Source organism: Muntiacus reevesi, chromosome 7, assembly GCF_963930625.1.
Source record: "Muntiacus reevesi chromosome 7, mMunRee1.1, whole genome shotgun sequence".
NCBI classification, from domain to species: Eukaryota; Metazoa; Chordata; class Mammalia; order Artiodactyla; family Cervidae; genus Muntiacus; species Muntiacus reevesi.
In genome coordinates this window covers 96,248,894-96,393,072 of record NC_089255.1, presented here as the reverse complement: position 1 = coordinate 96,393,072, position 144,179 = coordinate 96,248,894, and the positions used below count along the sequence as shown (strand labels likewise).

At 43.6% G+C, this 144,179-nt stretch overlaps 2 protein-coding genes across 10 annotated transcripts in view; one reads left to right on the top strand and one right to left on the bottom strand.

The window, feature by feature from the left end:
- Positions 1-43,420: 43,420 nt before the first annotated feature.
- TTC8 (tetratricopeptide repeat domain 8) lies at positions 43,421-98,712 on the bottom strand. The gene is made up of 14 exons (XM_065941040.1): positions 98,531-98,712; positions 81,806-81,926; positions 80,463-80,526; positions 80,195-80,354; positions 79,887-79,976; positions 77,402-77,446; positions 72,194-72,279; positions 64,165-64,252; positions 61,412-61,522; positions 51,162-51,301; positions 49,663-49,837; positions 49,232-49,354; positions 46,506-46,589; positions 43,421-44,033 (listed from the first exon to the last, which is right to left on the bottom strand). The coding sequence occupies exons 1-14, from the start codon at positions 98,630-98,632 to the stop codon at positions 43,917-43,919; spliced, it is 1,506 nt and encodes a 501-aa protein (XP_065797112.1). The 5' UTR covers positions 98,633-98,712; the 3' UTR covers positions 43,421-43,916.
- A 32,880-nt stretch (positions 98,713-131,592) lies between these two features.
- EML5 (EMAP like 5) overlaps positions 131,593-144,179 on the top strand; it is a 154,527-nt gene continuing 141,940 nt past the window's right edge. For all 9 annotated transcript variants that reach the window (XR_010664010.1, XR_010664011.1, XM_065941690.1 and 6 more), the window contains exon 1: positions 131,593-131,983. Coding sequence is in view for 7 of the 9 variants with exons in the window: in XM_065941690.1 (XP_065797762.1) it covers positions 131,787-131,983 (197 nt within the window). In the remaining 2 variants the exon portion in view is untranslated. The remainder of the gene's footprint in view (positions 131,984-144,179) is intronic.

Genomic DNA, 144,179 nt, shown 5'->3' with positions numbered 1-144,179 from the left:
GGCCCTAGAACTGTCATACCTGGTGAAGTAAGTCAGACAAACATATGATATCCTTTATTTGTGGAGTCTAAAGCAATGCAACATTTACAAAATAGAAATAGACTTGTAAACATAGAAAACAATCTTGTGGTTGCCAAAGGGGAATGGGGGGGACAAATTAGTTCAGGATTAACAGATACACAGTTCTATATATAAAGTAAATAAACAAAAATTACCTCCTGTATAGCGCAGAGCACTATATTCAGTATCACGTGATAACCTATAATGGAAAAGAATGCATTTATATGTGTATACAAAACTGAGTCACTTCACTGTACACCTGAAACTAACACAACATTGTGAATGAACTACACTTCAATTTTTAAATAAAAAGAAAGAAAAGAAAAGGGGTCTTGGTTAACAAAAACGTAGGATCTCTTCACCTAGGGCAGTGCTTCTCAAACTGTGGTCCCTAGACTGGGAGCAAGACCATCACCTGGGAGCTTATCAGAAATGCAGATTCTTGGCCCACCTCAAACCCTTGGAAGCAGAAACTCTGGGGGCAGGATCCAGCAGCTTGCATTTCAGCAAGTCCTGCAGGCAATTCTGAGTGCACTACAGCTTGAGAAGCACTGACCTAGAGGAAAGACTTTGGCTGTGACTAGGTGGGGATTCCACACCCAACGTCCAGAGAGACGAGGCAGTAATAGAAAAGGTATTGGGGGAAGGGAACGTGGTGGAGACACGAGAGAACCGTGGGTGGTTTTTACCACGTTAAAAAGAAGATCCTGGAGGGTCAGTTTGTCGAAGTTTGTAAGAGAAGACAGAACATTTAATTTTTATGTGCATCCTCCAGACGTGAAACGTTAGCAATCAATTCGCTTTGTCCTTCCAGGTTGAGTGCCAAGGCTTGCAAGTGCTGCCAACGTCACCTCCTTGTTTAAATTAAGAATCCTGGGTTTCCAAGCTAAGCTCCTGGGTCTGCTCTTCTCAGTTCAATTTTTACGGCACAATTAGAAATGGGGAAGGAAAATGAAATGAAGATTCTCCTTTAACATGGATTTTGTGCCAAACATTAAAAATGGGTTTTGACGTTAATATAGGGCTTTGGAGTAAAGAGCCTATTAAATCGCAGTGCAATGGCAGTTGAACTAATGTAAGACACTGTTTCTGGGCAGCCTTTTTATTTCTGTCCGTATTTTTCTCAGAAAGCCACCAGGGAATCCGTTTTGTTCCCCACATCAAGTCTAAAGCCAGGCCTATAGAATATATGCAATGCTCTGCCATCGCCGTGGCAACCATTATCTTCTCCTAATTCCTTTTCTTTCCTAAAAATAAAGTGCCCTTTCTCAAAGTATCTATTTCCGATTTTTTATTTAAATCTCACTTTCCGCAGAGGTTCTGTCTCCCTTTGACCTGGGTGTTATTCTTTGTTTTGCTCAAGAAGAGATGGTGATAAACACGCATTCTGGATGTGACAAATCAACCATCTCCAAGTCTTACATCTGAAGACTAATGAGAGTTACAGACACTGGGGTGGGGGGGGGGGGGACCTGTAAAACAACCCCAGTGATTTCATGGAGGGGCGGTCATGATCACGTTCCTATGGCACAGATGCCACTTGGAGCAGCATTTCTCCAGCCCGTTATTACATCTGCGGCTTCCAGAGAACTGTATTTCCACTACATAAAAGAACAGTCAGACAAAGAGATGGGCTGAGGACCCAAAGCCCGATCCTCTGATGACGGATGGAGCCTTGGACCTTCACTCCTTTGATCCGTAACCAGACAATTCTCCCTCCTGGGTTCCTGTCCTCCTCACAGGCTCTGCTTTGCAGAGGGGGGGTCTTGATGATTCACTTTTGAGGCGTTAGGAGAGCTGTAGGGGAAGGAAGTGTCGAACGTCAGCCTCAATTCTGCAGCCCTTGTACATCAAAGACCAGCCCTTGATCAAAACGCCCACCAAAACTGACCGCGTGGGACTTCTGAACCAAAAGAGACACCCCCTAGAAGCCGTCCTTTCTGGGGCTATTTGCCAGGCTGAGATGCTACAGAGATGCCACAAAGCTTGGGTCTTTTCATGAGATAAGATGAAAAAGTCTGCTCAAGATGAAAAGGACAAATGGCTGTGATTCCTGCCTTCGATGAGCACACAACCAAATGAGACCACATTCATGTGTCCAGGCGAATGAGTAGAGGGTTTATAAAGTCCCAGCATCCCTGGCCCTTGGGAGGATGGGCACTTGGGGTTTTCTGCACATGCTGGTGAGCCGTCCACACTCAGCCCTCTCCCTCCCCACCGCGCCAGCCTGCTCCTTGACTCCATGCCTCTCTATTAAGTCTGTGATGGGGAAAAAGGCGAATTTCTCTCTGCCAGGCTAAGTGGCCAAGAGAGAAACGGGAAATGTGATGCTGGCTCGTTTACACCATGAGACAGTTTGTGTTTGAGATCAGATGGGCCTAACGGGAGTCTTAGAGCATGGCCATTACAGATAACAGGCTTAGGTGAAAGCATTCTTTTCTTTCTCTTCCTCTTGCCATTTAAGGGCTAGGACGTTCCAACGTTCTGTCCTACCACAGTGTTCGCTTGGATGGTGACCCTTGGGTACCACTAATCTGGACCCTGAGTTCTGCGGGACTGCCACCTCAGTAGACGTCACACCCAACAGTGGACCATGGCTGGGGCCAGGCTGGACGCGATGGATCAGCCACTTGGGACTCAAAACATATGATCGAGGATTGGTCTCTGGACTAGACCGCAGCCAAGATGCCCGGGGCGGCATCTGGGATCCTGAGCAGATCTTCAGATGGACAAGTTGCTCACAGCCGAGGCTCTGAACTGTGAGAGAGGCACTGGCCAGTCCCGGAGGAGAACGTCCCCCTGCTAGCCCTGTTGGGGGAGAGCGGGTCACCAGCACAGAGGAAGGAGCCTTGCCCTGACCACACTCCCGTGGGTCTCGTAGGCTGATCCCCAAATGCTCGCTCACACTCTTTTCACCAGACCTCGGCTTTCACAACACTTTCTCTAAGGTCTCATGGCAGGCTTAATAATCTTCATGTCCCTACTTGATTTTATAAACACTTGTTGATCAAAAGAACTGAGAGCAGGAACTCAGGTATTTCTACACCCATGTTCACAGCAACGCCACTTGAAATTGTCAGCAGGTAAAGCAACCCAAGTGCTCACCAACAAACAGAGGAGAAGCAAGATGTGACCCATGCATGCGACAGAGCACCATTCAGCCTTAGAACGGAGAGACATCCTGCCCCACGCTACAGCACGGATGAACCCTGAGGACGGACGCTGCGCTGAGTGAAAGAAAGCGGCGATGGAGACACAAACTCTGTATCAATCCATTTACACGAAGTCCTAGAGGCGCCAAATCCAGAGACGGAAAGTGGCCTGGGGCTTTCAGGGGATGGGGTGGAAGGGAACGGGGCGTGGCTGCTTAGTGGGGACAGAACTTCCGTTTTTCATGCTACGAAGAACTTGGAGTTGGGTTGCAGTGTCAAGGTGCCTAACACCACTGAACTGGACACTCAGAAGTGACTAAGGCACTCCCCTGGCGGTGCAGTGGCTGAGACTCCGGCTTCCCCGGCAGGAGACAGGGGGTAAGGGCGGGGGTGGTACAGGTTCAGTCCCTGGTGAGAAAGTTCCACGTGCTATGAGGTGTGGCCAAAAATAAATAAATAAAATAAAATATAAAACAGAATAAACAATGTGTGTTTTTTAAGAAATTATTAAGATGGTAAATTTTATACGTGTGTGTGTTAGTCGCTCAGCTGTGTCCAACTCTGTGACCCTGTGGACTGCAGCCCCCCAGGCTCCTCTGTCCATGCGATTCACAGGCCAGAATCCTGGAGTGGGTGGCCATTCCCTCCTCCAGGGGATCTTCCCAGCCCAGCGGTTGAACCCGGGTCTTTTGCATTGCTGGTGGATTCTTTACCACCTGAGACACCAGCTGTTAGGTATGTTATACATACTTTATCACAATAAAAACAAATAAATAAACAAAAAAAGCACTTGTTGAGTAAGCCCCCCTTTTATTCCTCAGCTACTCCACTGGGGTGAATTGAAGGTCTGGTCCTGATTCCTGCTAAACATAAACCCAATGACTCTGGGAAGCTCATGGAAATGTCCTGAACCCAACTTTCCTCAATGGTACTTGGGGATAATAATAGTGGACCCTAGATGATCAGATGAGAAGAGTTTTGTGAATTAAAACATGAATAACACCTACAGGGATACTGAGAATTATAAAGCCGTCATACCCCGCACGCCCCTTGGAACGAGGTTCGTGTCTATTAAGGATCAAGCGTGGGAAATGAATGGATGGGTAAAGAGACGTGCCCTGGACAGCCGCAGACCTGCTGTGCTGAGGCGGAGCAGGAGGCCAGTGAGTCTGGCGCTCAGACCCCGCCTGGTTTGGGAATCTCCTCACCCCGCTCTCCCTCCGTGTTCTCAAGTCGCCCCTTCTCAGAAAACTGGGGGCCGCTGCACTCAGACCCTGGCTCACAGACACCTTGCAGGGGTATCTGCAGTTTTGTAAGGAGCACGCGGGAAACAGAAAGTGAACGCTGCTCTGTCGTGTCCGACTCTCTGAGACCCTGTGGTCTGTAGCCCGCCAGGCTCCTCTGTCCTTGAAATCCTAGGTAAGGATACTGGAGTGGGTTGCCATTCCCTTCTCCGGGGGATCTTCCCGACCCAGGGGTTGAACCCGGGTCTCCTGCACTGCGGGCAGATTTCTTACCATCTGAGGCACCAGGGAAGCCCAGCGTACAGAGCACGTACCCAGAAGGATAAACGCCAACGGGGGACGTCAGGCATGGACCGCACAGCACGTGAAAGGCGCGCTGGAGTGGGGGATGAGGAGAGGGTGTGCCTTCTGAGCAATCTTGGAAGCTCAGCTCGCAGGCAGCAGGTCCACCAGCAGGCCTGCCAACGGGGACACCGGCGGGGAAAAGCGAAGTCGTCAGCCTCCAGCCGCGCCGCCACTGTTGGAACAAGCAGCTTGGCTGCCTGATGAGGGCCCAGACAGGGGACCCCGGCTGACCTGGTCTGGACTCCGGCTCTGCCGCCGGGCAGCTGCGTGCTCTTCCCGTTACCATTTAACCTCCCTGCTCCTCGGCGTCCTCAGCTTAAAAACCAGGATGGTGCCGAGAGCACCCACCTCACACGCTTGTTGTGAGGTTGAAACGAGGCTTTGTTCACAGAGTGCGCACTGAGTGCTTGGCGCAAAGAAAGGGCTCTATAAATATTTGCCGAATAGAGCCCAGAAAAACGGGCAACCTCCAGATCTATTCCCTGGCTTCTCCATTTGCTCTCCCCCCATTCCTCCAGTCTTCCTGAGTCCCTGTGTAGAAAACGTTCTCTCCACCCCTGCCCTGACCACAAACAGATAAATCCTTCAGACCAGGTCCCTGGCTGCTAATAAAGCAGGCTTTCAGACCTCATTTTCTAGCTAGTTGCCTAATTTAGAGACCTTGTCAATTTGCATTACATAGAAATAATGCAACAGGACTTCAAAGCTCGTTGGAACCATGCCCTGCAGCCCAGAGCTGTGAATCTTCCAAAGTGGGTGGGAACAATCATGAATTATTTGAGAGCCTGAAACTTCTTTGCTGATTCTCTTATGATCACTGGGCTAGGATGCTTTGTGTGTGTGTGTGGCGGGGGGGTAACTGTATAGAAATACATGCGAAAAGCGCACTATTTCTACCTATAGATGGAAGTTGTGTGAAATTAAATGTTTTCATCATAATGATTTGGGTTAGCCTATTGCCATTGCTGCTCTTGGTCATTTTTTTCCTCCTACTTCTTTTCTTATTTTTTAAATCTAATAAGCCCGTGTTTGAGTTTTAGATGAAATAATTAGAATGCACAAACACAACGTGCACCCCAAATTTAAAGTAAATAGATGAGAAGCCCCGTTGTGACCCTGCTAGTCACTACCCCCCCCCACACCTTACTTCTGGGGGCACAGAAGAGCTTGGACTGCTTTGATAATTTGCATGATTGGAATCTTACGGAATGTGTGGCCCTGTGTCTTTTTTCCCTCAACATCGGGTTTGCAGGTTCGGCCGCCTGATTGCTGTGTGCAGTTTGGTTTGCTCATTCTCACTGCTGTGTCGTATTCCACAGCATGATTAGACCACAGTTTACTCATGCCTCCTGCTGCAAGGACATTTTTAGTTTCCGGTTTGGCGCTGTTTGAACAGGACTGCTAGGAACTTTCTGGCACATGTCTTTCGGTGAGCGTGTTTAATCGCTCCTGTTGTGTATGGCTGTTTAATCTCCTCTTTTTTTTCTTTTAAACAAGCCTCCTGCCCCTTGTTACAACAAGGTAGGGTAACCCAGAGTGGGAGGCAGGTGGGGGGAAGAAGGAAAGGGGTCCCCACTGCCTGACTTCCAGCCCCGCCTCTCTCCTTCCCCAGCCAGCTCCTTCCTCCCGGTCTCCTGCACCTGGGGCCCTCTCCCCGCCGAGCCGGGGCTGCCTCCCTGAGTTTCCCTGGGGATTCGGGTCCCAGGCTGAGGTGCCGCACATCCTCTCCCGCTCACCTGCAGCTCAGAGCTCCCGGGCCCTCGGGGGAGCCCTCTGGAGGCAGCCGCCCAGCCCGGCGGACGCTCTGGCCCGACCCCGTCTCCTGGATTCCCCTGCTCGGCCGGACTTCCTCCTGTCTCCTGGGCTTCTCTTTCCCCCACAAACTTGTCTGAACTGCTTTTCGTAGATGTGATTGTGGGGTTTGAGGGCAGGATGTCTAGATTTGAACTTTGGTTCAGGTTCTAGGTGTGTGACCTGATTCGCACTGAACTCGAGGACTTCCCCGGTGATCCGGGGGTTAAGACTTTGCCCCCCAAAGCAGGCGGTGCGGGTCTGATGCCTGGTCAGGGAGCTGAGATCCCACAGGCCTCGGGACCAAGCCCCCAAAACAGAAAACAGGAACAATCGTGTAACAAATTCAATGACTTAAAAAATGGTCCACATTAAAAAAAAATCCTTAACAATATATACTGAGCCATAACATGACTGTTGAGTTAACTAATATAATACATTTATTATCTTGGTAGTCACTATTTATATATGCCGTATACTACGCGTGCTGTTTTTAGCCTTCTAAAGAGAAGATGTTTTGTTCTAATTCTTCAAAGTCAGCCAGTTCTTATCATAAAAATTACTTTGAGAATGCTATTGAGAAGTAATCACAATCAGTCTGATTCTTTTGACCTTTTTTGAATACAGTGTAAAGACAGAAGTGTTGGGAAGTAGTCACGATATACTATTAGATTTTTTAAAGAGGCAGGATAATAATTTACATATATATACATGCAGTTTTCATAGAAACATCACAGAAATATATAGAAAAAGAAACTACACAGAAAGATATCAAAAGATAGCAATACTTCCCTCTGGATGCCAGTATTCTGGGTGATTTTTGTGGTATCCTTTTTTTCTGTAGTGCCTGATATGTATAGATGCACATACACATATGCATGTAAACACATATATTTTTATACACTTATAATGGGATCATAATCAGAATTTTTAAATAAGCCTAGTTTGATCAACAGAAAGGAAATCAAATTAGTGGACTAGTCGTCTGAGGGTGGAACCAGGAAATGGTTTAGAATTAGCCTCCCGGGTTTCACTTCCTTTTTCAGTGCAAAACCAGCTTGGGTCACTGTCATGCCACGGGGCCCAGGAGGAATGGGTTTGGGGCCAAGGTGACTCACTGGAGCAGCCCTAGCCACCTCTACCACTTGGACAGTAAACGCGTGAATGCAACAAGCCCAACCTACACAGGGCCGGGCGACCAGGGACACAGACCCTCGGGGATGCAAGTCTGAGTCAAAGCGCTAGACAAACCCTCAGAGCAGCAGAGGTGCTAGCTGAGGGCGAGAGGGAGCTGGCGTGGATGGCAGACAGATGATGAATGCCAGTCGTGGCTCTAAGACCAGATGCAAGAGCAGGGGCTCTAGCTTGCCTTCCTCACCTTCCTCTCTAAGCTTCTGTCTGAAAAGAGGCCCCCTGAGCTGCGGACCTCGCTGCATGGGGCAGTCGCTGCGATGCATCACCTGGCGGCTCTTGGTGAGGGTTTGCAGTCCACCTGCTCCCCGTGCTATGGTGACTACCGTCAGCTGTCCACCCTTCAAGGTGAAGACGTGGCAGCACCATGTCTGTGGTTTAGAAACATTTCTCTGACAGTTGTTAAAGCGAATAACCTCGATCAGCACACGCCCACATGGAGAACTATCCAAACAGATCTTGAGTGTAAAAAACAAAATATAGAAAAATATATCTAGAATGCAACCATCTGTGTAAACTTGGAACACATACAAAACAGAGCTCTCTATGGCTTGTGGACACATATGTATGTATAGCAAGAGAGGTAAGCTTTCACAGGCATAAGTATTTTGAATTAGTCATATTTTTTGCTGCATAACGAATAACCCCAGTATCTCAGTGGGTTACAATAATGAGTGTTTGCCTGCTCTCACATTACATGAGGGCAGCAGGTTGGCCACGGCCCTACTCAGCTCCGCCAGGCTCTGCTGGCCTGTGATAGGTTGTGTCCTACCTCCAAAAAGAACACAAGATGAGGTGGCAACAAATTATTATGGAAAAAATAATACAATCTACTATATACACCAAGCTTACTAGGGTGACTGCCTCTGGACGAGCAGAAAGGAAGAATGCAAAAAGGAGTCAGTGAATAAAGGGAATGTTATCTGGAACCGAGACATAATTTTAGAAAAGACTTGACGCACATTTGACAGTTCTGGATGGTGTAAATAGAGATTATTGTTGAATTATCCTTGGGAATTCGCTTTCTCTTTCTGCAGAAATAGTAGATTGATAAGTGAAACCGCTAGTCGCTCAGTGGTGTCTGACTCCTTGCAACCCCGGAGCCCACCAGGCTCCTCTGGCCATGGAATTCTCCAGGCAAGAATACCGGAATGGGTAGCCTTTCTAAAGGCAGAGTTGGGAGGGGTTGGTTAGGAGGCAGAATTCCAGGTAACATAAGATGTGAACCGTGACTCAGAATAGAAATGATATCATGGAGTTACTTAAAAGCTAGAGTTCATGAGAATGATGATCAGTTGCATGTGAAGGGTGAAAGAGAGAGATGAGTCAAGAATGCCTTCAGAGAGGAATCCACAGTGATGACAGGGCTCCTGGCTCAGGAGTCTGTGTGAGGAAGTAACCATTCTCCAACCCAGGAAACAGAGACGAATCAGGTCATGGGGAGGGTGGGCCAGGAGGGCATGGTGCTTGTCATTGCAAGGAGTGGTTGCCAGACCTCAATCATTATTATTTCACTTTTGTTCATTTGTTTACTTATTTGTTCCTTTTCCTATTCTCTCTCACTACTGGCTTGCCAGCCAGGAGTACATACATCTAATTTTAGCCACTCTTTGTAACATGGCCCTTCCCTTGAGGCTGTGAGGTCTATAGAGATAAGGTCAATGAAATAGTGTAGGATGTGGACTGAATTGATCTGAAGAGGAAAGTGACCACACTGACAATTCGGTGACTGGCCGGCACAGACAGGCTGCAGATCAGACTTCTTAACTTCACTGCAGACACTCAGGTACGATCTCTAATTATATGTGTGCATTTATTTAATATGAACCTGAAGCTTCTTACAGACAGATGCTTCCATGAGCTCCTGCTAGACAACAAAATAAGTCATAATTTAGAATATTGGTCCTTGTGAACTTCTTTTGATTCGGGGTTCGTATTTGAAACCACTGTTAATTTCTCTCCATCTTTTTATCTCACCTTCAGCCATCCTGGAGGGAGTCCCCTTGCCCTTACTCTTAAAGATTTCCTTTGGGAAATTTAAACAAACCAATCAATAGTTAATCTGCAGATTGTTTAAAAAAAAATCTTTCCAACCTATTTCAACATGATGAAATAACAAACAAAAGAAAAACAGACAGTTGCAGCTGACTTTGTGTATAGAAATGAATCCTGAACAATAGGACTGCTTTCTCTGGTTAAAAGCCAGCCTGGCATTGCTCCTCACCATGTCTTAGCTCCTCCTCGCTCAGCCGGCTTGAGGAGGAGAGCAGAAGCTGACAGCTAATTCCCTCCCCTGCCCTCCGAGTCCGTGTCATCCCGCAGCCCCTCTCCACTATCACCTACGCTTGAGCTCATGTCTCCCGCAGTAAAGCGCTGCAATCTCACGCCACTTAAGAACAGTACTGGAAGAAACAGTGGTCCTGAGATTGCCTGGAACTCACTGGCTGCTTCCATCCCAGCAGTACAGAGAACAAAAGGGGAGAAATGCTGGGCTTGGAACTCAGTCGCTCCCTCCCATTTTGTGGTTTTGAGCAAACCACATAAGCTTTCAGAGGCTTGAATATGTCATCTATAAAACAGGGCGAGTGGTAACCACAATCCAGACTTTCTGTGAGAATGAAATGAAGTCAAGTCTTGTGAAAATGCTCGTATTGAGAGCAGAGCTTCCTGGAGAAAGGAAAGGCTACTCACTTCCGTATTCTGGCCTAGAGAATTCCATGGACTGTATGGTCCATGGGATCTCACAGAGTCAGACATGACTGAGTGGCTTTCACTTTCTCAGACACGGATGCATGTACACAGACAGGGCTTCTCGGGTGGAGCTAGTGGTAAAGAACCTGCCTGCCAGTGCAGGAGACCTAGGAGACGCAAGTTCGGTCCCTGGGTTGGGAAGATCCCCTGGAGGAGGGCATGGCTACCCACTCCAGTATTCTTGCCTGGAGAATCCCATGGACAGAGGAGCCTGGAGGGCTACAGGCCAGAGGGTCACACAGAGTCGGACACGATTGAAACGACTTAGCACGCACACACACATCCATGGGAATGGAAAACAAATTCTGATTCTGTAGTTCAGGGGCGGAGCCTGAGATCCTGAATTTCCCACAAGCTCCCTGGTCACGCCAAAGCTGCTGGTCCACAGACGGTAACTTGAGTCACAGGCTGTTTGCTGTGCGGCCTGTGGCCCATTATGATAGCCACTGGCCATGTGGGGCCATTTAGACTTAAATTTAAATTAATTTCAAGTCCAGTTAATTGCAGTAGCAATATTTCAAGTGTTCAGTAGCCATCCGTGGCTGGTGGCTGCCATATTGAACAGAACAGAGGACATTTCCGTCACTGCCGAGAGTCCTAACTCATTTTGCTGTGTTAGAGCATCACAGAGATGCTAGTGAGCTATTCACGACACTCCGCATACAGTGAGCACGCTCCACGGGCCAGACAGTGATGCCCAGGGGAGCAAAACTGACCAAAGCCTTGCTCTTATGGAACTTACCATCTAGTGATTACTGATTTGAAAAAATGTAAGAGATCCTTATTAGATGGACGTAGACACAGCTACTGTCCCATAAATAGGCAATCTGTTCTATGGCGGCATCACAGAGGAGCCAGCACTCCATTCTGTCTTCACAAAGCACGACCACTCGGATAACCATAAGTGAAGAATTAATCTGGAGATTTTACTGAAGGTTTCTTAAAGGACGGTAAAGGGATGCTTACGTTACACAGCAAAGAGCACTTTTAATATAAATTTTCTTTTTCACTTTTCAATTATTCAAGTCATGAATGGCAAATAGGATTTTATCTGTCTCCCACCCCTAACACTGCCCAAATATCCCATATACTTCTTAAGTCTTTTCTCTTCCTAGCCACCTACTACAGAGACCTTTCCCAATACTTCTTTTCTTGTTTTTTTTTCATGCAGAGAAACTGATCTCTGCCCAGCTCCTCAAGGTGTGTGTCCCTAAACCACCTGTACCACTATACCCAGAGACTCCGTGGGTCTCACCACGGCTTTGATTAGAGTTGAGAGCTGAAGTCCGCCAGCCCTCCCGTCATTGACAATGGAACACTGATGGTGTGCTGAGGTCACAGTGACTCACAGGAGCCAGTAACAACCATCCCTTCTCAACTTTGCACTCAGTGACCTTACATTGGAAAGCTTGCAGCTGCCTGCGGTGGACTATCTCCACCACAGCAGTTGGCCCGGGCAATAAATCGGGGCTCCCTGCCCCCAGAGAGCCAGTTGTTAAACATGTCCTGGCTCACGGCTGGGTGTGGAGATTGTGGGGAGATCACCTGCTTCCCAATATAATTTAGAACTTTTTGGAAGACTTATTTTGAAGCCCCAGATGCTTCTCTCTCTTTGTTTCTTACCATGGAATCTGACCTGGGAAGCTGGCCTCACGTCTCTGAGGGAGCCCCTCCCCTGACAACATATAGGAGAAGCAGCCAAAGACGGCTTGGTTCAGATGGCACCAACGGGTTCAGAGACACCGTTTCCTGGTGTAAGACAGAGAGATCCCAGGCTGGAAGGACACCAGGGAGACAGTGAGGCGTGACCCAGCGCCCCCACACACCCCACGCCTACGGAGAGGGGGTACTGGATCTGCCTGCACGTGTCCTTTGCGTTTGATGATCAAGCCAGGTGAATTAATTTCTTCTTTGAACCTTAAACTGAAAACCAAAAGTGGGCAGAGGTGACAAAGGAAAGCTGGGCTTCCTTTTTGGGTCTTACAGCTGTCCTCGGTGGGCCGTAACCATCACGGAACACGCTGGAAGTGGGGAGCACCAAGAACTAGGTGACAGTCACCTCTGCTCGGAACTGGGGGTGGGGTGGGGAATTGAGGGCAGTGTGACGGAAGCTCTGGGTGCCGCAGCACCTGGCCAGCTTCGCTGTGGCTGTATTTCCTTTCTTTTAGAGAAGTACATCGGGGACTGAGCTTAGAGCCAGCTCCGCAGGATTGCAGAGGGCAGCGCCTCGTAAGAGACTGCCACCTCCGCTCCTGTTGTTCTACACTTCGCTGTTTCCTCTGAAGGCTGACCTTGACATTCAGGGCAGCCTCCTCTGCTTTGGCTCAAAGTCCTGGACGCGGAGATGGAGAGTGGGGAAACGCCCACAGTTTCAGCAGGGCCCCAGGCTCACCCACTCACACCAGCGCCGGATGTGAGTTCTCCCCTAACCCCCGACTCCAGGGCTTCAGTGAAGGGACCACAAGACTGGAGGCAGCTCCTGAGGACTGGGGGCCACCCCCGGCTGAGATGTTAGGAGATAAGGGAATAAACCACCTCTGAAAATCCTGTGCACCGCAGCGAAGAGTAGCCCCAGCTCGCCGCAACTAGAGAAAACCCGTTCACAGGAACAGAAATCCAGTACAGCCAAAAATAAAAAAGCAAATTAAAAGGGTACAAGAGAACTAAAAAATAAGAAGCCCCTCTGAAAAGGGTACGATCCATGGATGACACTTCCCGGGCCCCTTGGCCCTCAACTCCTCTTGCTTCTTTATTCCGTTTGGATCAATTGTGGGCTCTTTCTCTCGTGATTACAGCCTAGAAGGGCCAATTTTTCAATGAGTTGGCACCTGAATGGAGGCTGCACTTTTTCACAGTGCAGTTTGGCTTCTAATAGCCTAATTAACTAAGACAGCCAACTCAGGTGAATCAGCGTGCTTGTAAGGAGGTATTAGTGCTACGGAGGGGAAAACGTCTTTATAAGGTGGCCCACTTAAAGTTGATCCAGACATAGCATGTCAACTAGGAACTCTGTCTCTGTCTCCATTTTCCTATCATGAAAGAGAAACTTTCCACAGAGAACTAAGATAAGGATGAAATTAGATCATGTATACAAAGCAGAGAACAGTGTCTGGCACATAGGAGATGATCAGAGTATGCTAATTATTGGAGCTGTGGTTGTGGTGGTTTGGCATGCCTAATATTCTGTTTGACCAACGGGGTGCTATGTCTGCAGCATCCCAAGGACTGGCTGCCGGAGGGTCACTGAGATGATTCCATGCGGACAGAAACAGCATTGATGGCAACAGTCAGTCGATAGCTGTCTCAGGCAGCTCAGGCAACTGTGATAAAACTACCACGGACTGGGTGGCCTAAATAGCTAACATTCATTTCTCACAATTCCAGAGTCTGTGAAGTCCAAGATCAAGATTCAGTGTCTGATGTAATCCCTTCCTGGTTTGTAGATGACTGCCATTTTTGCTGGGTTGAGGATGTATTAAAAAGCAGAGTCATTACTTTGCAAACAAAGGTCCATCTAGTCAAAGCTATGGTTTTTCCAGTAGTCACGTGCAGATGTGAGAGTTGGACCATAAAGAAAGCTGAGCACCACAGAATTGCTGCTTTTGAACTGTGATGTTGGAGAAGATTCCTGAGAGTCCCTTGGACTGCAAGGAGATCTTAGCAGTCCATCCCAAAGGAAATCAACACTGAATATTCATTGGAAGGACTGATGCTGAAGCTGAAGCTCCAATATTTTGGCCAACTGATTTGAAGAGCTGACTCATTGGAAAAGACCCTGATGCTGGGAAAGATTGAGGGCAGGAGGAGAAGGGGATGACAGAGGATGAGATGGTTGGATGGCATCACTGACTCAATGGACATGAGTTTGGGTAAACTCCAGGAGACAGTGAAGGAAAACTGGCATGCTGCAGTCCATGGGGTCACAAAGAGTTGGACATGACTGAGCGATTGGACGACAAAATATGCCTGAAAGAGAGAGATTATTTATCTGGTATCACCTTTATAAGTGCACTAATCCCACTCACGAGGGCTCCATCCTCATGATCTAACCACTTCCCAAAAGTCCCACCTCCAAATACCATCTCACTGGGGCGTAGGGCTTCAATATATGAATTGGGTGGGGGTGGGGGACACAGATATTCAGTCAGTCCATAGCAAAGGCAGAGCTCAAAAGTCAACTTACGTGGAGGTCTTCCCTAACCACTGCTGAAATATCACACACACACACTCACACATGTAGAGATCATTGTCTTCCCTATTCTGATATGACATTCATCACCCTTGATAACATCATTAAGTTATTGCTTGAGGTCTGCCTTTATTGTCAGCCTCCAACCTGACTATGAGTTCCACAAGGGCTAAAATTCTGTTTGTCTTGTTTGCAGCTTCATCTCTAGAGCCTAGAATGGGGCTGGCAATGTCAGGCCTCAATAAATATTTGCTGCCCAAAGGAATGAGCGAGTGAATGGGCATCGTGTTCTGTGCCGTGGTCCAGTCCTTAGGGAAAGGTGAATCGTGAACTTCAAAAACAAAGAATACCGGGACTTCTCTGGCAGTTCAGCTTCCACTGGAGGGGGAACTAAGATCCCACATGCCCTGCTGCTTGACCAGGAAATAAAATGAATAAATAAATAGACCTGTATTCCTTACTACTTTGATAAAAAGAGAGACTATATGTAATTTGAAAAACCCAGAATACTAAAGGAGTGCTTTTTTCTATAAAAAAATTTTGTGTCATATGGGAACAGGGCCATATGTGGCAATAAGTTCAGGGCAACAAACACAGCTTCCTGCAGAATAAAGAAGCCGAGTGTGGTGTGGGTAGGAGGTTGCTTCCGGGACATCCACAGCGTGTGTGGACGATGGAACCGGTGACTGGCAGTGTTGGGTGGTGATGTGGCACCATCTTCAGCAGACGGTGGCGGTGGCATCTTGCTAGGGTGGAGCTTCCACAGCTCATGCTGTCCCCAGCAGCTGGCGATCCTGGTGGAACCGGGAGCTCCTGCGGTTGATGGCGCCAGCAGCCTGAGCGGCAGGCAGAGCCTTGCACGGTGGCCCGTGAGCTTTCAGGGGTGCCAGACCCTTTAGCAGCAGAGCCAACAGGAAGGCCATGGGAGAACCAGCCTCAGAGCTCCCCAAGGCAGATACTGCGAAGCGGAGCCCCAGAGAAGACCCCACCCCCACCCCCCGGCTGAAAAGATGATATTTAGCCACACTCGGGAATACTCCAGAAGACCCAGGAAGATATTTCAGAGCGAGAAAAGGACCCATAACTATGGAAGGAGCAGGAGCCAGAGAGACACTGATTCTGTAATGGGGCCCTGGTACAGAGGAGGAAACTTGGATTAAACACCATCTGTGGGCAACGCAGAGAACAAAGGCATGGACATCAGAGGGAAACGGCGGGGTGGGATGAACTGGGAGACTGGGACTGAGACAGGTGACTAATGAGAACCTACTGCGTAACTCACAGAACCCTGCCAGGGCTCTGCGGTGACCCAACGTGAAAGGAAACCCACGAGAGGGGGTAGACGCGGGCTCGCTGCTGATCCCCTCTGCGGTACGGCAGAAGCTAGCTCGACATCGTAAAGCAACGACACTCCAATAAAAATCAATTTAAAGCAAAAGCGCATCATCTGTGGTCCTTAAACACCTTTGTAAGCCCTCCTCAGCAAAGGGGGGAAATTCCTTTCATTTCCACTGGCAAGAAGGACTCACCAAGGTGAGGAGGAGAGGGGGAGGTAGCCTCCATTCCTTTGGCGGTCGTGCTAGTGGTTACCCAGCAGAAATGCCAGGAATACAGGGACCCTTTCCGGAGCAGCAGCAGATTTCTGCATTTTTTGGACTCAAGAGAGCATCATGCTTACTCCTTTCTGCTCCCCTAGCCCTCCCAAACATCTTGTGACTTAATTCCTATGTAAAATTTCTCCCCATCTAAAGACCTAGAGGGGCTTCTATCTTCTGACTGATAACCCTGACTGGTAAAAATATGTATCATCCATTCCAGGATGGGAGGACACATGTGCACCCCTGGCTGATTCAGGTCCATGTGTGGTGAAAACGATCACTATGTTGTAAAGTAATTATCCACCAATTAAAATAAATTAACGTTTTAAAAATAAACTACATAGTGTTAAAAAATATGTGTCATCCATTTCTTTAATGGTTTTTGGTTTTTAAAATCTTTTAATTATCTTGCTTAAATCCTATCACAATTCAATAAGGTTGACAAGGCAGGGATCATTGTGACAATCTTACAAACAAGAAAAATCTGAAATAAACAACATAACCTCACACCTAACACAACTAGGGAAAGAAGAAAAGGCAAAGCCAGAAGTTGATAGAAGGAAAGAAATCACAAAGATCAGAGCAGAAATAAATGGAATAGAGTCTAAAGAAGCAATAGAAAAATCAATGAAACTAAAAGCTGGTTCTTTGAAAAGATAAACAAAACTGAAAGCCCTTTAGCCAGACTCATCAAGAAACAAAGGGAGAGGGCTTAAATCAATAAAATTAGAAATGAAAAAGGAGAAGTTACAGCTGACACCACAGAAATACAAAGGATCATAAAAGACCACTACAAGCAACTCTAGGCCAATAAAACAGACAACCCGAAAGAGATGGACAAATTCTTAGAAAGGTACATTCTCCCAACTCTGAACCAGGAAGAAATAGAAAATATGAACAGACCCATCGCAAGTACTAAACTGGAAACTGAGGTTTAAAAACTCCCAGCAAAAAAAGTCCAGCTCAGTTGGCTTCAAAGGTGAATTCTATGAAACATTTGGAGAAGCGCTAACACCTAGCCTTCTGAAACTGTTTCCAGGGGAATTTTCCTTGTTTGAGGAGCCAGTGAGAGCCTTTGAGGCCCAGGACCCAAAGGTAGAATGGTAACAAGACTGTAGCAGCAGTTTAGAATGCGACTGTGTCCTGCCATGTCATCTATGACAAGCGAAACAGAGCCACTACCCAGACAGACATCCCCGGATCATCTTTTTCAAGAGGGCAGACAGAACTGAACCCAGCAAGGAGCCAGTACCTGCGTCGCCCACGGGCCACCCTTCAGCTCTGCCGTCGCCTCCGCCCTCCGTCAATCAGGGAGTCTTCCTGCCTGTCCACTCGATGCCAGCCCCCGTGTGCCAGCTGCTTTACTGAGCTACTGGGCTTTTCAAGGTTCTCTATGTAAGGTTTAAAGTGTTTGTTTTTGAGCTTGTCTTTTTATGTGAAACAACATAAAAGCATGTTAAACTTTTTAAAGGTGAAAAGTATTATTAACCCATTATAGTCCAGTGCTCTATAGCTGCTTGTGTTGGCTCACTTTGTTGGATTTCACAAACAAAATCGGACTTACAAATGAGCTCAGAACGGAACTCATTTATATGTAGGGGACTTGCTGTATTGATAATTGCTCGTTTGTAAAGTGATTATCTGCTAATTCTATTACCTTTGTCACATCTGAGTCTGTTCCACCTGATAGATTTTTCTCCTGGGTATGGCTCACGTTTTCCTTGTTGTTAATGTGTTGACCAGCTTTTTTTTTTTAACTTTAAACTTTTAATTTTGTATTAGGGTATAACTGATTTGCAATGTTGTGATAGTTTCAGGTGAACAGCGAAGGGACTCAGCCAGACATACAGGTATCCGTTCTCCTCCAAACCCCCCTCCCATCCAGGCCGGCACATAACACTGAGTACAGTTCCACGTGCTACACAGTAGGCCCGTGCTGGTTACCCATTTTGAATACAGCAGTGTGTACATGACCTTCCCAGACTCCCGAACTATCCCACCCCCGGCAACCTTCAGTTCGTTTTCTGAGTGGGTGACTGTCTGTTTTGTAAGTAAGTTCATTTGTATCGTTTCTTTTTAGATTCCACATATAAGTGATGTCCTATGATATCGTTGACTAATTTTAATTGGATGCTAAGCTTTGTGCACGTGACCTTGTTGTGTCTAGATTTTGCTGTTTTCCAAAGAATGGTGAAGTCTGTGTATTTTAGGACTTATGAACATGCTCTCAGAACAGAACTCACTCATATGTAGGAGACCTACTGTACAAGAATACCATTTCTGCCAAGTGTTTCAAAACCTCCCCTTCAGTTGCCAGGAACTCCATGCAGAAACGCCCCCGTGGCCTTACACACGCTTGGGGTCTGAAGGTGAAAAGGAAACAGCTAATACTGGGACAGAATAGAATACCATCAAGCAGCGTGTCCCTATCCGTGTAAGTGAGAAGCATTAAGAGCTTTATTTTACATGCGTACGCAGCATCCTACTGAGGTATTTTACAGCCTGAATGTCTTTACAAGCTTCTAGTTGCCAAATACCTGCTTTCTGCTTCACAGCAATTTATTTCGATAGCTCTGCTCTCCAAGAGTGTGTGAGCAAATTGGATTTTGATAAATCAGCCATCATCCCCCCACTGATTTAAATCATAACTTACAGAGGTTTTGTTTTTAATTCCTGATTCATTTGCAACCCTAACACTTCATTGAACATGTCCCTGCTTCCTCTACCCTGCCTGCATCAGTCAGAGTTCTCAGTTGAGAAAAACAGAAGGCATTCTATCAGTTTACATAGAAAAAGGAATGCATTAAAGGATAGGAGGTCACTTACAGAAGTTCCTGGAAGGCCAGACTCAGGCTGAAAGTTCATGAACGTGTGAGTCACGCTGCAGGGCAGCTCCGGCAAAGACGGTCAGTGGATACAGATCCACGGTCCTCCGCTGAGCCTGGGTTCTGGGTGCCAACCCTCTGCCTCTGGCTGTTTTGCATTTTGTTTTTAATTTTATTTTATGGCCATAACCCATAGCATGCAGGATCTTAGTTCCTGACCAGGGATCAAACCCCTGTCGTGAAAGTGTCGCGTCTTAACCACTGGACCACCAGGGACGTCCGTCTCCCTCTGCTTTAAATAGGGGGACACCTCGCTCCCCTGTTCTCTGAAAACTGGATTCTGGGAAGCAACTGATTACTCACATTGCTTTCTTCCAATTTCAAGTGTTACGTGGGTGAATGATTGTAGAAGTCAGGACCACAGGCTGTACCCTAGCTTCAAGGGAGGCTGAGAAAGACAGGCTGGCTTCCATGTAAATTGGTGGGGAGGGATTTATATCATGGGATATTCCTCCCACATTGTAGATGATCAAGTGTGTGTGTGTGTGTGTGTGTGTGTGTGTGTGTGTGTGTGTGTGTGTGTGTTAGTAGCTCAGTCATGTCCGACTCTCTGTGACCCCATGGACTGTGGCCCACCAGGCTCCTCTGTCTGTGGGATCCTCCAAGCAAGAGTACTGGAGGGGGTTGCCATGACCTCCTCCAGGGGATCTTCCTGACCCAGGGATAGAACCTGGGTCTTCTGCACCGCAGGTGGATTCTTTACCGTCTGAGCCACCAGGGAAGCCTGTGGATGGTCATAAACCCTGATAATTGGCTATTACACACCTTCTTTACACAATCCCTCTGTCAGTGTAAACAAAAGCCTTCAAAGCGGGCTTCATTAGAGACTTCACAAGCACCCACCATTTCATGAAACCAAAAATGTGTTTGGTACCGTGTGGAAGTTTCTTTGTGTAGAAAATCAGTTTCATACACAGAATTTACCTCTGAAGGAGCTAATAGCCCTGCAGGCGTGCTCGGCCATTCAGTCGTGTTCGAGTCTTGGTGACCCCATGGACTGCAGCACGCCAGGTTCCTGTGTCCATGGGTTATCCCAGCAAGAACACTGGAGTGGGTTACCATTTACTCCTCCAGGGGATCTTCCCGACCCAAGGATCAAACCCTCGTCTCCTGGGGCTCCTGCATTGGTAGGTGGATTCTTTACCACTGAGCCTCCTGGGAAGCCCAAAGGAGCTAACTACTTAGCTGAAAAAATAGGCAGTCGATGGCACTAAGGATGGTAAGTCACAGCAGAGCAGGCCTTGGACAGTCGGGAAGACAGCATCTGCAGATCTTTGACCTTCCCATATTTGGAAATACGGATACTGTGTTCACTGAGAACCACAGCTTTCCTGGGCAGATCCTCACTGACTTTTCATTTATATTTTCTCCTTAATCTGCTGCCATTTTAAGCAAAGAAACCGGGTTTGTTTCATTTTCTAAGAATACGGGAAACAATGACCAAAGGGCCACAAAGACGTTGAGACAACAGCGCCCGTGACAAGCTGAGCCACTCCGCGTTAGTCACTGGGGACCAAGTCGCAGTGCTGCAAGGCTCAGTGGGGACTTCCCCGGCGGTCCAGCGGTCAAGCGTCTGCCGTGCCACGCAGGGGACGTGGGTTCGATCCCCGGTCGGGGAACGAAGACCCCACAAGCCACAGAACAGCCAAGTCCACATTCTGCAACTAGCGACGGCCCCACCCCACAACTAAAGAGTCTATGTGTCGCAACAGAAGCTCCTGCATGAGACAGCAAGGCCCAGTGCAGCCAAATAAGAAATAAGAAAACATAAAAAAATAAAAAGTAGTGACAGAAAGCCAGGGAGGTTCCAACATGGGAAGCAAAACACCTAAACTCCTTCCCACAGCTTGTAAGAAATAGCATGATCCGGGCTCCTCCGCTCCACTGACTACCCTCCGCCCCTCCCAGCGTCTCTCTGCTCCGCTCACGCACTGACTCCCCTGCCTCAGGGCCCTGGCACTTGCTGTTCCCCCTGCCCGCAGTGACCTTCTCCCCTGACCTCTGCGTGGCTAGTTTCTTCTCCCATTTAGATCTCAGATCACAAGGCACGTCCTCCAAGAGAGCCCGCTCTGCACCCCAGGGTAAAGGCCACCCCCGCCCTCTGCTCCATTTCCTTGAGAGTACTTGCTGTCATTGGCAGTGATTCACATGTTTGTTTCCAAGTAACTGTTGGTCTTCTGCCCCTGGAACACCAGCAGGAATCTTGTCTGACCAGCTCCCAGGAACCGGGTGCACACATTAGGTGCTTAATAGTTATGGGCTGAATGAATGAGTTCAATCTTAAAGGTCAGTAAAAGTTTGCAACGACGGAAACCAGGGACAGGTATTCTAGTTTAAGACTAGAAGGGCGAACGTGACGAGCACTGAGGAATGAAACAGCGTGACCCTGTGCACGAGAGGCCGAATGCAGGCGGACAGAGGCCGAGGGGGTCCGCAGGCCGTGCGCAGGAGGGGAGCTGAGCCCTGCCGGGAGCGAGGCGCGATCGCTGGGTTCTGACTGAAGGAGAAGGCGGCCCCCGGAAACCGGACTAACCCGCGGAGATAAAGACAACAGAAGCAGAGGGGACTTGCCATCGGACGGGAGACCTTGGACCAGATGTGTCAGAAGCACTCTTAAAAAGCTGTGTCACTATATGAGTTTGAGCAGGTGAAGCTAGAGTCAAGGAGATGAATTAGGAGGCGAACAAATCCCAGACAACATACCCTTAGGGTCTAAACCAAGACGGTGTCATTCAGGAGGAGACATAAGGAACCATTTTACCATGTTAATGGTTACCATGCTAACCATCACCATGTTAATCTTTTTTTTTTTTTTAACTGGAGTATCATAGTTGCCTTAAATGTTTTGCTAGCCTCTGCTGTGCCTGTGTGCGTGCGCTCGGTCACTCCAGCCGTGTAGCCCCATGGACTGTAGCCACCTCAACCGTGTTTCCCCATGTCCTTTATGTCTGTATCTCTATTCCTGCCCTGCAAATGGGTTCATCTATACCATTTTTCTAGATTCCTCATATATGCATCAATATATTCCAAGAGACATCTTAAAACCTAGACAGCATATTAAAAAGCAGAGACATCACTTTGCCAACAAAGGTGTGTATAGTCGAAGCTGTGGTTTTCCCAGTAATCATGTACAGATGTGACAGTTAGACCATAAAGAAGGCTGAGCACCAAATAATTGATGATTTTGAACTGTGGTGCTAGAAGACTCTTGAGAGCCCCCTGGACTGCAAGGAGATCGAACCAGTCCATCCTAAAGGAAATCAACACTAAATATTCATTGGAAGGACTGGTGCTAAAGCTGAAACTCCAATACAATGGCTACCTGATGTGAAGAGCTGACTCATTGGAAAAGACCCTGATGCTGGGAAAGATTGAAGGAAGGAGGAGAAGTGGGCAACAGAGGATGAGATGGTTGGATGGCATCATCAACTCAGTGGACATGAGTTTGAGTAAACTCCGGGAGATGGTGATGGACAGGGAAGCCTGGTGTGCTGTGGTCCATGGGGTTGCTAAGAGTCAGACAGGGCTGAGCGACTGAACAACAACAAATGATCTGGTGACAGACTGGCTGTTGGAATTTTTAAAAAATGGTTGGATTCTGGTGAGACCTTCTTCCAGACGGCAGACCGCTGACTTCCGGTTGCAACCTTCCATGGCAGAACAGGGGCTGGAGAAATCTCTGGGGCCTCTTTCACAGGAGAGCTAATCTGATCCAGGAGGGCTCCATTCTCGTGAATGAATTATCCCCAAAGACCCCACCTCCAAAAACCATCACACTGGCATTAGAGTTCAGTGTATGAATCCAGGGGAGGACACAAACTCCCCGTCCATTGCACTGGCCTTCACCCTCCCCTTTCCTGCCAGGGTCCCGTCTGCCCTTGGAGCCTGGTTCTCCAGCCAGCTCTCCATTTCTGTGATCTACCTCGCCTCCTTCTGATCCATTTGCTGTCCACTCAAGTTAACCTGCATTATTTCAATTATATTCCCTGGAGAATCCCATGGACAGAGGAGCCTGGTGGGCCGCAGTCCAGAGGGTCACAAAGAGTTGGACGTGACTTAGCGACCAAACCACCATTTCAACTACACGCAGCCAGGAATCCTGACTGTCCTAGCGCCTAATAAAGAGATTCACAAAATGAGACAAAAAACAAACTAAACCCAAGATATTTGACTGTTACCTGAAAACTCGAAGCAGTGACAGTAAGCAGGTAAGCTTTCTTCCAAGGATAATGATTGCAACTATGCTCTAAAAGGCTCCTGAACAGGCGTTCCTGTATTCAGAATGAATGTTAACAAAAAGCAGCCCCTGAACTGGCAGTCAGATGCCAGCCCATCCTGCTCCAATACCGCCTGTATCCCTATAGGTTAAAGCAGAGCAATAATATCCCAGTATTAATAGTTGTGAGCAAGAGATACTGATAGACACACAAGAAATAGCTGAGATGTAACTCAAAGGTCATAGGCGGGACTTCTCTGTTGGCCCAGTGGTTAAGAATTTGCCTGCCAACGCAGGGGACAGTGATCAACCCATGGTCTGGCAAGATCCCACATGCCGGGGGACAACTCAGCCTGCCCATCGTAACTACTGCGCCCGTGTTCAAGAGCGCTTGCTCCGCAGCAAGAGGCGCCACCAGCGCAAGGAGCCTGCAGCCAGAGGACAGCCCCGCCGGCTGTAACCGGGGGGAACCCGCGCAAGCAGCGAAGACCCAGGGCAGCCAGAAAGAATAACTAGAATAAAACTGTTTTTTAAAAGCCATAGAAGGCCCCCAGAGATTAAAAGCTGGGCTGTCACATAGCTGTTAGAAGACACGAGTTGCTACAGAACATAGAAATTGAATTCCTTTTTTTTTTTTTTTTTTTAGCAGGTTGAGGGGACTTAATTGGTAAACATTCTTTCAGGATTTAAAAAACTTTAGATTATGTGAATCAAGGTGTGAGGCCATTTGCCACATCAAGTACCAGAAGGTGTTTTTCAGAGCGACTCACGTTCCCAGGAGGGGCAGTGCGGGCCGCACCATCCCTGAAGGGGGCTCTGCCTGTCAGGAGGAAGAGCTCCTGGAAAACCCGTCACATGTGCGTAAAACACAGGTTTGACAGCTGCCTCTAGCGGTGGGGGGAAGGAGGAATTTAGTGGACACGACAAAAGAGCAGGTGAAGGTGGAGGTGAGAGGTCAGAGCCCACTTCTGACCATCTCTCGTGACCTGGTCCCTCTCACCCGTGGGTCCTGTAACGGTTCTCTAACACCTCCTTGTTTGCAGTCTTATCCCCTGTGGTCTCTTCTCCTCACAGCAGCCAGAAAGATTCTTTTTAAACCTGAGGCAGGTCGTTTGTCTTTTTTTAACTCGGTTTTGGCTGTGCTGGGGTCTTCACGGCTGCACGGGGGCATGCCCTAGGTGCCGTCAGGGGGACTCCTGTCTAGGTGCCGAGCGCCGGCTCCAGAGAGCGCAGGCTCAGCAGCTCAGGGGCACGGGCTTAGTCGCCCCGGGGCATACGGGACCTTCCCGGACCAGGGCCGGAACTGGTGTCCTCTGTGTTGGCAGGCAGATTCTTTACCACTGGACCACCAGGGAAGTCCACATTTATTTATTATTGTCTGTCTCCCCTTCCTGAATACAGTAAGCCCCCCACTCACAAGTATTTTGCGTATTTTGCCCCTAGTATATCCTCATAGCCTAGAACAGTATTCAATGTAGAGCAGTGGATGCTCTTAGGTGGCTCAGTGGTAGAGAATCCGCTTGCCAATGCAGGAGATGGGGGTTCCACCCCTGGGTCGGGAAGATCCCCTGGAGGAGGAGATGGCAACCCACTGCAGTATCCTTGCCTGGAGAAGCCCGTGGACAGAGGAGCCTGGCGGGCCACAGCCCATGGGGTCGCACAGAGTTGGACACAAATTAACGACTGAGCAGGAGCACAGGAGATGCTCAATAAATGAATAAATGTCTCAAGGGAGAAACACAGCTGGCAGAAAGTAGAGAAAGCCTTCCTGAGTTTCCTCTAGGCCTTTGGCAATAGAAAGGGTAGGGTGTAAGCAAAACGTTTGGAAAAGACTTGAAAGGGAGAAGGCGATCTCCCGCCCACGAACTAGAAAAATATTTTGAGGGGACTGAAAGAGTGGTGAGAGCGAAGAGTCCGGTCAGCTCCGGAGAGTGAAGTCTGTGTCTTGGCTTTTACGGGCCCCTGAGCGGGATGCCTGGGTGCTGCATCCATGCAGAAAGGACCACGAACAGCCTTGCAGAGAGTCGGCCACTCGAGAGTCAGCAGAGAGAGGCACAGGGCCAAAGATGGCCACGCGGACAGGAAGGGACCCGGTCTCAGTGACCACCTGCGTGCCCAGACGTCCCCTCCCCACACTTGACAGCAGGGAAACAAGCCCCCCACCCCTAACCTCTGTACAACCCTAAGAAACTGACGGGTCCCAGAAGACATTAAATTTTCCCACCACCCCACTGGGATGAAGGATAATCATGACTAAGTTGAGTTATGTCAAAATAAAACTCTATTTCTACATGCCTGAGCTCCAGACTGCTTCGTTTCACTTCACGTCAAAGCAAGCACTAATATTTTAAGGCATGGAGCAAATTTTAAAGACATCGGGGTCACGTGACAGGCAGAGACCAGCTCTGTCCCCAGGAGTCTGGGGTGGGCACTCCGCGCTGTCCTCTGCTGACCTCATGTGCGCTTCTGCAGGGCAGTCAGCACGCATCAGGCGCTGCACGCAGCTGAGGAATTGCCATGGCAACCAGAGGCCCAGCACCTGAGCTCTGTTCCAGGCTGCTTTCTCAGGAGTGAGCTGCAGACAACCTCAGAAAATGCAAGATGGAGAATTCAGGTTCTCTCTCTTTCTCCTTGCCTCCCTTCTCATGTTTGATTCTAGAGTTCTAAAAGTGGCCCATCCCTTCTCCTAAACTATTCTGAGTGCCTTTTATTTCTCTCTCTGACGTGCCGTCTGATTCACGGATGCTTGTGAGGTGAGGGGTTGGGATAGAATTAGCACAAAGCATTTTCCTTGGGGATGACCGCCCATGTCACACGTTCGCAAGGCTGGCAGAGTGACGGGGTGTCTCTGAAGGGGGCGCCCTGGGGCGAGCACATCTCACTCTGTTGAAGGGGAGCCATGACCCTGTCACTCTGCTGTCTGGAGGGGACCATAACCAAGAGAGAGGAGTTGTCATGTCAGGCAGCTTTCTGGACTTGGAGTTGTGTTAATGAATAAATGATGACTTGCTGACCAGATCTTGGTGGCTTCCTTTCTCTCTGATCTATCATTTAGAGTAGAAGACAGTAAACACGAAAGCGTGTGGAATATGGTTCAGGTGATGGGTTCTTCGGTTGCTATGGTGATAACTCAGCTGTGAGTCAATGTCCCTTCTAAAAACAGTCCTACCACTTCGTCAGTCTAAGCATCAGCTACAGAGCATGTCTAAAGTGTTTATTCCTAGGACTCTTTATTCCCCAGAATCTGATTCAGGAAAGATGGATATCGGGCCCAGGAATTTGCATTTTTGAAAAGCACCCTCTCCCCAAAAAGGTTTTCTTTCCTGTGGTCTTCACAGCAATCTATGAGAGGCACAATACTTCCAAAGCTGCCCCTTTGAGGAGGGTTAGCCTCCATCAGTACAGGTGACGTGCCGGTGAGTGCCAGCTGATCTGAGGGTAGAAGAGGTGCCTGCAACAGTCACTGATGTGAGTCACTAACTCATGTCCAGCTCTTTGTGACTTCGTGGACTGTAGCCTGACAGTCTCCTCTGTCCATGGGATTCTCCAGGCAAGAACACTGGAGTGGGTTGCCATTCCCTTCTCCAGGGGATCTTCCCCACCCAGGGATACAACTCACATCTCCTGCTTGACAGGCCGATTCTTTACCCCTGAGCCACCAGGGAAGCCCGTGGCTGCAGTAGGGTCTGCTATTTAAGGATGTGCCCTTGGATTATTTACAGAACCTCAGTTTCCTCATGTATACTTTCTTTATGCAGGGATGGTTAGAATACTTAAGGACAAATAACTCATACCAAACCACTAACCCCTGAATATCAAACATATGCACAAGCAGGCAAAAAAAAAGTTAATTCTAGTCTGGTTCATGTGAAAATAGACATCATTTTTTTCAGAAACCTTGCAATAATGATTTTTGGGCAAAGACATGCATTCTCATTTGAAAGTTCAATCTCCTGACTTGATGTTGAGATTGCATAAGAAATGGGTTTTTATATCTCCAAGTCTCCAGGGCAGCTGTAATAAGAAGTAATATAGATTTTATGAAAACTTTTGCTGCTTTGCCTTAAGGGGATACGCCTATACATTTTTCTGTGGAAGATGTAAAATCTTTACATGTATGGTTATATTGGGCTACAGAGAAATGGATGGAGTTGAATTAATTGTTGGAACGGAACTAAATCTGTGGCTAATTATCCCTTGAAAGAGAATAACCTTATGGGTCAGTTATAACTTATAGATAAAATTAAGGATTTCAAACAGAAAAAAAAAAAAAAAAAAAAAGAATCGTGGAATTTTAATGGTGCTGATGAAGCTATTTGCCAGGCAGGAATAGAGATGCCGGTGTAGGGAACAGACAGGTGGATGTGGTGGGGGGAAGAGCAGGGTTGGGTCCACGAGCATAGACATATACGCATTTCCATGTGTGAAATTAATAGCTAATGTGGAGTTGTATATTGCGCCGAGAGCTCAGCTTGGGGCTCTGCGATGACCCAGAGGGATGGGACGGGGCAGGAAGAAGGCTCAAAAGTGAGGGGATATGTCTACACTTACGGCTGACACGTGCTGCTGCCCAGCAGAGACCAAGACGGCACTGTAAGCAATTGTCACCCCAAAATTAATTTAAAAATCATGAAACTTGCGGTTGAAAAGATCTAAGAGAGCATCTGTTCCTGTTGTATGCATCCACAGATGTTCAGAACCACCCGCCTTACATTTACCAGCTCTTTACTATGCCAATTATAATGAAACAGATTCACTAGGGTTCAAATATCTTTGTCATTCATATTTTATTTATTGGTCATTTCTTTGCTTTTGGTATTTGGACTTGACTTTTATTTTTCAAACTCCATTTTGTTTTTCTTTTTTTCTTTTGTTTTGCCTTAGAGAATGGAGTGAAATGAAGAAAGTTGTTTGAAGCAATAGAAAAACAAGCTTATAACAAAACTCTGGCCAAAAAAAAATATATATATATATATATATATATATATATTTTTTTTTTTAAGGGATAAGAAGGCTGTCTTAGGCTTCCCTGGTGGTTCAGATGGTCAAGAATCTGCCTGCAATGTGGGGGACCTGGGCTCGACCCCCAGGTTGGGAAGATCCCCTGGAAGGGAACGGCTACCTACTCCAGTATTCTTGCCTGGAGAATCTCATGGACAGAGGAGCCTGGCAGACTACAGTCCATGGGGTTGCAAAGGGTTGGACGTGATTGAGCGATTAAGCTTACAAGCCTGTCTTAGTCATCTTGTTCTGCTGTAATAAAATAACATACACTGGGTGACATAAAGAACAGACATTTATTTGTCATAGTTCTTGAGGTTCAGAAGACCTTCCTTCTGATGGGTTAAACAGGGTCCTCCAAATGTTTATGTCCATCCAGAACCTCAGAAATTTGGAAATAGAGTCTTTACAGGTGAAATAAGTTAAGACAAAGTCATATTGTATTAGTGTAGGCCCTAAATCCAATAATAGATGTCCTTGTAAGAGGAGAGAGCACATACAGACACCCAGGGAAGGAGGCTGTGTGATGATAAAGGAAAGACTAGGATGATGCAGGCAGGAGCCAAGGAATGCCAAGAACAGCTAACAACCCAGGAAGAGGCCATCAAAGAGAGCATTGTCCTGCTGAGAACTTGATTTTGGATTTCTCACCTCCAGCACTGTGGGATTCCCCAAATAAAATTATATTAAGGTGAGACAATATTGTTCTGCATCTTGCACATGATACCATAGGCCATCAGAATCTTAGATCACTGTGAAAGGAGAAGAAAGAAAAGGAATGAGATCAGGCCCACACTGGTTCAAGAGCAAGCACTGAGCTAGATACCTGGGATATAAATAATCTTATTGAAGACCCAGATCTAAACCCTATGAGATAGCTTATCAGATACTATGCTTTCAAGAATCTGACAAATAATAAACACATGGAAAGATGCTCAACATCACTCATTATGAGAGAAATGCAAATAAAAACCACAAGGAGGTATCATCTCATACCAGTCAGAATGGCCATCATCAAGAAGTCTACAAACAATAAACGCTGGAGAGGATGTGGAGAATAGGGAACCCTCTCAGACTGTTGGTGAGAATGCAAACTCGTACCGCCACTATGAAGAATAGTGTGGAGACTCCTTAAAAATCTGGGGATAGAACTGCCATATGACCCAGCAATCCCACTGCTGGGCATAGAAAAGGGAAGTCGCTCGGTTGTGTCTGACTCTTTGCAACCCCATGGGCCATAGCCTACCAGACTCCTCTGTCCATGGGGTTCTCCAGGCAAGAATACTGGAGTGGGTTGCCATTTCCTCCCCAAGGGTATCTTCCCAACTCAGGGATCAAACCCAGGTCTCCTGCACTGCAGGCAGATGCTTTACCGTCTGAGCCACCAGGGAAACCGACTGCTGGGCATACACCCCAAGGAAACCAGAATTGAAAGAGACGCATGTACCTCAACACTCATTGCAACACTATTTACAGTAGCTAGGACATGGAAGCAACCTAGATGCCCAACGGCAGATGAATGGATACAGAAATTACGGTACATGTGCACATGGAATATTATCCAGCTGTAAAAAGGAGCATATTTGATTCAGTTCTAATGAGGTGGATGAAACTGGAGCCTATTATACAGAGTGAAGGCAGAGAAGAGCAGACTTTTGGGCTGAGTGGGAGAAGGCGAGGGGGGGATGATTTGAGAGACCAGCATTGAAGCATGCACATTACCACAGGTAGAACAGATGACCAGTGCAAGCTTGATGCATGAGGCAGGGCACCCAAAGCCAGTGCTCTGGGACAACCCAGAGGGATGGGGCGGGGAGGGGCGGGGCAGAGGGGTTCAGGATGAGGAGACACATGTGCACCTAGATTCATGTGGACGGCAAAGACCATCACAGTATCATAAAGTAATTATCTTCCAATTAAGATTTTTTTTTTAAAAAACAGTCTGACAAATTTAATAGATAAAAAAGGCAGTGAGAACACAGATACATTGAATAATAAAATAAGATGAATGTTTAATAGAAAAAGTGATTTGTATATTAGAGAAAGAGAAAAAATCTGATTATCTCCTATCTAGAGAACAGACGTTTTTCTGTTCATGGAACATATACCACCTATAAGGTAAGTCTCCCTGAAAATTTATACGCCACAAAACACAAGAACTGTGAACAAAGAAACTGATCATCACATAGGTATATCTGGACAAGCATTAACAACAATAGGAACAAATGACTCTTTTAAGAGATAGAGATACAAAGTGAGATTCAAATTTGGGGGTGGGGGGGGGTGTGTGGCCAAAAAGTTCACTCAGGTTTTTCCATTACAGCTTCGGGAAATCCCCAGTGAGCTTGTTGGCCAAACCAATACTAGTAATATGTTGCCATGTATGATTAAAGGATTTTGAATCATGCATGGGAAGGGTGGAAATATTAAGTTTAAAATAGACTTAACTTGAGTATGTCTCAATATTAAGAATAATGACTAAAGACCCAGAAAGAGATTCTGAGACTTCCAGACCAGCAGAGAGAAGCTAAAGGGAATATTCTCCGACTCTCCTCAAGGACAACCCTAACTCTTTACCTTTTCAGTTCACACCATCATTGGAGAGAGCCAGCCAGCGAATTTGCTACTCCTGGTCCCTCTTGCTGAAGCAGTGGGGGGTGGGGGCAAGGTCATGCTGTTTAAATAGTGTCTTTGGATACAGAACAGACATGCCTCTTTCGTGTGGCTGACTGATGCCACTAATGTGACTGCAAAGATTGTCTCTGTATTGAAAGCAAATAGAAAGTTCTGATTTCCCAAATGGCACCTACAGCATAACTCACAGGATGAGATTAACTTGCAATAAGAAAAAAAAAAGAATATTATGTCCTCCACTATATACACCTACACACACACACACACACACACACACACGCACGCACGCACGCACATGAATGCACAGAGGAACCACCCCACACCGCCCCAAAGGTATAATCTGTGTGGCACCACGTGGGCAGAAATGGATGTGTGAGCGAAGCCGGCCCAGAAAGTGTCTCCAAACACTGAGTCACCCTCCCACTGCCTTCCAAAAACACTGCGCTGCGTTTACAGCTTTGAAACTGTAATTAACACTTTTACTCAAGGGAGAGTAGGTCCTGAGCATTTCAACAGGACGTGCTGGAAACAGGTTCCGGCCTCAGGGAGCCGCGGTTTACCCAAAGGATAGATCGCGTGCAGACACCGCTTCCTGTCTTCCTGGGATGCTGGACAGCAGCGTGGTGCGGGCAGGTCCTCTGACTCCTGTCCCTGTTGTCATACCCCTCCGTCGGATTTGAAAATTAAACCCCACGGAGGATAGCTCTAAGCAATACTGTGGCAAAACCCCAGAAGTCTATGTACATGCCTAGGCTCTAATGCTTTCTGGCTTTCTGCTTTAACTTCATCAGCTTCTCACGGCTTTGGAATTTAGAAGAGCGGTGTCCCGATGAGTGGGCTGTGCTGAGTTATCCAGGCCTGCACTGCTCGCCGAATGGGAGACAAGTTGCTGGGGCAAGGAATAGCAAGCAGATGGAGAAGATGGTGGACTAGTGTCCCAAAGAAACTTCTTGCCCAGGTTGGGATGCTAGCTTCTGTTCTAGAGCAAAGAACGCGAGGTGAGGAGGTAACTAAAACGGATGAAAGCTATTGCAAATACTTCCAGTTCTGGCTGGACTCCAGAGGGGATATGTTAGTTACTTCTTTTCTGCAGCTCTTCACAGCCATTCAAACACCCTGGTCAGGATTTTCTAGTGAGTTAAACAAAGCTATTTTAGCTTATGGGAGGCAGCGTTCCCAGAGTTGGGCTATTGCAAGTAGCTTAAGGTATAGGCAACATCCTTTTAGTGATGAACTTGTAGCAAAAGCAACAGAATATAAAGATTAAAGTTAAAGAAACATCCAATATGGAGTCAGATTTGCCCTTCACTGTTACAGCTACTTTCAGCATGTGAGCTGAGAGATGCCATGGAGTTCTTCTTGGCCCCAGATAGCTCATGTAAGTCTGCCATGATGCCTGAAATCCCATGGGAAACCACAGTATTTTCCTTAGAAGGGAGAAACACATAGATGTGTCCCTGTTAGACAGCAGCATCAGTTCAGTTCAGTTCAGCCGCTTGGTCATGTCCGACTCTGTGACCCCATGGATCGCAACATGACAGTCTTCCCTGTCCACTGCCAACTCCTGGAGCTTGCTCAAACTCATGTCCATTGAGGAGGTGATGCCATCCAACCATCTCATCTTCTGTCATCCCTTTCTCCTCCTGCCTTCAATCTTTACCAGCATCAGGGTCTTTTCAAATGAGTCAGCTCTTCCCATCAGGTGGCCAAAGTGTTGGAGTTTCAACTTCAACATCAGTCCTTCCAGTGAACACCCAGGACTGATCTCCTTTAGGATGGACTGGTTGGATCTCCTTGCAGTCCAAGGGACTCTCAAGAGTCTTCTCCAACACCACAGTTCAAAAGCATCAATTCTTCGGCACTCAGCTTTCTTTATAGTCCAGCTCTCACATCCACACATGACCACTGGAAAAACCATAGCCTTGACTAGACAGAGCTTTGTTGGCAACGTAGAACTGGGCAAATTTGGGTGAAGGGACATAAAGGTCCAGAACAGGAGACGCTGCTGAGCAGGACAGGACAGAACCCTGAGCGCTGAGAATGGGGGGAGGAGGCTGGGCGAGCCAGAGGGCGAGGTGGGGAAGGCGTTAAACAAGGAAGACTTCACGCGCTTGGTCCTTCTACACAGAACTAGAAACAGAAGGATAGAGTGACAACAGCAACTGCTGGGGAGAATATGGGCTGAACTACAGACCTTTGCCCGAGAACAGCTGCTTTATGTGAAGAAGAAGGAATGTATTATTTTTATCTTAAAACAAATACAGATTCGCTTTAGGGTTAATGGCAAAATCCAGGTGACTATTTTTTTTATTGAAATATGGTTGACTTACAATGTCTCAGGTGTATAGCAAAGTGGTTCAGTTATTTACCTACATGCTCAAGTGTGGATGTATAGATATAAGCTATGCCGTGCTGTATTTTGTCACTCGGTCGTATCCGGTTCTTTGTGACCCCATGACTGTAGCCTGTCGGGTCCCTCTGTCCATGGGGATTCTCCAGGCAAGAATACTGGAGTGGGTTGCCACGCCCTCCTCCAGGGGATCTTCCCGACCCAGGGATCGAACCTAGGTGTCCCGCATTGCAGGCGGATTCTTTACCATCTGAGCCACCAGGGAAGCCCAGATATAAGCTACACCTGTATCTATAAATATCTATTTCTTCAACTCCTTTTACATTATAGGTTATGACAAGATATTGAATATGCAGGAGGTCCCTGTTTATTTTTTCAAGACTTGGTTTTTTAAAGCAGTTTTATGTTTGCAGCAAATTGAGAGAAAGGTAGTACAGAGACTTCACTTATTCCTCCTGACCCGCATGCGTGCTGCCTCCCTCGTCCTCAGCATCCTTTCCTTCTTATACACAGCGCAACAATCCAAACTGGAACCTGAAGGTGGGAATTGCTGAGGATATGACTCTTGTTGATGGTAGGTTGGGGAGTGTCTTCCAACAGACACCATTCAAACTCCGGTCCCCACTTTTGAAAAATGGTTCCCAGGGCACAGACGTGATCATTTGCAGTATATAGTACATGCTGAGCCACGTTCCCTGGAATCACCTGCTGGGTTCCACAGACAGCCTCGCTGCTGGCCTCTCAGCCCGTTTGGCTATTTTGTGTGTGGCAGTGTGTATCTGCTCATCCCAGACTCCTAACTTGTCCCTTCCCTTCCACTTTTCCTTCGGGAACTGCATTTGTCTTCTGCCTTTGTGAGTCTGTTTCTGTTTTGTAAAGAAGGTCATCTGTATCTTCATTTCAGATTCCACATATAAGTGACGTCATACGGTATCTGTCTTTGTCTGATTAACTTCACTTAGGATGAGCATCTCCTCGTCCACTGTTTCAAAGGGAGGCCCCAGTTGCCAACGTCCTGCTTGCGGTGGGCCTCCTGGGCGATGACCTGGACTCAGATTTTCTCAGCTCGGTCACCGCCCCTCCTAATGGAGTCACTGTAATACCTGGAAAAGCTGCTTGCCGCTGAGCTTCACGGAGAGGAAACCAAGACGCCTTGTGATGGGAAATCAGGATCAGAGTGCTAACAACACAGGTGCTTTTCAATTGAAGCTCTTCAGACATTCTTTTCTGATCGAAACCCTAGCAGGGACTATAAAACCACAGTAAGCCCGCTGTAAGCTTGCACAGGTCTGAATGCGGGGCTTGGAACACAACCCACTTCTGTCAGAGCCGTCTGGAATCTTCTGCCGCTTCTTTCGGAGGTGGTGGACATCGTCCACGCTTACTCAGTGTAACCTATCTAAAGATGTGCTCAGAACTATTTGAGCTAACTGTTTCTAAACACAGCTCTCCTTTGCCTGGAGAGTTTAATGCATGCAATTTTGCCTTTCAGTTCATCTCTCTGCTATTCAAAGGCTGCATGGTTGGGAAAGTGGAAACATATGGTGTAGGATGGAGTAGAAGACCTGTTGTTAAGTCCCTAATGTGTCTCTTACCGGCTGTGTGACTGTAGATGGGTCAGTTTCTGCCTCGGAATTTTGTTTTTCTCATTTAGAGGATGGGGATACAAACTGCTGGGTCGCTAGCCCCATAGGGTTGCTGAAAGGATCAGAGAAGATCATGACCCATAGAATCTGTGGGGAATGTCAGGACCCATTCTGATAGGCGATACCTCATTGTTTGTGATCCGTGTGTTCCTGTCCCATCTGATTTCTCAAACTCGTCGAGAGCTACCACTTCATCTTCTATTTTTGCTAGCTTGCCTACTCTTAGCTGGTTGAAGGAAGATAGCATGTCCAGACGCTGTGATTCCCAGCTATGCTTTTTACTATCTAGTAACCTTGGGCAGTGATGTAACCTTTCTGAGGTTATCACCAGGAAAATGGGAATCACAATAGTGCAGAGTTGCAGAGATTACAAGCAACAGGCACTTAAGATGTAATAATAATAAAATAATTACTTATTATTTGGATGTCCTTTCTCTCCACCTCCATTCACAAATATTTCATGAGGGTCTCAAAAGATGGCCTAAATACTTCCATTTAAAGCCCTCTCTCAAGGAATCTGGGACACCTCCGCTTGGCACTGTATTCAAGTTGTATTAACAGGTAGACTTTTTCACAGATATAGGGCTATTCAGGTTATCTATTTCATCTTGAGGGCTTCCACAGTGGCTCAGTGGTAAAGAATCTGCCTGCAATGCAAGAGACATGTGGGTCGATCCCTGGTTGGGAAGATCTCGAGGAGGGCATGGTAACCCACTCCAGTATTCTGGCTTGGAGAACCTCATGGACAGAGGAGCCTGACGGGCTACCGTTTATAGGGTCACAGAGATCAGGTATGTCTGAGCGAGTAACACACACATTTCCTCTTGAGGGCTCTTCCACAGGTTGCATCTTTTGAGGAATTTAGTGGTGCAAATACTATTAGAAACCATGTGGTTCTCAAAATTTAGGGGACATCAGAATCCCCACAGCCTGGCCACAGATACTAGTTGAAACAAAGATTATAGTGGAGAAAATTGTACTCGGTATTAATATTTTTCTTTCCTCCAAATTCCTATTTCATGAGATATTAAAATGTCACTTAACTCATAGACCCACTTTGGTGAAAAGACAGAAATCTTGTTAAGAAAACTATTTGTTGAAATGTGTAATTAATGAAGCGCCATCTGTGGCATGCAGCGTTCTTTGCACGAGCTGTGACAAGGCCCTTTTTTCTGCTTTGGGGCACAGATGGGAAAGAGAAAAGGGTGAGACCAAGCAGAAGTGTGGCGTGAACGGTCTGATCGGTTGCGTATGTGGTGCAGCTGAGAAAGTTGTATCTATTATCTAGTGTAAATATATTCATTATCACACTCTTCCTAGAAGACTTGATTTTAAATCTATATCCAAAATAAATAAATAAAATCTACATCCAACTCTATATTCTCCAATTGATCCTCAACATTGTCTCCAGATCAATCCCTATGAAATACCTGCTTACTTTGCAACTCTCAGGTGAAACTTCAACTCCTTAACTTGCGATTCAAAGCCTTCTACATGCTGGTCCTTCCTGAGCCTCCAAACCCAGCTCTCATGACCAGCCTACTCCTGCTGCTACTGCTCAACCCCCATCCAGCCAAGCTCACGTTCTCACGACCCCCAAGGCCCTGCCTGGGATGCCTCACCACAGCCTCTCTCTCCCTCCGGCTGTCAAAGTCCCACTGACCCTTCATGCAGGGATTTCTTCCATACGCTCTCAGTCCTTGTCTAGGATTGACATACACACACCCCCATGTGTAAAATGAGATGAAGTCAGTCAAAATTTAGGGGACATCAGAGTCCCCAAAGCTTCCCTGGTGGCTCAGATGGTAAAGCCTCCGCCTGCAATGCAGGACACCCAGGTTCGATCCCTGGGTCGGGAAGATCCTCTGGAGAAGTAAATGGCAACCCACTCCAGTACTCTTGCCTGGAAAATTCCATGGATGGAGGAGCCTGGTGGGGCTACAGTCCGTGGGTTACAAAGAGTCAGAGATGACTGAGCAACTTCACAAGCCACAAGAATCCCCAAGGAGATCCAACCAGTCCATCGTAAAGGAAATCAACCCACAATATCCATTGGAAGGACTGTTGTGGAAGCTGAAGTACCGATACTCTGGCCGCCTGATGCAAAGAGCTGACTCATTGGAAAAGACCCTGATGCTGGGAAAGATTGAAGGCAAAGGGAGATGAGGGTGGCAGAGGATGAGATGGTTAGCATCACCGACCGAATGGACATCAATTTGAGTAAACTCAGGGAGATAGTGAAGGACGGGAAGCCTGGCGTGCTGCAGTCCATGGGGCCTCAGAGATTAAGATAGGACTTAAGTGACTGAACAACAGCAGCAACAATGTATAAGATAGAAAGCTAGTGGGGAGCTCAGCTAGTTGCTCTGTGATGACTTAGGTGGGTGGGATGGAGGTGGTGAGGTGGGAGGGAGATGCAGCTGTATCCATGCAGCTGATTCATGTTGCAGAGCAGAAATGGACAGGATATTGTAAAGCAATTACACTCTAATAAAAAATAAATAACTGTAAAAAAAAATAATAACTCTGGATTTGCTAATCAGAGTCATTAGTGACCTCAGTGAGAGCTGCTTAGTAGGGGTGGGAGTTGAAGCCAGACTGAAGAAGGTCAGGAAACACAGGGACGAGGAGGAAGCAGGCAACAAGCATCTGCCCTTTGAAGATGTTCTGACAAAAGAAGGAAGGTAGTACTATAAAGGGACGGGTTTAAAGGCACTGGGTTTGTTTTTTTTTAAACAGGGAATGAGAGAAACATTTCAGTAGAAAGAAAATGCTGGTGCCCAGCATCATTTGATACTTGAGTTTCGAACACTGGAAGAGGATCTATCGTCTCTGATTTAAAACAGGAAAGATCGTTCTTCCCAATATCTAAGCGTGACTTTTCCTCACTAGGATAACATGGTCGTTCCTGTCATCTGTGCTGTGTACTGTACTAAAGTCACTTCAGTCGTCTCCAACTGTTTATGACCCCTTGGACTGCAGCCCCCCAGGCTCCTCTGTCCACCGGGGTCTCCAGGCGAGAATACTGGAGTGGGTTGCCATGCCTCCTCCAGGGGATCTTTCTGACTCAGGCATCAAACCCGAGTCTCTTCTTTCTCCTGCACTGGCGGGCAGGTTCTTTGTCAACAGTGCTATTTACATTATACCAATCAATTCCTCCTTATCAGTCAGGACTCAGGTGAGGGGAAGGATCACGTAATAAGAAATATAGTCCTTTATTCACATTTTATCACGTTGTAAGAAATATAGTCCACACTGTAAGAAAGAGAGTCCAGATAAGTCACCAGGGAAACCCAAGAATGCTGGAGTGGGTAGTCTATCCCTTTCCAGTGGATCTTCCCTACCCAGGAATTGAACCAAGGTCTCCTGCATTGCAGGCAGATTATCAACTGAGTCCTTAAGGATTATAATTTCATCTTTAGTCCTTATTCTTTAATCTCAAGAGTTGGGCTTTAATATCAAGAAAGGGAAATGGCAGCATCTCTCAAAAACATTAAATTTTTAGTCAGCCAAAAATAGGATTAATGCTGTCAACACGGAGGGATGAAAACTGCAGTTATTTTCAAATTAATAAACTTTCCCCCTAATATCTGAACCTAGGCAACCATTCTGGAACTCTGGAACATCTCCATGGACCATTCAATTCACCTGTTCCCTAGAATTTGAAACTATCCAATAGTGGCATTTTCCCTAATTTCTGCATTCATTTTTCTCCAAGGTTGAGTCCTCTTGCACTAGTTCTAAAATCTTTGCTGTTTTTCTGAATGCTTAAAATCAATCCCAGTTGAACACTCTTAATAGAAATCCCTCATTTTAATAAAGAGTTGGTGGTACATTAAAAGTGATGTGTGATCTTTATTAATTTTCCTATCTCTAGGCCATAAATTATATCCTGATGGGTGCTCTGATCCTGGAGAACATCATTTAGAAATATAACAGAGCAGCAGTACCGCAGGGATTGGCTCAGATGTGACCCCCTTGGAAAGGAAGGACGTTTAACTTCAGCAATCATGCAGGACAGGCAGTCTTCTTGCCATATCTCATTTTCATCAGCTGGAAGCTCAATAATGTTAATTTTGGCTGAACAGTTTATATATGGATTGGACACGTTTTTCATCATGGTAGAGGACAGTTGTTAACCTTCCTAATATAGCAGTGTTGGCACAGAAACCAGAAGTTATGCAGCCAGAGGTAATTTTGTTACAAAGATGCATGTAACCCCTGATGCAGTGTTATGTCATCATTCTGCCCTTAGCCATCCTGAGTCATTCTTTGCACTGGTGTTCACATTGAGTTAACATAAATTCAAGACAAAAAAATCCCTCTGTATCACTTCAGGAATACTGACACATTCATTTTTTTTGCTGTGTTAATCTGTTGTTAGTCACCCAGTCGTGTCTCTTTGTGACCCCATGGACTGCAGCACGCCAGGCCTCTCTGTCCGTCACTGTCTCCCAAAGTTTGCCCAAGTTCATGTCCATTGCATCGGTGATGCCATCCAGCCATCTCATCCTCTGACGCCTTCTCCTTCTACCCTCAGTTTTTCCCAGCATCAGGGACTTTTTCAATGAGTCAGCTGTTCACATCCAAAAACCAGAATACTGGAGTTTCAGCCTCAGCATCAGTCCTTCCAATGAGTATTCAGGGTTGATCTCCCTTAAGATTGACTGGTTGGATCTCCTTGCAGTCCAAGGGACACTCAGGAGTCTTCTCCGGCACCACAGTTCAAAGGCATCAGTTCTTTGGTGCTCTGCCTTCTTTACGGTCCAGCTCTCACAACTGTATGTGACCGCTGGGAAGACCATGCCTTGACTACACAGATGTTTGCCACTGGAGTAATGTCTCCGCTTTTCAACACATTGTCTAGGTTTGTCATAGCTTTCCTGCCAAGAAGCAGTCGTCTTCAATTTCAGGGCTGCAGTCAACATCTGCAGTGATTTTGGAGCTCGAGAAGAGGAAATCTGTCACTACTTCTGCATTTCCCCCCTCGGTTTGCCATGCAGTAAAGATCATGATGCCATGATCTTAGGTTTTTTAACACTTAGTTTTAAGCCCACTCTTTCACGCTTCTCCTTCACCCTCATCAAGAGACTCTTTAGTTCCTCTTCACTATCTGCCATTAGAGTGGCATCATCCGCATATCTGAGGTTGTTGATGTTTCTCCCAGCAGTCTTGATTCCAACTTGTAAATCATCCAGCCCTGCATTTCTCATGACGTGCTCCGTGTATAGGTTAAACAAACAGGGTGACAGCAGACAGCCCTGTCGGACTCCTTTCTCAATCTTGAACCAAGCAGTTGTTCTATACAGGGTTCTAACTGTTGCTTCTTGACCTGCATATGGTTTCTCAAGAGACATATAGATAAGTCTGGCATTCCCATCTCTTTAACAGCTTTCCACAGTTTATTATGATCCACACACTCAAAGGCCTTGACGTAGTCAATGAAACAAAAGTAGATGTTTTTCTGGAATTCCCTAGCTTTATCTATGATCCAGTGAATGTTGGCAATTCGATCTCTGGTTCCTCTTCCTTTTCTAACTCCAGCTTGGACATCTGGAAGTTCTCGGTTCACGTAATGCTAAAGTCTAGCATGCAAGATTTTAAGTGTGACCTTACTAGCATGGGAGATGAGTGCAACTGTCCGATGGTTAGCACATTCTTTAGTAGTACCATTCTTGGGAACCGGGATGAGGATTGATGTTTTCCAGTCCTGAGGCCACTACTGGATCGTCCAAATTTGCTCACATATTGAATGCAACACCTTGATGGCATTATCCTTTAAGATTTTGAATAGTTCTACTGGAATTCCACCGCATCCACTAGATTTATTAACAGTAGGGCTTCCTATGGGCCCACTTAACATCACTCTCCAGAATGTCTGGCTCTGGGTGGCTGACCACACCCTCATAGTCATCGGTTCATCTGGATATTTTCATACAGTTCTTCCATGTATTCTTTCCATCTCTTCTTGATCTCTTCAGTGTCTCCTAGGTCTCTACCTTTTATGTCCTCTATTGTGCCCATCTTCAGGCAAAATATGGCCTTGGTGTCTCCAGTTTTCCTGAAGAGAGCTCTAGTCTTTCCCCCTCTGTTTTCTTCTTCTAGTTTTGCATGCTGGTCATTGAAGAAGGCCTTCTTGTATCTCCCTGCTGTCCTTTGGAAATCTGCATTTGGTTGGCTATATCTTTCCCTTTCTCCCTTGCTTTTTGGTTCTCTTCTTTCTTTGGCTGTTTGTAAGGCCTCCTCAGATAACCACATTGCCTTCTTGCTTTTCTTTTTTCTTTGGGATGGTTTGTTCGCTGCCTCCTGTACAATACTACAGACCTCCCTCCATAGATCTTCAGGCACGCTGTTTACAAGGTCTAATTCCTTGAGTCTATTCATTACCTTCACTGCATATTCATAGATTTAAGTCGTACCTGGCTGGCATAGTGGTTTCCTCCACTTTCTTTAGTTTAAGCCTTAGTTTTGCTATGAGAGGCTGATGATCTGAGTCATAGTCAGTTCCAGATCTTGTTTCTGCTGACTGTAAACAACCTCTCCATCTTCGGCTATGAAGAATGTAAACAAATTGATTTCGGTATTGGCTATTTGGTGATGTCCGTGTGTAAAGTCTTCTCTTGTGTTGTTTAAAAAGGGTATTTTCTATGACCAATGCATTCTCTTGGCAGATTCAGTTAACCTTTGCTCTGCTTCATTTTCTTCTCCAAGGCCAAACTTGCTTGTTACTCCAGGTATCTCTTGACTTCCTACTTTTGCATTCCAGTCCCCAGTGATGAATAGAACATCTATTTTTTTGGTTAGTTCCAGGAGGTCTTCTAGGTCTTCACAGAACTGATCAACTCCAGTTTTTCAGCATCGGTGGTAGGGACATAGACTTGGGTTACTGTGGTGCGGAATGACTTGCCTTGGAAACGAACTGAGATCATTCTGTCATCTTTGAGGTAACCCCCAACTACTGCATTTCAGACTCTTCTGCTGATTATGAGGGCTACTCCATCTCTTCTCTGGGATTCCTGCCCACAGTAGTAGGTATAATGGTCGTCTGAGTTAAATTCGCCCATTCCTGTCCATTTTAGTTCACTGATTCCTAAGATGTCAATGTTTATTCTCACCATCTCCTGCCTGATAACGTCCAATTTACCTTGATTCATGGACCTAACATTCCAGGTTCCTATGTAATACTGTTCATCAAAGTGGTTAATATCCCCTTATTATTCCATTTTACTAATGCATATAACAGTCATTTTAAATGATAGTTTTATTTACAGAAGAGACACTAAGAGATTTGACACGGTAGTTAAAAACACATAATCAGAGTCTGCACAGAAGTCTGCAGTCTACCTTATACCATTTCTTTATAAATAATATGCACCTGGCTCCCACATATGTGTTCTTAACCACTAGAGTAAATGTGCATTGGAATCCCAGTTCTGCCACTTACTGAGCTTGACAACTTGGGCAAGCTATTTGATTGTTCTGCGCTTCATTTTTCTCACAAAAAAATGGGAATAATAGCGTTTCACAGAACTGCAATGGGGAAGAAATGTCAGGGCTTGAGAAGTGCTCGGTACACACAACATCCTTGGTAAATGCTAGCCACTGTTACTAGTTCCTATTTTAAATTAACTAAGAAAACAATTCATAATATAAAATTTGAACTTAAATACTGAATTGAGTTAGGAAACTTGACAGTGCTTGAGGAATTTCTCGCGAGCCAAACAAGCGGTAGCCTCTCACGGACAACCAGCAGAGGTTCCAGCCTGAAGGGCCGGGGCAGGTGTGACTCGGGGCCTGGCCTCCTCCCCGCGGTGAGATTCATCGACATATTCTCTGAAGTTACTTCCAGCCTCTGACAATCTTATGCTCTGCATTCACACCTCTGTGTTCCATCAGCTAAGCAGCACAATTTATATCGTCAGAAACAAATAGCCGTGAAGTGGTTTTCACAAAGTTTAAAAATGAGAAGTGCCATGGACAGATCCCACAGGCCAAGCAGGACCGTGAGCGGCCCCGCCCCTGAACGCACTTCCCTGTGAGAGGCCGTCAGTGAGCGCTCCACCAACACCGGAGAGCAGAGCCTTCCTAGGATGTTACCACTCTCGGCACTGGATCCCCCAACCCTCTCGGGGCTGACCACGCGGGACTTGTGGCTTATGACTCCACTCCTAGTCCTGACATTCTTAGACTGACAACATGATATCCCATAAATTGCTTCTCAGGAAAAAGCAAAATTGACAATACATTATTTAAAATAAAATTAGGATAATGACTTGATTTCTAAGACTTCATTTCCGGACTTCTGGAAAACGTGTTTCATCTGAAATGACTGAAACAAAAAACTCATGAAAAGTAACAGAAGGATGGTGCTTTATACACATTTATTTAAAGCATAATATATAAGAAAATGTCAAATGTCTCACAAAGCATTTCATAAAAAACAGCCTTAAATACAACCTTTAATTTCTAAAGTCTGTACCAAGGGTAAGTATATAATTTTTAGCCATAAAAGTGCAACTTTAAAGGCAGATTTCACACCTCTTAAGCTACATGCTAGCTAATGGCCAACTAAAGGACATTAGCAATGTGTATTTTTAACAATTTGAAGAAATTCATGAAAATGTTTTGTAAACATTGTAAACAAACATGTACCATATACTGTGGAGGAGGTCACAATCTGCTTACAAACGATTAAATCTTGTCTTTTAAAAATGATGTTATCTTATTATTATTGTACAGTTTTAAACATTCTGGTTTAAATCCCCTTACGTCACCTTCACTAATATCAAGCACAGGTTTGTATTACAAATATACTGCTTTTTCCCTAAATACATATATACGAATATATTTAACTGAGGAAAAATCAGAGCGTAGCAAAATGCTGCTTTAACTGCTCGATTAAGCGTTGCGTGTCCATGTGAGCTGGGAATGCTGCCGCAGACTTCTGAGCAGCAGTATAACTCCTCTGTAGATCTCCAATCTGTAAGGAATAGCAGACCAGAATAAGACCATGGAATGACAACCAGAAAAAATAAGAAATGAATTAAAAAAAAAAAAAACATAGTATCTGCAAAATGTAAAAACCCAAGGTAAATTGCTTGATTGCATTACTTTGATATAAAAATTTTTTCACCTAGATTACAATTCAGCCTTGAAAAAGTATGAAAAAAATAACCAATCATGTAAATAATTTCTGCTCCATTACAGTCTAGTTATGAACTCATAAACCTGTTTTCTTTTCCTGTCACTGATAGTCTCATAAAAATAAATTGACATCTGCATGCTAAAACAGCCAAATCAGTTCAGTCTGTAATTTACCACAGGCCATGATGTTTTGGTTAGATTAATCTCTCTTAAGACAGAAAACCTGAGTAAAAACTATCGTATTTAAGATATAATAACATGCTCTGAGAGGTTTTAAAAGGTTGCTAGCATAATGGCAGGAGAAGGCAATGACACCCCACTCCAGTCCTCTTGCCTGGAAAATCCCCGGGAGAGAGGAGCCTGGTGGGCTGCAGTCCATGGGGTCGCTAGGAGTCGGACATGACTGAGCGACTTCACTTTCCCTTTTCACTTTCATGCATTGGAGAAGGAAATGGCAACCCACTCCAGTGTTCTTGCCTGGAGAATCCCAGGCAAGGGGGGAGCCTGGCGGGCCGCTGTCTCTGGGGTCGCACAGTCGGAGACAACTGAAGTGACTTAGCAGCATAGTAATGTTGGGAAGATATCCGGTTTTTAAAATTCATAAAGGGTATCTCTGATTTTCAATAAACTTTTTGGTAAAATCCAGCCCCAAAGAAAAACACATAGAGCATCTGAGTCCATCTGAATGTATCTTGATTCATGTGTACACTTCTATAAAGAGAGAGCTTTGCAGTGTGTGCACACACAAACAAAAAATACAGATCATTCACTTCTGGTAGTTTTTTGGTAACACACATATGAACCAAAAAGTTATCTTTTCTTTTTTAAATCATAGCATTTCTTTTTAACACAGTAGTTTCTCTTATGGAAGTGTAGACTTTTGCTGACAGAAATATTCCATTTGCATTAAATATCATTAAAATTTAATAACACTCCTGAAAGTAATCACAGCTTCTTTGTGGTTTAACTAATGGGCAGCATGTGCGTGCATGCTTAGCTGCTCAGTCATGTCCGACTCTTTGCGGCCCCATGGACTGTAGCCCGCCAGGCTCCTCTGCCCATGGGATTCTCCAGGCAAGAGTACTGGAGTGGGTAGCCATTCCCTCCTCCAGGGGCTCTTCCCAATCCAGGGACTGAACCTGGGTCTCCTGCATTGCAGGCTGATTCTGTACCGTCTGAGCCTCCAGGGAAGCCCAAGTGGAAGCACAGTGCATTGGGAAACACGTGGGAGCTGGGTGTGAATCCTGAGTCTGCCACTGCCATGGAGCTCCAGAGGTCTTTTGAGTTCCAAAGCCTTGGCTTCCATTAGAACGTAAGCTGCATGACGCAGAAGTTTCTGAATGATTTATTCACTGCTATCGTCTGTGCCTACAACAGCACCTGGTATGTAGCAGTTGTTCATACAAGTTCAACAAGTGGAACATCAGTGGTAGGAAAGAATGCATAGGGAAGGTAAGGGTTGCCTGCATCGCAGGGCTGCTGAGAGAATCAGAGGTATGGAGAGTGCCTGGAACAGTGACCAGCACTTAACAAGCAGTCAAAATGACAGTTCATGAAAAACAGCATGTTTTATCTTCAAAACAGAAAACAGAGTGAATGAGCTCACATTCATGTTATGAAAAGTGATTTTTATAACTTTTTGGGTCCATAAAGAAAGAGCCTTCACATCAGCAAACATTTTTAGCCATTTCCTTATCCTCAAAATTCATCTTCCATGTTAAAGGAAGGCTTGCAAAGAAAAGTTATTAGATGACTTTTCTTTCTTTCTTCTTATTATAAAAGGACACACGGTTTCTTTTAGCTCTTAGATGTTAACTGACTTGTAACAGTATCGGCAGTTGCTTCTCTCCTATATTGTTAGTTGCTGAAAGAGCTTTCACTAATATCCCTAATTTTATAGCATCATGCTAGACTTGGTGACTATATGACCTACAAATGGTACACAGGATTTCCCTGTAATAAACACTAATTACTAAATGCTCCCCAAATCAGGAGTTAATGAGCAGTTTTTCAATGATTAAATGTCATCTTTTAAAATATAAAATAATTCTTCTGCAATCCATAGTGGTATTAAGCTTAACTAATATTCAGTGATAAATATACTTAAAGTGTATTAAACATTCCCTTAAAATGAAGACATATGTGTACATAATAATGAAGTGTTTAGAAAATCATTTTTCTTAGGAAGTTACAGTTAGAATGTCCTTATTTATCTGTACAATTTTTAAAACCAAGGAAGAAAACAAACACACACACAAAAGAAGAAAACAAATAGGTCAGATGATAAATTGATAAAGAGAGAGAATACCTGATCAGAAATTGTTGCAAAGTTAAAATGTGGCTCGTACAAATTGGGTATTAAAGATGATGCAGTTTGTAACAGTGCTTTTGCCTGTTTAGAAAAGAAAAAAAAGGAGAGACCAAAGGCATATGAGCATATATTAGCACTATATTGGTGATTTTTTTTCGGTAGAAGAAAACTTTACCCAGGAAAGGACTTTAAAAAACATGATTCTGTGATAAATATGGATGAATTTCTGTGAAATACAATTTACAGATATACAATTAACTCCTTATATCTTGTCAAAGTTATATTACAAATAAAATGCTTCAAAATATGGAGAAAAGAATAGAATTGACAAGTTATGTGAGAACCACTGTTCTTATAATTTACATTTCAATATGATGTACAACTCAAAATATGGTCCTCTCAATGCTAAAAAAAAAAGTCTTTGCCAATCTAGATTTTGTTGCTGTTGACTGATTTAGTAGCCTTTCAAGTACCTCCTCTAATGCAACAACCAAAGTCATTAAGAAACCACTGCAAACTCAGATCGCCACGTTCGGTGCTGGGCGACAATGAGCAAGCACTTATTATACTGCTGACCTGAAAACGACAGCTGAAGAAAACTGAAAATGACAAGCCTTCCGTTCTCTAAAGCACTCAAAAGACGAAACTCACGGCATCTTTTGCCGCCTACAGGCTCAAAGGCTCCCTCGTTGTAGAGACCACGGAGCGACGTGAGCCTGTACGCTCGCTGTCATCGGCGTTCCTAAGCTGCCAAAACAGCCTTCCGACTTGTAGCTAAACTTCTATGCATGACCCTGAGGACAAATCCTTGAATCTTTTTTTTAAAGGAAAATAAGTTTATATAAGATGGCAGATATTAATTTTATGATTTGCTAGTTTCTTTTAATTGAAGTGTGTGTGTATGTGCTCAGTCTTGTCCGACTCTTTGAGATACCATGGACCACAGCAGACCAGGCTCCTCTGTCCACGGAATTTTCCAGGCAAGGATACTGGAGTGGGTTGCTATGTCCTTCTCCAGAGGCAGTGAAGTATAATTTTTAATAATAGTGAAACATTTCACCGAAACATTTCTAATCAATTGCATACCATAGAGACTACAATAAGTAGGAGGGAAAGAAAATCACCAACAAGGAAACAGAGAAAATCATAAGAAGCACTTGCTTCAGATGCATACAAAGTTCCACGAGAGAAAAAGTTCCCACTTGAGAGCAGTCAGCTTTTGTTTACAGAACACGCAGCCATTCTATTTACTTTGGGGAAGGTTTGTGCAAGGACGGCAGCGTCCACTGAGGTCTCTCTGCCTGTTTTCTCAGGCTTAGCAACACGCTTCGGAGACCAGGCTGGAGGTCATCGTCCCGGCGTGCTGTGTGCCGGGCCTGCGACCTCGGTCAGTTACTCACCCTCTCTAGCCTGTTTCATCATCTCTGACACAGGGAAAGGAGCAGCTGTTTATCTTGAATGTCATTAATACGGTATGAGCGTATTTAGCATTTTAAACTTCCCATTAGGTAAATGATAACAAAATATAACTTATTAAGCATCTATCATGTGACTTTACTATTCCGAGCGCTTTACATGCACAAGAGGCTCACCTTCCCCAGAACCCCTCTAGGTCAGCCGCTGTGATGACTATTTTATTTATCATCTGCTCACTCTACCCACACTAAGCACCTCCGTAGTGCCAAGCAGAGGTTCTGATGCTGAAAACACAGCAGTGAGAACAGAGAAGGTCCCCGCTTTCACATGGCCAGCCTCTGCACCCCACACGCAGGGACTGGAAACATCTGATAAAATGACAGGCAGAGAAGGAGAAAGTACTAGGGGATGATACCGAGGGCTCCTTTAGACTGACGGTCAAGCGGTCTTTCTGAACGGGTGGTAATTAAGCCAAGACCCGAATGGTAAAAAGAAAAGGGTCCCTGTGGGATCTGAAAGGAGTCTATCCCAAAGGCCCCACAGTAGGAACGGGCCCACCCAGCAGCCAGCAACCTGGTGGCAGAGGTGGTCTCAGGGGGTCCCAGAGGCCAGACAACGTGGGGCCCTGAAGGCTAAGGTTTGAAGTTCGAACTATTCACATATTCCGAGGGCAGGGAGGAGCCCTTGGAGGATGCTAAGCAAAGTAGTGATGAAATAACCTTGCTGTTTAAAGCACACCCTTGAGGCTGAGCTGAGGAAAATACATTACAGGGTGCACTTCCTTGCTGATGGGAGTGGAGACAAAGACCATAGCCAGCAGACTCCTGTACTCATCCAGGCGGGCGACGACAGCGGCCTGGAGGAGCGGGCGAGCGGCAGAGAGCTGAGGGTGTGTGCGTGGCACTGAGGGGTCCACTAGAGGCACGGGGTGGCGGGGAAGGGGCAGTTGGAAGAGAGGTCTCTGGGGGGGTGGGAGGGGGTCCTAGGATGTGTAGGGCGGGTGGTCCTAGGATGCAGGCCTGAGCAGCAGGGTGGCAGACGGTGGGGTGGGCTGTGAACGGTGGAATGAGTCACAATGATAGGATAGACTGGGGAGGCGCAGTTTTGCCCTAATAAACGCGAGCGTTCTGTTTTGGACACTGAAAGGTTAAGTGACTTGTCCAAGGTCACGCTGCCAATACTGGGACTCAAACCCCAGCAGTCAGACCCCAGAGCTCGCTTTGAAACTGTCACGTGTGAAAACGGCTGCACACAGCAGCTGCTCTGGGAAGCGAGCAGGCTGTCCGTGGCCCGCAGGGCTGGCCGACCTGTTCCACGTGGCCCCTCCGCATCTCCAGCACGGCCAGGTTGTTGTAGGCCTCCGCAAAGCTGTTGTCGCTCACGAGAGCCAGCCGGAAGCACTGGTGGGCCAGGTTCATGTCGCCCACCCCCTGTAAGAGAAGAGCGCAAACTGCACACACAAATCCGGCCACTTCCTCCTGCCGCCTCCGACCTCCTCGCCCCACACACACCTCTCCTGCCACCGCAGAGAAAACGACACGCCCCGACAAGGAGCCTGGTGTGACCTGTATGTAAGGGGATTACCTGGGGATGTAAAACAAGTGTGGGTGACTCCCAGCAATCTCTAAGTTGGTACAAGGACTGGAACCAAACCTGGATTTCCAGTACGTGAAAACTTCTTCAAAGCTAACATGTGGCTACCTTTCCTAGAACAGAAACTATCAGGGAAACAACGTACCACAGCAATGTGTCCCAAGTTGTACCAGACGGCAGCTACCTCTTCTTCATCTTCAGCCAGAGAAAGGGCACGTTCAAACGAGGTCAGAGTCATATCGTACTGCTGGGCGTAGAAGCAACACAGCCCCAGGTTGTTAAAAAGCGGGCAGTTGTAAACACCCATCTGGAGGACTCGCCTTTTTGAAAAGAACACACACACTCTGGTGTCAGATCAACCTTACAGATATTGACACATTTTTTACAAAGTTAGAAATGAATTTATTTTATCCATTTTTAATAACCTCCAAAGAACAGAAAGTATTATAGTAAGTGAAAAAGAGAATTCAAAAGCAAGTCTTTTGTAATGGTACCAGTCATGAGAAACGTATCCAGAGGCAAAGTCAGAAGGAACTTGTGTAACTATTTCCCCCCCACCCTGAAAAGCTTTGCTAGAGAATCAAAATAATAAATAAATAGTCACATAAAGTAAAACCCCTATACACTTTGGCCTCATGCAACTTTGGGGCTCGGAAGGGGAATTGCTAAGACCTTCTACCAAGTTCGAGGCCTCTGTTCAGCCTCCCGAGTTTTCGGCTGAGTTGGATTCTGGTTCTGGTTACTTGTCTTGTGGTTCAGCCGCATCCAGTGGCCGCCAGGGACCTTCTCCTCAGGAAGACAAGACCGCGGGGGATCCCGATGTTCCCCATTTAGCTTTCACGCTGCAGCTCAAGAACCCTACTGCCCTTCTATGCATCATTAATCCCAAAGGATGAGAGAGTTCAGACAAGCATGTGAAAATCACCCCGCCGCCCTGAGGAACCCGTGATCCGCTCTGGGGGTAGGGGAGTAGAGACAGTTGTGTGTGCACAGGCTGGCATTCACATTATTATCTTTCGCGCTCCAACGTATACTTAGAAAGGACTCCTGTCGGCTGCCAGTTATCTCCCTATATATCACCCAAGGGCTAAGGAGGAAATCATAATTTAAAAATTAACCTCAGAAACCATCTATAGGATAAAAAAGGTATGTGCTCAAAGAACCAGTGAAAATAACTTATTTAGATTTTGCAAACATATTTGAACGAGAGTTAACAATACTTCACAAAGCTGGGATTCTGTTTTAAGGTCCTCATCAGAACTTTAGAGCCTTTACAAATCACATTATTATTTTACCTTTCAGGTCTTGACACTATGTACAGTGGTATTAATGGAGGCAGTGATGTGGAAGCTTCTAGTAACTGCTAAGCTGTTATTGATGACAAAACGGCCGATTCAAATACACTGACATGGTGTTAAAAATAGGCATGTATCCAGGTGTGTTTCTGCAAGACGCTAAACACTTCTGCATTTCCAAATTATTTAAAAATAGCTTGAATAGTCATAAAACATCTGGGTGCTTGAATTTTTAGTCTCACATAGACATGGCCCACACATTAATTCCCTGCATCTTCACTCTATCTTTATCACTTTTCGAATCACATTTCACAGGAAAGCAGTTCTACAAACTGAAGGTAAAGTGCACCTGAAAAACCGGAGAGCTACTTCTGGCTGCTCAGCGTAGAAGTGGTCAATCCCAATGAACACAATGGCTCCCACATGGGTATTGTCTTGTTTCAAAATCTCTTTGTAGTATTCAGTGGCTGACGACATATTGTTCATTTTCTATTCTCCATCAAAAGGGAAGAGCAATACTGTATTAATATTCAACAAGAAATTGTTATGATGATGACTGGTTTACATTGTTTTATTCAACTCGGTATTTTTTCCAATTCAATTATTTATTAAGAGCCTACCACAGCCAGACTCTGTTCTAGGCCCTGGGGACACAATGTGAACAAAAAGATAAAATTACAGTCATCACCCCTCCATCTGTAGTTTCGTACTCATGAGTTTGGTGAGCCACAGATCAAAAATATTTAGGAAAAAATTCCAGAAAGTTCCAAAAAAGCAAAACTTGAGTTTGCTGCACTGGAAATTATTTATATACCATTTACTTTGTATCTCCAGCTATTTACATAGCATTTGTATTGCATTAGGCATTATAAGCCATCTAGAGGTGATTTAAAGTATAAACATGGGGACTTCCCAAAGGTCCAGGGGTTACCAATCCTCCTTGCAATGCAGGGAGTGCAGGTTCAATTCCTGATTGGGGAACTAAGACCCCACAGGCTGTGGAGCAACAACGCCCACGTGCTGCAACAAGAGAACCCACGCACCACAATGAAAGATCTCACATGAAGCAACTAACACCCAACACAGACAGATAAAAATTTTTAAATAAATAAAGTGTAAGATAGATGTGGGCAGGTTATATGCAAATGCTCTGCCACATTATATAAGGGACTTCAGCGCCCACAGATCTTGACAACCCAAGGGTATCCTGGGACCAATCCACCTTGGACACAGAAAGACAGCTACACTATCCTCGAGGAGGTTACATCTGGTAGGAAGACAAGCACGTGAACACTTCCTATCTTAGAGGAAGGCCTTTCAGCTTTTCATCATTAAGTCTGATGTTAGCTGTGGGTCTGTCATACATGGACTTCATTATGTTCAGGAAGGTTCCCTCTATGACCTCTTTCTGGAGAATTCTTATCATAAGTGGATGTTGGATTTTCTCAAAAGCCTTTTCTGGCATCTATTGAGATATGGTTTTAACTCTTCAATTTGTAAATGCAGATATCACATTAATTGATTTGCAAATACTGAAAAATCCTTGCATCCCTGAGGTAAATCCCGCTTGATGATGGTATATGATCCTCTTAATGTATTGTTGGATTCAGTTAGTTACTATTTTGTTGAGGAGTTTTGCATTTTCTCTAAGATCAGGAATAAGAGAAGGAGGTCCACTCTCACCACTTTTATTCAACTTAGTATTGGAAGTCCTAGCCACAGCAACCAGACAAGGAAAAGAAATGAAAGGAATCCAAATTGGAAAGGAAGAAGTAAACGATCACTGTTTACAGATGACATGATATACATAGAAATTCCTAAAGAGACCACAAGAAAACTCCTGGAGCTCACCAATGAAGTCGGTGACACTTCAGGATACAAAAGTATATATAGAAATCTGTTGCATTTCTATGCATAACAACAAACTATCAGAAAGAGAAATTAAGGAAACATCCCATTTACCATTGCATAAAAAACAACAAAATACTAGGAATAAACTTACCTAAGGAGGTAAAAGACCTATACTAGGAAAACTTTGCAACACTAATGAAAGAAATTGAAGACAACACAAACAGATGGAAAGATGCAGCATGTTCTTAGACTTGAAGAATCAATACAGTTAAAATGACTATACCACCCAAGGCAATCTACAGATTCAATTCCATCTCTATCAAAATAGCAATGGCATTTTTCACAGGCCTGGAACAAATAATTTTAAAATTCGTATGGAGACAAGAAAGATTCTGCATAGTCAAAACAATCTGAAGAAAGAATAAGGAGCTGGAGGAATCATGCTTACTGACTTGATACTGCACTACAAAGCTACAATAATCAAAACAGTGTGGTGCTGGCACAAAAAAAGACATATAATAATAGATCAACGGAACAGAGAGCCCAGAAATAAAAACCACATACTTATTATGGTCAATTAAGCTAACACAAAGGAGGCAAGAATATACAACGGAGAAAAGACAGTGTCTTCAATAACTGGTGCACTACATATAAAAGAATGAAGTTGGAAAATTTTCTCACACACACACATATATTCAAAAATAAAGTCGAGGACTTAACCACTGGTGGTCCAGTGGTTAAGAATCTGCCGACTTATACAGAGGACAGGGGTTCGATCCCTGGTCTGGGAAGATTTCATATGCTTCAGGGCAACTAAGCCCGTGTGCCACGGCTACTGAGCCCACATGCTGGAGCCTGTGCTCCACAACAAGAGAAGCCTGTGCACGGTGATGAAGGCAGGCCCTGCTGGCTGCAGCTCAAAACGGACTAAAGACCAAGATGAAAGAGCAGAAACCATAAAACTCCTACAAGAAAGCGCAGGCAGGACACTCTCTGACACACAGCACAGCGCTACTTTTTTCTGGATCTGTCTCCTAGAGCAAAGGAAAAAAAAACAAAAATAACCAAATGGGACCTAAATAGCCTTAAAAACTTTTGCCCAGCAAAGAAAACCACTGACAGAATGAAAACCACTTAATGGATGGGTGAAAATGTATGCAAATTATATGACTGATAAGTGGCTCATATCCAAAATATATAAACAGTTCATCCAGTGCAATATCAAAAATTAAGTAGCCCAATTAAAAAATGGAGAGAAGGCCCGAATAGGTGTCTTTCCAAAGAGGACACGCAGGCAGCACCAGCACTCCAAAGCGCGAGGCTTCACTCAGTGCTACAGGTGCCCAACGTGGCGTATTCATCTACTCGGGCTGCCGTGACAAAATACCATAGTCTGAGTGGCTTGACCAACAGAAACTTATGTTCTCACAGTTCCAGAGGCTGGACGTGCAAAGTCACAGAGCTGACATCACAGAGTTTCAGTGAGGACCTTCCTCCTGGCTAGAGAGGGTCACCTTCTCACTGCGTCCTTGCTTGAGAGAGAGAGAGAGAGAGGACAGACAGCGTGAAAGCGCTCAAGGGCTTTCCGGTATCTTTTTAAAAGTATTTTTACAGTGTTGTGTTGGTTTTTGCCATACAACCACACGAACCAGCCATAATTATAAAAAATCTATCCCCTCCCTCCCGAACCTTCCGCCGCTCCCCTCACCCCAGCCCTCTGGGTCGGCACGGAGCCTCAGGCTGGGCTTCCTGCGTCATACAGCAAGCTCGCACCAGCTACCCATCTCACACGTGGCAGTGTGTAAATCCCACTCTCTCCCTCCCCACCGTGCCCACAAGTCCATCCCCTACATCTGTGGTATGTGTGTGTGTATATATATACACAACGGAGTATTACTCAGCATAAAAAAGAACAAGTTTGAGTCACTTCTAGTGAGGCAGATAAACCTAGAGCCTGTAATAGAGTGAAGTAAGTCAGAAAGAGAAAAACAAATGTCTTGTATTAATGCATACATATGGAATCCAGAAAAATGGTACTCATGATCCTGCTTGCAGGGAAGGAATGGTGTCTTGCCTTATAGAGGCACCTGTCTTCCCTGGTGGCTCAGAGGTTAAAGCGTCTGCCCCCAATGCGCAAGACCTGGGTTCAATCCCTGGGTTGGGAAGATTCCCCTGGAGAAGGAAATGGCAACCCACTCCAGTATTCTTGCCTGGAGAATCCCATGGACAGAGGAGCCTGGTAGGCTACAGTCTGTGGGGTCGGACAGGACTGAGCAACTTCACTTTCACTTTCACTCCCATCATGAGGGCCCACCCGCATGAGCTCATCTAACTCTAATTATCTCCCCAAGGCCGTTTCTAGACACCCTCACACAGGGGGTTGGGGCTTCCAGGTAAGAATGGGCCGGGGTGGGGAGGCAGAAAATTCAGTCTGCCACAGGTGGTAATACCCAATCCAAAGACTCCAGCCCGAGCGGTCAGTTGTTTCAAGGCTCTTGGCTCTATAAAATTGCCGTAGAAGTCTGCATCTGTTAACCTCACACTCCTAGCTTGTCCCCACAACACTCCCCCTTCCCTTTGGTAACCACTAAGTTTGTCTATGTCTGTAAGTCTGTCTCCACTTTGCATACCTGAAACTAAGACAGTATTGTAAACAATTATACTTCAATTTTTTAACATGCCTTAGAATGTTTGCATACTTGATTGATGGTCATGGACTTAATTTATATAATCTCTAGGAATTTTAGGCTGAAACTAACATGTTTCGGGGGGCTTCCCCACCGGTTCAGTGGTGAAGAATATCTGCCTGCCAATGCAGGGGATGAGGGTTTGATCCCTGGGTCGGGAAGATCTCCTAGAGAAGGACATGGCAACCCACTCCAGTACTCTCGCCTGGAGAATCCCACGGCCAGAGGAGCCTGGTGGGCTACATTAGATGGGGTCGCAAAAGTGCTAGGCACGACTCAGCGATGGAATACACACACAATGTGTCTTTGACAACCTTATATGAAGTATTTCGAAGTTGTTATTATAGAATATGTGCTGATATTAAATAAACTTAAATGTACATTTAAAAATCTCATAAGGAGCTATAAACAGCCTCCAAATGGGTTGTACCAGTGTACGCTCCCAGCAATAATGTCCACATGTGACGATTGTTCCTCTACACCCTTGACAATCTTAAATGCCATGAAACTTACTCATCTTCGTTAACCTGATTAAGTAAAAAGTGACACTGTTGTTTTAATTTTCATTTCCTTAATTATCACTGAGGTTAGACACTCAACACACTACACATTTCTTTTCCTGCAAACTGCAGATCCGTGCCTTTCGTCAGCGCTGCTATCCCATCTCTTGTCCGCTTATCCTTGGTTTGTGTGTGTGAGGGGCTTGGGCGGGAACCCGCGTGGGAACCCGCCCTCTGGGCTCAGGAGAGCTGGAGAGACAGCTGTGGCTGCAGGGTCGCTGGGCGCTGCCTGCTCTCTCCTCTCCGACACAAAGAACGCGCGCGGACGCGGACTTCCGCTCACAGCCCAGGAGGGCCACGTGTTTGTGAACACTCCCTTCAGGGGAAAAGCACAGGGGGTTTGCTTGAGTCCTTCCACATGTGTGCTAAGCAGCAGCAGGACGAAAGGGCGGGGTGCCGCCGGACTGCCGCTCGAGCCTGGCTGCTGTCTCAGCTCTGCACTGGCGACCTGCGTGGAGAGCGGCCACAGGTCACCATGTAGGCTGCAAGGACAAGGGCCATTCCTTGCTTTTACCCCCACCAGTGCTCTGAGGAAACACCTGTCGCAGTTTCCATGTTTATGTGCTTGACCAAAATGAGGAGTTATAAGCGTGGATGTGCATATTTATGTGTCAGTGTGCAATTCTCCCATCAATCTGTAAACCACCTGAAACCCAGCAACTGCTGAGCAACACATAAAGTGAAGACAGTAAAAGCAGCCTTTTTCCCCTGTCCCAGGTATGGCAAATATGTTCCCTGTTTGATGTTTTTACCTATTTGGTTAGGGTTTGCTTTTATTTGTATTGTCGTTTTTCAGTATAGAAAATTTAACCTTTATGTTCTCATACTGATCAATTTTTTCTATTATGACTTTCTGAATTAGTATCATGTTTAGAAAGGTCTTCCCCAGCCCAAGTTTATATAAATAATTCATCTGTATTTTCTTCTGGAACATTCACAGTTTTAAATCTTCGAGTCACCTGGTAGCAATGGGTTCCTTTTCTATTTTTTTAGTATTTATTTATTAGGCTGCCATAGATCTTCATTGCAGCATGCAGAACCTTTAGTTGTAGCATCTGAACTCTTTAGTTGAGGCATGTGGGATCTAGTTCCCTGACCAGGGATCAAACACAGGCCCCTTGCATTGGGAGCATGGAATCTTAGCCACTGGATCACCAGGCAATTCCCAGCAATGTGTTCTTTCAGTATAAGGAATCACTACTCAGCCAGCTCTATTTTGAAGCTTAAACAATCCAGGAAACCAGCTGGTTTAACAGACAGTCTTTATCACATAAATTTTCATAGGTATTGAATACACACAGATTCTAATTCTGTCTTTTCTTCGATCTATTCCAGCATCAGAATTGTTTATAGTAGCTTGAGGATAAATTTTATTAATGTGGATTTAAAATAATATCTTCAAACATACAAATGTCACTTCAAGTATATAAACAACCCTGGTATCATTTAAGTGATTTTTATAGTAGCTATTAGTGGTTATTTTTTTAACTAATCCACAGAATTAATTTAACACGGATTAGAGTTTTAGTTATTTAAAACAAAACTGTAAATAACTTAGGGAAGTGAACTTTGCTGACTCTCAAACTCTGTTACATATCAAAATCACCGAGTGGGCTTGCTCAGCAGACAAAAGCCTGTATCCCCCTTTACAGGACGCGTGCGTCAGGAGGAGGAAGACGGGCCTCACTCTCAAACACTCCCAAAGTCATTTCTATACACAGTAAAGTTCAATACTGAACACAATACTGTTCATGAGAGCGATATTTCCTAGGGTAATTACTCAGTTTCAAACACCTTTTAACACGTGCAGCGTGCTGTGCTTAGCCACTCATTCGTGTCCAACTCTTTGCAACTCCTTGAACTGTAACCCGCCAGGCTCCTCTGTCCATTAAATTCTCCAGGCCAGAATACTGGAGTGGGTAGCTTTCCCTTCTCCAGGGGATCTTCCCAACCCAGGACCCAACCCAGGTCTCCCGCATTGCAGGCAGATTCTTTACCATCTGAGCCACCAGGGAAGCAAGGAAGGCCTTTATTTGAACCTTTTACCACAGAATAGTTCAAATAAAGGCCTGCCTTTCAAATGAATAAACAAAAGGCTCCAAGAAAAAGTAAAACCACAACCAAATTTAGCAAGGATAAATCATTTTAAACAACCTTCTGTACAGAACAAGCAACAAATAATCGGCAGCACAACATGTTCATTTAAAAGAAACAAGATCAAAATGAAAGTGATTTTAAAAAAAGAACATAAAGGAAAAGAATCCCTCCAGAGAAAAGCATGATATACCTACAAAAATCCCTAAAGGCACATGCTGTGTAAGCTCCAAGGCTAAGAACCAAACTCTACTAATTAACCCTCAATCCACTGTCACATAAAGAGAAAAGGAACACAATGGAAATCTTTGTAAGGCAAACTTTGCCATAAGTGAAATTAACCATGTAAATTCAAGCAGAAATGCTGCATCCCGCTGTTCCAAGTCTGTGCTCAGCTCAGACACCCTATTTGTACATGATGTCGTCCTCAAAACTAGGATGCTCTCTCTTCACTTCTTTGAGTAAAAATTCAGATTCTACTTTTTCTCACAAAGCCTTCCCCTGTCACCCTTACAAAAGAATGTGCTCCTCCAAGTCCTGGCCAGACCCAGAACAGGGGAAGGAAGGAGGAGGCTGATCAAAGAATCCACTCCAGACCCGCTCCCTGTCCCAGCCATTGCAACGATCACTGTGATGGGAGCCTAGAAAGAATCCTTCCCGCCAGTTCCTTCTAACAGCAGCTCCCACCTGAGAAGGGCAGAAGGAACAAGAGGCACAAACAATTCCAACCTCATCGAGACAGTCAGCACTATGAACTCCACAGCTTTCAAACTGATTCTATTTTATTTCCTTCCTAAGCTTCTTGGTCAAAATTTCATTCATGTTCAATTTAAGGTCACACAACTAAAGATACAGAGATACTGATAATGCTTTTTTACAGAACGGTCAAAGGTTTCTATTTATGTGCTTATCAAAATTACATTTCACAAGGAGAAGCTATTTCTAAACAATTTAAGGATAATATTTGTTGTTTTCATGTTACAAGTAATACATGTTGATTACAGAAAATCTGGAAAATAAAATACAAACCATTCACACACTACTACCCAGGTATGGCAACTACTAACACTTTCCATTCTTTTTTCTAACAAAATAATTTTAAAAGATCATACCCAGCATTTCAAGGAATTTAAAAGAGAAGAAAGATGCTTCTGTTCAATACTGTAGTGGAAGGTCCTAAACACTAAGGTTTTTTTAAGTAAAATAATTGAAATTAAGAGATAAAACTGTCCACATTCACAGATGATGGTTGTTTTACTTAGAAAATCTAAGACAATCTATGATAAGTTATTAAAAAGACTATTTAGCCAAGTTTTAGTATCAAATCAACTTAAATTAGTACATTCCCATTCACCAGAAATGACCATAGAAAACACAAGAGAAAAAAAAGCAGTTCATTCCCAATTTTACCTACAAACGCATCTATGCAGAAGAGAGCTAACACAGCAGGCCTGGGACTGCTGCCCTCAGGAAGGCCTGCTTGAGAGCTGGCCCTTGGTGAGTGACTCAGACCTTGGCTAGGGCCCTGTGTGCGTGCGCGTGTGCTAAGTCGCTTCAACCGCGTCTGACTCTTTGTGACCCTACGGACTACAGCCCTCCAGGCTCCTCAGTCCATGGGGTCCTCCAGGCAAGAACGCTGGACTGGGTCGTCATGCCCTCCTCCACGGGATCTTCCCGACCCAGGGATCGAACCCACGTCTCTCACATCTCCGGCACTGGCACACGGATTCCTTACCGCTGGAGCCACTGGGAAGCCCAGCTCGTGTCCTGTGCTGATACAAAACCTTCCCCAAAGGACAGCGTGGCTCGCTACACCTGAACTGTGCAAACTGCAGGGCATGTGGTGCATGGACGCCTGCTTCCTTCTGGGAGCCTGGGGTCCTGGTACCCGGCAGGCAGATGGTGCGTCTATGGACAGCCCCGGTAACAGACTGCTGTTGCTCCGTCGCTAAGTCACGTCCAACTCTGAAACCCCAAGAACTGCAGCACACCAGGCTTCCCTGTTCTTCACTGTCTCCCGGAGCTTGCTCAAACTCATGTCCACTGAGGTGGCGATGCCATCCAACCTTCTCATCCTCTGTCTTCCCCTTCTCCTCCTCCCTTCAATCTTTCCCAGCATTGGGGTCTTTTCCAATGAGTCGGGTCTTCGCATCAGGTGGAGCTTCAGCATCAGCCCGTTCAGTGAATATTCAGGGCTGATCTCCTTTAAGATTGACTGGTTTGATCTCCTTGCGGTCCAAGGCACTCTCAAGTCTTCTCCAGCACCGCAGCTCGAAAGTATCAGTTCTTCAGGGCTCAGCCTTCTTTATGTGATGGACACCATGTCTCTAATGAACTTCCCTGACAGACAGTGCTTCATACATGTTGCCACAACTTGCAGGAAGAATCAAATGTGTCCTCTGTGACTCCACCAGGGGTCGGGAGTCGGCAGAGGGGAACTCTTGAAAGCCAGTGTCTGGTTTCCTCTGAACTTTGCCCCACATGCCTTTTCCCTTTACTGATTTTGCCTTGTACCCTTTTGCTACAAAAAACCATGGCTATGAGCACAACTGTGTGCTGAGTCCTGAGACCCAATAAATCACTGAACCTCATAATTACAAAATATTCATTGAAGGACAAAAAAGAAAAAGACCTAAGTAAATGGACAGTTATATCATGAACCCCAGTGGGAAGAAAGGCACCCCCCTCATTCTTATATTCAATGCAATTCCAATCCACATGCCAACAGGGTTTCTTTCTATGGAAGAGCAAAGGGCCAAGAATACCCAATTGTGAAGAACAGCTGGTAGAATTTTCCCAACCTGATATCAAGAATTATTATGAAGCTATCTTAATTAGGCAGCAGGGAGAACTCAATAGGGCTTTTCATGAAATTTGCCAAAAATGGCTCTAAAATTTATTAGAATAAGTAAAAGTCCAAAATAGCCAAGACATTCCTAATGAAGATGAACAAAGCACCCTACCAAAGAGTACGTATAATAAAGCTACAGGAGTTAACATGATGTAATATGGGTACAAGGATAGACAAGCAGACCAATAGAACAGAAGAGAAAACCTCAGAATATGTCTACCATATACACAGAAAAAAGCCTGATGCTTGACATTACAGACTGGAGAGAAGGTTAAGTTAATGTTGGGACAACCAACTATACATAGGGAAGAGCTAATTTAAATTCTTCTCTCACACCACTCTCTATACCCTTCTGTATGTCTGAAATACTTCATCTTAAAAACTTAAGTTTGTTTAATGCATACACTAAAATCTCTTGCTCTGTTGGTAAATCACTGGACAACAATCATAATTATACAACCTGTTACACTTTATAAGACCCCAAGGGACTATGAACTTACTTAAGTAGCATATAACCTCAATTTTATATCAACTTTTTGAAAGATAGGAACCTTACCTCATAGATCCTGGCAATTCCATAAAGTAAGGTTACCTCTCCTGGAAACTTGTTTAAGCCTTGTTTGAAAAGATTTATAGCAGTCACGGGTTGATCCAGTGAGATGTAAACCTAAAACCAAGATACACTTCAACAGAAGTACTGCTTTTTAAAATAACAGTATTCATTATGACAAATTTAAAATTATAGATTAGTAACAAATTATCTCCTAGATACTATAGTAAACATTTTTCAGAAACATGTAGGATCAATTTCCAACAATGATGTTACAGTTTTATCTCCTCATGCTGCATGTGACACATTCACTCATTTATTCCTCCAGCAAACACTTGCTGTGGGCTTACTATTGTCACACAGACTAGACAGTAACCAGAAAGGGATGCAGATGTACGGCAAAAACTATCACACACTGTAAAGCAATTATCCTCCAATTAAGACAAATTAATTTTTAAAAAAGAGAGGATCAAGGGAAAGTCTTTTTGAGGATGGAACAGATGTAAGTGTGTCTACAGGCGGGCATGAAGGACTAACTGTGAGGCTGCCTGTGAAGACGCTGGAGAAAGAGGGCATGGCCCGTGGGAAAGTCTGAGAAGGAGCGGCGGGGAAGCCTCTGCAGAGCGTGGTTTGGGAGAAGAACCCTGAGAAGCAGACGGGAAACACAGGTGTAGGGAGAGGGTCAGGGAGTTGGGAGGGTTAGCACTCCATGCTCCCATTTAACAGTTCCCACCACTGAGTTAGAAATGAGAAAATTCAGCGTGGATAAACCATAACTTACTAGGAGTTTCTAAAATGAGAATTATAGCTTTATGTATAGAAACATAAGATTATGACATTTTTTTCCTTCATGATCTTGGATCCTCTGTTTCCTCCTAAACGTTTAGACTGTGCTTTGAAGAAGCCCAAATGGAGCCACACAAAACTGCCTAGGGGGTTTACTGATGAAGAAGGAGGCTAGAGGAAAGGGCATGGATGAAAACTTCTCAATTTTTACCTTCCGTGCTTCTGAATTGCTTTTTAAAATATAATAAATAATATAATTCCATGTATGAATATAAAATATTTAATAATTCTTAAATTAACAAGCTTAAATCATAAGAAATAACATTGTTCCTAAAACCTGCTTGGTCTCTATTACTTAGCAATAATTCCTTCACATATTAAAAAAAAACAAGTAAACTGTAACCCTATATGGTCACATAGGTAACAAAAGAGTTAAGCAAATCAACTGATGAAAAAATAATCAAACAATGTATTTAACAATAGTTTAAAAGTACATTTTTAACCACATGGCAAGTGATTATCAATTAAGAAGATAATAGTCATATACTGTAACCTGAATTATAATTTCAAGCTGTCAGAAAACTTTACTGTGACGTTTAGAAACCTTTTTAGAATTTAACATATAACGTATAAAGACACTTAAGAGTTTCAGACATTTTTTAAAAAACCACTATAAACATGCTGAGTTAGCACAGTAAGTTTATATGGCAGAACTTCCATTTGCTTCTGTTAGCATGCTAACATTCATACCATATTTAGAAGGTGGTAGCACTTCCTTTTGGAGAAGGCGATGGCAGCCCACCCCAGCGTTCTCGCCTGGAGAATCCCAGGGACGGGGAGCCTGGCGGGCTGCCGTCTAGGGGGTCGCACAGAGTCAGACACGACTGAAGCGACTTAGCAGCAGCAGCAGTAGATGCATTCCCTTCTCTGTCTCATCTTCTTTTCAACCTCCTTGACAACCCTTTTTAAACTTAAGAAATTCTTAAAGATACATCAGTACAAGGTGACGTCCTAAGCACCGCTTCATCAAACGCTTCTCTGAAGGTAGCCTCGGTGAGGGTGGAGAAGGCACCGGTGCCAGCAGTGGGCGTTGCAGGCTGCCCTCACCTCTACCGTGGCAGGGGGCTCAGGCGCTGCAGAGTCAGAAAGTCCGGGGTGTGAACTGCTGGGCTTTAGTCGCTCAGCTGTGGCGGACTCGCCTCTGACTCCAGGGACTGTAGCCCGCCGGGCTCCTCTGTCCGTGGGGCTTTCCTGGCAAGAATGCTGGAGTGGGTTGCCATTCCCATCTGGAGGGGACCTGCCCGACTCAGGGGCTGAAGCCCCGTCTCCTGAGTCTCCGGCAATGACAGGCAGCCTCTTTGCTGCGGAGCCACCAATGAAGCCCCTGGGTTTGAATGCTGGCTCTCAAAAGGCAAGTAAGACTGCACATCAGCACGTACCCTCCCGAGTATCCTTTTCCTTAACAGTACAAAGGAAACCCACTCTGCGGTGTTGCTAAGAAAGTTTAACTAAATTACCCAAACAGACTTGATAAAATACCTTACACCGAGCAGGTGCTCAATAAAGGGGAAATACTGTTTTTGTTATAATGGCAGAGCCAAAAAGTGAAGGACCTACATAAAAACAATCCTGTTCTCTATAGTCTGCTGACACGGGAAATAAATGTGTTGTAGAAAAACACCTCTCTGGGGCTTGTGACCCCTGGGGATAGTAAACCTGTAGCATGTTCTTCTGATCTAATGGGCAATACTTCAAAGGGGCTGTCTTACTTTTCACGGCAACCAATTTTTCCTGAGATGGTTATCCTCCGTATGTGCTCACCTTTCCCCTTACCATTAAAAGAAAAAAGTTAAGTCTGAATACATTAACTTGTCAACTGTTCTTAAAGAAACTGGCAACTCTCCCCATACGCTGGTCGGAATTTAAACATTTATCCAGAGAAGACAAATTCCACTCAATTTCAGAGTACTTACTTTTGCCAAGTAGAGAAATGTATCTACCATTTCCTGCTCCTTCAGGGCTGATTTAAACTGTTTCTCTGCTTCACGATACAATCTTAACCTAAGAACAACCATTTTAAAAAATTAGGCATTCGATTTAAAACAAACAGGACCAGCATCCATTCATACCCTGAGGATACGAATTAGAGACAAATTACATCTGTTAAGAGTAAGCATGCAAGAAGGCGACGTTACATGCACACACGCATGTTTATATAGGTTAGAAAAAGAGATGCCGGCATTCCCATATTCACTGTCTGGACGCTTAAACGGGCTGCAGAGTCGGTCTGAAGCCTAATCACAGCAGGATGCTGGTGAGTCAACACCCAGATTGCCTGTGTCAGCTGACGTGACCTCAGGAAATGCTCAGAGCCTCCATCTTATTGGAAGAACTGAAGACGACATTTCTCTGAAAACATCTTCTACTTTGAGATAAAAGCCCCTTTTTAAAAACTGAGGTACTGGGTTGGCCAAAAGGTTCATTCAGTCTTTTTCGTAAGATGGCTCTAGCAGTGCTTAATTGTCTTTAACTTCATTCAAAACAATTTTGTTAGGTTGTATTGTTGACAGCTGTCATGTCAGGGTGAGTTTAAAAAAAAAAATCAAAATTGGTGAATTTTTGTGTAGTCATTTTAATACTGAAGATAGAAGAAAATAAGCAACATTTTCAGAATATTATGCTTTATTATTTCAAGAAAGATTAAAAAATGCAACTGAAATGCAAAAAAAAAAAAAAGCAGCATATGCAGAAGTTGCTGTGACTGATCAACTGAGTCAAAGCTGGTTTGTGAAGTTTCATCCTGGAGATTTCTCACTGGACGGTGTTCTGCGGTCACATAGACCTGTTGAAGTTGACAGCGATCAAACTGACACATCCACTGAGAACAATCTATGCTATAGCATGCAGGAGATAGCCGACATGCTCAAACTATCTAAACCAAGTGCTGAAAATCAGTTATATCAGTGTGGTATGCTAATCATTTTGATGTTTGGGTTCCACATAAGTTGAGCAGAAAAAAATCTTCTTGACTGGATGTCTGATGCACTTCTTTGTTTGATGACCAGGCAAAAACTGTTACAGCGTGGCTGAGTAGTTCTGATTCCTCCACCATATTCACCAGACATTCCACCTTTGGATTTCCATTTATTTTGGGTTTTACAAAGTTCTCTTAATGGAAAAAGATCTCAATTCCCTGGGAGACTGTAAAAGACACCTGAAACAGTTCTTTGCTCAAAAAAATAACGTTTTAGGAAGATGGAATTATGAAGTTACCTAAAAACTGGCAGAAGGTAGTGGAACAGAATGGTGAATACACTGTTCAATAAAGTTCTTGGTGAAAATGAAAAATGTGTCTTTTATTTTTAATTTAAAAAAACAGAAGGAACTTTTTGGCCAACTCAATATAATTGCCATACAACAGTATGTTAATTTCAGGCATATAACATAATAATCTGATATTTGTATACCTTGCAAGATGTTCACCACAATAAGTCTAATTAACATCCATCACCATACACAGTTACAGAATTTTTTTCTTGTGGTAAGAACTTATAAGTTTCACTTTGCTAGAAAATTTCAAACACACAATACAGCATCATTAACTACAGCTGCCATGCTGTATGTGACGTTCCCGCCACTCACTTATTCCATAACTGATGTGGCCTCGCGGCTCCTCTCACAGCCTGCCCTCCTCTACTCCCAGCCTCAGGCAACCAGCAATCTGTTCTATCCATGAACTTGCTAACTTTTTTTTTTTTTAGATTCCTCATGTAACTGTTCAGTTCAGTCGCTCAGTTGTGTCCGACTCTTTGACCCCATGGACCGCAGCACGCCATGCCTCCCTGTCCATCACCAACTTCCGGAGTTTACCCAAACCCACGTCCATCGAGTCGGTGATGCCATCCAGCCATCTCATCCTCTGTCGTCCCCTTCTCCTCCTGCCTTCAAGTTTTCCCAGCATCAGGGTCTTTTCCAATGAGTCAACCCTTCGCATCAGGTGGCCAAAGTATTGGAGTTTCAGCTTCAGCATCAGTCCTTCCAATGAACACCCAGGACTGATCTCCTTTAGGATGAACTGGTTGGATCTCCTTGCAGTCCAAGGGACTCTCAAGTCTTCTCCAACACCACAGTTCAAAAGCATCAATTCTTCAGGACTCAGCTTTCTTTACAGTCCAACTCTCACATTCATACATGACCACTGGATAGACCATAGCCTTGACTAGATGGACCCTTGTTGACAAAGTAATGAATCTGCTTTTTAATATGCTATCTAGGTTGGTCATAACTTTCCTTTCAAGGAGTAAGTGTCTTTTAATTTCATGGCTGCAATCACCATCTGCAGTGATTTTGGAGCCCAGAAAAATAAAGTCAGCCACTGTTTCCACTGTTTCCTCATCTATTTGCCATGAAGTGACAAATGAAGGGACCAGACGCCATGATCTTAGTTTTCTGAATGCTGAGCTTTAAGCCAACTTTTTCACTCTCCTTTTTCACTTTCATCAAGAGGCTCTTTAGTTCTTCTTCACTTTCTTCCATAAGGGTGGTGTCACCTGCATATCTGAGGTTATTTATATTTCTCCTGGCAATCTTGATTCCAGTTTGTGCTTCCTCCAGCCCAGCATTTCTCATGATGTACTCTGGATATAAGTTAAATAAGCAGGGTGACAATGTACAGCTTTGACATACTCCTTTTCCTATTTGGAACCAACCAGTCTGTTGTTCCACGTCCAGTTCTAACTGATGCTTCCTGACCTGCATACAGGTTTCTCAAGAGGCAGGTCAGGTGGTCTGGTATTCCCATCTCTTGAAGAATTTTCCACAGTTTATTGTGATCCACACAGTCAAAGGCTTTTGGCACAGTCAATAAGGCAGAAATAGATGTTTTTCTGGAACTTTCTTGTTTTTTCAATGATTCAACAGATGTTGGCAATTTGATCTCTGGTTCCTCTGCCTTTTCTAAATCCAACTTGAACATTACGGTTCATGTACTGTTGAAGTCTGTCTTGGAGAATTCTGAGCATTACTTTGCTAGCATGTGAGATGAGTGCAATTGTGCGGTAGTTTGAATATTCTTTGGCATTGCCTTTCTTTGGGATTGGAATGAAAACTGACATTTTCTAGTCCTGTGGCCACTGCTGAGTTTTCCAAATTTGGTAGCATATTGAGTGCAGCACTTTCACAGCATCATCTTTTAGGATCTGAAATAGCTCAACTGGAATTCTATCACCTCCACTAACTTTGTTCGTAGTGATGCTTTGGTCCTTATAGCTCTGGTAATTTGGTTTGAAATCCGGGAATGTAATGCCTCCAGCTTTGTTTTTCTTTCTCAAGATTGTTTTGGCCCTTCGGGGTCTGCTGTGGTTCCGTACAAGTTTTAGAACTGCTTGCTCTACGTCTGTGGAAAATGCCACTATAATTTTGATAGTGATTGCACTGAATCTGTAGATTGCTTCATGCACTATGGACATTTTAATAATAATAATTCTTCTAATCCAAGAATGTGAAATATCTTTCAATTTACTTGTGGTTTCATCAGTTTCTTTCATTAATATCTTACAGTTTTTGGTGTACAGGTATTTTCATCTCTTTGGTTAAATTTATTCCTAGGTGTTTTATTTTTTGATATAATTGTAAATGGGCCTGTTTTCTTAATTTCCTTGTTATTAATGTATAGAAAGCAACAGATTTTGAATCCTGCAAGTTTACTGAATTCACTTATTATTTCCAACAGTTTTCTGGTGGAGTCTTTAGGATATTCTATATATAGTATCACATCTGCTATAAACAGAGACAGTCCTACTTCTTCTTTTCTGATGTGGATGCCTTTTATTTCTTCTTCTTGACTAAATTCTCTGGCTAGGACTTCCAATAGTATGTTGAGTAAAACCAGTGCCAGCAGGCATCCTTATCTTACCCTTCATTTAGAGAGCAAAAGCTTTCAACAGCAGTGAGTGTGACTTCAGCTGAAGGCTTGTCATTCATGGCCTTTACTATGTTGAGGTACATTCCTTCTATATCCACTTTGTTAGAAGTTTTTATCATAAATGGATGTTGGACTTCGTCAAATGCTCTCTCTGCATCTATTGAGATACTCATATGATTTCTATACTTCATTTTGTTAATGTGATATATTACAATGATTTGCATATACTGAACCATCCTTATATACCTGGAATAAATCCCACTTACTCATAGTTATGATCCTTTTCATGCTCCTATTTCATTTATTTCTATCCTGATCTTTGTTATTTCCTTCCTTCTACTAACTTTGAGCTTCATTTGTTCTTCTTTTTCTAGTTACTTGAGGTGTAAAGTTAGGTTGTTTATTTGAGGATTTTCTTGAGTAGGCATTTATTGCTCAGAACTTCTCTCTTAAGGTGCAGCTTTTGATGCATTCCATAAGTTTTGATGTGTTGTAATTCCAATTTTCACCTGTCTCAAGTTACCTTTTTTGACTCTGTATAAGTCCATTTTTAAACTCTAAACAATTTTGAGGTAAATAGTTAACTGCCACTTGAGTAATATATATACACCATTTTATTATTCCACAACATTTTCTTTCCCCTTTTCTTGTATCTGATACTGATTGTCCTAGTCTATGAATCTGAGATTTGTTCCTTGCTTAAATACAACTGTCCTGATTTCAACACCCACTTCTGCCCAGGGAACATTATATTACCATGGAATCAATCGCTAAAGCACACTTCAGCCTGTCGTTAATAGATCTGTTGGGCTTTCTCATAACTACTCATCCCAGTCATCTGAGAGCTACTTAGGCACTTTATGATAATGCTTTTATTTATGAAATAAAGACAAAACAGTATACAATATGGTCCATTATGTTACTTTCATTTAAAGGCTTGAAAGAATATCTGTGTTCTTTTTTCCTAATCTAAACCTCAAGCACTGATATAACTATACCCAAAGAGATGTTGGACAGTGTGGGACAAAGAGGTTAAAGTGATCCCAAAATCTGGCCTAAAGTTAGCAGATGTATGATGTGGTGGAAGCCCCTACTGCTTCAAAAGCGCTGCAACTTTTACAAGGAGTGTTCATAAAATGTTATCAGAGAACTCTGAAGTTCTGAAGAACAGCATATTTATACACAGTTTCAACTGAACATTTAAGTCTTAAACACATGGCTGAAGTTGAATAACTGAATTCCAGGAATACCTATTTAGTTTGCATATTTTTAACTAATAAGTTATCTCTTGCAAAAATTAATTTTACAGGGATTACAATAAAAAGATACATATAAAAAAAGAATATGAAAACAGAACTAGATTTTAGAAAAAACAATGAAGAATAAAGAAATTAGAAAACAAACACGTGATCAGAGCTACTGAAGTGCCTGGAAACCAGAGAAAGGAAAGGAGGATGAGTCATAGTGTTTTATTACTATGCCCTTGCGCGATCATCTCCTCTAATTCTATCAAAAAGGAATTCACCACATGGGTTCTTGTGCAAAGGAAACGGAGTGGACGCCATGTACAGAGAACGTCTAGGAATAACGAAAACATCAGTCAAGTTCATAAACAATGGACAATACCAAAGAGTCAGAGTCCAGAGATATTCTCCACCAACTGCCAAGTTTTTCTCTCCAATTTAATTCAATAAACATTGTCAAGGATCAACTGCATGCACATTTAATGATGTTAAGGAGCTGCAAAAATGAAGATAACAACCTTGTACTGAAGGCACCAATTAAGATTGAAACAAAACATATTTTAAAATAAATCTAATTGTATTATGGCCAATGAGAAAACAAAAAGTGCTTTGAGAGCACAAAGGAGGAACAAACTAAGTTTCAGCGAGGAAGGAATGGGCAAGAGGTAGGGTGGGGCGGGGGTGAGGGGACATCTCTGATGGACGCAAACTATCGGCGCAAGCCCACAGGAAGGAACGTCCACAGTGTGTTAGGGGAACGCTGAGTTGTTAGGTTTAACCAAAAAGGAAAACACAAGGCAGAATGGGAGAAGTGAGAAACATGGGCAAAGCTATGGACTTGGACAAACTCAGGGATGCCACACATAAAATACAGATTTCATTTCAGAGGTAATGGAGATCAATCAAAGAATATTTGCAACAGTCACTGACAGTACATAGGAAGCCTTGAGTGGACAAGAAAATGGAGGAAGAAAACCTAGATAAGACACTAATGTAGCAATTCAAACAAACGACACTAAAAGCCAGGATTAGGGCACTGGAGCGGGACTGGCTAGTAAGGGAGCAGCTGCAAAAGCCACTGCCCAGGAAGAACCAGGAGGACTTGGGGTCAGGAGCAGAGAGAGGGGAGCCACCCCAGGTGCCCCCGCTGGCACCCACCCCTGGCCTCGCCACTGAGAGGAAGGGGCCCTTCGTCTGGGCTCCCCTGCGCCCTGCACCTGCTTCTATCGGAACGCGAACCACGTGTGCAACTGGTTCCTGTTCTCTCTCCTCCATCCAGTGGTAAAACGTTAGAAGGAGTTTCTCATTAAACATTTTACTGTGAGTGAATGAACAAATGAATGAGTGCTCAATACAGAAAGATGAGAAGCGTTCAAGGAAACAGAGGAGAATAATAATTAATATGACAAAATATACTCATTTAAATATCATCTTACATGGAGGAAAGAAGGAAACAAGCTACGTTTTTCTTTCATTATTATAGATTTCTGAGAGTTTTGCTTAGAAGCTCAAGATTTCAAGCTTGTCTTCAGAAATTATATTCATAAAAGCTTAATGTTATAATGATCCAAAATTACCTTTTAGCAGAAAATGCTTCCTCAATCTAACAGTAGGAAAAAATACTTTAGAGTTCTATGTGAAATATCTAAATGGAAAACAGCCTTAATTTCAACTAGAAAAATAAGCATCCTTTTTATTCTATTTATATATTTCCTTTTTCTCGGTGTTTAATAACTAAAGTTAGTAACTATAGAATGATGCTCACAGTGATTAGTCTACCTTGTTTTTGAATAATAAAATACATTTATCTTTGTAAAATATAACTATTCATTTGATTTTTCAAATGCTCCAAGTGTATTTTGGTATTAAGCAATGATTTCAGATCCTATTTACCAGTTGCTGTATAATATTCATAATATTCATTATAACTTTTTTTGATTTCTCAATTGGCTTAAAAATGTGTTTAAAGGTTAAGTGAACTAGTGTGAGAATGTTCAGATCCTAGAGGAACACCATGAGACTGTGCAAACAGTAAAAGAACTGGCATCAGAAGGCTGAGCTCAAATTCTAGTTCTGCTGCTGACAGGCTGCATGGAGCTGGGAAAGCCACTTTATCCTTCTGAGGCTCACGTCTTCTCATCTGGACAAAGGGCTACTAACAGCAATTACCTCCAAAATGCCTTAAGAGTTGAGTGAGATAAGGTGATGTGTGGACCAGTTCTCTCTCAACCGTAAAGCACTTTACAGATGTGAGGCAGAAGAAGAAATAAAGACGTGAGAGTCAAGAGGAGTAGAGAACCAAGACTCGACTCTAATCCCAGGTCTGTTACTAACTGGTTCCTGATACAAATCAGTTTCTCTGGCCTCAGCTTCTTCATCTGAAAAGGGTGTGAGGGTCTGAAAGCGCCCCCTTCCCAGATCTAAAATTTCCTTCTTCTAAACGTGTCAGTTCTTAGTGCCATCATGTATGTGTGTGGTCAGTCACTCAGTCATGCCCAACTCTCTGTGGCCCCATGGACTGCAGCACACAAGGCTCCTCTGTCTGTGGAATTTTCCAGGCAAGAATACTGGAATGAGCTGTCATTTCCTACTCCAGGGCATCTTCCCAACCCAGGGATCGAACACGTGTCTCCTGAGTCTCCTGTACTGGCAGGCGGATTCTCTACCACTCGCTGGAAGCCATCACGTGATTGCTAAGCAAATGCTCTCTCAAGGAAGCCAGAGACACCTTGCTCACTTCATCGTGAGGAAATCCATCCCCCAGAAAAGGTTACTGGGTTTGAGACTCCAAAATATGTTGCTGCTTCAGCCTTCTACAAAGAATCTGAATTTTACCTGTGGTAACACTTTCCAAGCTGCACTTTCCACCACCAGTCCTTGTACTGAGAATGCTCCGTGGAAAGGGCAGCCAAATCCAAAGCCTTTGAAAAACAATTCATTTTCAATTAGGATTTTCTCTTCTGACAATAAGCAGAAACAATAAATAATGAAATAAACCATATAATTAGCATCAATCAAAACATACATTAGAAATCAGACAGGAACTCGAGTTGCTCATGTCTCCAGATGGCCCCACCAATTTTCCCTAAATAATCAGTTCCAGACCAGAGGGCTGACAGCAGATGAGAAGGAAACACCAATCAAAGGGAAGCAGATGCACAGTCTATCTGAATACAGCTTTAACATACAAGGTACAGAACTGGTAATAAAAAATCTGTACGTTTTTATCCCCACCAAAACACTTCTAAACTTAGCGGCAGTCAAGCCATTACTGTGTAAGGTAGGCCCAAGCGCAGGACCCACTTTAAAGACAGATATCAAGTAATCCTGAAGGTCAGACTTTGCTTGCGATGGACTGAAAAAGAGCTAACTGCTTTCACATTTTATGTGTGCTTATGCCTTTCTCTCTAATGTCTTCTAGTTTGTTCCTTCTCGTGATTATTCAAGATCAGACAAAAATGCCTAATTAAGAATTAGGATTCTATACCCAAAAAGCAGAAACCATTTGGACAAAGAGGAAGCAAATCAATCTTTATACAAATGTAAAGTTCACAGGAATCTGAAGCTCATGTAAAGATTTGGTAATTAGTTTAAAAAGAATTCTGATTTTTTTATATAATACTTACTATTCTTTCTAGTAAGGCTGAAAAGCTTTTATTCTTTAGTCAGTTTTAACATCATCACAATATCCAATAGCTCAGTTAAAGTAACTCTTAGATTTTCAGTTCTATAATCTCAGAAGTGAAATGAAAGTCCCTCAGTCATATCCGACTCTGTGTGACACCACGGACTGTAGCCTGCCAGGCTCCTCTGTCCATGGGATTCTCCAGGCCAGAATACCAGAGTGGGTAGCTGTCCCCTTCTCCAGGGGATCATCCCAACCGGGACTGAACCCAGGTTTCCCACATGGCCGGCAGATACTTTACCATCTGAGCCACCAGGGAAGCCCATAATCTCAGAATGTATCCCATATTATTGTTCATTTCTTCATATTAACTCTTATCTGAAATGAACGCCAAAAGAGTTCCTTGAAGCTTCGGCTGCAAAATTAATAACTTTCCTTGTGTTCCCCATCTTCCCTCACTCCAGGGGAGACTTCTAAATATGCAAACTATTTATAAAGGAATGGTGTCACATGCTGAGGTTCTAATGGACTTGAAAAACCAACATCTCTACTTGAAAGCTATGGAAATTAAAAAGAAGCCAGAGATAAAAGTGGAAGTGAAAAATGAGGGGGGGAAAAGGCATTATTTCAATTAGCATTATCTCTAGAAATACCAGAAAACCATATTTCAATCAGCTCAGTTCAGGAGTGCATTGTAAATATCTGAACAATATTCATTTTAACTTAATCTTTTAGACCTGTTACAGCAAACAGATCAGATTCACTTTCAGATTTAATATAACATTCTATTTTTCATAAAAATATGTCATTCTGAATTTTTTTACATATTCTAATTTTCCAAGATTAGATTTAGTGCTGACTACAGGCTGCTGATTTTGCTTTCAGATATGGTTCCCACATAGGACTCACATGCCCACATATTTGTCTAAGCCAATCAAGGAAATTAATATGAATTACAGATATAGAATAAAAATGGTAAAAATTACATATTAATGATCACTCTTCATTTGATGACTGAGGCTACACTACACAAAACCACCATTATGATTTCAAATGGACCCTACATTCCCTGAGAACAGACACCCACTTCTTACACATCTTTGTTGTTCTCGAATGGTGACGTGCTGTTGAGACCCTCAAGCATTAATTTTATTCTTTACTTCTGATTTATCCTGAAAATAGCTTAGGAATCAAACAAAACTGTCATAGTAATAAGATGCACAATTAAAAGCTATTAACATTTTTTAATTTTAAAGAGGTGATAGAAGAGCTATATTTCTTTAAAGTCTTTGCCAGCTTTTTAAAATAAATGACTATATACTTCTATTCTAGGATCTTTGAATAATCTAATCAATCTAATATCTAGCTACTAATAAAGACCTACAAGGTTATAAATAAAAGGCATAAGTTTATAAAAGTCCCTAGGAACAGGGAGCCTTGGCAGATCTCTACAACAAAACGCTTGTGAATACATCCAGCTAGGCTTCCAGGGACTCTCCTAAGTAATAGTTGGAAACAGTGCTCCCAAGTACCCAAGTTTAGAAAAAGTCTTTCATTCGCTATTGTGAGAGCTGTGACAACGTCAGCATTATGAAATTAAAGAGCATATGGAAATAAAGATCCCAGAATCACCAATCCACATGCCACTTCAGTTCTGTCGATATTGCCAACACTGCCCCACAAAGGGAGAGAGTTATTAAGAACCCAAAAGCAGAAATAGTTTTCCACAAAACAAATTCTTTTTTTCAATGTAGTTCCTATTCCTCAGTAACATTATGTGAATGCCAAGATGCAGAACATCTTCAAGATGAAGCTATTAATAAGAATGTCATCACCAGGACCCTTAGTCAGTGTATGATCTATCAGCTTTCTCAACCCATCGCCTACAACTCTCCCCATTCTCAGACTTCAGTCCAGCCACACTGGCCTCCTCAACGTTCCTCAAACAATCCAAGAATGCTAACACCCAGGGCCTCTGCAGTCAGCCTTTCTGACTTACATGCCCTTCCTCCACCGAACCATCTGGTTCATCTTCCTTCCTTCAGGCCTCTGTTTAAATGTCTTTTTGGAGTGAACTTTACCAACAGCCTTCTAAGTGAAAGTAAAGTCACTCAGTTGCGTCCGACTCCTTGCGACCCGAAGAACTGTAGCCCGCCAGGCTCCTCCGCCCATGGGATTCTCCAGGCAAGAGTACTGGAGTGGACTGCCATTTCCTTCTCCAGGGGATCTTCCCAACCCAGGGATCGAATGCGGGTCTCCTGCATGCAGGCGGGTTCTTTACCATCTGAACCACCAGGAAAGCAACCACCTTCTACCGCATCTAAAATAGTATCACCCTCCATGTCATCATCTATTCCCTTCCCTGGTCTCCCTGCTTTACTTTTATACTACTTATCCCAGGACATTTTATATATTTTTTTAAATTTGCTGTCTCCATTCCTTGCCCAACCAGAACGTACTGTCCAAAAGAGCAGAGATTTTGTCTGCTTGCTTCACCCTGTAGTCTCCGGGCCCGGAAGAGTGCCTGGCACACTGCCGCGGGTCAGAATGTGTAGGAAGAAAGAATAAACATCTCTGCAATAAATGAATCACTCTTCAACAAGTCAAGAAATCCATCCTCTAGTAATTACAAACATTTACTCATTTCTAAAAGGGGATGGTATCTGAACGTTTCTTTTTAATGACAATTTAACTATATGGTTTCATATATCACCCTATAATGCTCTGACCAGCTTTACATGAAGTGAAAATGGCGTGGGCCGCACGTACTTTTATCCACAGCAACACGCCTGGTTTCTCAGTCGCTCCAACCTTAGTTCCCCTTTTCTCCATGTGACCACATCCACCATCACTTTCTTAGGGATAACTACCATACTCAGCGCATCTGGCCCGGGCTCTCAGCTACATTTTAGGGGCACAGATTCCGATAGTGCAGTGGATGTCCACCTGGATCGCCTTTCACAACTTCAGACTGAAGAAGCCTTCCGGTGAGTTATTCAGCTCTTTACAGTCTAACCTCCTTCCCTAAGAACCCCACGTCTGTTAGTAAAACAATCGCTCGCAGCCTCTTTGGGAGGCAGGTGTGACCCGGCACTCTCCTTTGTCCACCACACCAAATGCAGCACCACATTCTGTCACTTCTTTCTGACAGTGCCTCAGAATGCTCCCACTGTTGAGCATATGGCTTATTTACTTCTCATTCCATCCTCTCATCATGTTTTCACCCTTCTTTTACATCTTCTCCCTCCCTTTCCAAAAAAATCTTACTGGATTTTTACTAATATCATCCCCTGACTTTTGCCCTTGATATCTGGTAATAACATCACAAGCTGGCAACTACCTTTCTAACTGTTTCATTATGTCAATTTTATTTCCTCAGCTAGATTACATGGCTTACAGAGGCAGGAAAAAATGTATTTTTAAATAGCATAATGGTTGACACATAGAAAACACAACTGAGAAAAATGCTTTTGTCTTCCTGCATACTTAATACATAGGTATAAAGCTGTTTCTGTGAATAAAAGAATGACAGAAAATACTGTCATTAGACACTGTAGAATTAACTACATTTGATCTGACAAAATTTGTGAAGGTACTGCTCATTTGCATACTAGCATGTAAAAATTACCACAAATGGAGAAGTCATATGCATATAACCTTAAAATTCTCTGTTAAAAGGCTACCAAGATGCTTGATTATTGATTACTGTTGAATTTGGGTGATGACTGACGCAGGTTCATTACACTATAGTTATATAGTCTACCTGCACATGTTTGAAATTTTCTATCACAAAATGTTGAAGGGGAGAGATGGGAACATTACCAAAAAAAAAAAAACAACAACCAGAAATACAGCATTAATGGGCAGATTCTTTACCACTACGCCACCAGGGAAGTCCAATACAGGTGTCAGTAAACCTATAATCACTATATAAACCAAAGAAGAAAATGGATCCACCATGCTATTAGTATAAAAAATAAAGTTTAATGAAAACATATTATGCAGCATTCCCAGTTACCCATACCTTGCCCTTTAATGGAGATCTGTGACCCTACGGATCACGCACAAGTCTTACTACTTCTGTGTGTCTGTGTGTCAGTCGCTCAGTCCCGTCTGACTCTTTGCGACCCCGTGGGCTGTGGCCCACCAGGCTCCTCCATCCATGGGATTCTCCAGGCAAGAGGACTGGAGTGGGCTGCCATTTCCTTCTCCATACTCCTTCCATAGTTATACAAATTTTCCTACTAAAACTAACAGTGGATTTGAAAGTATGAGTAATTCTCCAATCTTTAATAATTCCAGTTGTTTATAAGGTAATAAATTTTTAAAAAATAAGGTAATAAATACGACATTTCCAAACCTAAATCCCCCAAATCAGAAAAATTACATTTAAAAAATAGTACAAATTCAAAACTTACAGTCTTAACATCATTTTCATGATAAAAGATATACTCAAACAGAGCCTGTGAAGAAAAAATACAAAAAATACATTATATTTTATTTTAACGAAGGTTCTCTATTGTTATAGCAAAACCCAAAGGCTATTTCGATAGCAGCTGGATTGAATCAAAATAACAAAGTCCTCTAAAGTGCCTGGAATTTATAAGTAAAGGGTATATCCATACATTTGTTACAATCACTCATTTTAATACAAGGCTACTTATAACTGATGCCTGTTTTTAAAAATATGAACTGCAAAGTTCAAGAATACAAACTGGAAAGCTCAACAGTTTTTTTCATATTACACATTCTATTTTATCAGAAAGAGACAAATGAAAAGACCAACCTTAGGACTGTCATAAAACTGCATGTATTATACAGTGATTGTGATATTAATAATGACACCTCAGACATGGGAAAATCTGGAATCTCTTTCTGAAACAAAGTGGAGTTTAACTGCAAAGTAAGATGTTTTTCCTAATATGCAGATGTCTCTATGTGCAGCAAGGCTGAGAACCATTATTCTAATATTGCCCCCAATTCATCTGGATAAATAAGCATCTACCAAACTACCTCTTGGTGATACTATACTTATCCATAAATACCATTATTTTATACTTGCAAAGTGTACACTTCTACCCCTGGAAGGTATCAAGGTTTTTAACAGAGATGACTTGGAAGCAACCAAAAACAAGAAAAAATAAATCAAGATAAGGCCCTCTTTGAAAAATCTATTCCTAATTCTCCATTTGTTCAGTTATTTTTTTAAAAGTTATGAGTACAGCTCATGTCCTGATAACTTAAGTCAAGGCAAGCTGGAGACCAAAGACAGAGAAACTTGGCATTACTTCCACAACACATTAAGTAAGTGCAAAATCTAGTTTGGTTTGAATTTCATAACATAAACCAGGTCTGTCCTGGAAGTATCCTAACTTAATTGAGGGAAATGCCTCCACTGACTACAATCCCTGGTTAGAAAACAGCAATGGTATCAAGTAGACAATGAGTCACCTCTAATAAATGGCCTGAAAAGATAAACAATCAGATATTCCTCATAAAGGTAAGAGAAATAAGTAAAACTTTATGACTCTGCTAAATCAAGTTGTTTAGACCACTATCAAATAAGGAACGAAGAAAAATATCATTGGCATTGTTACAGTCTGATTTCCTTTTTACCAGCTAGCATTCCTTCTTCTGACTTAAGTTTCAAGTCTGTATGGCTAGAGTTCTTTTTCACCTTCCCTAGAATGTTTGTCGCTCAGTTGTGTCCGACTGTTTGTGACTCCATGGACTATACAGTCCATGGGATTCTCTAGGCCAGAATACTGGAGTGGGTTGCTTTCTCTTCTCCAGGGGATCTTCCCAACCCAGGGATCAAACCCAGGTCTCCTGCTTTGCAGGCGGATTCTTTAGCAGCTGAGCCACAAGGAAAGTCCCTAAAATGTTTAAACGCCAGTAGAACTGATAATAGGGATGAAATCAGCACTCATGCACAGAATTCACAGAGATTACAGCTAAAAACCTGAGCTAGGCTTATACCAGTTTCTGGAAGCTAACTGCTCCTGGCTCTGAATTATTCTATGCTCACCTTCAAATTTTTTTCTACTGGAAAGGTCATGAACATCCTTCTTCCTATTCCTCCCCCTCTCCCTTCTCTCTCTCTATCACTCTTTCTCTTTAATTTAGAAAAGAATTTAATAGTTAGAATTACTAATGTAGTTGGCTTGCCATTGTCTGGCTTAAGTAATATTCATTGAGATACTGGATTAATTACTAATTAGAAAGAAAACATTTTTCTATCTTCTTTTTGACAGTTCTAAATTCCTATGAGGATAGAAAATTATTTTTCTGAGAATAGTCCAAGCTAAAAAAGAAAAATACACACACACACAGATGACCCCCTAAACGTCATTACCCAAAGACAGTGCTGTGTATCTGCTTTCTTTGTTATGAATTCCTATTCTTTATTAGGAGAAAACAAACTTCTTATTATGATAGTATATATGCTTTATTTCTGATTGAGTTTACTTAATTAAACATTGCCATTCCAATCAAGGTAAAGTCTTTTTTCTTCACAAATTTTTACCCATTTCCTGCAATGCTATTATAAGTCCCTCATAGCTCAGTTGGTAAAGAATCCACCTGCAATGCAGGAGACCCTGGTTCGATTCCTGGGCCAGGAAGATTCGCTGGAGAAGGAATAGGCTATACCCACTCTTGGGCTTCCCTTGTGGCTCAGCTGGTAAAGAATCCGCCTGCAATGCAGGGGACTTGGGCTCAAACTCTGGGTTGGGAAGATCCCCTGGAGAAGGGAAAGGTTACCCACTCCAGTATTCTGGCCTGGAAAACTCCATGGACTGTATAGTCCATGGGGTCGCAAAGAGTCGGACACGAGTGAGTGAAGCGACTTTCACTTTCACTTTGAACATCACTTCATAACATAAAATAACTTTAAGAACATACCTTTGCCAATTTAGGTTTCTGGGCATATTTTGTTAAATTCAGTCTGGATAAATTTATAAAAGGTCCATCAGGAGTTGTAAGCATGGAAGCCTGTGGGGAGAAGTAACAGAACAAGAAAAACTCAAACTTTCTCTTGAAACAAAAATTGAATTTAACGTGCATAAAATTATAAAGCCAACACAGGTAAAAAAGAATCACCTTCAAAAATCTCCCATATAATTCCCTACTATAAAAAGAGTGGAGAATAATGTCACACTACATAAATTACTTTGGTCATCCAAGGCTACGGTGCAACCACCAGAACTTACCGTTCCCAGCCTGACAAACCTCCCGGACGAGCTGGCAATGGGGCGGGCAGTGTAGGCGGTCCTCGGCATCCTGATGGCCTGCTCCAAAGTGCCTGGCCTTCCGCTCTGCGTGCTGGACCTCAGACAACCTGTAATGGGTCTTCCAGCCTGAGTGATTGGCCTGTGAGGATCATAAATCGTTAAAAGTACCACGAAGATCGAGAAAGGAAGGTTCTCATACAGTCTGGTCAGTATTTAGCGGGATGAAACAGGAGTGTAGTGAACATACCTGACCGCGGGGCTAGGCCCTCCTGTCTGATTAGTTCCAGGCAGTTTCAGAGATGTTCCAGGACCTAGGAGATCAGATGACAAGTTCAATTCATATATTATTTATTAATCTGTAAAAACTGTCCGCTAACGCAATTTTCACAAGTGCACTGGCCTGATGAAAAAGACCTTAATAACAAGAACCGCACCTAGTAAAATGTGTTTGATTAGTATTTACTGAGTACCAATGTTACTTTTGTTATCACATTTAATCTTCACACTGATTCTATAAGGTAGGTAGTACTAACCCATTTAGCCAAGGCTTAGGTCAACCTGCCAGCATTCACACTCAAGACAAGACAGGCTCCAAAGCTCTGACTCATCAAAATGAGAGTTCTATACTCCCAGAGTGCTCGTGGTAAAGATCCCTCCTGCCAATGCAGGTAAGACGTAAGAGACCCAGCTTCGATCCCTGGGTTGGGAAGATCCCCTGGAGAAGGAAATAGCAACCCACTCCAGTATTCTTGCCTGCAGAAACCCGTGGACAGAGGAGCCTAGCGGGCTGCAGTCCACAGGGTCGCACGGAGCCGGACACGACTGAAGCGACTTAGCAGCAGCATACTCATAGTTTATTTTTCATACAAACTTCTTCTCCCAAAAAAAGATCATTTATCCCCAATATCTAGAATTTAGATATTTTAACTCCAAAAGACCAAATGATAGAGAAAAGAGACACTTTAAAACAGCTATTACCTTCCAAACACACATAAATGACTGACCACTGTCGCAACTAAGAAACTACCAGCAAGACCACCGTATGTCACGGTAACCATCCAGCGCCATCCACAGCAGCACACTGGGACTGGCACTGTGACAGTCGTGATGGGCATTCTCTGCCAAGCCAAGCACCCGCTCCCCCACCTCACATCATGCACCACAGCAGAGCATCTTCAGTTACTTTAAGGGAGTGATGCTTTCAAACGGTCAGTTTTTCAAAAATCCTTTTAGAACACTTCTGTTGTTTGGATGCTTCCCTGTGTTTACAGACTCTTGGATAAACAATCTTTTGTTATATCAGATCAGACTGAATGCATTTTTATGAAACATTTTAAAACTTGTAATGTAATTTCTATTGAAAAATAGTTATACATCAATCTCATATTTTGAGATAATATAACTGAATTGTGTTTTTGCACTATTTAGGCAGAATAGAGGCCATTTACTTGACGTAATGTTTTTTCACATATAGACATCTTTCATGTATATAATGTCCTATTTTTATTACAACAAAAAAAAGTATGTAGAGAGCATATTCCGCCTCCTAATGGCATTTCATTTACTTAACTGAAAATAATCAGTACTTACGGGGAACCTGAGCAATAGCATTCTCATCCAGCATCATTTCTGCGACTCCGTCCTGATCTATGTCGATTTCATCTACGTACACCATTTCACTCAGTGCTCGCGCTTTCAAAATCCAGGCCGCCTGAAAAGCACGGATAAGATAAAGCACGTCTTAACTCGCACTGGAAGTAGTGCAAAGCCTGCAGAAGCTAGCCATCCTTTGTTATTATCTGATTTTTATCAAGCATATTTACCACACAATGCGTAATACTGATTTAAAGGGCTATGTCTAGAAACTAATGCAAGAAGACAGGGTCATTATTAACCAAGAAACAACCTCTATGTATCAATCACCTAGCAAACAACAGTGTGGTCATTACCTAGCACTCTTCTGACACATCTTTTTATAAGTGAAAGAAGATCTTTATAGAAAATTTTACTAGTAATTTGAAAACAAAGGAATAAAGCTACAACCACAGTGTTCTGTCTTCCTCCTTCCAAGACAAGTCCTTCATGAAAACTTTCCTGATGGTTGAACTCTAAACCTACTTCCCTCTTATCTTTCTCATAAAGCTGTCTCTTCATACTCATATTATTATGTATGTACCATATTTGACAAACACTGTAATTCCCTCCCTTCCCCCAGAACGCAAGCTTTTTCACCTTGTTCACTTTGAATTTTCCGTAACACCTATGGTTTTTGTACACAATAGGTATTTCAAAACTGTTGACTCGAACTAAGATCAATGTGTGCCACTTTTTAGTAACTAATCAACACAATCTCAGGTGTTTTATGATCTAGTCAGTAGAAACCCTGCTAGAAAAGCAGAAGAAAAAAAATGGAAAAGATAATTAAGGAGTCTAGAAAATATCTTACCAGCTTTGCTTTACCTTGAGAAATCAGATGTAAAGCTGTGCACAACTGAATACCTTATTAAACATTTAAAACTGCTTGAACAGAAAAGTTTACCTTTCTGCCTCAACAGAGAAGTTGAAGTCGCTCAGTCGTGTCCAGCTCTTTGGGACCCCCAAGGACTGTAGCCCACCAGGCTCCTCTGTCCATGGGATTCTCCAGGCAAGAACACTGGAGTGAGTTGCCCTGCCCTCCTCCAGGGGATCTTCCCGACCCAGGGATCAAGCCTGGGTCTCCTGCATTGCAGGCAGATTCTTTACCGTCTGAGCCACCAGGAAGGCCCAAACATTTATTAAACATTTAAAACTGCTTCAACAGAAAAGTCCGCCTTTCTGCCTCAGTAGAAGCAGAGAGCAGGAGAGGCTGGTGGTGCCCTGTGGCAGCCGTGGGAGGACGGCACCCTTGAAGCCGCAGTACCCGACCGACTCTGAAGTGGAGAGGAGGGAGCAGCAAGGACAGGGGTTAGGCCTCATCGCCCTAGGAGCCGGGCTGAGAAGCACGCTGCAGGCGGACAAAGGGACAGAGAGAGGAACCGACGGAGGTGACAAGAGGTCCAAAGGGCCCTCATCAAGGTCTCGAGATGTGCTCAGTCATCAGCGTGTGCTGACGGAGCACCTCGTTATGTAGCATCGCACGACAGGTTCTGAGAAGAAAACGTGGATCCTAATTTCCCTGAAGGTCATCACCTGCTGGATTAAACGGCAGCGCCAAGGAGCGCGTGACACGTGACGAATGAGCGACAAGGACAACAGCTCTACCAGAATTGGAAAGCCGAGCTCCTCTCGTGGGCTGAATAACTGGAATGTCTATTTTTAAAAAATTATTAAAGAAAAGAATAAAAGAAAGTCCTCAGGCTTTCGTTTCAATGGGAACAAAGAAGGATGACTTCACAACATATTCAGGGTCCTCGAGTGAAATTACATTTGACTAGATTATTGGATTTGGGGCTTGTACTTTTCTGGCTGAGGTTTACTGGATTCTTATCGGAAAACTTAGAATAAAATATTTCAAATGTTATGTGTAAATTCAGCACAACTGAATGGGCAGAATATGGGCCCAAAGAACTGATTTGTTTGTTAAAAAAAAAAAAGTCAATTTCAGGTAGAACTGCATCTAACTGTGAGAGCCACCAACGTGTAGAAACCTTCTGAGATTTTCACTCACAAAAAAGGTTAGGAAAGCTGCCAGATCTATACAACAGTCCTCAGGGGTCACAAAAGTTGTCAATGGCTTGGACTTATAGTTTAACTTTGAGGATGAATGTAAGTAATCCTGATTTATCTTTAAGTCTTCACAGTTTATGCTGCCCTGCAAATATCAGAAGGCTTTCATTTGTCAAAAGGGTCTTCTCTGCTCAGCACCCCCTGGCGGACAGGAAGGACTGCGGCAGTTTCTGCTCACACAGGAAAGCCAGACACGGGCCTCACTGCTTCCTCCTCACAGTCCAGGGGGCACACACTGCCCCCCCAGGTCCTGAGAACAGGGCTGCGTAAGCCACAGCCCAGGACCTAGCTCCTAAGAATTTCAGTCTTACAGGGAAAGAATAAAAACAAAAATCCGGAACATGGCAGAGAAAGGCACCCAACTGCCTTGTCAGTTCAGTTCAGTCGCTCAGTCATGTCCTACTCTTTGCAAACCCATGGACTGACGCATGTCAGGCCTCCCTGTCCATCACCAGCTCCCAGAGTTTACTCAAACTCAGGTCCATTAAGCCGGTGATGCCATCCAACCATCTCATCCTCTGTCATCCCCTTCTCCTCCCGCCTTCGATCTTCCCCAGCATCAGGGTCTTTTCCAGTGAGTCAGCTCTCCGCATCAGGTGGCCAAAGTATTGGAGTTTCAGCTTCAGCATCAGTCCTTCCAGTGAACACCCAGGACTGATCTCCTTTAGGATGGACTGGTTGGATCTCCTTGCAGTCCAAGGGACTCTCAAGAGTCTTCTCCAACACCACAGTTCAAAAGCATCAATTCTTTAGTGCTCAGCTTTCTTTATAGTCCAGCTCTCACATCCATACATGACCACTGGAAAAACCATTGTTTGACTAGACGGATCTTTGTTGCCAAAGTAACGTCTCTGCTTTTTAATAAGCTGTCTAGGTTGGTCATAGCTTTCCTTCCAAGGAGCAAGTGTCTTTTAATTTCATGGCTGCAGTCACCATCTGCAGAGATGTTGGAGCCTAAAAAATAGTCTGTCACTGTTTCCACTGTTTCCCCATCTATTTGCCATGAAGTGATGGGACCGGATGCCTTGGGGTGGAGGGAAAGGTGAAGAAGAAGCGTTCCGCCTGCGGCCAAGAGGGGAGAGCGGCTGCCAGGTGAGGCGAGTAGGAGGAGGCAGCCCCGCTTAGGACGATCTGGAGAAACTAAAGGGCGGGGTTGGCTGAGAAGCTGGGACCAGCGCGGGACCCTGTCTGCCCCAGAGCGGGATGTGGCCCTCCCCCCGAGGAGGAGCAGCTAGTAAACCTTCAGGACAGGAAGCCGCCTACACACGCAGGAGCTCAGTGTCAAGAGCGCAGAGTCCAGTTTGTGCCTACGCCCAGCAGTTAGCGCGGGGACCCAGCTGACAGGCGGCTACGGAGTACTGCACCGCGACGTAGGTCTGTGATGCTCTTCACACAAACACGTAAGCACACACACACGCGCGCGCACACACACACACACACGCGCGCACACACGCACACACACACACACGCGCGCGCGCGCACACACACGCACACACACACGCGCGCGCACACACACACACGCGCGCGCGCACACACGCGCACACACACACACACACACGCGCGCGCACACACGCACACACACGCACACACACACGCACCAGCTTTAATCTTACAGGGCTGCTGCTGCCGCCAAGTCACTCAGTCGTGTCCGACCCTGTGCGGCCCCACAGACGGCAGCCCGCCAGGCTCCCCGTCCCCGGGACTCTCCAGGAAGAACCCTGGAGTGGGCTGCCATCGCCTTCTCCAATGCAGGAAAGTGGAAAGTGAGAGTGAAGGCGCTCAGTGGTGTCTGACTCTTAGCGACCCCGTGGACCACAGCCCACCAGGCTCCTCCGTCCCTGGCATTCTCCAGGCCAGAGCCCTGGAGTGGGTGCCATTGCCTTCTCAGGACCTTGAAAAGGACGGCAGGACAGCAGCTGGCACTCAGGGCCGGCATGCAGCGGCCACGCCAGCAGAGTTCCCGCCCGGGGAGGGACACGGGCGGGAGGCGGCGGGCGCCACCCGACACGCGCACGCCCGACGGCATCTCTGCAGGTGCAGAACCTGGAGGCGCGCGTGTAGGGGACCTGCATATGATTGGGAGCCCTACTTAAATTAGCTTTCTAAAAGTCACGTTTTTACTAGTATGCTATCATTTAGACAGCTGGATATTAATTATCAATGCACATATTCTGTAAAACCATTCTCATACCCATACTGTCACCTCAGAGTCCAATCCATCAGGCTTCCTGACTTCCAGCCTCCTACTAAAGTCTCAAATGTTAAGGAAGGGCAGCTTTTTTTATATCAGGATAGGAAAGTAAATCCACTATTCCCTCACCAAATGAATATATGCTTCAGAAGCCAAATAGGAAGATTTATTTTTTAAAATTTTATTCCATATGAATTCATTTTGTCAAAAAAGTATATTTGTTTCGATTTCTAAAATCTCACTCTTAAGAAGTAGAGATAATCATGTGAATTCCTGATATTTAAATATCTGTGATAAAATCTACACCATTATTTAATTTTAAATTTTATCAGTATTTGAGAACATTAATATTCCTAACTTTCCTTCTATCCCAACAAAAAATGTCCTTGAAAATGATACATATCACTGCTTGATTAAACATCAGATTGTATTCAAGGAACTGCTCTGGGCAACAGGAACAATTCTTGGAATTTTAATGAAAACATCTTATTTTGGAGAAAAGCCACGTACATTTTACAACCCTAAATTCTTCTGCCTGTATAAATTTTTAAGTTCAAAACTAATTGGTGAAATAAAATGCATAACAAAGCAAACTGGTAATTCTACACTGCCACTAGAATCTAAATAAAATTGCAAATTGTTTCTATCAGATACACTTAACTTGTTAATAAATGACAGGGTCGTGTGGTTTATCCAAATAAATTTGAATACCAATGAATTGGAAGTACTGTGAAATTGATAAAAAATAATAGATGCTTAGGAGTTTTTTCACAGAAAAACAGAGATTCTCCTTGATAAATGAGTAATTATCACATCAATTATTTCCTTTTTTATCTGTGAAACATAATTCCAACTCATTCACCTACTGAGTTAGTCTATAGGACATTACTCTAGAGGCACATATCTGCCTGCTAACATCAGGGAAATATTGACTTACTTGTACTACCTTCTGGGAGGTTAACCCAATTTTAGTGATAAAAATAGACAAATGAAAAGGTTAAAACTGTACTGACTGAGTAAAACATGTTTAAATTGTTCTGTTCCTCTTAACACAGAACGCAAAGCCATGTAAGGCCTAAGGCTGTCAAGAAACAATTCTCCCAAGTTATTCTTAGAATAAAGCCACCGAAAGAATGGTCTGTCTAACCTCACTTAGACATCATGAGAATCAGTAACATCTGACACTCTGCCTACTCCGTGAGAATGAAAACTCAGGCACAAGATGTTGAGTTGTTATTGTAAAGCCTCGTTTACTCTGAAGTGGTTAAAAACCCGAGACAGCACAAAGGCACAAGGTGGGAACAGTGAGCGCAGAAGGATCCAGTCAGCCCTGCTCCCTTCTGATTCTTCTAGATCACGGTCCAGTTAAGTCAGCAGCAACAGGACAGCACATACCAAATGCAGGTCCTTCACGAAGTCCTTGCGCTGGTTTTGAAACTTTCAAATCCCACGTAAAGTTTTAAAACCAGACCAACAATGCAAATGGTTGATGTTTTAATTCAATCTTAATTTTAATCAAAATCTTGCAAAATTACTGAAAACAAAAGGCATGTTACTTACTCTGCTTATATATATACTTCAGGTCCTCCTTATGACTTGTACATATATCGTGCAAAAAAAATAGTTCTGCACATCTATCAATACAGGAACTATAATGAATATTCTAAGACAAATGTCACCCTTTTAAAGAAGACAGTAGTACATTTTAACCTATTCAGCATCTTTGTTTGATACCACACAGGCCTCCTTCAGAGTATTTTGTATACCGCTTTCTTCTAAAAGGTCTGATGACTACACATTTGAACCCCATGAGATTCAACTGTTAATTTACCTAAAAGACAGTTTCTCTCACTTGGCAGGGCAAACACCTGGTAAGATTTAGGTTCTCTGATTTACAGCTTTCTCATCCCCTCTCCTCCTTCCCAGACTTACTAGAAACCCTCCTGGGCTAAAAACTTCACTGGCCAGGAGCCCCCGACCCAGACCTCCTCCTCCTGGGTTCCCTTCCGCTTCATCCACCGTCTCACGCAGTCGGCAGCTCTTCCTGGCTGCCTCTCCATTTCTAGCAAAGCGGATTCGGGAGACGAGGCTGTCTGGCCACATCTTCCTTTCCTCCTCACGGTGGCAGGCACCTCTCTCTAGAGACAAGGCCTTTCCACGCAGACTCAGCCTCCTCCCTGCTCAGGACCGACAATCCCGTCCATCAGTCTTTCCGGGCACTCCTGGCTCTGCGGATGGTCTGGCTCCCTCTCTAGCCCCGGCTCCCCTTGCCTCCTCTTCTGTGTCTCATCCTCTGGGTCAGTATTGGTCATTTCTATTTAAGCTCCAAGTCTTCATGAGTAGAGTGCCCTAGTGTTATACCTGTAGACTCAAAGTATTGGAAATATAATAGTTTCCATTTAGGTACAAAGGTACAGAATGCCTGGTAGATTCAGCTAATTTTATAACAGCACAGTAGATACACAGCAGACTTACTAATCTACAGCAACAACTAAGTAGTAATAACTAAACTAGTCTCTACACTAAAGAGCGCAGCTAAACCTTTACCTGAGACACTGGCAATGCAGGATCTGGTTCCTGGAAAGCATTAAGAAGGTAGTAAACATCTTTAGGATAATACAGTTTCTAAAATAAAAAGCCTCAATGATTAACCAAGTATTTGTAGGTAGACTAAAAATCACTCAATAAAAACCCAAACATTAACTCTAATCTTGCCCCCAAAGTGCACTCAGGAGTTCTGTAAAGCTAATATCCAGGGAAGAGTGCTAAATTTTCTATTATCAGAAAATTCTAATTACTCTAACCTCACTTAGAGCACAGAGAAGATATCAATGTATTTAATGAAGTCACAGTAACTCAGGAATTAAAAATAATTTTACAACTAAACCAAGGAAATATTTTATATTCAAAAATAAGTTCATGGTGGTTAAAACATTCAGACTTTAATCACCTGGGGAGGAGGAAAATCCACATACTATAAACCTTTCTGCTCTGCATAAACATAATGGGATTAGTGGCTGAAGATAAGAAATTAATTCTGACTGTAATGTCCTCTGAGAAATGTTTGTAAATAGACTATGTAATACATATTGGTGCCAGGTGGTGAAAAACTCGGGTTTTTTTCTATCCCAAATTAAATAGAAGTCCACTGGTTTAAAAAAAAAGATTCATAACAAATTTATAAAAGATCTACACTCACACTTTTATAGTCAGCAACCTCTGAACACTCAATCTGCAGCATGTTTTACTAGGAGAGTTACTAAGAAACAGAAAAAGGAAAGAAAGGAAAAAAAAGATCCTTGCTTTTACAGTTCTAAAATCCAAAAAGAATCCCCTAAAATATTTGTTTAAGAATGTGTGTGGAAGCAGTGTGCAAACCATCTGGTCCCCAGCAAGGATAAGCAGTTTCTTTAGCATGACACGCCACAGCAACACGAGAGGACAAGGCTAACCTAGGCCAGAAAGGGAGCGCCCAGGAGGCCCCGGTGGCTCAGACGATGAAGAATCTACTTGCGACGCAGGAGACCTGAGTTCGATCCCTGGGTCAGGAAGATCCCCTGGAGAAGGAAATGGCGACCCACTCCAGCATTCTCGCCTGGAGAATCCCATGGACAGAGGAGCCTGGCGGGCTACAGTCCACGGGGTCGCAAAGAGTCAGACACGACTGAGCGACTGCACTGAAGGCCAGTGTGCATAAGAAAGAGCTGGAAAAAGAACACATTTCCTAGATCTCACAGTCCATATTTAGAGAAAATACCAATAGAGCCAATGAGATGACAGAAGAAATAACCCCTCTATTCTTCCTTTTAATTATTGGAGTACATGTCTAAATGACCCACTACATTTGAGTCCCACAACAACCATCTCAGGGGGGCGGGTAAGCGTCATTACCCATTTTACAGATGAGGAAACAAATTCAGATATGCCGTGTAATTTGCTCAAGGTCTCACAAAGAAGCCAGAGCTCATTCTTGCCAGTCCGCCTGGGAGATAAAAAATGAGCTGGATATAACAAGGCAGGATTGAAAGGTAAAGGGAAGGAGACGCACGAGATAAGTTCCATATAGAAGGGGGTAAAAATGTTCACTAGAGGTGACTGCAGACAACGTCTGACCAGGAAAAGAAAAGTCAAAGGAAAAAGGGCCACGGAGAGTAAGTCGAGGCGGGATGCCTGCGATTCGGCCAAGGGCACCAAGACGCCCCCAGCGGCCCAAACGGACGCCAGCAGCCCAGCCTGAGCGCTCTGCTCGCTGGTGCAGGCCTCCAGGCTCTCTCTGTCTCCGGGGATCACAAGGACGGTTTCCTATGCGAGGAAGGGACATTAGGGAAACAACGCAAAAGGAGAAGAAACTCAGAGGCCTCGAAGTTGGAAAGGCGCAGAGCTGGTCCAGGTGATGTGGCTGAAGATGGAGGCGAGGTTTAACCACAAGGGAGGCAGAGAAAGCGTTAACTCCACCACATTCTCCTGGCTTCCCTGGACCTCTGGACAGGCACTGAAAACTTCCTATGGGGGAAGGCACATAATTAAATAGATTACAGTAGAAATGTGTTAAATGCTATACTAAAGCCTGAACCAATTATCGATGACTTAGAGGGATGAGAGAAAAGCAGACAAGACAGACAAGGAGATCAGAGGAGAAAGAGATGATTCTGGAAGTTTACTGAGCGCCAATGATCTATGAACTATATTCATCATTTTATCACCATTTCACTGAACACTTTCCTCACAGATGTTTTCCAGATTACCAACAATCCTTTAAGAAAAATACAAATGGCAGAATCCTCCCTGCAAATATCTCTAGCTGCTGCTGCTGCTGCTGCTAAGTCGCTTCAGTCGTGTCCGACTCTGTGAGACCCCACAGGCGGCAGCCCACCAGGCTCCCCCGTCCCTGGGATTCTCCAGGCAAGAACACTGGAGTGGGTTGCCATTTCCTTCTCCAATGCAGGAAAGTGAACAGTGAAAGTGAAGTCGCTCAGTCGCGTCCAACTCTTTGCGACCCCATGGACTGCAGCCCACCAGGCTTCTCCGTCCACGAAGTCTCTAGGCAAGAGGACTGGAGTGGGTGCCATTTCCTTCTCCCTGTCTCCAGCTATGCAGAGACGATAAGAGCTCACTTACTCGTGTCGATGAACTTAGCCCGCCAACAGTCCTTTGAGACAGGCATATTAACATGGCCATCTGATGGATAAGAAAACTCAGAGGTCAAAGTGTACAGGCAGTATTTGAGCCTAGACACTCTCAGTCAAGAGCATGTACTTAGCTTTGTATTGCGATCATAGCAAGGCTGGAAAGCAGACTACTGTAGTGTGGAAGACCAAGGCTGGTCTGGAGATCCATCAGGAATGCCAGGACGATGCAGGAAAAGAGTCAGGATATTTTAATTTAGAGACAGGGCAAAACTCTTTTTAAATCATTGAGACCTTGAGCTTTGGGTCTCTCTCAATTATAGTTTTATGATTTAAATTAACCCACTCACATAAGGCACCACACATTAGGCTCACTTGGTCTAACAGATGATTTCCAGGAGCATCAGCAAGATGAGTAGAAAGCTGCAGCAGGAGCGTCAGAAGACCCGGGCCGATCCCAGGGAGCCGCTCAGCTGCAAGACCGTGAAGAAGCCAGGCGACCTCCACGACCCTGTCCCCCTCTCAACTCAAGAGCCCTAGCGCCCACTTTAGAGGAGAGCTTTAAAAATAAAACCTGGCATCTTAAAGACCACTTCATAGTTTTCAGAATTCTTTTATATATACTATCTTAGTTCACGAGGTATAAGGTGGCAGCACTTTCAACAAGTATCAGCCACACAGAATTTCTTTATAAAAACATGTATCTAATGAGCAGGAATGCACCCGGCTCTCTATTACTTCCTCCTTCAGAACTCAGAACCGGTTCCCAGTTCATGGCGCATCAAATTAAACCTCCCCTTGAATCTCCTTCAAAGTGAGTGAGTAAGAAGACAGAGAATAGAGGGGCCCTGCCTAGAACCAGCACAAACTCCTGGGCATAAACCTCAGTTCACAGCAGCAGGCTTCCTGCCTTCCTCCCGAGGGCACAGCTTTCCCTAGGCTGTTGCTATTACTTTAGGGAATTAAAATCTCCAGCTAATTCTGAATGTGGCTTCCTAATTGCCATCAATACTTACTCTGGCTAATGAGTCTAACCAGCTCTGCTCATGAACTATGGGGTCATCATTCAGAATGTAGCAATAAAAGGAAGGGAAAGAATGTAAGAGAGAAATCAATGGATTTCAGAAGGTTTAGCGAGATTTAGTGACCAAGGAGCCAAGTGGGAATGTAACCTGTAAAATTCACCAAAGTGAACTGCCTTGCAGTGTCTAGAATCAAAAGACTGTCTGGCTGTAAGTCTCCATGGCCCCAGTGAGGAAATAAATTAGGTAATCACAGAGAAAGATGGTTACTTGGCTTGGAGCACCAGATCCTTGTCTCAACCAACTACTAACATACGTCTCACTGGGGACCCCTGCTTCCCTACCGTTCATCTAAGCCAGCAGCTTTCGGCCTTTTCTCCACGTTCAGACCATTTACAGTCATAACTCTCCGCTGCAACATCTCTGCTTATAAGCAGAGATTGGTGGTGGGGGAAGAAAATGTGAATTACCTCCATTCTGATACACAGCTAACCCGCCCACTCCCAGAATCACTGATTCTAATGCTTTAAAAATTTATGGGAAATCTACCCCATTAAGAAAAGTATATTATCCTTTTAAAAAAAAAACAAAACACTATCTGAAAAACCTCTATGTTTCATGAACTGTTGACTCACACTGGAGCTAAAATCAGGGCTGCTTTTTTTTAATGCCATGAATCTGACATATGGAACACAAAGAACAGTAATCAGATTAAGCAACTAATCAGGATGACCGACATGAACTGTAAAAGCAAGCATTCCCTCTAGGTCATATTGCTGCATGGAAAGCCGTTTTGCATTTCTCTTTTCTACATCTTATAACTTTTAACCACCTTCCCAGTGATGATTTAGAGAAAACTCTGAAAAAAGACAACACTTCTCTATGAGCTGATTGTTCTTACTGTATTTTGTCAAATGGGAAAACTCTGATGAATTCATCAGTTATCCTTCTTTATTCTTAACTGTCATACCTCTTCAGCCAACCTGACTACTCGGACATTGGCAAGAATCGAAACTAAATAAAATCCACAATCCAAGTAGAAAATATGTGTGCGTGCTCAGACGCTCAGTTGTGTCCAACTCATTGTGACCCCGTGGACTGTGGCCCGCCAGGCTCCTCTGTCCATGGGATTTCCCAGGCAAGGATACTGGAGTGTGTTGCCATTTCCTCCTCCAGGGGATCTTCCTGAAGCAGGGATGGAACCCACGTCTCCTGCATCGGCAGGTGGAATCTTTACTGCTGAGTACCTGGAAAGCCCTAATAAAAAGTATAAAGTACTCATTATTTTTGATATGACACCAAAATGTTCTCTTTTAAAGGAGAACTAAATATAGAAGAAATAGTCTTAGAGGCGGGCTTTTTCTCCAAAGCTTAATAACGTATCACAACTGAAATGTTATCTTCGTGAAGCTCCCTGGACCAGCTTATAAAAAGATTAACAAAGAGCAAATCACTTTAGAGAGGTTTTCCTCATCTGGGAGAAAAATAAGTAAAGCTAAAAAGTGAAAAAGTGAAAATAAGTAAAGCTAAAAAGTGAAAATACATTTAAAAAAAGCTATTTTTGTTCTTGGAGAAGAAAAAAAAGCAAGAGCAAAAATGAATCCATTTGGCACTCAGGAGAAATATTTTAATTTCCTTTCTCTTCCATGGGTCCAGGCACTGCTTCAGAGTCACTCGTTTGTACTAAAATCAGATGGGTGGCATAGAAATGGTATTTCAAGGAGCTGGAGAGGAAAAATACTCTAAAAGATAGAAGCCTCAAAAAACAAACAAAAAAAACTTGTGAGGCTAAAGGGACATGTGAAGATAAACCAGCTAACTGCGGGCTGAGGACCATATGCTTCTGTTCTGATTATATATTTCTGTTGGCTCTCTCTGACTGCCAGTCTCTGAACTTCCTCCAGTGGAACAAGAGCGTCCTAAGAAATACCAGTGATGATAGGTACTATCAGAAATACTCTCCTGGAAGGATCCAGGAAGAAACTGCTCAACTGGTTTAAAAAATACAATTCATCCTTGAAACAAGAAATGAAGTAAAGATGTCCCTAATGCAACCACATTTATTTGAAAAGGTGAATCCATTTAAGAAACTACAGCGGGATTTCCCTGGTGATCCAGTGGCTAAGGCTCCAAGCTCCCGATGGAGGGGGCCTCGGTTCGATCCCTGGTCGGGGAACTGGATCCCACGTGCCGCAACTGAGACTCGGTGCAGCCAAATAATTAAATAAGTAAAAATAAGTATTAAGAAAAAAATAGTAATAAAGAACCTATGGTGCTGAGAATTAAGATGGGGGGCAGGGAGAGGCAGAGGCCATCAGGCAACAAGGCTGATCTTGGTAAACAGCAGAAGCTGGCACACATCAATAACACCCTCCAAATGCACGTATGAATATGACCGCTGCACTCGTTCAGCAAGTGTTAATACGTAATGAGGGCACCCAGGTGCCAGATTCCTTGCCATTCCACACAGACCTGCCATCCTGGACTCATATGCAAAGAGGAAGGAAGAATTTGGGGGCTTTTAATCCTAGGAAAACCTCCGTAAGCTTCCAGTAGCTCTTCATTAATTCCATCAGCACTCTGACATAAACATTTAAATTCTTCTTAATTAATTAAGAGAAAAAAGCACAATTTATTTAAGTGTGGGGAAAATCATACTGGAAGATATTTCCAAAACAAAATGACAACCGGATACAACATGCGCAAATTGGGGCTAAGGAAAGCAGGCAGAGAAAAAGCGCAGCGTTGGAAGGCTGGGTCAGAGGGTGACCAGCAGGAGGGAGCCCAAGCCGGGCCCCCGAAGGCCGGTTGGGAAGGTAACACCATCTGAAAACTTCTGTGCCAGGCAAAGAGCTGCTCACCGTTCTGACAACATCAATAAATAAACAAACCACCTCGGCAATAACCAAAGGATTCGAGAGGAAAAGCTTGTCCTCAATTTCTTCTAAATCTGGTACTGATTCTCCCAGGCCACCTCTGACACTCATAGGAGCTGAACATATCAACCCCTGCTCATAACAAAAAAAAGAAACAGGAGCAAAGAATCACATTAAAAAAAAAAAAAAACATTTCTAGGATATTAAAATCAAGCATCACCAAGCTCGCTCGGTGGCTCAGAGGGTAAACCATCTGCCAGCCGTGCAGGAGACCTGGTTTGCTGGGACGAGCCCCTGGAGAAGGGCATGGCGACCCGCTCCAGCAGGCTTGCCTGGGAAAGCCCACGGGAGAGGAGGCTGGGGGGCTACAGGCCGCGGGTCCCAAAGAGCCGGACACGACTGAGCGACTGACGCTTCCGCTTACACCACATCTCAAAGCATTACTGCAAATCTACAACAAACAGAAGAGTGGCAGGAAGTAACAAGACCTCCTCCATAATGATGTAAAGCACGTCAGACAGTTAACCGACGACACCGCCCCATCTCCCAGATGACGGACGCTGTGTCTTCTGTTCTCCGTTGCCATCATCAAACTTAGAACCACGAACCATTCCTCGTAACGAGTCTTCATTTTCCAAGAGGGCCAGCAAGGCCGAAAGGGACCCACGTAAGAGACCAAGTAAAGAGATTCAAGTTATTACCTGGCTTAGCTCTTAATTCAGGAGATTTTAGATGAAGTTCGTAATTTGTTCATCCTGTTCTCCCCAGGTACGAGGAAAGGAGGCGCGGTCGCCTCTACAGCCCAGTCTTAACCAGGAGCAGCCACGCCAATATTGTGCCTCTGCATTCCCGAGGTGACAACACCTCCCCGGAAGAATCTGTCCCTATCCCCCGAACCAGAAACCGGCAGCTTACCCTCCTTCCGGACCTCTCAGAGCCTCTAACCCAAGCACACAGGCCTGGCATTTCCTTACCATCTAGCCGAAATCTTGAAAAAGTAACAGTAGAGGAGCAAATGTACTAGGAAAAGTTTGGAGACACAGATTTTTGAAAAATGAGGCTCCACAGGCGCCCAAGAAGCCGCATCGTATAGACAAAGGGAGCGGGCTTGCCGGCTCTGTAACCTTGGACAATTGTTTCACCTCGTGCTTCCTGGGCTCAACCTGCAAAATGGTGGAAACAGCGCCAACTTCCTAAACTAGCTGAGGATTAAATGAGACAACAGAAAACCCTCTGAATCAAGCCTGACAGAGTAAACACTCAATAAACGTTAGCGATTTGTTACCTATTTTGCAAGGCTATTCTCAGCAAAGAAATACACATAATTTATAGAATTTATCCCTGGCAAGTAGTAAGCACTCTATTAAAAGGTCACTCTATTAAAAGACCTAATCACAGGGCCCAGCACAACCTAAACCTGCGCCGCAATACTGAATGTCACCGAGACTGTGTCATGAAGACAACAGACACAGAAAACAAACCATGGTTACCAAAGGGAAAGTGTGCTGGGGGTGGATAAGTTAGGACTTGGGGAGTAACATATACCATTGCTATATATAAATAACCAACACAGACCTTCTATATAGCACAGGAAACTATATTCAATATCTTGTAACAACCTATATAATAGGAAAGCTGAAAAAAAATATATATATATATGATATAACTGAATCACTTGGCTGTAACACCTGAAACTAACACAAAAATGGTTTTTATAAAGATTACAATGTCTTAACTATTAATAGGAAACACTGATGCTTTGCCTACAATACATTTCCCAATGTGACATCTCTCTAGGGTGATCTGACCCTCCCCAAAGCCACAAAAGGAATCAGTGGTCAATTTAAAGTTTCATAACTATTGTATTCATCAAAATCAGGCAAAGTTAAGTTTCTTTCTGCAGAAATTCTCAGAGCCTTTAGTATGAATGTCTAAGTAGGGAATACATTTCCCAAACGCATTTAATGAGGAAATTTTCTTCCTCCGGGGACTGTTGCTCTGTGGAATGGAAACTACCCTGACTCAACGGAAAAACAATGTCTGGCACATCACTGGTGTGTAACTAACTCTGGTTGTACAAACATAAAGGGGTCCATATTTTGTCATGGTTCCCAAACAAATCTGAGGGTGAAATCTCTTTTTTTTTTTAAGCAGCATTTGTGGGACGACTGTGCTAAGAAACACACTTGGAAAAATGCTTGCCTATGGAAATAAGAGTCTTATTAACCAATAGGAACTAACCCAAACAGAACCTAGTTCAGCATTCCCACTAACGCAGACTGTTCTAAGGGAGATGTGCTATCTATCTGAAGGCCAAACTATTCTCCCTGACAGGCTGTCCTCTATCCACTTGCTGGAAGCTAAGGCAGAGCGGAGGAACAACTGTCACATCTTCCTGAATGTAACTCTCATCAGTTTTCCTTTTTTCTCTAACATCCTCAAGGCAACACTACCAGAGGAAAAGCTGGGGAACTCGAACTCCATGAGTACATTTTGCATTTACTAGAGGCACTTTCCTCCGTTTTTTGCCTCCTCCAGAACTACCTGGGCACCGCGGTATAACCGTTTTCACTCACTTATTTAACACTGTACTCTATTTAAGAGAGCTTTAGTAAACTACTACAATCAATGCCATCATTTCCTTCTTTTGGGGGGATTATTTTTCTTACCCCTCCCTCCTAATAATAAATGTATCTTTCCCTTCCTAGGTTCTCATTCCTCTAACTTGAATTGTTTGCCTCAAGCTCCACTCAATGCCCAGAATCCAAAGCTCCCCACTTTTGGACAACCGTCTTAAAATGAACTGGATCATACGTTTGATCCAAAAGAAAAAAAAAAAAAAAAAGGCAGCTATTTCATTGGGGGGCTGGGGGGATGGGGAGTTACAGATCTTTAAGTTTATACACAAATGTTTTGGAAATTAATAAGGTAACAGGCAGCGAGCTTAAGAGCCCACCTCTACGCAAGAATATACGCATCACCGACTCGATGGACATGAGTTTGAGTAAACTCCCCGAGTTGGTGATGGACAGGGAGGCCTGCCGTGCTGCAGTCCATGGGGTCGCAAAGAGTCGGACAGGACTGAGCGACTGGACTGAACTGATACGCAAGAATACAGGGCCTAGCCGAGTGCATCATCTTTCCGCGACATCTGAGGGTGGCCTCCTAGCTGCTGTCTCGCAGCATCTTCCAGCGGCTGAAGTCAGCGGAGGTGGCGGTCCCCACCGTCAGGACCCAGCGGCCGCGGCGCCAGAGGGTCCGGGCTGCACGCGTCCGTGCGGCCCACAGCGTCACCTCGCCCGGCGCCCTCCTCCCTGCAGCCCCTCGGGGCGGGGCGGGGCGCCCCTGCAGCCCTCCTGCCCAGACCCGCAGGCCCGGCGGGGTCCGGCCGGTACCTGGTCACAAGGGGACTTCTCCAGTATCTGCGTGCACAGATCGGCGCAGAGCTGGAACCTCCTGCGCCTGAAGTAGCTCCAGGCCAGGAACAGCGGCTCCATGTCCGCCCGGCGCGCCGCGGGCGGGGCCCGGGGCCGGGGCGGGTGCGGGGCGCGGGGTGGGCGGCCGGGGGGCGCAGGGCTCGGGCCGGCGGGCGCGGGGGCGCGGGGCCGGGGCCGGGGGCGCGGGCGGCGGCGTCCGGTCCCGCCCAGCAACGCCCGGCGGCGGGGGCCTCGCCCGGGCGGCGCCCCGCCTCGCGCCCGAGGACGGGGACAGGGAAACGCGCCGCGGGCGGAGCTCGGCTCCGGGTCTCGCCAAGCCTTGGCTCCAGAAACTGTGCCCCTTTGAAAAGGCGAGCTACCTCGTTAGTTTCGAGGCCGGTACCGCGCCCAAACGGGCAGGCGCTGACTGAGACACCTCTACTGGGGTCCTCCACCCTCCCCGAGGACCCCCGGTTGCCTAGCAACTGAACGCGCGTCCTCCGCCCGTGCCAGAAAAGTCCCGGGAGCTGATCCTCCAGCTGTAGCCGGCCTGCTCTTCCGCTTCAGACGTTGCTATAGCCCTGTCCCTTACCCCTCCGACTTCGGAAACACAGGGGACACCTTTCTTCAGCACTATCCCGCCCCCCAGAACTCCAAGCCCTAAATCCGCAAACACTCCAGTCTGTTTCTCTAAGTCCTTCTCGCCGAGTCTCTGTGTCCCAATGAAAACGTACTTTGAGAATTGCGTATTCTCAATGTATTCTCAAATTATTCTCAGTGTATTCTCAAATCGTTCATTTTACAGATGAGAAACTGAGATGGGCTCAGAGAAATTATTAACGTGGTGTCACATGGAGTTAAGGAGCTGGATTGTTATCTGGATCATCACAAAATACTAATATCATTTGTTAATTTGACGATGCCTTGGTGTTCTGGATTTGTAAATCAGGGGTATTTTTACTAAACAAAATAATTATGGGAAAAAAATTTTTAAAGGAGGTTTTAGAAACGCCATCTCCAAGCACTTGTTTGTCAAATGTTTACTTGTGCACAGTGATTTCATTATACACTTCTAACTTTCCTCTAGAGGTTTACACAAATGATAAATATGTTTAATGATTAGGAAAAGGCGTGGGACCAAGCTAAACCCAGGTTAACTTCATTATGGAGAGCCGGGGGATGTTTTTTCCTTGTCTTCCTTCCACAGTAGGTGAGGTAGGAGAAGAAATGGAAACTCAATATTGAAGAACTTTCTGATCAGGTCTAAATGTCCTTTAGAGATCAAAAGCAAACTGACAGCAGCTTTTAGCAAAGATAAATCATAATTTTCTCATATCACGAGGGTACCACAATGACATTAAACTGAATCCAGATATATATACCTTTCATATATATCAACACGACACCTTTCTAAACTCAGAAATGGGTTGTGAGTAGTTTTTTTCTCCTTTACTAAACAGTCTTTCTTGAATTTCTGTATCTTAGAGGCAATTATCAGAACTGTGATTATTCCAGTTATGTTCATTGCAATTAGTCCATTTTTGTTCCCCTGGAAGTGCCTCTAGAAAGGTAACCTGTTCCAAAGCAGCAGCCTGTTGCTTCTAGGGTTCAGGTTTTTAGGACTGTGCATGCTGGAATTGGCAGTTGGACTCAATATTTCACAGGGCACTTTTTTTTTCTGGTGCAATGTAAGTGTTTTCTATATAACTGATTCTCAACCCCTGTTCCATATTAGACAGATTTTCTAAACACTCAGTTCAGTTCAGTCACTCAGTCGTGTCTGATTCTTTGCAACCCCATGGACTACTGCACACCAGGCCTTCCTGTCCATCACGAACTCCCGGAGTTTACTCAAACTCATGTCCATTGAGTCGGTGATGCCATCCAACCTTCTCATGCTGTCATCTCCTTCTCTTCCCGCCTTCAATCTTTCCTTACGATATATTCAGATTCATGGAAAAGTTGCAAAGATAATACAGAGAGTTCCTGTATCCTCTTCACTCAGTTTCCCCTGCTGTTAACGATGTTACTGTGCCTCACATGGGAACTTCCCTGGCAGTCCAGTGGCTAAGACTCTGTACTCCTAATGCAGGGCACCCTGGTTCAATAGCTGGTGGGGAAACTAGATCCCTTGGATCAAACCAGTCAATCCTAAAAGAAATCAGTCCTGAATATTCATTGGAAGGACTGATGCTGAAGCTGAAACTCCAATACTTTGGCCACCTGATGTGAAGAACTGACTCGTTGGAAAAGACCTTGATGCTGGGAAAGATTGAAGGCAGGAGGAAAAGGGGATGACAGAGGATGAGATGGTTGGATGGCATCACTGACTCAGTGGACATGAGTTTGAGCAAGTTCCAGGAATTGGTGATGGACAGGGAAGCCTGGCGTGCTGCAGTCCATGGGGTCACAAAGAGTCAGTCACAACTGAGCGACTAAACTGAATCGATGGCTCATGTGACACAAAGAAGGAACCTACATTGCAATATTACTATTAATTCCACAATTTATTCAGATTTCAGTTGTTGTTCAATTACTCAGTCACATCAAACTCTTTGCAACCCCATGGACTGCAGCACACCAGACTTCCTTGTCCTTCACTATCTCCTGGAGTTCACTCAAACTCATGTCTGTTGAGTCAATCAATGATGCCATCCAACCATCTCATCCTCCTACTCTCATTTTAGGTCCATCCATATTGATGTAAATGGCATTATTTCATTCTTTTTAGTGGCTGGGTAATATTCCATTGTATGTATGTACCACATCTCCTTTATCCATTCCTCTGTCTGTGGACGTTTAGGTTGCTTCCATGTCTTGGCTTTTGTAAACAGTGCTGCACTGAACACTGAGGTGCATGTATCCTTTTGGACCACACAAAAATAAACTCAAACAGGTTAAAGAGACCTAAATGTAAGGCTGGACACTATAAAATTCTCAGAGGAGAACTTTGGCAGAGCTTTCTGTGATATAAATCACAGTAATATCTTTTTCCATCAGGCTCCCAGAGAAGGGGAAATAAAAACAAATGGGACCAAAAAAAATTTTTTTTTAATTAAAAAAAAAAGGGACCTAATTAAACTCAAAAGCTTTTGCACAGCAAAGAAACCTTAAACAAAACGAAAAGACAACCCACAGAATGGGAGAAAATATTTGCAAATAATTTGACTGACAAGGGATTAGTCTCCAAAATTAACAAACAGTACATGCAGCTTAGTATCATCAAAACAACCCAAATCAAAAAATGGTCGGAGGACCTAAATAGACATTTCTCCAAGAAAAACATACTGATGGCCAAGAGGCACATGAAAAGATGTTCAACATTGCTGATTATTAGACAACTGCAAGTCAAAACCACAATGAGATATCACCTCACACCAGTCAAAATAGCCATCAAAAACCCACAACAAATGCTGGAAAGGGTCTGGAAGAAGAGACCCTCCCTGCTCCTACGCTGTTGGCAGGAATGTAAATTGGCACAGTCATTATGGAGAACAGTGTGAAAGTGAAAGTCGCTCAGTCGTGTCCGACTCTTTGCAGACCCATGGACTGTATAGTCCATGGAGTTCTCCAGACCAGAATACTGGAGTGGGTATCCTTTCCCTTCTCCAGGGGATCTTCCCAACCCGGGGACAGAACCCAGGTGGAGGTTCCTTTAAAAACTAAAAATAGAGCTCCCATATGATCCTGCGACCCCATTCCTGGACATAAATCTGGAGAAAAAACTTAATCTCTTTTGAAAGGTCAATTTCACAATGAGAGCTAGATCTCAGTTCAGGGATCCTTATTTCTTGCTCTCTAGCAACTGGATATCTCTTTAGGTTAATTCAGTTTAATCAGATACCGAAGTCAGTGTAACTTTAAATGTGAAAGATTAAGTTTTCTTAAATGTTAAATTGAAATCACTCAGGCCATTTAAAAGTAACCCAAAACAAAAGCAAAGTGTAAAGTGAGATATCGTTTTGATCAACATCTGCTTTCTTGCATCTCTGTTTCTCCTTGTTATGTTTCCTCTTTCATCTTTCAATTACCTGCCCCTGGATATTGGGGGCCTGCAGGGTTCTTTCTTTGGCTCTCCTCCTCTCATTCCACAAACTCTCCATGGGATATCTCATCCACTGCCTTCAATGAGCAGATATATGATGAGATGAGTCTCAAATTTTATCTTTCCTTGATCTCTTTCTATGGTTTCTGTCATGTAGCTGTCTCTGGTTATCAGCAGAACATCTTTACCTGGCTGTCCCAGAAAGTCAAGCAAAACACAGACCTAAAGAAATAGACACATAAATACAATTTACACTTTCAAGGGACAGTCGTGCACATCATTTTAAAATACTTGTAAATCCACATGCACATGCATGAATTCATAGACATGTTATGCTTTATGGCTATTCACCATATAATAGATAGCCATGAAATTAAAAGACGCTTGCTCCCTGAAAGAAAAGCTATGACAAACCTACATAGCATATAGTAAAGCAGAGACACCACTTTGTCAACAAAGGTCCATTTGGTTAAAGCTATGGTTTTCCAGTGGTCACGTACAGATGTGAGAGTTGGGCCATAAAGAAGGCTGAGCGCCAAAGAATTGATGCCTTTGAACTGTGGTACTGGAGAAGATTCTTGAGAGTCCCTTGGACTGCATGGAGATCCAACCAGTCCATCCTAAAGGAAATCAATCCTGAATATTCATTGGAAGGACTGATGCTGAAGCTGAAACTCCAATACTTTGGCCATCTGATGCAAAGAGCTGACTCATTGGAAAAGACCCTGATGCTGGGAAAGACTGAGGGCAGGAGGAGAAGGGGACGGCAGAGGATGAGATGGCTGGATGGCATCAATGACTTGATGGACATGAGTTTGAACAAGCCCCAGGAGACTGAAGGACAGGGAAGCCTGGTGTGCTGCAGTTCATGGAGTCACAGGAAGTCAGATAGGATTTAGCAACCGAACAACAAAAGATGTTCTTTTAGAATTTTAAAGCTATAGAGTTGTATTACTCGCAGTTGCATAAACCACTGATTCTGGGGTAGAAATCTTTTTGTAACATGGATATTATCTGAGGTAACATGTTTACAGTTTTTTTTTTTCTTGTTGTTCAGGAAGAAGTGATACTGTGATACCCCTGGACTCTATATGGAAAAGGTGGCTCATTATTAGCACTAGCATAGAACTTACTCTGCTTTTTAAGCTAAAAAAAAAGCTACGAGATAAATAATTCTCAGCAATCTTTAAGCAAATCCTCACTTGGTATTACTTTAATAAGAAGTCACTGACATTTATCTATATACCAATATAATGATGACTAACATTTACTGAGTCTTACTCTAGGTGAATTAGGTTCTATATCTGCTCTTAAATCTTCTAACTAACCCTGCAAGCTTGGTATTATTATTATCTCCATCTTACAGGGGAAAGAACTGGGAATTAGACTTTGTGGTTTGCTCAGCTCATACGTGGCAGAATCAAACTTGAACTCGAGTCATTGAACCCGGGTCTCCTGCATTGCAGACAGATTCTTTACCAGCTGAGCCACCAGGAAGGCCCCAAGATCCTGCACCCTCAACCAAATGTGAAACTTGTACCTTTGAAAGCAGAAGATACTCCTGCATACAGCACTGTCTGTATCGCTCTGTACTTCCAGGATTTGGTGCCTATGCACTTGCTGGTCTGTACCTGTGGTGTCTTTACATCCTTCCCCCATGCCTGTTGTCTGGCTGGTATAGATCCAAGCCAAATGTCAACTTTATCTGAACTCCAATTCTCCGAAGACCTGTCTGCAAATATTCTCAGGACTCTTCCTATAAAACCTATTGTGCTACATTGTGATGTTTCTGTGTCCCTAGTAGGCTTACACATCATTCAACCTTACAAAATCCCAGGACATGGTACATAGTAATGGGCACCTCATAGATGTTTGTTGAGTGACTAGCTAAGTTCAATAGATGCTATGCTTTTCTCACTCAATGCAAATCCATCAGTTACATTTTGAAATAAATAATTTAACACTTCAATATGCACTTTGGCATCTATTTAAATGTTTAGGGAGCTCATTTTAACCATTTCAAATCTTAGTGCTGTATAACTTTTTTCATTAAAATACCAAAGTCTTTGAAGATTAGTCTACGTAAGTATAGTTTTCCTAAAGCAATTTGAATGTTATTTTTCTCTTGAAGGGGATTTAAAAAAAGACAAGTTGGTTTTTGGTCTTTATTTTTGAAAGTGATCAGTTTAGGACTTCTCAAGGGTTACAGTGGATGGGAATCCGCCTGCCAACTCAGGAGACGCGGGTTTGATTGGTGGTTCAGAGAGATACCACATGCTACGGAGCAACTCAGCTGGTGCACCACAGCTACTGAAGCCCACACACCCCAGAGCCTGCACAGAACCAGTGCTGGGCCTGAAGGCTGCAGGTGCTGAAGCCGCACGCCCTCGGTCTGCATAGGACAGGTACTGGGCCTGAAGGCTGCAGGTGCTGAAGCCGCACGCCCTCGGTCTGCATGGAACAGGTACGGGGCCCGCATGCTGCAAGTGCTGAAGCCCACGTGCCCTAGAGCCTGCGCTTCGCAGCAAGAAAAGCCTCCACATCGGGGAGCCCACACACAGCAGCAGAGAGTAGGCCCCACGCAGCAACGCAGACCCAGCACAGCCAAAAAAACCCCCACAGTTTAAAGATCTTTATGCATTTCAAAGGTAACTTAATTGTACGAACTATCAAAACGTTCACTTACCTTTAAGAAAATGGAGCTTTTTTCCTAATACAATTTTGATATATGTATAATTCCAATATTGTCAGATAAATTATTCTTAAGATCTCAAACTTTTTCCAGGTAATTTTATAGACACATCACATGTCTTGATTCAGTCCTCTTAATAGTTTCTTATTTACTCACCAAGGATTTATTGAGTGCCCACCTGTGCCAGCCGCTTTCTGAACTATGGGGATATAGCAAAGACTCTCCTCTCTCATGGAAGGGAGAGAAAATTATTGCTGTTGGTAAACTTGGATAGAGGAGCCTGGCGATCTACCCACCATAAGATGATGAGGTTCGACACAACTGAGCAACTAAAGCACCACCACAAACTGGGAATGTAAGGATTTTCCCTTAGCCTCTTGTGAAAGTGGAAGTGTTAGCTGCTCAGCTGTGGCCGACTCTTTGGAGTCCCACGGACTATAGCTTGCCAGGCTCCTCTGTCCATGGACTTGTCCAGGCAAGAATACTGGAATGAGTTGCTATTTCCTTGTCAGCGGATCTTCCCAACTCAGGGTTCCCAGGTCTCCTGCATTGCAGGCAGATTCTTTACCATCCGAGCCACCAGGAAGTCCCCTTGGCTTGTTAGAGTATACCTATCTTAAACCATACTCCACAGTACAACTTAGGCACATTCCTATTAAAATACAGGACAAGACAGGCTAGCGCTACTATTATTTAATATTGTGGAGAAAATTATAGTCAATGACATGAGCAGAATAATACATTTGGCTACTGGAAGGGCAGAGTCAAAGTTATTATTTGCCAAATGCAGATAATTGTCTTTCTAGGAAATTTTGTCATGGAGGAAAGCTCTTGGTGCTTTTTTTTAAATGTGTAATTTGTATTCCATAGTTTACTAGACACTGATTCAGTGATTTTTGAATGCTACCTTAATTATATTGCAAATTATAGCATAGAATGAATCCTGTTTCTGGATTGTCTATTTAAGGCCATTGATATGAAGGTCAATATCTAAGAAAGTATATCACAGCTTTATGTACTATAGCTTTCTTTATAAATCTTCACATTTTCTCAAGTCTTCAAGCCTATGTAAGCCTTTATTCACAGAAAAGCTATTTTATGCCATAAAGTTAGTCACAATCAAATATTACTGGCATTTCAAGTCCTTGAACAGTAATTTTTCCTAAACTGATGAGATGTATTCTCTTCACAGTCTGTTACTACCATTATAATGTCCAAGTTGAAAAACACTGTAAAACTAGTGACTTCTGTGAAGACAAATAAAATGCCTCTCGATTTCTGTACATGAGCTACCTTACACTGACCTCAAATAACTGACCATCTGCCAAAACCCATTTTCTTCTCTCTCGCGACTCTCCAGTGAAGTCATCGCCTGGTATTTTGGCCAAAGCCTCAGAAATGTGAAAATACAATGAGTCAACATTCCCTTTTATTCTGAATTTGCTTGTTTCAGTCTGAATTTCACAGGCAATTACACATCCATGAAGGTGAGCACCTAGGTGTTCTTGGGAACGTTTATCAAGTCTCTCTGATTCATATCACATACGACAGCCTAAACAATTTTAAACTAAGCACATAAAAAGAGGCTGATTGCATTCAATTGCTTTTTCCATCAAGCTTCTTGTACTCCGAAAATCAGATTCTGAAGTCTGAAAATGAATTAATTTCAACAATAGAAGTAAGCGTAGAACCCTGTTGGTGTAAATTCTATTTATGTGACAACCGCTTCTGGATCCATCTCATCCTCATTCAATTGAACATGATCTGAAAGAGCCCCTTATTTCTATTCATTGGGAAGAAGTCATGAGGATCCTTTTAAAATTACTTTTAAAAAGAAAAATAGACCTAGAGTTTTTTTTTGTTTTTGTTTTTTTTTTTTTAGCTAAAATAATGGCATTTTGATCAAACCAAAATCTACCTATCATATGGCATTTATATACAGGGAATCCTGGTATAAAAAGCTTAAATGCAAACTGAAAGTACTGGTTTTTAAAGTACAATATACATTATATTCTTACATCCCTTCTTGCTACTTTGATCTACCACAAGGACACTTATACACAGTTATGACAGAAGGGCAGTGAGTAAGACAGTATATTTGATTTGGCTAGAGTACTGCTCTTTAAAAAAAAAAAGTTCTGGAATGCTCTAACGCCACCGTCCAAACTCTCTACCAAGATCTGAAGGTCCTGTGGGTCCTAGCTCCTGCCCGCTTCTCTGGCCATACCTCAGCCCCTCTGACTTGCTTACTCGGTTCACTAGCCTCCTTGCTGGTGGGGCTTAGGGTAGTGTTTGCTGACAGCCACACTCTGCCTTGAGGTTGCCACCTTCATCAGTCTGTCCGTTCATAAAACTCCCCACTGATAGATCACTTTATTAAAGAGGTGCTCCTTGAAAACCATTCCCATCTCATTTCCCTGCCACTTTTTTCTCTGTAGCATCTGTAACCACCTGGTATATTTTATATGTATGCATGTATATATTTACCTCTCTCTCCCTACCCTTACCCACTCTTCCCCAGAAAGCAAGCACCAAAAGTAGAAAGTTGACTGCATCCTCAGTGCCTAGAATAGTGTTTGGACATAATACGTACTCAAAAAAAAAAAAAAAAAAGAAAGAAAGAAAACATTTTCTGAATAAATAGCTTTCCTTCCAATAATATTATACTGAGTAACATAAGTTCTGGTTTACTATTTAAGTTTTAAGATCTAACTATTAGTTAAGATCTTGATAAATGTTAAGACTTGGTAGTATAGATTATTTAACTGAACATAATACCTTATCATAAAACCAAACATAAAACTGTCATCTCAAGAATTTCTGCACCTTTATTCCAATCTCTTCACAATGCCTCGCCTTGGCCCTGTTAGAATCGGTAACAGAGTGCTGCCCCATGCTGTCCTTCCCAGATGGAATTCAGAGAGAAAGGTGACGAGAGGGAATCCAGAGGAGGCATCTGCCCAGCACACCCACTCTCATTCCCAGCCTGACCGCCCATCCCTGAATCCCTGCTGGAACCTGAGAAGAGGTCGAACAGCGAGAGTTAACATTTCCCTGCACGGTGGAACATATTTTTGTCTTCTCATGAAAGTCTTGTATTTATACTTCCTGGCATTCCCCTTTTCCCTCCCTCATATTCTGAAAAATTTTCCACTTTACTCTGGACGTTCCAAAGGTTTAAGCATTTATAGAGTCTTGAATTCCCTTACATAATTCCTTTTCCTGAGGATACCGTGGCGGATTGTATTATTGTCCCCAGTTATCCGCTCACCCCCTCCTCTACAGAAGGTTAAACATCCACCCACCACTGCCACGTGACTGCCCTGTCCCCGCTGACGTTGGTGTTGGCCACGTGACTTGCTGTGCTCAATGGATGATGAGCAGAAAAAGACACACTCTGTGTTCTATCAGAATCTTCTAGAGCCTTTATGGCTGGCTCTTGCTCTTTCTCCTCCGCTTCTTCAGCCTGAGCTTTAGAGTGAAAAGACAGACAGAGCCAAGCACAGCCAAGCCACAGTTCTGCCCAGCTGCCAAGTGCAATTGCGCCAATTGCACGAACGTGCAATGTGAACCAGAAAGAAAGATGGTTGTTGAAAGTCACTGAGACGTTTGGATCGCTTGTTACAGCAGCAAAGCTGACGAACACTATTACCTTCATCCTCACTTCTTTGTCTCCCATAATTAGATTTTGGACATCTACTTATACTTATTAGCAAGATATAGCTAACTCCCACATGAATGACTCTACTAAATTTTACTGAAAGGCATATAAAAAGAAATATAAATAAATACCCTGGTCCTAGATTGAAAGATCAGATAGTGATGTTTCAGTTCTCTTCAAATTACCCTGTAAATTCTGTGTATTTTTAATAACTAGAATAGTCGAATCTGACAATCATCAGGAAGAGTATCTTCCCATCCCCAAAAATGAGAAAGAATAACTATAAGGGTGGATTTGCCTCACAAGACATCAAAAACCTGCAGTAAAGCTATAGTAATCAACGTGGACGTATCTGAACAGGTTCACAAAGACATCAATGGAATAGAATGGAGAAGCCAGATATGGTTACAGATATGTGACAGCTTAACATATGACAAACATGGTATTTCAAAACAGTAAGGAAAAGATAGCCTTTCCGACAGATTGTGTAGGGGATAGTTAGCTTTCCGTTTGGGGAAAAAAAATGAGTCAACTCACCAATGTACAAAAATAAAGATCTCTTGGTTAAAACAAACTCCAAAAGTAAAAGAAAAAAATTTAGGAAGACTTTTTTTTTTTTAATCTTAGGTAGAAGGAATCTTTACCAAACAGGCATCCAAACCCAAAATTTGCCATTGAAAAGATAGGCTTATTTGATTATACAACCCATTTTAAACTCCTATAAAACAAAAGAAACTAAGAATAACGTTTTCTTAAAAACTCTAGGAGATAAAGTACAAACATATTTGGAGTTGATCCACCTCCTTATTAATCAGAGAAACAAAAATGAAAGCGGCACTTATTTTTCACTCAGTACATTAGGAAGAGTTAGAAAGATTTTAAAAATTTTGTTGGTTAGAATACAAAGAAGCCCTTTCATGCCGTATAGGATTATTGGGAATTCTGACAATTTCTTTAGAAAATAATCTAAAGATTGAAAGACAAAAAACCTTTGATCTCACTTTTACGTATTTATTTATTTTTTAATCTCACTTTTAGAAACTTAGCTTTCAAGGGAAAAAAGAGCACGCCTTTAATATATCTTCAATTTTTATAATGAAAATCAATGTACTACTTTTACAATATAAATTTAAAACTTTAGTATCACCCTTCCAATCTCCACCCCATGTGCACCTCTAATCTCTTTAATAGCTTCACACATTCCAGGAATGTCCTCCTTCTCCTTTGAGTTTGCCTACCAAAATTTAGGCCCAGCTTAAACTGTTTCTACTCACTAAATTTTACTTATTCCTTTAGAGGATACTTGTGGTCCTACCTTACACAGCACTTTTTATACCGCAGATTTAACCCTGGGCTTCCCAGACGGCTCTGTGATAAGGAATCCGCCTGCAATGCAGGCGACATGGGTTCCACCCCTGGGTCGGGAAGAAGGGCATGGCCCCTGGAGAAGGGCTTGGCAACCCACGCCGGTCTTCTTGCCTGGAGCATCCCATGGGCAGAGGAGCCCGGCGGGCTGCAGTCCATGGGGTCAAGAAACAGACGCGACCGAGCAGCTAAAACAGCAGCTTTAACTCGGTCCAGTCTGGGCCCGTTTCTTTAGGCTGCGGCTGGTGCGCGGGGTTCTTCGCGGCTGAGCCGCCGGGAAGCCCCGCTCTTAGGCTAATGCTCTGAGTTCAGACCTGTTCAAGGTGGAACTTGAAGTTTCTCCGCAGACTCAGCCGCGTGCTCTGGGATGACCTGCAGGTTTGGGTGGGACGGAGGTCCAGGGGGTGGGAGTGTGTGCACCTTCACCGCGGATTCGTGGTGATGTGCGCCAGAAACGCACACAGCGTGGTCAGGCGGTTACCCTCCGGCTAAAAAAGGCGACGACATTAAAAAGTCTCCTCGTCACAGACCTGCGCAGGAAAGAAGAGGGAGAAACATAAAATGACTCACTGAATGATGAATTCAATGAGCCTGTTTACCCTGGCATCTTCTAAAACTCCTGTGACTCTACAGCTTCCACTGTGTGAACCCTGCTGAAATATTTGTCAACAGAAAAGATCACATATTCTTAATGATTACTTTTTATAACCAAATTTTTATTTACAGTCCTGTGTACTACCTGATTTTTAAAAATTATTACAAAAGGATAAGAAAAAAAAAACCTCTCAGCAACAAAAATTAATTTGCAGGAATGAATGTGTTTTAAGATGTGCAAGTATTCAAAATACTTCACTGTGACCTTTAAAAAATTTTTTCAACCTGTAACAGATTAGCTGATTGTCCTTTGAACAAAGTTGATTACTATGAATGAGATTTTTATTCTGAGCATTCGTAGAGAATGCTCTACAGAATTTAATAAACATCATAAACAGACTAAAGATGTTGCCACAAGCATTTGTTAATCAGAGATCAAAATAATATTCTAAGCCAATGGTGTGTAATATTTTTATTACCCCCCTCAGTCACCCCTCATGAATGGCATGCCTTGAGAGATTATGTGTACCAAACTATAGTTATTAATTTTCTATTTATTTGTCAATGCTTATGAATAAACATTTTATATTAAAATTTCTTTATTATTCCCAAAATACTAATATTTTTGGAATGAATTAATTGTAACTTTAAAGAGAAGAAACCCAGCAGGCACCACGTTAATCAAGCCATCAGAGTTAACCAGTAACGGAACACACAGATAGCATTTTTCCTCTGCATATGATGTACTGAGATGGATACAACATTGTTTTTTGTATTACTCCCAAAAATGTATAACCTGAATCTACTAAGGAGGAAACATCAGATAAAACCAATTGAGCAAAATAAATGATCTGTAGTCTTCACAATGTCAAGATGATGGAAAAATAAAGATTTAGAAACTGTTCCCAGATTTAAAGAGACTTGAAAATTTAATACAGCGTGTAAATAGAATCCTGGGTCAAATTTTAAAAATTTTCCTATAAAGGCTATTAATTGGACAATAGGCAAAATTCAAATAAGATTCATAGTTTAAACAATAGTATTGTATCAATGTTTATTTGGTGATTTTAATAATTGTCCTATAATTATGTAAGAGAATGTCACTTTGGAAAACAATGCACACTAAAAAAAGGAATTATGTCTACAGATTACTCTGAAAGAGTTTACATACACACATATGGATATATATATGTACATATACATATATGTATATATATACCTGTATGTGTATATACATATTTCTGTATACACATATGGAGAGAGAGAATGGTAAGGAAAATATAAGTGTTAATATTTAGGGCATCAGGAATATGGATAAAGATTAAAATATACAGAAATACTTTTATCATTTCCAACAGTCTAAAATTATGTCAAGGTTAAAATTAAAAATTCAGTTCAGTTCAGTTTAGTCGCTCGGTCGTGTCCGACTCTTTGGGACCTCATGAATCGCAGCACGACAGGCCTCCCTGTCCATAACCAGCTCCCGGAGTTTACTCAAACTCATGCCCATCTAGTCGGTGATGCCATCCAGTCATCTCATCCTCTGTCGTCCCCTTCTCCTCCTGCCCACAATCCCTCCCAGCATCAGAGTCTTTTCCAATGAGTCAACTCTTCGCATGAGGTGGCCAAATTATTGGAGTTTCAGCTTCCGCATCAGTCCTTCCAATGAACACCCAGGACTGATCTCCTTCAGGATGGACTGGTTGGATCTCCTTGCAGTCCAAGGGACTCTCAAGAGTCTTCTCCAACACCACAGTTCAAAAGCATCAACTCTTCAGCGCTCAGCTTTCTTCACAGTCCAACTCTCACATCCATGCATGACCACTGGAAAAACCATAGCCTTGACCAGATGGATCTTTGTTGGCAAAGTAATGTCTCTGCTTTTTAATATGCTGTCTAGGTTGGTCATAACTTTCATTCCAAGGAGTAAGCGTCCTTTAATTTCATGGCTGCAATCACCATCCACAATGATTTTGGAGCCCAAAAATATAAAGTCTGACACTGCTTCCACTGTTTCCCCATCTATTTCCCATAAAGTGATGGGACCAGATGCCATGATCTTAGTTTTCTGAATGTTGAGCTTTAACCCAACTTTTTCACTCTCCTCTTTCACTTTCATCAAGAGGCTGTTTAGTTCATCTTCACTCTCTGCCATAAGGGTGGTGTCATCTGCGTATCTGAGGTTATTGATATTTCTCCTGGCAATGTTGATTCCAGCTTGTGCTTCTTCCAGCCCAGCGTTTCTCATGATGTACTCTGCATATAAGTTAAATAAGCAGGGTGACTTAGAACACAAAAACTTCATATTGAAATTAAGTAACCATTGTATCCAAGGTGAAGTCTAGTGCAAAAGGAGTTGATACTTTAACTTCTGCTGGAAAGTATACAATTGCCTTTCTATAATTGAAAGATTATTACTTTCACAGGCTTCTCATGATCCAAAGGCCCTAGAATGAGAATTACGGCTTTCAATCACTTAATCATTTATTATTGTCATCCAGATTAGAGTGCCTAAAACTTATATAGTGCCTTGGAGGAATTATGCCTCTGCAAAGTTGACTATTTGCTTGCACATTGCTTTTAATATTTCATCGAAGTTTAACAAACCGTTTTTGAATTACAATAGCCATTAGTAAAAAAAGAATGTTGAGATATTGACCTTGTTTATGTAACCCTTCTAAATTCACTTATTAGCTCTGGTAGTTTTGGGCAGGGACGGGGTGGGGGGTAGACTCTTTAGAATCTTTGTTCTTCTGAGTGTAATTTTTTTCCAGAAATTTTCTCTTTGTCTTTGATTTTCAGTCTTTTGTCTGTGATATGTCCAGGAGTATGTGTGTGTAAGTTCTCATACCCTTCTTGAGACTCTCTGAGTTTCTTGGATGGACGGTTTGTAGTTTTTCATGAATTATGAAAATTGTTTCTTCAAATGTGTCTCCATCCCTGTTTCCTCCCTTTTTTTCCTTGTGAGACTCCAGTTCCATGTGTGCTGGACAATTTGATGTTATCTCACAGCTCTCACCGGAGAAGGCGATGCACCCACTCCAGTGTTCTTGCCTGGAGAATCCCAGAGATGGGGGAGCCTGGTGGGCTGCCGTCTATGGGGTCGCACAGAGTCGGACACGAATGAAGCCACTTAGCAGCAGCAGCAGCACAGATCTTACATGCTCCGTTTTCTTTTCTCTACTGTTTTTTTCTCTTTATGCTTCATTTTGGACTCTTTCTAATGCTTCAATTTCAAAATCACTAATCCTAGAAGTGGAGGTGCAAAGTAAAGATATTACTTATACATGGTGTCGCATTTGTTGACCAAAATACTTTTCCCAGTATGCTAAAGTTTCTAACTTTAAAATATATATGGCATTTTATTACTGTCCTATTTTTTACCTACTGTCCTGTTTTTCTTACCTTCAATTATCATATCTACTTTTTCTAAAACTGATGTATCTATAACTAGCTGTATTTACCTAAGAAATGTTCTCCTGTATTAAAATTAGCTTAAGACTTAATACTTCACACCTAAGTTTGCTTTTTTGAACAACCTATGATAAATCTACTTTTCTTTATCTTCCCTACATCCATCTGTTAAATGTAGTAGTTGTCAATGAAGGGTAGAATTTAATAAAGTCTCATTTGATGAGTACGTTTATTCTATAATTCTTTTGTAATTTTTTAGATATGGCACTTAATTATATTAAAATATGTATCTATAATTCACTTGTTTTTACTTTTTAAAATATTTCTTTCTAAAATTATTTTGTTATTCTTATTGCTGTTTTATATTTTATTTTTTGGCTGTGCTGCGTGGCATGGTAGTTCCCCAAGCAGGGATCAAGCTCTCTTGTATTGAAAGCAGAAAATCCTAACCAGTGGACCCACCAGGGAAGTTCCACTTTTCACTTGTTGTTAAAGGCCCTTATGGCTTTTATCTTGTTTTCTTCTCTTAAACGGAAATTCTTCAAGGCACAGGCTGTGAGTTCATTCTCCTTGATTACTCCTTCACATAACCAAGCCCAGTATTCACACCTGGGTGCTCTATTTATGTTTGAGATGATTGTGGTGGTGGTTCTTAACCTTTTTCTTTCTTTTGCGTGCTTTCGAATGGTAGAATTTTTGATGATGTATTAGAAGGCATTAGGAACATGAAGCGTCTTGAGACAAGTCAATGATAATTACAGAGTAATTGCTACTACAGTATGTAAGAATATCTTCAGTGTCTGTGCGAGCATTTATAATTACCTCTCCGAATAGAATTATCATCCTGAAAGTGTTTTGTTAAAAGTTCATCAAACAAAAAAGTCTCATGTTTTCTGTTGTTAGACTGATGTCGAGATATGCTTCGTACTTCTTACTGGTAGCTAGCTATACAACTGCTGTACTGAAAACTACAGAATCCTTGCTTTTAGTAATTCCATCCAAACCTACACGTTTACAGGCCTGACAAACTGCAGGAGGACTTCCCTGGTGGTCCAGCATGGTCTGGATCCCTGACCAGAGAACTACGGTCCGGCACACTTCGAGGTGCCACCAACAAGGCGTGACAAACTCTAGCTTGTCCCTAGCAGCTGCGGCCACATCAATAGAGGGACCCCGGAATGTGCGTTCATGCTCAGTCGTGTCTCTTTGCAGCCCCACGGACTATAGGCCATCAGGCTCTTCTGCCCACGAAATTTTCCAGGCAAGAACACTGGAGTGGGATGCCACTCCCTACTCCGGGGGATCTTCTGGACCCAGGGATCAAACCCATGTCTCTTGTGTCCCCTGCATTGGCAGGCGGATTCTTTACCATTAGCACCATCTGACCCTGGAGAAAGGAGCAGTGACCCCACAAGAGACTGCCCCAGACTTGCCCAGGGGTGTCCAAGAGTCTCCGGCAGAGGCGCGGGGCGGCGGTGGCTGCAGGGCTGGGGGCGCTGAGGGCAGCAGTGCGTGCAGGGGACCTTCTGAAGGAGGTGACATCATCTTCATCACTTCCGCCATAGTTCGGTCTCAGGTCAAACAACAGGGAAGGAATACAGTCAGAGATCAAATTGCCAACACCCGCTGGATCATAGAGAAAACAAGAGAGTTCCAGAAAAACATCTACTTCCACTTTATTGACTATGCCAAAGCCTTTGACTGTGTGGATCATAACAAACTGTGAAAAATTCTTAAAGAGATGGGAATACCAGACCACCTGACCTGCCTCCTGAGAAGTCTGTATGCAGGTCAAGAAGCAACAGTTAGAACTGGACATGGAACAACAGACTGGTTCCGAATAGGGAAAGGAGTACGTCAAGGCTGTATATTGTCACCCTGCTTATTTAACATATATGCGGAGATCATCATGAGAAACACTGGACTAGAGGAAGCACAAGCCGGAATCAAGATTAATGGGAGAAATATAAATAACCTTAGAGATGCAGATGGCACCACCCTTAAGGCAGAAAGCGAAGAGGAACTAAAGAGCCTCTTGATGAAAGTGAAAGAGGAGCGTGAAAAAGTTGGCTCAAAGCTCAACATTCAGAAAACTAAGATCATGGAATCCGGTCCCATCACTTCATGGCAAATAGATGGGGAAACTATGGAAACAGTGAAAGACTATATTTTGGGGGACTCCAAAATCACTGCAGATGGTGACTGCAGCCATGAAATTAAAAGACGCTTGCTCCTTGGAAGAAAAGCTATGACCAACCTAGACAGCATATTAAAAAGCAGAGACATTACATTGTCAACAAACATCCGTCTAGTCAAGGCTATGGTTTTTCCAATAGTCATGTATGGATGTGAGAGTGGACCATAAAGAAAGCTGAGCGCGGAAGAATTGACGCTTTTGAACTGTGGTGTTGGAGAAGACTCTTGAGAGTCCCTTGGACTGCAAGGAGATCCAACCAGTCCATCCTGAAGCAAATCAGTCCTGAATATCCATTGGAAGAACTGATGCTGAGGCTGAAACTCCAATACTTTGGCCACCTGATGCGAAGAACTGACTCAGTAGAAAAGACCCTGATGCTGGGAAAGAGTGAAGGCTGGAGGAGAAGGAGACGACAGAGGATGAGATGGTTGGATAGCATCACCAACTCTAGGGACATGAGTTTGAGCAAGCTTCGGGAGTTGGTGATGGACAGGGAGGCCTGGCATACTACAGTCCATGGGGTCGAAAAGAGTCGGACACGACTGAGCGACTGAACTGAACCAAACTGAGCACCATCTGAGAAGGACCCCAGCCCCTCTTAATATACTTGCCTGAGAAAGTTCCATGCTTCCAGGAGAATTTACTGTTTGTTCCAGCCCCAAACTGGTGATAGACTCCTGAACTCCCTCCTAGAGTTTACTCAAGAATGCTTGCAGTGATAAATCCTTTCTTTGCCCTTTGAGGTGTAAATCTACCATCCAAAACTCTTTCATCAAGAACCTGAGGGCTGTCTCTTTGAATTTCAAACATCCAGGGAGATAAGTCTCCCACCCTCAGTCCCTGCATATGCATGAGTAAACAATTTTCTAAAATTCAATATAGTAAGAGCTAGGTGGATAAAGGCCTAACTTGCTTCCACTTGCACCACTGCCTCCTGTCATGAGGCTAGGAGAGTATTTCTCCTCCAGATAAAGTCCCGTGAGCAATCCCAGGTGTCTCAGTCACAGAAAAGCCCCTTAATCCTGCTGCAGTGCCTTTCCCTGAGCACACCCAGCCTTTTAAAAGTCTCCAGCCCTTTGTTTCAGGGAAGCTGAGTTCAGCTCACAGCAGACCCTCTTCCCTATTGCGACAGTATTGCTAAATATAATCTGTCCTCACGGCTTTGACTATTGCACAGCTTTGTCTTTGACCGTATTGTATTGTATTCTATTGTGATATTGCGTTACCTGCAGTTGCTGCGGAAATGTATTTTACACTTTGATCCCAGCTTGGTAGCATTTCCACTCAGGAAATAAGCACCGGGCAGCTACCTGGTTGATCTGTGTTAGGAAACAATGCTCCAGGGTCTCCTGTGTTTCCACGCATCTTGTTTACAGAGGCACTGACTGCCTTTGTTCCAGACTGTCTTCTCAAGGATGTTTATGTGTGAACAACCTTGGAAGATAAAGTTAGTGTCTCCCTTTGGAGCAGAAGTCTATTTACTGTCCAGTATAATAAACATTATATCTCCCTTCAGGGCAGAAGTCAAGTGGGCTTAGTGCCCATTGTAAAACATGCAGGTTCCCTGACTTTTGTTGAGATCCTCTCCTGTGACTCAGCTTGCTACGTGAGTGTGTGTGTGTGGTTACTACATGGCCCTCTTTGTGTGAGCCCGTGGGAATCAGGGCTCCAGGAGCCAGTGGCCCAGAGATCACAGAGAAACTGGGTGATGCACCGTGGAAGTGTGGGCATGAACCCCAACTCCCCTGGGTTACCTCTCACCAGTGCAAAAGAGGAGAGCGGAGGGGGCCTGGACACGAACATTCCCCCTCTCCCTTCGCCTTCCCAGAGCCCGCTCCAGGCCACGTTTGGCCCCTGCAGCCCATTAAGGGAACTGTGTGCGCCCGGCGGGAGCATCTGCGTTGTGGCCTGCAGCCAGGCACTCCTGCACCCCATTCCGTTTCACAGCGCCTCTTACCTCACTTTCTTTTCCTCTCCCTCACTGCCCTGGGTTTGCCTTCCCAACTCAAACAACCAGGCCTGTCTTTGCCTCAGTTTGTTTTTGAGAATCCAGGCTAAGGTAGTGGCTAAGTAAAGAGGAAGGACTATAGGCTGTAAAAGGTTTAACAGACAAAAAAAATATGCTCTCGAGAACACATATTCTAGAAGCATAAGTAAACGAATTCAATATGATAAGTGCTACTATAGAAACATGTGTGAGTTTATAAAATGTACTAGGGATGTAAATGAAAGCTGATTGCTTCTGAAGGGTGGGTGGGGATGTCACAGCAAACCAGAGAGAAGTGGTGTGTTTGTCTGGTTCGCTGAAACAAAGTCACGCAAACCGAGTGGCTTTAACAATAGAGTCTTATTGTCTCACGGTTCTGAAGGCAAGAAGGTCAAGATCCACGTGTTGCTAGCCCTGGCTCTCTCTGAGGGCCGTGAGGGAGGGGAGTGTTCCGCACCTTTCTCCAAGCTTCTGGTGGTGGTGGTGATCCCTCCTTGGCGTGTAAGTCTGCTTTCATCTTTACACATTTTCCCTGTGTGTGTGCCTGGGTCCAGGTCCTCCCCTTTCTGAGTTTTACTGGAGTATAACTGACTCACAAACTTGTGTTAGTTTCAGGTGCCCAGTAAAGTGAATCAGATACACTGGGTTGGCCAAAAAAGTTCATTTGGGTTTTCTGTAAGATGTCACAGAAACAGCAGAACAAACTTTTTTTTTTTGACCTATTTATTTTGTATTAACCAACAATCTTTTGGGCTGATCCACTATATCCATCTACATCCATGTATCGCTCTTCTTTTTCAGATTTTTTTTCCTTATAAATCATTACAGGATACCGAATAGAGCCCCTGTGCTGTAGAGCAGGTCTTTATTTTATTTACAGCAGTGTGTATTTGTTCATCTCAACCTCCTCGTTTATCACTTTCTCCCACATTTCCTCTTTGGTAACTGTAAGTTTGATTTTGAGATCTGGGACTCAGTTTCTATTTTACAAATGAGTTCATTTGTATCATTTCTATTAGATTCCACATTTAAGTGAGAGCATGTGGTATTTGTCTTTCTCTAGACATCCTTTTAAAAAAAAAAGATACCAGTCATACTGGATTAGCATCCCACCCTATTCCAATATGACTTCATCGTAACTAATTACATCTGCAATGATTGTATTTCCAAATGAAGTCGCATTCTTAGGTACTGGGGATTAGGACTTCAATGTCTAATTTGGGGGGGACACAGTTCAGCCCATGAGAAGATGGTACATTTGAGCGGACCTCAAATGTACAGGAGTTTGCCAGGCCGATGAGAGCTGAGGTTACACGCATTATGAATGACACGTGGGTGCCTGGAGTTTTGGAACTGTCTGGTTAGTTTTGGGAAAGACCGGGAATCTAGTATGGCTGGATAGTAGAGCTAGCTCAAGGCAGGGAGGATCTGACTGAAGATGCTGTGGCAAGCAGGCTAGAGGCTTCATGTGTCCCAGGGAGGAGGTGGTCCTTCATTCCGGAGCCCACTGGAAACTACCCACTGTTTGTTGAGCTGACTGTTGTTACCTCTTCCTAAGTACAGGAGCAACTGGCGTGTGTAACTGTCCTATCAGCTGGGACCTCCCTGCCAGATGGAGGGCTTTACAGGGCTGGGACCCCACGTTTACCATTTGCGGGTATCCTGGGCTCCCCTCTCCCTCCCAGAAACTTTATAATTCTCTTCATGGAGTGCTGCTTCCTACTACATCAGCCTACATAAGAAGCCCTGTTTCTCTAGTTTCCATTATGAAAAAAGACTAACACTTCCTGTATTTGGAAACTTTTCAGATCTGAGAGGCTTTGGAGAGGGCGGCATGGCAAGACGTGCAGCTTCCCATCTCTCTGACTTCATGCCTTCCTCGTCTTCCCGGAGCAAGAAATCATTTCTCGCTCCTCATGTGGAAGAGTTCTGCAACATTCTACTCCTCTGGGATCTCATTTTCCGTGCCAAGCACCCATTCGAGTATTTTTTCCTAAACAAATATCATTCTCTTCCCATGAAGAATTGAGAGGTAAAATTCTCTCATATATTTTTAAAAAAAACTTAGAATATTGGAGTTGTATCACTAATAAATATACCAATAAATGTATACATATGAATACACCAATAAAAGTGTAAAATTCACCCATCATATTATAAGCTGTTAATATTTGGTATTTTTGTTCCAGTCTTTGATATATTTCATAACTGGGTTCATTCTGTATATACACTTTTTTTTGTAACTAGATTAAAAATTTTTTGATATTACATTAAGGGAAATTTCCAATGTTGCCAAAATGAATTTTGAAACCTAATTTTCAATGGTTTTATACTTTCATATGAGCCAAATCAATTTACTTAAAGTTTCCCTGAGGTGGAACAGTTAGGTTTCCAAAATTTTATTCTTCTAAATTTCAGTTCAGTTCAGTTCAGTCACTCAGTCGTGTCCGACTCTTTGCAACCCCATGAATCGCAGCACGCCAGGCCTCCCTGTCCATCACCAACTCCCAGAGTTTACTCAAACTCATGTCCATCAAGTTGGTGATGCCATCCAACCATTTCATCCTCTGTCGTCCCCTTCTCCTCCTGCCCCCAGTCCCTCCCAGCATCAGGGTCTTTTCCAATGAGTCAGCTCTTCGCATCAGGTGGCCAAAGTACTGGAGTTTCAGCTTCAGCATCAGTCCTTCCAATAAACACTCAGGACTGATCTTCAGAGTGGACTGGTTGGATCTCCTTGCCGTTCCAAGGGACTCTCAAGAGTCTTCTCCAACACCACAGTTCAAAAGCATCAATTTTTCAGCACTCAGCTTTCTTCACAGTCCAACTATCATATCCATACATGACCACTGGAAAAACCATAGCCTTGCCTAGACGGACCTTTGTTGGCAAAGTAATGTCTCTGCTTTTTAATATGCTGTCTAGGTTGGTCATAACTTTCCTTCCAAGGAGTAATCATCTTTTAATTTCATGGCTGCAGTCACTGTCTGCAGTAATTTTGGAGCCCAAAAAAGTAGAGTCTGACACTGTTTCCACTGTTTCCCCATCTATTTCCCATGAAGTGATGGGACTGGATGCCATGATCTTAGTTTTCTGAATGTTGAGCTTTAAGCCAACTTTTTCACTCTCCTCTTTCACTTTCATCAAGAGGCTGTTTAGTTCCTCTTCACTTTCTGCCATAAAGGTGGTGTCATGCCCCTTGTCCAAGGTAAGGATCAGCGACTGCGCTTTGCTGGAGCAGCCGTAAAGAGATACTCCACGTACAAGGTAAGAGAAACCCAAATAAGATGGTAGGTATTGCAAGAGGGCATCAGAGGACAGACACACTAAAATTGTTCTAAATTAGGCCATAGTAAATATTTTGGTGCATGAATCTTGATCTACCTTTTAAGTTATTACAGTATGACAGATAACTGAATGAGAAGTCATTGAGTCAAATGATAAGAATATATTAAGACTCAAGAGGCCTCCATTGCTTCTGGAAAATTTCTTGACACCGGAAAGTAACATGCTGGACATGATCTTTACACAACACTCGTGTTGCAGAATCTAGGGAAAAGCCAAGTAGAAGTTGAATTGAACTATGGCAAATGGAGTTCGGGAGGGTGTGGCTACAAAGATGGGGAGGCAGTTTAGGGATGTTTCTAAAAATAGTCAAAAGGACTTGCTAACTACTTATGCGAGAAGGGAAACAGTTGAAGAACCAAAGAAAACCACCTAGCTTTCCAATTTGACAGTGTGGAATACTGCCAAGGAGTATACTGATGTTTCTAATACAGTAAAAGACTAGATAGCAAGGTGTGTAGACATGTAGAAGAGGATAATTTGGTTTGCGGCTTTCTTTGTTTGAATAATATACTCATTTTTAATGGTTTTCAGTGGACTCTAATTGACATTTGGGATTATGTTTATTGGTGGGGGGGGAGGGAAATCTGTAATTTTTCTTGCCCAAAATATGTGGTTAGCTTTAGAATTCCTTTAAAAGAAGGGCATTGGGGTGGCAACCTGGTTAGAAGTCTTGTCTTAAAGCTGCATCTTTTTTTAAAAGCAAACACCTGTTTTTGTTTTTGCTTTAATTTAGATTGCATGCAGACTTAGTTACGTAAATGGAGGTTGGAGAATACTAAAGATTCCAAGTCAGCCCTGGATAGCTACTGCTGGCATCCATTCCTTCTCATTCTGGTGACATATCTCCAGCTTTCCTTGGAGGAATCACCCCTCTTCCACTCTCCCTTCCTGTGGCTTTAGCGCACCTGGCATTACTCTGTGGTGGACCAATCAGTCAATGGTGTTGAAGTCAAGGAGTTCCCAGGAGAACCACTGAAAAACTCCACAGGGATTTTTTTTTTTTTTTTTCAAAAAAATGAATTAATTTATTTTAATTGGAGGATAGTTAGTTTACAACATTGCGATGGATTTTGCCATACACAAACATGAATCAGTCACGGATGCACATGTGCCCCCCCCCATCCTGAGCCCCCTCCCACCTCGCTCCCCACCTCATCCCTCTAGGTTGTCCCCAAACACTGGCTTTGAATGCCCTGCTTCATGCAATGAACTTGTACCGGTCATCTATTTTACGTATGGTAATACACATGTTTCAATACTGTTCTCTCAAATCTTCCCACCCTCACCTTCTCCCACAGAGTCCAAGTCTGTTCTTTACATCTGTGTCTCTTTTGCTGCCTTGCATAAAGGACCATCGTTACCGTCTTTCTAAATTCCACATGTATGTGTTAATATACAGTGTTCGTGTCTCTTTCTGACTCACTTCACTCTGTATAATAGGCCCCAGTTTCATCCACCTCACTAGAACTGACTCAAATGTGTTCCTTTTTATAGCCAAGTAATCAGAAAACTAAGATCATGGCATCTGGTCCCATCACTTCATGGGAAATAGATGGGGAAACAGTGGAAACAGTGTCAGACTTTATTTTTTTGGCCTCCAAAATCACTGCGGATGGTGACTGCAGTCATGAAATTAAAAGACACTTACTCCTTGGAAGGAAAGTTATGACCAACCTGGATAGCATTTTAAAAAGCAGAGACATTACTTTGCCAACAAGCGTCTGTCTAGTCAAGACCATGGTTTTTCCAGTGGTCATGTATGGATGTGAGAGTTGGACTGTGAAGAAAGCTGAGCGCCGAAAAATTGATGCTTTTGAACTGTGGTGTTGGAGAAGACTCTTGAGAGTCCCTTGGACTGCAAGGAGATCCAACCAGTCCATCCTAGAGGAGATCAGTCCTGGTGTTCATTGGAAGGACTGATGCTGAAACTGAAACTCCAATACTTTGGCCACATCATGTGAAGAGTTGACTCACTGGAAAAGACTGATGCTGGGAAAGATTGAGGGCAGGAGGAGAAGGGGACGACAGAGGATGAGATGGCTGGATGGCATCACTGACCTGATGGATATGAGTTTGAGTAAACTCCAGGAGTTGGTGATGGACAGGAAGGCCTGGCGTGCTGCGATTCATGGGGTCGCAAAGAATAGGACATGACTGAGCGACTGAACTGAACTGAATATTCCATTGTGTATGTGTACCACAGCTTCTTTATCCATTCGTCTGCCTATGGACATCTAGGTTGCTTCCATGTCCTAGCTATTGTCAACACTGCTGTGATGAACACTGGGATGCACGTGTCTGTTTCAACTCTGGTTTCCTCGGTGTGTATGCCCAGCAGTGGGATTTCTGGGTCGTATGGCAGTTCTATTTCCACTTTTTAAGGAATCTCCATACTGTTCTCTGTAGCGGCTGTACCACTTTGCATTCCCACCAACAGTGTAAGAGGGTTCCCTTTGCTCCACACCCTCTCCAGCATTTATTGTTTGTAGACTTTTTGATGGTGGCCATTCTGACCGGCATGAGATGGTACCTTATTGTGGTTTTGACTTGCGTTGCTCTAATACTGAGTGATGTTGAGCATTTTTCATGTGTATATTAGCCATCTGTATGTCTTCTTTGGATAAATGTCCATTTAGTGCTTTGGTCCACTTTTTGACTGGGCCGTTTGTTTTTCTGGTATTGAGCTGCATGAACTCCCACAGGGATTTCTAAGAGAAGAAGTCAGTGGAGCTGGAGCTGTTGGCACCTCTCTTGCCTGTCTGGCAATGGTGTCAACTCAAAAGAAATTCTAATTGGGTTCATTCTGGTGACCTGGTTCTGATGGCATCTTGAGCCCCTAAGATCCAAGTACTTTGATGCCAGTTCCAGTTTCAGTCCTTTTTGCCATCAAAATTCCATTTTTGTCTAAAGCCATTTTGAGTAGGTTTCTGTCACATACAACTGAAGAAGTTCTTCCTAATACAGTATTGGAAATCAGAAGGTTCAAGTTTTCAAAAGTTTCAACTATTCAAGATAAAACTAAAAGGAATTCTATTGTGACTACACGAGTATTCTTTTTACTATTTCATGGCTGACAAATACGTATGAAACATCTACTGTAGTGCCAGGCACTACGTCAGGCTCTGTACATAAAACAGGTTAGTTAAAGCTACGGTTACAGAAACACTTTTATGCATATTAAAAATCAAATCGTTACAATGCTTAAGTTGGCTGAATGAGCTAGCTAGAATTAGTAGCATGAATTTTGCCATCTATGCTTTATATACTTTGTCTTTTATTTCTTTTTGTAAAGACCTGAGGGCAACTAAAATTGGTAGGCAGCAAAAAAAAAATGTATTTGCTTGAAATATATTAAAATATATTTCAAATGTTTGGAATATGCACTAGGAACTCAAGTTTCAAGATATAGATTACCAAAAGGTGTCGTAGCTTATATTTAAAATGCCTAACAAATGTGCATCTGTTGACATGTAGAATTTAGGGGTCTTTCTCCTGCATCCTTATTTTCGTTCTTTCAAAAGGTACAGATGTGAAAACATACCTAGCAATAAAATGTTGATTAAGTTTTCTGATGTGACAGTAGTAAAAACATTGTATAAAAAGTAAGGATAAGAACTAATCAGGGCTTTTTCTCTCTATTATTCAGGAATGGTTTAATTTTTAGCCACCCTTCTGCCTCAGCTGTCTCTTTTGGTCTTGAGTTGTCAGTTGAGGACTGTTTAATTAAGAATGTTTTCGCTTCACACTCCACCCTTGGGTCATTAAAGATTGCAATGGAATATATAATAATGTAAAAATAAATTATTTAGATCTGTTATTAATACAATACTTAAATATATATCATGGGATCCATAAGAGAGTGTACTGAAAAAATCTGAAACATGGAAAAAAATATTTCTTATTCCTCACCATCCTACATCTCATAAAAACTACATGTAGCCAGCAATGAATATGCCACAATTATACAGTAACAAAATAACTTAGAAAAGTGAACTTTTCTAAGCTCACTGCTTAAATTTAAATAACCAATGATGTTTCCTTTTTCCCACCAGGGATTTTCAGGGAACTCAGTAGTGACTTAGCAAACATATTCTTATTTAAAAAAAAAACAACAAATACTTGTGACAAAGAGAAATTGTGTGTGCCTTTGTCCAGGGAACCCCACACTGGTTGCTTGATGGCTTCAGAGCCACTTCTCAAGCCTGAGTTCTTTCTTCTTAGCCGGTGTCAGAACCCACTCTTCAGTCCTCTTCTCTTTATTCTTGTCCTCCCAAGCCAAAGACAAGCTGCTGAGTGTGGCATATTTCCCCCAGGCTTGCTCACCTCCCCCTTCTAATTTTTGGCTGCCCTCATTACAAGAGTTCCGATGGAAGAATTTTTCACATACTGAAATACGGCAAAATCATTCTGGCTTATAAATGATTTAACTTAAACCTTGTGCTAACTAGAACAGGCTGCTTTGTGCATCACTGACTCGATGGACATGAGTTTGAGCAAGCCCCAGGAGTTGGTGGTGGACAGGGAAGCCTGGCGTGCTGCAGCCCATGGGGTCACAAAGAGTTGGACACGACTGAGGGACTGAACTGAACTGAACCATGCACTGTACATCTACTTTAACCATTAAAGGAAAGAATTTATTTATGGAGAATAAAATGGAGGTTCTTTCAGTTCAGTTCAGTCCCTCAGTCGTGTCCGACTCTTTGCAACCCCATAGAATGACGACACATGCTTGCATGCTAAGTTGCCTAAGTCACATCTGACTCTTTGTGACCCTATGGACTTTGGTCCACCTGGCTCCTCTGTCCATGGGATTCTCCCGGCAAGAATACTGGAGTGGGTTGCCATGCCCAGGGGATCTTCCTGACCCAAAGGTCGAACCCATATCTCTTATGTCTCCTGCATGTGCAGGTGTGTTCTTTGCCACTAGCACAACCTGGGAAGCCCAAAATGACCATATGACCCAGTAACCCCACTCCTAGGCACATGTCTGGAGAAAACCATAATTCAAAAAGACACATGCACCCCAATGTTCATTGCAGCACTGTTTACAATAGCCAGGACATGGAAGTCACCTAAATGTCCGTCAACAGAGGAATGGATAAAGAAGCTGTGGTCCATATACAACAAGTTTGAAGGCAGGAGAAGAAGGGCAGTACAGAGGATGGGTGGCACCACCGATTCAATGGACACGAGTTTGAGCAAACTCCTGGAGATGGTGAAGAACAGGGAAGCCTGGCATGCTGCAGTCCATGGAGTCACAAAGAGTCAGACATGAGTGAACAACAACACATATACAGTGGAACATTACTCAGCCATTAAAAGAAACAAATTGTGCCACTTGCAGGGATGTGGATGGACACAGAGACTGTCATATAAAGTAGGTCAGAAGGAAAAAAAAACAAATATTGTACGTAATGGATATGTGTGGAATCTAGAAAAATAGTACAGCTGAACCTATCTGCAAAGCAGATGTAGGGAACAGACTTACACACATCCAGGGAAATGTGGGGGATGAGCTGGGCGATGGGGATTGACGCACACTGCTATGTATGAGACAGGTGACTAATGAGAACCTACCGTATGGCACAGGGGAAGAGAAGGTGCGGTCTGGTTTTAGGGCATATATGAAGTTAACCTTAAACACACATTTCAGTACACAGTGGTGGTGGTTTAGTCATCGCTAAGTCTTGACCAACTCTCTTGAAACCGTGGACTGTAGCCTGCAAGCCCCTCTGTCCATGGGATTCCCCAGGCAAGAACGCTGGAGTGGGTTGCCATTTCCTCTCTAGGGGATCTTCCCGAGCAGGGATTGAATTTGCGTCTCCTGCGCTGCAGGTGGTCTACACTGCAGGCAGATTCTTTACCACTGAGCCACCGGGGCTGGGGGGGGGGGCCTTCCGTATACAGTAGGTGCATACAAACACCATTTGACTCCACTTCGGTGAGGTATCCAGAATAGGCGTATTCACAGGGTCAGAAAGTACATTCTAGATGCCAGAGGCAGGGGTGGGGGCGGGACATGGGGGCTCAGTTTTAAATGGGAACAAAGTTTCAGTTTAGGAAAGCAAAAACCTCCAGAGATGGGTGCGGGTGGGAGCTGCGCAATTTGAGTGTACCTGTGCCAGTGAACCCGACGGCCAACTGTGGTTAAAACAGCTTATGGTATGTGACTTCTACCACAGTTAAAACCTTAAAAAATAAAAATGAATAATTGTGGTTCAAGCATCCAAAGTGGAGCTGGGTGGTCATTGTGGATGTGGTTTCAGATGTGTTCCTACATCCCTGAGAATCTGAATTTTCTGAACTGTATCAGTTTCAAGGACACCCCACCAATCAGTCTCAAAACAATATCTGTTAGCAACTACCAGCCAGAACCTTATGTCCTCACGGTCTCCCCTCGTAACCAAGCAACCATTCTGGACCCAATCAATCCATGCTTGCCAAGAACCCTTACTCTTTTTCAGCGCTGTTCTTAGTCCTTGACAAACAATTTATGTAATTTTAGTTTTTGCCTGTATAAGCCCCCTCCATTTTGTATACTTTTGTTGTCATTGTTGTTCAGTTGCTAAGTCATTCTGACCCTTTGTGACTCCGCAGACTGTAGCCCGCTTAGCTCCTCAGTCCATGGAATTATCCTGGCAAAACTACTGGAGTGGGTAGCCATCTCCTTCTCCAGGGCATCTTCCCAACCCAGGGACTGAACCTGCATCTTCTGCATTGCAAGCGGAAACCTTACCGTTGAGCCACCAGGGAAGTCCTATTTTGTAGTCCAGGGGAGTACAATTCAAGTGCTTCTTGGATCTGTGTATCCCAGGCTATCATCCTCAGTTTGGCTCAAAATTTTCCTATTTCTATTATAGATTGGTTTAGTTGCTAAGTCGTGTCTGACCCCTTTGACCCCATGGACTGTAGCCCATCAGGCCACGGGATTTTCTAGGCAAGAACACTGGAGTGGGTTGCCATTTCCTTCTTCAGGTATAGATTGGTATACTGATTATTTCCATTGACAGTTTTATAGCTAATCACCTGGGAATAGTAAAAATAACAAGAATTTAAAATGTCTAAACGCTTGGAAATTTTATGAAGTGCTGACAGTTTTTCCTGAACTGTAGTTCATCACTATTTTGTTAGATGATTATTGTGAACTAATTGGATTCCATTTCTACTTTCAGCCTTCCTGGTGGAGTTAACCAAGTCTACTTACACCTTCATAATTTACTTTTCATGACACCGATAGAAATTCTTTCCTCTGAAATAGCCCTTGTTTCCTGTATATCGACTAGAAGACATAGCCAAAACTGAAAAGGTATCCTCTTGTCTTAAATTGGTAATTTGCATCTTTGAGGAAGCAGAAATAGGGTAACATTCAGTCCAAGGTATGGATGCCATCTAGGAATCATCACCTCTTTCTTAAAAAGATGCTAGTTTAGTCTAGCTGTTTTTTTTTTTTTCTAATTTTCAAGTTTTGTTATTTCCCAAGGAAATAAACATTGATTTTTTTTTCAGACACAAAAGACTCATACTTGTGTTTTATAAGTTATTTTTTCTTGTTGTAAGTTCAATTCAGTTACTCAGTCGTGTCCAACTCTTTGCGACCCCATGAACTGCAGCACGCCAGGCCTCCCTGTTCATCACCAACTCCTGGAGTTTACCCAAAGCCATGTCCATCGAGTTGGTGATGCCATCCAACCATCTCATCCTCTGTCGTCCCCTTCTCCTCCTGCCCTCAATCTTTCCCAGCATCAGGGTCTTTTCAAATGAGTCAACTCTTCGCATCAGGTGGCCAAAGTACCGGAGTTTCAGCTTCAGCATCAGTCCTTCCAATGAACACCCAGGACTGATCTCCTTTAGGATGGACTGGGTGGATCTCCTTTCAGTCCAAGGGACTCTCAAGAGTCTTTTCCAACACTACAGTTCAAAAGCATCAATTCTTCGGTGCTCCGTTCTCTTTATAGTCCAACTCTCACATCCACACATGACCACTGGAAAAACCATAGCCTTGACTAGACAGACCTTTGTTGGCAAAGTAATGTCTCTGCTTTTTAATATGCTGTCTAGATTGGTCATAACTTTCCTTCCAAGGAGTAAGCATCTTTTAATTTCATGGCTGCAATCACCATTTACATCTTGTTGTAAACTTTGGGGTTATCACTCTGGATTTAAAATCCTTTAAAACACTGACTTCAAATTATTTTTGCAGTAAATTCCGTGAGAGAGGAGGCATTCAGAAAACTGAGTAGGAGAGGAACTGACATAGAACTCATTGCCTCTAGTATTTGTGCTTACAGGCTCATTCTCCAGCGTCACTAAGACTGATATCTTCATCACCACCACCATTCGAGAAGTATCAAAACAGTTCTCTAAAAAAACAAAATCAGGTACCACTGCTGCTGCTGCTGCTGCTGCTAAGTCGCTTCAGTCGTGTCCGACTCTGTGCGACCCCATGGACTGCAGCCCACCAGGCTCCCCTGTCCACGGGATTCTCCAGCATTGGAGAGCTGGGTTGCCATTTCCCTCTCAGGTACCATTGCTATTTATCAAGAAATAGGCTCTGGCATGTGATTTTGCGATTTAAATTCTACTTTTAGCTTTGAAAGTACCATTGCTGTTTATCAGGAAATAGGATCTGGCGTGTGATTTTAGGAGTTAAATTCTACATTTAGCTTTGAGGTCACGTATACAAATAAGAAAACGTGTATTTAGGAAGTCATGTTTTAGTCCCACGCAATGTCTGCTACAGCGAGCACTATGAAGCGGCCAGAAAAACATACACACGCACAAGGTAAGAGGAACAATTAAACGAGGAGGTTAACATCCTAGTGTTGATTCTTCCATGCATAAGTGTAGTCCTGGCCGAGGACGGGGGTCCGGTGAGACCGACAGGCGCTCTGCAGCAGCAGGCGGCAAGGGTGGCCGAGAGTTCGCCCGGAGCCGGAGCGGGACGCGGTCAGGGCAGCCGAGGTCACTGGTCCTGGCCGAAGATAGCCGAGCTGGAAACGTGCACCTAGAGGGAGAGCAGGAGAACCAGGACCCAGCTACGGGTCCGGGAGCGCCTCCGCTGGGAGGGGCGGGGCGAGGCGCGCGCGGGCGGCGGGGGCCGGGACCGCGGGTCTGGGGTCGGGGGCGCGTGCACGCCGCGGGCCTGGGCTCGGGGGCGCGCACGCCGCGGGTCTGTGCTGGTGGGGCGGGCGGCATCGGTCTGGGGTCGGAGGCGCGCACGCCGCGGGTCTGGGGTCGGGGCGCGTGCACGCCGCGGATCTGGGCTCGGGGGCGCGCACGCCGCGGGTCTGTGCTGGTGGGGCGGGCGGCATCGGTCTGGGGTCGGGGGCGCGTGCACGCCGCGGGTCTGGAGTCGGGGGCGCGCACGCGCCAGTCTGGGCTGGGGGTGCGAGCGGCACCGGTCTGGGGTCGGGGGCGCGCACGCCGCAGGTCTGGGCTTGGGGGTGGAGGGGCGCGCGGCGCGGGTCTGGGCCCGGGCGCGCGCGGGGCGCGGGCCCGCCGAGCTGTGGGACGAGGCCGCGGAGGGACGGGAACGCAGCAGGGGGACCGGGGGCGGCGGCGGCTGAGGCGTGGAGACGGGAGGCGGGTCCTCGCTCGCTCGGCTCAGGGCTTGGGCACTGCGGGCTGAGGAGACCAGGCGGCCGAGGCGACGAAGGGAGGGCGCGCGGCAATCCCCCCTCTCACCTGAGGGCCGGCGGCGCCCGCGGCCCTCAGCATGCGCCGCGAGGCGAGGGCTCCCCTCCCGCCCGTGGGCTGAGGCGGCGCCGGCGGCGGCCAGGAGAGGCGGCATGCGGCTGCCGGGCGCGGCGTAGAGGACGCGGCAGGCGGCGAGTGCCGGCCGCCCGAGGGAGGACTTGCTTCGCCCGGCCGCCGCCGCCTCCCGCCGCCGGGCGCCAGAGCGGAGCGGAGCGGCGCGGCGGGCTGGGCGCCCCGACATGGCGGCCAGGAGCGCCCCGAGCTGCCACCTGCGGCTCGAGTGGGTGTACGGCTACCGGGGCCACCAGTGCCGCAACAACCTCTACTACACGGCGGCCAAGGAGATCGTGTACTTCGTGGCGGGCGTCGGCGTGGTGTACAGCCCGCGCGAGCACCGGCAGAAGTTCTACCGGGGCCACAGCGACGACATCATCAGGTACGGGGCCCGGGGCGGCCGGCGGCCCCGCGGCCCGCTCCCGCAGGGCGCCGCGCCCCGAAGGGGAGGCCCGGGGCCGTCTGGTCCCGACTCTGCCCTCGGGGCCCCCGGGAAACCGGCGCCCTTCCCCGTCTTCGTATCGCGAGTCTCCCCCTCGGGTCGGTGCGATGGCCCGAGGTCCGCGCGGGTCCCCCCTCCTCGCTTCCTCAGATGGATGCAGTGTACCGAAAGCTGCTGTGGGTTGCGTTTTTACCCCCTGAAATCTTGTCGGAGACTGCTTATTAAACGAATTCTTAAAGCGCCAGAGGGAAGTCCTTTACCTAGTAGCGCAGAAGAGTCCCGTAAGCTCTAGGCTGGTCCCGGGGAGCGCGCCCCGGGTGGCATCCTAGAGGGCAGTATTATGGCTCTTGGCCATGATAACTCGTTGAGGTTTCACTGCCTGCTGTTATCAGCAGATAGAAATCCCGGCAACCTTCAGGCAATTCAGAGGACTTTAGAATTTGCACACCTGAAGGCAGTTTGAGGGGAAGGATTCATTAAACCCATCCACACACCATCACCACTCCCAAATCATTTTAGGTGCTAAAATAATTCTTATTTCCATTTCTCCTGTTTCCTTTTTGGTAAGGCTCTCCTAAATAAGTTTACTTTTGTGTATATATATGTATATTTACTTAAATCACAATTTTGTCTACATTTTAATTCTTCTTTGACCGTCATCTTAAAGTTGGTCCCAGTGCTTGTTTGCATTTCTTTAGTGAGCGGTGTATTTGAAATACTATTTTCCATCAGTGTCTCAGCAGAACTTTTGTGGCAGATGAAGAGCTGCAGAGATTAGTTTAGACCGTTGATTATTGTCTAAAGCACAGCATATTTGTCGTTGATAAATAGAGATGTGTTCTAAAACATTTTGAGATTGTGTGTGTGTGTGTGTATGTGTTTTTAAGAGATTCTGTGATTGGATTTGATTACTCAGTTTTATCCCCATATCTATGTTTCACAGGACTTAAACTGTGCAATTAAAACCCATTTGGTATCATGGTTTGATGTTTGTAGGCAAAACACTCTGGTATTTAAATACCATAAATAAAGATCTGTTTTGCATGTCTGCACATTTATGCTCTGTGAGTGGGAGGGAGGCCTAAGACAAAAGGTAGGGCAAGATAGAATAAAGATAAAGAGAGCAGAAACTGAGATTGTGGAATAGGAAATGAGACAGTGTTTGGGGTTCAGTGTGTGTGTGTGTGCGCTTCGTCGCATCAGACTCTTTGTGACCCCATGGACTGTAGCCTTCCAGGCTCCACTGTCCATGGAATTCTCCAGGCAAGAATTCTTTCTCCAGGGGATCTTCCCCCATGCAGGGATCGAACCCAGGTCTCAAGCACTGCAGGCAGATTCTTTACCATCTTGTGTGTTATTCACCCCAAGAGTAAAATTTACCCCAGTTCTTTGTCTTTTTCCCTGATCCTTTCCATTTTCTCTCTTCTTTTCCATGTCTTAAGTCTCTGACAGTTCAGGGGTAGTTAAGTTTATCTAGTTGAAACAGCCTTGACTGAAGCCCTTCTCCAGATATTCAGTCTATTAGGTTCCTTTCAGTAGGTGGGGTAGATAGGTGTGAAGGATGTTGAGGGGCACTTCTGTTGCTTTTACTCCTTGGTAGTTGAGAGTAATATGGTATGAAAATCTTCTGAAACTAGATATGATTTTTTTGATGGGGTAAATGATGCTTTGTTTATTCTTCTAGCAGTAATTTGAACCTATATGTCACATGATTGAATTTTAAAAATTGTGTTTCAGTAAACTGCAAGAAGAGATGCTTTTGCTTTCCTTTGGTATACATAGTTGCATAACCATACATGTAGTGTCTCAAAATGTTTCAAAATGACAGATTAGTCTAATTTTTGCCTTAATTGGATACATGCTTGTGACTTTATGCAAATGATTCACCCTTAAAATAATTTGTAACAGTAAAAAGTTTGCTTGAAAATTGCCATGGCAATAAAAAGAAAAAAAAATTGCCATGGCAATTGCATCCTGAAATTGTGGCACAAATTTAATACAGTACTAAGACTATAATTTAGCAATCAATCAAAGAGTTCTGGAAGTTTTATTTCAAGCAATAATGGTAGAAATCATTCTTGTTTGTGAAAGTTCAACATTTTCAAATTTGTTTCAATTCAGTGTTTGAAATACAGGTATAGTTACTACTGTAATTTTTCAATTATGTCACAGCAGAAAATGAAATTTTTATAAATGGTACCATGGTGGAAAACAATGTTGCTGTAATGTTAGCCTTATTAATAAAAAGTCATTGCTGTATTTATCATCTTTTTTGTTTTCATATTTGCTTGAAGCTTAGGTAAACTTATTAAATATAACTTAGTCTGAATGTAAGACTATACCAGAATGAGCAAGTCATTGTCTTTATGTTTTGAAAATGTAAGTGCTGTATTGGTTCGAAAGACAAAAGTAATGATCATTTGCTTTGCAGTTCTGTCATCTTACTACATCTAGCTTTGCCACCGGTGGTGTCACTTGACTTTATCATTTTGTCTGTATTATGTGTAGTTGTCTTACTTCTTTTTACTAGATATGTATGTATACAGTATGTATATAGTGTTCTGTCCTTTAGTTATATTTATTTCAGTATTACTGATTTATATAGAAATTTGTTTCACTGTCAGAATTTTTCACTGTCACTTTTTTTCTTAATTTGCTTTTTTTTTCTGTGTCCCAAGTTATATTGATAAAATTCTCTAGTTATTAAATGTTTGTTACAGGTTTAAGAGTAAGTTATAGACTAATGGCAGTTTTAATATAAACTGCACATCTGTAGTGTGGTCTGTATTTTGAAACTTTTGCCAGCTGTCTTCCCAAAGGATACAATAGCTTTTTAAATTAGTTTTTCTAGATACCACCCATCAACGCATTTTTGACAAGTTTGTATTTGAAGTAGTGGATGTTACTGATAGTTCTCAAAACATGTATCACCAGTGAAGACCCTTAGTGGAATGTAGTTAACTTGGTGCCTTTTGTTTCTACTTTTTTTTTCTTTAGATAAAATGAAAGGTATAGTAGCTCATCAATTGTGGCAGGTGGTGCTCTTAAGAAAAAATACTGATCAGGCTTCACCATGATCTAGTAAAAGTGGTTTCTAACAACTCTGTATTTATCGTATGAAGATTTCATTTATACAGCACAAGTCAGAATTGTTGGAAAAGCATTTTGGAATGAATGATGTTTCCGTGGTGGACCAGTGTTTTTGTGTTTATGGGTTGAGGGTAGCAACTTTCTAAGGTCTTACAGAAATTACTACAAGCAGTACTTGTTGTCTACTTAATGTTTCCAGATATATGGTCAGTATTTCCCAAACCTGACTGATCATCAGAGTCATTTAAGGAGCTTTTTGCCATTTTTTTAGCCTTTTCATGAGATGTATTAAGCTAGAATCCTCTAGAGCTGGATCCCAGAGAGTTGTTTTCACACAGTGCCCCCAGATGATTCTGTTTAGGAAACACATTGCCAATCTGTATCCCAAAACATCAATGTGTAGAATTATTAAATAAGCCGTTTGAGAAATGGGTAGAACTCCCTCCTTCAAACTTGATTCCTTAATTTTGTTAAGCTTTGTGTAATATTCAAAAGCCGTACTTCAGAAAGTATTAAGTAACATACAGATTTAGTAAAAAGTCCCCATGTTTAAGTAACTAGAATTGGTGGTCTTAACTTTCACAGACTATATAATAACTTTTTTCTGTAAGATTTCATTTTGTGTGTTTGGATATCAAAATATTTATGGTTGTTTTTCAAATGCTGCATAGTTAAGAGGTAAAATTAACATGTTTTCAGGCAAAGGTTGGAATTATATAGAATAATTGTTCAAACTATCATAAATACTTAAGTGTATATTATTACAGTAAAAGACAAATTTTAGATTTGTATTATAATTGTTTCCGTTTTTATTTATGATGTCTAATATACAGATAACTAATAAAATATATTTTGGATATAAATTAAGGAAAACATATGGTAAATAAATTCTTAGAAACTATTAAGAAATAAGAATAGTTCCTTATTCCTTCAAGGCTTTTCACTCATCCAAGAAATATTTAATGAACTCCTTCTTTGTGCAAGGGTCTCAGCCTTAAGGTATTAGGAGTTAAACCCTGTCAGTCAAGTGTAAGAATCCTGTGTGTACCAGGGATAGCATTAGTGTACCTGGGATATGGTATATGCAGGCATATAACAGTAACACGGATGTGTCCAAGTGAGTGGAATACCTGAGCAGGCTGGGTCTTTAAGGACAACAGAGAGGCAAAGTCATCAGGGGAAGTGAGTGAAGCTATAGCATTCTGAAAAGAGGTGATGTCATATACAGTGGTTTCATGTTAAGAGAAAATAACTGAAAAAGTCATCTGTACTCACTGTCTTCAGCTCTTTTTCTCCCATTCAGTCTTGGCTGTACTTTATTTCACCGTTGGAACTCTTGTCAAGGTCGCCAGTGACCGCCACAGTGCTCTATCCAGTGGTCAATTCTCTGTTCTCATCTTTTTTGATTTATCATCATCATTTGCCACGGTTGGTTAAACCCACGTTCTTAAGACACTTTCTTAAGGGGTGTCTGGGACACGTATTAGTGTAAAAATAGGTATCTCTTGCTTTACTTGGTCTTTCAGCAGATGTTTATTGAGCACCTCTTAGTAGTTGCCAGTGGCTGTTTTTAGCAGTAGAATTACAGCAGTGAACCAAACAGGTGAAATTACCAACCTTCATTGACACTTTATGTACTGGGGGGAGATAATAAGCAAGGTAAATTTTACATTTATGCACATATATTGAATTATGTATTTGGTATGTACATGTATATATTATTTTGTATATATAGTGCTGTATCTGTCTGTCTCTCTGTGTGTGTATATATAGAGAGAGTATGTAAGGGCTAGGGGAAAGAAAGCAGGAAAGTGAGACACAGACGATTGGAAAGAGTTTAGATAGAAGTTTGGGCAGGGGAGCCAGGAAGGCCTCCTAAGGGATAAATGTACCGCTTGCGTGGAGCCGTGTGGGTGCGGGAGTGTGCGGGTGGCCTCCTGGAGGGAATGACGTTGCAGCAAAGGAACTGTCCGGTTCAGAGGCCTGAGGTGGAATGCCTCGTGTGTTTGAGAGGCAGTGGGAAAGTGAGAGTGGCTGGGGTGCAGTGAATTCCCATAAAAGCAGCGCAGCAATGAGGTCTGATGAAGAATGGTGGTGGGACAGATTGTTTAGGACTTTGTGGGCTATTGAGAGGATTTTTTTACCTTCCCATATGAGGGAGATTAGAAGCCATTGGAACAATTTAATCAAATTAGTGACCTAATTTGAGTTAATGGTTTGACAGGGTCACTCTGGATCCTGTATTGATGACAGACAGAGGGAGAGGTGAAAGATGAAGGCAGACAGACTGCTTAGGAGGCTTAAAAGAGACGTTGGTGGCTTGGGCCAAAGCGGTAACGACGGGAGCAGCGAGAAACCATTCGACACAGTTTGAAGACAGAGGCAGCGTGATTTACTGGTGGACCAGGTGTCAGCTGTGACAGAGAAGAAAGGTCAGTGGTGATTGCAGTTTGGGGCCAGAACACCTGAAAGGATGCAGCTGCCCATGAGTGAATTAACAAAGGCTACGGGGAGGGCAGAGTTTCTGCTTTGGGAGACAGGGACGATCATGAGCTGTTTTAGATAATACTAATAGACAACCGACCAAGTGGGCGTGTACATCAGGCCAATTGAACATACATGTCTATAATCCAGGGAAGCAGTCTGTGCTGGGGTAAATTTGAGTTTTATCAGCATACAGGTAGTATTTAAAGCCATAACCCTGGATGAGGTCACTGAGGGAGTGAATATAAAGAATCTAACAATGAATTCCTGTGACCCTCCAACATTTAAATATTCAGAAGATGAAAAAGAACTGACAAAACAGTGGTCAGAGAGACAGGAGAAAAACCAAGAGAGTGTAGGGTCATGGAAATCAAGTTAAAAATAGTGTTTCAGGGAGAAGGAAGTGACCAGCTGTATCAAGTCAGATGAGTAGTACTTCACCTCAGTGGAGACGCTAGCTGTTTTGCAGTAATCACATTGTGATCATGACTGTTGAGGAGACCGTGTGCGGGTGTTTATGTGATCAGGGGAACAGAGGGAGCAGAAAGAAGTCATCAAAATGAGTCATGTCGTCACAGCTGTACAGAACTGGCCTCCTTCAGGGTTTGCTCCAGCAGCTTCTAGTTTGGTTGATTATTTTTAAAATGGCACATGGCTGGTAGCTCTGGATACTTGCTGTTCAAAGATGTAGTCCTTAGAACATCAGCTTCGGCATTACCTAGGAGCTCATTAGAAAAGCAGATCTCAAACCCCACCCCAGGCCTGCTGGATTAGACCCTGAATTTTAACAGCATTCTCAGGTAGTGTTATGGATTTGAAATATTAAAATTGTGGGTTTTGATATTAAAGTTTGAAAAGCACACTCTCGACCAGTGGTTTTCAGTGCTGTCCTTTAACCAACACATTAGCATCACCTGGAAGCCTGTTAGAAATGCAAATTCTCAAAAAAAAAAAAAAAGAAAGAAATGCAAATTCTCAAACTTCATCCCAGACCTAATCAGAAACTCTAGATGTGGGGCCCAACAATCCACTTTAATTACCTCCATGTGATATTGATGTATACTGAAGTTTGAAAAACATTGCTCTAGATTCTTGATTTTTCAACCCTGGCTGCATACTAGAATCACTTGGAGAGTTAAAGCAAAGTAAAACCACCAGTGCCTGAGTCTCATCCCTAGAAATTCCAATTTAATTAATTTAGGATGGGTCGCAGGTGTAATTTCTTTGTTGCTGTTTGTGTCTGTCTGCAAACTTCCTAGATGATTCCAGTAAGCAGCCAGGGTTGAAAACCACTGCTCTAGATATAGAAGTAATCCAGGGTGGTGGGCTGGGAAGTCAAACTTAAAAAACTCCAGGCCCAGTCAAATTTATTCATTTACTATTATACAATATCCCTTGGATGAGAAAATGGCAGCCCACTCCAGTATTCTTGTCTAGGAACTCCCACGGACAGAGGAGCCAGCCCAAGGCGTTGCAAAGTGTTGGACATGACGTAGCAACTAAACAATAACAACAAATTATATCACAGTATTGTTCATTTGCCAAGTGCTAAGACCCCTTTAAAAAGTCTGGGCTTATTGCCCACGGCGTATTTGGAGTTTTTTTCATGAAGGAAAGCCGTGATCAGTAAGGTTTTCCATGAATGGACCTGCCCAGTGTTGTCCGTGGCTGAAAACATGAAAAGACAGACACCCTGCATCGTCAGGCCAGAAAAATGCTAACGAACTGGGGACCCAGGAGGTTCACGGAATGGGCAAAATTATGTGCATCCTGGATAATACCAAGTGAGGTGTAACCCAGTAGTTGGTTTCAACACACTGACGGATTAATTGCAGTAGGTTTGGCTCACTAGTTTGGACCATGAAAAGCCCAAGATTGTCTGTAAATAAATGTCCAATTTGGAGCCAGAGTCGGCAGTCAGAAATAGACCAAATATCCAATATGCTAGTACTGAAGAGGCATATAAATGATCTTACCCTCACCCTGTGAAATTCTGAAGTGGACATATTCTGCAGCACCCTAGATTCACTCCGGGTGAGGGCACAGTAGCCAGAATACTGTGTTTCGTAAGGGTTGAGACCACATATTGCCACAAACCAAGCATGAAGCAGCCTCCAACAGCCGACTGACTTCTCTTCAGGCCACGTATCCTTCTTTGTGGATCAGTGTTCTTTGACAGAAGAGGGCTGGAAGGGGCTATACCGAGCCAGTGTAAACCAACTGCCTTGCTGCAGTGGTATCTATTCTAATTATAAGGTGGCACATGGTTTCACCATATTGGCCAAAAACTGCAAGAACTTATATGAAAGCCTTAATAGCTCCTGGATTTCCTGTCTGCAGTATCACCCTCTGTTGGCTAATGTAATTTAAAAATGGATTGGATTGTTAAAAGATCAAGTGAAACATGGTCCCTACCTTAAAACACTGGTATGCTTATAGCCATCTAAATTAGTAAGCTTGACAGAAAATTACTGAAAAGTTCTTGGAATGAGAGGAAAGGCAGTGGGACTAAAGATAGACATTGCACCTTGGATCTAGCTGTTCTTGAGGCCACAGATGGGCTCAATTCATCATAACGCCACTAAATTCTCTATATTTTTTCTTTTGGGATGGGTGGCTCATAAAGCTGGGTTGGCAAATAAGTAGTTGTGATTGTAAGAGGTGTTAACTCAGATGTCACTCTAAAAGTTATCTTGTTCTTCACAATCAGGGAGAGAGAACTGAGTTTACTGTAATACTGAGCTTGGGGAGGATATCAATAAAGCAAAGAGGTTGGATGCAAGGTGAGAATTCTGAATTATATCGTTGCCAAATTATGAATGGTATTCAGCCTCTTAATGGAGCCCAAGAAAGGAAGAAGTCATGGATCCTGGAAATATGGAATGTGTGGCAGAATAGGAGCACCTAATTGAACTTAAAGGCCCAGAAATAAATTTTTGGTATGAGAAGTGTACATTGTTCCCCAGATCAGTTAGAAGAGCTGAGATGCACAGTTGCCATAGATCTTCTTGTTGAGGAAATCCTGCCACTCTTTCTGTTCTGGGAATCATGTACCCATTTTGCCTCCCAACCAAAGGGGACATTAATTCTCTTTGTTTTTCATTACTATGAAAAGACTTTCTTTTCTGGTCAGGAATACAGTACTAGACACTACTGCCTTTGCTGTGGAAACTCATTACGTATTAATTTCAGTTTATGGCATGTAATGACAATTGCCACAGGCAGTTACTCCTAAGAATTTTGCCATTTTTACTTTTATTAGGTTGGTGCTAAAGTAATTGCAGTTTTGCATTGTTAAAATTTGCCACTTGTTATTGGAATACCTTCTTAAATGCAGTTATGTTATACATCATTTTAATGTGCATTTCTCACTTAATTTTTTTTTTTTTTTTTTTGCTACTGACTTATTACTTGCTGTTTATTTTATATATATTTTAGACTATGGAAATGATGTTAGACAAAAAGCAAATTCAAGTGATTTTCTTATTTGAGTTCAAAATGGGTTGTAAAGCAGTAGAGACAACTTGTAACGTCAATAGTGCATTTGGCTCAGGAACTCCTAATGAGCATTCAAGAAGCGGTGGATCAAGAAGTTTTGCAAAGGAGATGAGAACCTTGAAGATGAAGAGCATAGTGGCTGGCCATCAGAAGTTGACAGCGACCAACTGAGAGCCATCATCGAAGCTAATCCTCTTACAACTACCCCAGAAGTTGCCCCAAGAATTCAACATTGACCGTTCTGTGGTCAGTCAGCATTTGAAGCAAATTGGAAAGGTGATGAATCTTGGTAAGTGGGTGCCTCATGAGTTGACCGAAAATTTTTAAAAAATCATCATTTTGAAGTGTTGTCTTCTCTTATTCTATGCAACAACAGTGAACTATTTCTCAATCAGATTGTGACATGCGATGAAAAATGGATTCTACATGGCAACCAGTGATAACCAGCTCAAATGGTTGGACCGAGAGGAAGCTCCAAAGCATTTCCCAAAGCCAGACTTGCACCAAAAAAAGGTCATGGTCACTGTTTGGTAGTCTGTTGCCCATCTGATCCACTAAAGCTTTCTGAATCCCAGTGAAACCATAACATCTGAGAAGTAATGCTCAGCAAATCACTGAGAGACACTGAAAAGTGCGATGCCTGAAGCTGTCATTGGTCAATAGAAGAGGCCGAGTTCTTCTCCATGACAACACCCGACTGCATGTTGCACAACCAATGCTTCAAAAATTGAATGAATTAGGCTATGAAATTTTGCCTTATCCGCCATATTCACCTGACCTCTTGGCAACCAACTACCACTTCTTCAAGCATCTGGACATCTTTTTGCAGGGAAAACACTTTCACCACCTGCAAGAGGCAGAAAATGCTTTCCAAGGGTTTGTTGAATCCCGAAGCATGAGTTTTTGCACCGTAGGAATAAATAAACTTATTTCTCTTTGGCAAAAAATATGTTGATTGTAATGGTTCCTATTTTGATTAAGATGTGTTTGAGCCTAAATATGATTATAAATCCAAAACCGCAATTATGTTTGCACCAACCTAATAGTATGATATTGCTTGTGGTATTATTTAAATTAGCCACAAGGTGATGATGTAACCATATTTAATCACCTCAATGGTCCTGTCTTTACAGATACTAAGATTGATCAAGGAGCAGGGCACAATTCCCAACTGGGGGTGGAAAGTGTAAGGCTATTTTAAGTGTTAAAACATCGTTCAGTTCAGTTTCTCAGTCGTGTCCAACTCTTTGTGACCCCATGAATTGCAGCACGCCAGACCTCCCTGTCTATCACCAACTCCCAGAGTTTACTCAGACTCATGTCCATCGAGTCAGTGATGCCATCCAGCCATCTCATCCTCTATCGTCCCCTTCTCCTCCTGCCCCCAATCCTTCCCAGCATCAGGGTCTTTTCCAATGAGTCAACTCCTTTCATGAGGTGGCCAAAGTACTGGAGTTTCAGCTTCAGCATCAGTCCTTCCAGTGAACACCCAGGACTGATCTCCTTTAGGATGGACTGGGTGGATCTCCTTGCAGTCCAAGGGACTCTCAAGAGTCTTCTCCAACACCACAGTTCAAAAGCGTCAATTCTTCAACTCTCAGCTCTCGTTATAGTCCAACTCTCTCATCCATACTTGACCACTGGAAAAACCATAGCCTTGACTAGACGGACACTTGTTGGCAAAGTAATGTCTCTGCTTTTTAATATGCTGTCTAGGTTGGTCATAACTTTCCTTCCAAGGAGTAAGTGTCTTCTAATTTCATGGCTGCAGTCACCATCTGCAGTGATTTTGGAGGCCAAAAAAATAAAGTCTGTCACTGTTTCCACTGTTTGCCCATCTTATTTCCCATGAAGTGATGGGACCAGATGCCATAACATAGGTGATAACTAATTACAGAGTCCATAGACTGGTCATCATTACTTGGTTGCAGTGTGACTTTTCTAATAATAATTATTAGTTAACTAATATTTAATAATGATTATTAATTAACTAATAATTAGTTCACTCAGTCATGTCCGCCTCTTTGCGGCCCCATGGACTGTAGCCTCCAAGGCTCCTCTGTCCATGGAATTTTCCAGGCAGGAGTACTAGAGTGGGTTGCCATTTCCTTCTCCAGGGGATCTCCCCAACCCAGGGATTGAACCCGTGTCTCCCACATTGCAGGCAGACGCTTCATTGTCTGAGCCACCAGGGGAGCTCAATAATTAGTTAACCCATGGACAGTGTAATAGCACATAAACCACTATAGAGGGCGGCACTACTAACATGGTAAGAAGTTTTACCTGGAACCTGGATGTTAGATTTGGGATGCAAGTTGACATATGCTCTTACAAAGCAGTTTTTGCAGGGTGCAAAGAGACTATGTAGGAGTCTGAATGTTGACATGATAAAGGAGTAGGAGAGGCTTGATAGGCCCCCTCTTAGAAGGTGGTTATTATGTTTTTAAAATTAATACCTATTCATAATAGAACATTGAAAAGTAAAGAAAAATATTTACCCACAATCTTATATCTAGAGATATTACTATTTTGTTTTATTTATTTTTTATCTTTTAAAATTTTGGTTGTGCTGAGTTGTCATTGCTGTATGGGCTTTTTCTCTAGTCATGGCCAGCAGGGGCTACCCTCTAATTGCAGTGTGCAAGCTCCTCTCTGCAGTGGCTTCTCTTGCTACAGAGCACAGGCCCCAGGGCGCTCGGGCTTCAGTAGCTGCAGCTCCTGGCTCCTGAGCACAGGCTCAATAGTTGTGGCGCACAGGCTTAGTTGCTCGGCAACATGTGAGATTTTCCCAGATCAGGGATCGAGCTCATGTCTCCTGCATTGGCAGGAGGATCCTTTACCACTGAGTCAGCAGGGAAGACCCTACTATTGTGTTTTAGATTGTTTACTTTTAAGTCTTTATGATGTATGTATCGTAAGACTTTAAGACTTCACTATTTATTTTTTGTAAGTAATTTTATTTATTTGGGGGCTTCCTTGGTGGCTCAGATGGTGAAGAATCTGCCTGCAATGCAGGAGACCTGAGTTCGATCCCTGGGTTGGGAAGATCTCCTGGAGAAGGGAA

Excerpts from the sequence above, each read along its gene's own strand:
- TTC8 (XM_065941040.1), bottom strand. The coding sequence starts at position 98,632 with ATGGAGCCGCTGTTCCTGGCCTGGAGCTACTTCAGGCGCAGGAGGTTC. Across the intron at positions 79,977-80,194 it reads GGTTTGTCAGGCTGGGAACG|GCTTCCATGCTTACAACTCC; the intron begins GTAAGTTCTGGT and ends TTCTCCCCACAG. Across the intron at positions 64,253-72,193 it reads CTTGGAAAGTGTTACCACAG|GTTAAGATTGTATCGTGAAG; the intron begins GTAAAATTCAGA and ends GGTTGTTCTTAG.